This window comes from Carettochelys insculpta, chromosome 16, assembly GCF_033958435.1.
Source record: "Carettochelys insculpta isolate YL-2023 chromosome 16, ASM3395843v1, whole genome shotgun sequence".
NCBI classification, from domain to species: Eukaryota; Metazoa; Chordata; order Testudines; family Carettochelyidae; genus Carettochelys; species Carettochelys insculpta.
Genome location: NC_134152.1, coordinates 35,707,855 through 35,851,735, shown reverse-complemented (window position 1 = coordinate 35,851,735; position 143,881 = coordinate 35,707,855). Strand labels below are relative to the sequence as shown.

Genomic DNA, 143,881 nt, shown 5'->3' with positions numbered 1-143,881 from the left:
GGACTCTATAGGCAAAGAAGGGGTTTGGTTGAGATGGGGAATAAGAGGTAGCTTGTGTCTTCCTGTGCATATCTCAGGGAAGGTATACATTAGACCTTAAAGTCAATCATAGACATGGAATTGCATAGCTGGAATCAATGTATCTACGAATGACTTACCTGGCCATCTTCACTGAGGGAGGTCAACGGGAAAATTTCTCCCATTGACCTCCCTTTCTCCTTGCTAGAATGAGGAGTACAGGGGTTGACTGTTGACCCCTGATAGTTTGATCTAACATGTCCCCACTAGATGTATGAAGTTGAATACTGAAAGATGGACCCTGAACGGGCCAATCTCCCGGGTAGTGTAGATGTACTTTCAGACTTTCCATGGGGAGTGACAATTTATAGAATCAGAGATACTAGCCTGGCCAGTCTGCTCTTCTCACTTTTTCTCTCTCTGTCCCTGGAAATGCAGGGTTCTTCTCTGCCGCAGATTTTGCTACCAAGTTGTCCAGTCAAATCTTCATTCAGTTGGTCTAAGAAAAAGAGGCGCTTTTCCATCTCTTCTCATTGGAAATCCATTCAGAGATTCAGAGAGCTGCTGTTGGGATGTTTTTGCAGAGTTCTGTCCTATTCCTCTCAGCCATATCCCATGTACCGTGCTGGGTAATTCGGAGCTTCCCAGGTCCCGCTTAGGACATCAAGGAAGATGCTTTCTGATGAAGATATTCCAATTGCTGCTGTTGTGCGATGGTCTTTAACTCCTACTTGGCATTGGCAGACTCATTTATCCCATTGTCAGATATGAATCTCACCAGACAGCTTCCTCTAACACAACCATTGATGGCACCAGCCCTGCAGCGCTATCTCCAGAGAAGCTCTGGGGCTAATTTGTCTGTAGCAATTCAGCTTAATGCTGTTCCAAACAGTTACCGTGTCAGAGCCAGGAGTCTTTCTTGCTTTGATTGTACTTCATGGGCCAGGTCCTCAGCTGGTATAAACCATAATGCTCCTTTGCAGGGATTGGCATGTCACTTCACCACTGCTGAGAATCTGGGGATTCATGCAACCCTTGCCTGCTTGAAACTTTCTTCAAAGTTTGCAGCACTCAATTAATTCTCCTCCCACTTTGACCAGTTTTGCATTACTGCATCCCCACTGTCTGCTCTTGATTTACTCCATTGCAAGAGAGGAGGATCCAGGACTGTTCTCTTTCTGTTTTCTTCAGTCTCCGAGTTTATGGCCTTTTGTCATAGTGATTAACCAAAGAGGTAAAATGAGAGCAAAGTCAGTAACCTACACTTTAAAATGGTCTATGCTGCGGTTGATTTATTTTTAGCTCCTGGCCATGAAGCATTAGTTAAAATAAAGTACTGTCATTCCAGGCTCTTTAGAAAGCCATTATTTTCAGGTACACAAATGGCTCACTGATATACAGAGCTTTCCAAAGCCACTTCCTGAAGCTGGATGTTATTCTGATTCAGAATTGTTTCTTCTTTCAGATTGGGGTTTTCAGACTCTGGAGTTTTTCCCTATGTACATGCTTTAAGTGTACTCTGTCCTCAGAGAATGTAGCTCTGACTGAGTTTAATGCAGCTACATTGATTTACACCAGTTAAAGATCTGGCCATGGGCCATTTATTGTATTTTAATATCCCTTGGATACCTGAGGATGGACCTGTGGTCCCGTGAGGTCTGCTATTCATATTTGTTTTATTGTGGGTAGCTTTTTCTCTGGATTCCTTCACTGTGACCTCATGTCTGATAGTGCTTAGTGATAGGTGGCAGTATAAAAGCCCAAAATAGATAAATATTCCACAGGATAGACTACAAGATGTGCCTGGCATGGATAAAGGGAACACAGGTATCTGTTTCCCTCTTTCTCTCTAACACACGCACACAGATACACACACACACACACAGAGCCTCCTTTCATTTGATGGTAGCTAGACAATGGATCAAGCACATTAGCCATATCAGAATCCCTCACAGAGCTGGCACTAAGCACAAGCATACTAAGCAAACACTTAGGACCCCAAGAAAGTCAAGGAGCCTCCCTAATAGTTATTAGTATGTGTGTGTTGCCAGGGCGGGGGAGGAATATTCCTGCTTGGGGCCCTATCCTCAGTTTTCTGCATGGAAAAATATGTTCTTTGAGTCTATGTCCCCTCCCTTTACTGATGGCCTGGGGAATCCAGAATGGAATTCTGTTCCTGGCCCATAACATACATTCCAACACCACCAAGCTTTTGGGGGTTGAATGTCAAGATTGCCTTGAGGGTCTTTTTCTAATCTGAACTGGTTCACTCAGCTTCCAGAAGATGAGGGCTAGAGTGCACCCTGGTCTTAAATGGCTAGCAGAAAGGCAAGGCCTTCTCCATGTGGTTGCTTGTTCTCTCTGGATTTTGAGTCCAGAGCCAAGGCAGAGCTTAGACTAAGGGCATGCCTTCACTATGGAGTGTATTGAGGGGCAGTAATGGATCTAGCAAAGGTTGATTTATCATGTCTAGTATAGATGAGATGGATTGACTGACCACTGAGCACTCTCTCCTTAAGTCCAGTTCATCACCAAAATGAGAAAATTGAGTTGGCAGAAGCTAGTCAGCTGTTGGCTTATCATTGTAAGCAGACCTAAGTACACCAACTTCATCTAGGTTATTCATGTAGTTGTGTGACAGAGGTTGATGGCCCATGGTAGAGCAGACAAGGCTTATAGGGTGGAGGAGATGGAAAAAGGACAGAACTGTGGTTCCACTCCTATATGCTCTTGCCAGATTAGACCTGAGGGGAAGAAAACAGAGCTGTGCAGAGGATAGAAGCCCTGTTTCTTGAAGTATTTTGGGATTTCAAAAATTGGCTTTATTCTGAGTTGCTGCAAAATCTGAAACATTTGAGATTGTCTTCGATAGAAAGTTTAAAAAAATCATTTGGGATTGTTGGAAACATTTCATCTTGATTTTTACTTTTAAGAAATCCTGATATGACATCACAATCTAAAATAACCCAAAATAAAACCTGGAAAACCACCGGCTACGGTTACACTATAGCGCTCTGTCAACGGAGGTCACTTTTGGACGAGGTTTCCTCACAAAATTTCTATTGACAGAGTGCGGCCACACACAAAAGCAAACTGGGAGAGCGCTCTGCTTTCTCGACAAAAAGGCACCCGGAAGCACAGCAGGCAGGGCTGCCCATTATTGTGAACGCCCTGTCTCTCAAGAGAGGCCCCTGGGAGCATTTACGCAGCTGTACTGTTGACAGAAATCTGTTGACAAAGGCGTTATGCTTCAAAATTTTGAGGCAGAACACTGCCCATGAAAGTGCTGAGTTTTGCTGACACACTGCCAACAAAACCTATTTTGTGTATAAATGCGCGGCCTGTTTTGTCGACAAAACGGGATTTGTCAACAAAATTGTCTAGTGTAACTGTAGCCAAAATGTTTCATTCCAACAGTATCTCAAGGGACATTTTGCCATTGTTGAAACTTTCATAAAAATGAAATTCCCTGTGAAACTGACCCAGTTTCTCAGCTCGTGTGTATTTAGACGGAACTGGACGTTCTGAACCAATATGACTCTACCTAGGTTTCCTTGGCCAGCTCCAAAAGTATGTATCTCTTGTTTCAAGACTGCTCTGTGTCTGTATACAGGTTAACAGACAAGGTGCTCACAGGTGGCTCTCAAGAATATGTAGTATAGTTCCTGGGGTTTGTAGCATCACTGAAACTTCTTGTTGTTGTGCACTGCCAGTGGTTTCCTTTGTGTCACGTTTTACAGCAGCTTCTAACAAAACCCTTCTAAGAGTTGCAGTAACACATGGCAAATGCAAGAATTTTGATTGTCTTTGTAAGGTAACCAATTAATTTAGGCAGGTTTTTCTAATCTTCTTCTTTTTTTTTTTTTTGTAATGACATAGCAGCCTCATACACCTCGCTGTAGGAGGACTCTGTCCCTGCAGTTTGGCTCTGTCCCATTGCAGTGACAAGGCCCCATATAGAGAGGCATATGAATATGCTTCAGCCTTTGTGTTGTGGGGCCTAGTTCTTTAGACCAGGTACTAGATCAGAGCTCCTGGGTTCACTCTCCGTAGAATAACTCTCCCAGGGGTGTCATTACATGTATATGATAAGCCACAGTGCAAGGGGATTTCAGAGAATCTGATCCTCTTGGCCCTACCTTCCTGACCGTTCTGTACACCAGTGAGATTTCTCAGGTGAGCAATACCTGCAGGACTGACCACATGGCTTGCCAGTAGCCAAAAACCACATGTAGCTCTTCTGCAATAAGATTGGCCAACTAAAGGTTGGGTTCTCTTTGCATGCTAGGATCTAGCAACTGATATTTTTAAAAAATATAATAATTTATAAGTGTTTTTTCCAACTCTGGATCAGGCCTTCAAAACCTAACATGAATTAATCATGTTCCTCTCCAGTTACCAGTCTGCCAAACTGTATCTCAGCCCAATAGTCTGCTGTTGTTTTCTTATAACTTAGCCCTGGCCAAACCCACTGGCAGATTTGAAATTATGTAATTGCTCAGGGGTTTTTTTTTTCCCTTTAAACATTGTAAATAAAAACCCAAACAAAATTTGAAATCTGGCCTCAGGCTTAAAACAACTCTCTTGTGCCATATTTCAGTTGGGAGTAAATGTTTCACATTAGTGAGCTGTCTTGGAATAAAGGAGTCTCAGAGGGGGAGCCCTGTTAGTCTGTAGCTTCCCAAAACACAAGCAGTCCTGTAGCACCCTGAAGACTAACAATTTTATTATGCAATGAGCTTTCCTGGGTTAGTGTTTAAGGTGCTACAGCCTTGCTTGTGTTTTTTGAGTCAGCACTGGCGTTACTGCCTCAAGATGAATTTACTTTGAAATCGACGCTGTTCTTGGGGCAATTGTTCAAGGATACTAAAGCATGTACAAACCCTAATTAGGGAGTGGTGCAACAGTGATCTTTCTCAGCTAATTTCATTGCAAAGAAGGGTTCTGTGTATCTCTCTCTTGCTCTTTTCCTCATCACTGTGGTGGCTGCGAGCTGCAAGGGACAGTAGCTCGAATATCCATTTTTCATTGCACACATTCTTCGAATGATGGATCTGACCTGACGCTGGGAGTTTAGGGGTGCAATGAATGCAGGGTTTGGTACAGCTAGTGCCACTGGTTTGCTGCATGCACGCCAGAACACTCTGCAATTCCAAATCTCCGTTCTCTACAAAGAAGAACTGAGGGTGCCGTTTTGAGAGAGCAGGGAGCAGCTGCACATACTGGGACCCGTTTGCTTTTCTTGCTGTTCCCCTGACTATCAGGGAGTGAGGGGAAGGGGCACAGATTGCATGAATTACTCCTCTGCCCCCTCCCCTCACCAGCCAGGAGTGGGAGTAATTCACACAAGCTGTGTATTTTCCTCTGAGTCCCTGACTGTCAGGACAATGGGAAGAAGAACAAGCAGCATCCCAGTAGGCTGAGCGTTCTCACCCTCCCAAAATGAAACCCTTGAGAAGAACCTGAGCCACAGAGTTTTGCGTCTGAATACAATCTGCCCCCAGCCTCAGGAGCACCATGCGCTTGGGTTCTGGTTGGGTGCATTTCAGGACCTCTGCCTTTTCAGAGGGATCTGCTCAGGACCAGGCCATGAACTAAACCAGAAACTGAAGTTAGTAAGTCACATGGGGCTGAACTGATGCCTCAGTATCTGTCCAACACAAAACTAGATGATGCTATTTTGGACCTGACAATTAGGACAGGGTGTGTGAAGTGCTGGATAGAATTAGTAAAGATTCAACTACATTAAATATTGCTGGGCTGTTAAAAGCCTTTCTTGGGATGCTCCCAAGCTCATTAGAGATACATCTATTTGGCATGTAATTAACTCGAAATGAGATCAGTAAGGAACATGTAATTATGGTCCCACTGAGTTATTAAGCTTGTAAATGGGAGTTAAGCAGTTGACAAGATACCTTCAGCCAGTCAATCAGCTACTCATCATCCAAATCGACATAACCAGCGAGTCAGATGTATGGAATAATTAGAGGCAATCCCAGTATGCCTGAAGGGCAGCTATCCCCAAATGGATGGAAGGGCAGGTAGTTAATATTAGGAAGTTTAAATTCTGGGAAGAGCAGGGAGCAGAATGGCCTGTGGGAGCAGGCCATGGAACCTAAGACTAGAGATTTTTCCATGCTTACAGCATTATTATTTGTATGATGGTACCACTTGTGGGCCACAACCACAATCAAAGCTCCACTGAATTGCATGCTGGAGGGACACCTTGTACAGGATGGTTCCTGTGCTAATGAGTGTAGGATGTCAGTGGGATTTAGGCATCTAAAGATGTTTAAGGAAACTAAACAGGGAAGTATAGGGGAGGAAGCAATGTTACAATCCCTACTTTAGGCACAGAGAGATCAAATGAACAACCTTAGGAGACTGTGGCAGAGCCAGCCTTTGAACTCTCATCTCCTGGCCACTCAGCCGGTGCAATCAGCAGAACTCACCCTTGCCGACTGGATACCACCTTCTCAGGGTTGCTTTACAGACCGTGAAAAGCAGCCTTCCATGGAGAGGGGTAGATGACCTGGAATCATCTTGTCCAACTCAACTGATATCCTGATGCTAAGTCCTATGGGAAAGTCCTGATTGGTATTCCCCATGACCCCATGCACATGTGCAGCTGCTCAGGAAAGAGTCAAATGGTGCCAAGCTGATTAGCGCAGCACCCACAATGGCCAGCAAATATTTCTACTAGTGGTGTACATCTGCACATCTCAGGCTTATAAAATTATTCTGCACATGGATGGAAAACATCCTTATTTAGATGGAAAAAATTAGCGGGAACCTTGGTCTTGGTCCCCCCTCTTCCAAGTGATGGCAAGTGCAGAGCTCCACAGAGAAATGCACAAAGCTTTATTTTTAAACCTACCCTAGTGTGTGCAAGTTTACAGACCAGTTGTTCTCCAGGTCTCCTGAAGGTAGTGCAATGAGCAACTAGCTTCATCTGCAGCCAGGGAGATTTAGGTTAGCTGTTAGGGAAACTTTCTAGCTCAAAGGGGAGTCAAGCGCTGAAATAAGCATCAAAGGGCAGTTATGGACTTCCTGTCATCGTACGTGCTGTAGCACGCCTGACTTGAAGTAGGAATAACAACCCAAAACATGATGCCCATCCCCATGGTTCCCCCCCCCACTGTAAAAATGGTTCCAGAACCACTGTCCAACATCGGAGGTTTCTCAGAACAGGTTGGACAAACAGCCCCAAGGGACCATAGAATCAGAACACTACAACTGCCTGGCTGGACCAGGTGAACTCTTGAGGTAACTTCCAGCCTGACATCTCGATGATTCTGATGATCAAATACTCTTACCTTGTGCTCACCTCACATTTATTATCATCTCCCTGCCCCCCAGCCCAGCCCAGCACGTCCAGCCTAGACAACTGTCTCTGCCACATCTTTGTAGCACAATGCAGTGGCCTCCGGCATGTTCATAGAAATGTCAGGCTGGAAAGGGCCTCAGGAATCCAGTCCAAGCCCCTGTGCTCCAGCAGGACCAAGTAGACCTTGCCCGTTCCCAACAGGTGTTTGTCATTAACCTCCCTGTCCTTGGTGGGTCTGAATTCTGCTGCCAACTCCCACGTGCAGCTTCTTGTCAGCCCTGGCCCCATCCACCCACCCACTGAGGGAGGTTTTCAGATGCATCAGCTAAAAATCCCATTACTTTCTCTGTCAGTAGTCAGACTAGCTCCTCGTCTATTAGTTTTGTGGTACAGTAATATTTCACCCAGCAAGACAGTCTGGCTACATATTATTAGACAGGCTTCTTCAGGAAAGACGTTTTTCTCGGCTCCAAACCAACTCACATCGCAATTGTGGGTAACTGAGCTTGTCTGTGGGTCTTGTCATGTGTACAGAGCTGAGAGCCTCATGGCTCTGAAGTTGTTGTGATGTAAAACAGGAATAATGCCATTACAGCGAGTAATTCCCCTTATTTACTGTCCTGGCCCACTTAATGTAAAATGCTCTGGCTCAGATTTTGGAGAATTTTACCCCACTCATGAAAATGACTGCATGCAGCATAGGGGAGTAGTAGAAGTATGCCCAGCGCAGGTTCCCAGCAGTGGGTGAGAGCAGAATCTGACCCTATCAGCAGGCAAACAGCTGTGCCTGCATTGACCCATTCTACAAAGCCTTACCCTCTTCCCCCACAGCCCTTTGTCAGCTCTCCCTGCTCCATCGACACTACTCATGTGCAAACTTCTCTCTCAAGCCAGTGCAGGCAAAGAGCCTCAATCTGCTCCTGGAGAGCCCACCAGAGACTCCGAAACACCCATTGCAACTGCAGCCTGGGAGGTTGCTGGAAGTCTTGGCTGCCCAGGGAAGGGGACTCTCAAACCGCTCTGGAGGCAGCATTCCAGGCCTTGTGTTATGTCCCAGAACACTCATAAATATCTGTGGCCACAGGCACACAAACACCGCGGTCATGGGCTAACCACACACAGGCTTGGGGAACAGAACGCCCAACCTTTTGCTCTGCTACTGGGATCCAGTCCTGCAGACAACGAGCAGCTCCGAGTCCAGCCCTTTGAGAGCAACAGAGCATGTCTACAGCAGCCGAATACTCTGCCAACACTGGGTTATCAAGCACACAGGCAGGGGCAGGCATATGAGGCAGCTCCGCCCACCTCCTTTAGTTTAGTAGTTACCTGATGTGTTCAAGGTGCAGAGAAAAGAGGAGCGGGTTCCATTAGCACTTCAGCCCAGGATCCTGAAAACCTTTTAGCCCTGTCCCAGAAGCCACTCGCTTTGATAATGATGAAGAGGAGGAAAACAAATTAGGTTTTACTCACCCATTCCAAAACAAAGAGCAGGAGGAATTTCCAAGGGTACTTGAGAAGGGTTATTTGATTGCTGGTAATCACAGCTCTAGAGAGAGGTGGGACAGCAGAAAAGGCTAAATATATGAAGCCCTGCACAGCTGACTAGGAGCATTATGGTGCAGTTTGCCACTGTCCCCGATGCAGCAGCTTATGGAGACTGGCCATTGACCCCGAGAGGCTACCGCTCTGACAAATACTGCTGTATGGCTGGGTCTACCCTTGCCCCCAATTTCGAAGGAGTAAAGGGACTTGAAAGTAGCCCAGGCAATTCGAAGTGCCCGTGGCTACACGCATGCCGGCCCTTCGAAGTCTGATGCTTTGCCATGGGGGGCAATTAGCCTAATGAAGTGCTGCATATGCATCCACAGCACTTCATTAGTAATCTCCCATGGCCCTGATCAACATGCCCCCTTCGAAGTTGGGGGCAAGTGTAGACAAGCCTTATGCGTTCCAAGAAGGAGGGAACCTGTCAGCTACATGCTAGGAGTGTTCTTTGGCTGTTCCCTTCTCCAGAGGTGCCTGGATGTTACTGAGCAGCTTGTGTGTTCCCTCTCCTGTTTCAGGCAGCTGAAGGGCTGCAACTCACATCCTTAATTCCTCTGGCTTGAGGCTGCAGCTGGAGGCTGACAAATTATATACAAATGGCCACAATGGGTGAGACCAAGGGCTCAGCTAGTCCAGTATCTTGTCTTCCGACAGTGGCCAATACGAGGTGCCCCAGAGGGAATGAACAGAAAGGTAATCAATCAAGTGACCCCGCCCCTGTCACCCATTCCCAGTCTTTGACAAATAGAGGCTAAGGGCACCATTCCTGCCCATTCTGGCTAATAGCCATTCATGGACTGAACCTCCATTAATTTATCTAACTCTTTCTTGAACCCTGTCAAAGTCCTGGTCTTCCCAACATCCTTTGGCGAGGAGTTCCACAGGTTGACTCTGCTGCGTGAAGAAACACTTCCTTCTGGTAGTCTGTTTGTTTTAAACCTGTGGCCCGTTAATTTCATTTGGTGACCCCTAGTTCTTGTGTTATAGGAACAAGTAAATAACTTTTCCTTATTCACTGTCCCAGCCCCCAGACATGATTTTATAGACCTCTGCCATACTTCCCCCAGCCTCCTCTTTTCTAACGTGAATATTACTGTCCATTCCTGCTGGGTTGTTACATAGTGTGCTGCTTACCCTGGCTTGCATTTGCTCAGGCAGCATCTCCAGGGGCACCAGAGTCAGAGGATGTGTGAGACCGTGTGTATTCCCATTTGACCAAGCACATGACCTTTGGAAACCCTGCCACCAAAATAGCTCCATGCCCAGCAGTTCTTAAGCACAGACTTTCTGTTTGCCATCCACGCTCATGGCGCCTTCTCTGATCCCTACTCTGGGAGGTTTGGAGGGAGCAGTTAGGAGTTTCAGGGCAGGCTTGGGAAGGGGTGTCTGGATCCATAGCTGGGATTCTCTGGGTACCAATGGTGGGTATGTGGGATCCACCAAATGTGGGGCATGGAAGTCAGGGCATAGTATAGCATTACTGGCCAGATGGGGCCTGCAGGCTGCACCTTTAAAATCAGGCTCAAGGGTCTGCTTCTCCCTCTTGGAAGGGAAAGCTTCTCCCTCATCCTGCCAGCTGCACGGTGCTTGCAGCACACGCCCTGACAGGTGTGTTGCAAAAAAGTAATTGCTTTGTGCTGCATTAAAAATGAGTTGTGCAGATTGACATTGCGTGATGGACTTGGCAATTAAATAACAAAGCATGCAAACCTCACCTGCCCTGAGCAAAGGAGTTATAAATAGAAGCTGCTAAGGGGAGCACGATCTCACAGCAGCCAACAAATCCCTCCATGGCATGGATGAATCCAAGGTCTAATGACCAGTGAAGGGGCTTCTCTGCTCCTTCTTAGGTGCTTTAAAGCACTAAAATGGTTTGGAAAGTAACATTAAAAACCAGCAGCTCAACTCATCTGTCTCACGTTCCTGAGCCCAGGGGAGCCTGTGAGCTCCAGTTTTGGCTGACAGATGGTTTTGCAGGCAATGAGCAGGCTGAGGTGGTGCTTCCTGGGGCTCAGAACAATTATAGACCCCAGCACTTTCCCCAGACCAACCGGCATTTGCTTGGCATGAACCCTGCGTCCGTCCCCTGGGATGGCGATGCAGGAGAGCGAGGAGCTTGTTAGCTTCCTTCTCAGCCAGCTTGGTAGCCCTGATCCCAGCTGCACTGTAAGTCTTTCTTCAGCACTGATTTCCTGGCTAAAGGGCTGTGCACTCTTCTGCTGAAGCTTCAGTGCATTTAGAGTGTCTTGGCTACTCCTTACGGTCTTTGGAGTCAAGGCCCAAGCTTGCCAGGTGTTTGAAGGCAAAGTCACACGTTGGTCTTTTCCTCCTCTGGAAAACAACCATATTCAAGCGAAGGACTGGCAGCCTCATGCTTAGAACACGCATTTCAGTGGTGGGGAAACTGTCCAGAGAGCGGGACAGAGTATATGCAGAACATGACTGTCAACACTAGGGGGAGCTGGGCCCAAGAGGCAGGAAAAAATGAAGTACATCAAGAAGGTGGTGTGTGCTTTTGGGAGTTTGCATGTGTGTGTGCATGTACACACACACATCCTAGTCTGTTAAAATATAGTGGCACTACTGAACCGCTAGAGAAGAGCTCTTGTCGGTACTGTTGAAAACACCTTCCATGGGCAGTAAAGACTTTGAAGATCTAGGCAGAGTCTGGCATGCTGCAGGAGGAGATTCCCTGGCGTGATCAGTCTCCTGCAAAGATAATATTTATGTTTCCCTCATTTTGAGTCTTTGGCCCACATTGCACTGTTTTCTGGGGCCTTCAAAGATCGAAACACAAGGTCCATCCTGAGCAGGGCTGCTTTAGCACTTAGCTCAGTGGCGTGGGTGCAGATTTACTGAAAAGGAATAACTTGGCCAAAGCTTGAGGAAGCACTCATGTCAGGTGATAGAAACCAACAACTAACCTGTACTGGAACTAAAACTATGGAAATTGGCACTGCCCTACTCACCTGGCTTCATCATGGCTCAGTGTTTTCTTTTGAGAGGGTAGTTGATACATATATTTGCGATGTCTCATTTCGCCACTAGATGACCCTATGTGGCATTCCAGACCAGGAGTGATCCTTGGTAACCAGACTAAGTTGGAACTCAAGCTTTGTGGAAGTATGTTTGGTTTGTAGTTGTTTCGTGTAATAAATGATGATTGTTAAAAATGGACTGAGATTCCATACATCATGACAGAGACATGTCATGATTTCTAGCACATAACAAATTGTGCCGTTGTATTTATTTGTTTCAGTGCCACTTATATCCTTCAATTGACACAAACAGAATTACTCACTTATTTACATTTCTAAGGTTTTAAAGCTTCATTTAAAATGTTTCAGTTTCTTGCATAACAGAACTGCCTGTAGCATGGTGGCCTCACTACAGTTCCAGGCAATTTGTTGTATTCAAAGTCTGTAGAGCACATAAAGAAAAACCTCCCTAGGGAGATGCTGGCTTTGTGTCACTTTGGGAAATTATATTCTCCTGGTTTAAAATTCCTCCTGTCATTTCAGATAGATAACCTACAACTTCACATTTAGACCTAAACTGTTTAAAGTATTTCTGTGAATGTTAAAAAACAGCCACCCTGTTCCACTCCAGAAATGGCTGCATAGGGGTGAACCTTTTAAAATAATTGTGCTGCCTGGGTTGGGATCTTTTTAGGGAAGATGCTGCATAAGCAGCCTTCATTAAGAAATGCAGAATATATGTATCCAGAACTCAAACCCAACTTTGGCTCCAAATCTCATGCCCGCTCCCCACTCGTGTCAAAGCAGCCCCTCAAAGCAGAGATGAAGACGTCCCAGATATTGAGAAGGTCAGAATCCAAATCTGGAATCAAATTTTGCCACTTGCAGCACTCTGGTATACACGATGAATAAAAATCAAGGCCCATGTCTGTTGCTGGAATCCCTTTGGGAGTCTATAATGAAGTATTTCCCCTCCCAAAATGCCTATGCTGCAGTCAAGCCCATACTCCTGGGAACAGGAGGACAGAGACACCACAGCCAGTGTGAGCTCAGTAAATAGCTGATTCTCATTAGCTGGGCAGCCAACTCCTTTCCATAAGACTCTTTGGAACTTTCCATCAGTCCTAAAAGCTCCTTTCCCCTCGCTGTACCACAGCAGCCAGTGGTTACCCAATTAGAAAGCAAGACAGTTCCGTCTTCCTGCTCTGTCCTCATAAAAATCCCCATGTTCTTGTAGATCAAAGGCAGAAAGGCCTCTGCCATAAACAAGCTGAGCTCAGGCAAAAAGCTAAAGTTTCATGATGATATTTTCTCTCCCTCGATCTATAAAAAACGCTTCTTCTGCTCAGACTCCAGCAGGAAGGATCATTAAATACGGGCTCTTCCACGGCCACAGAGGCTGCTCGTGCCCGCACGGTTGCAAACAGTTATCATTAGTATCTCTGGTCTGCACATGGTCGTAGCTTATCTTGAGGGCTGTGCTTTCCCGGGCATGGGCTTTGCCTAACGGCAATTTGTTTTTTGAAAGTCTGAGTAAATTCCCAGAATCCTTTTTTTTGTTTTGTTTTGTTTTTGTTTTGTTTTTTAAATTCCAGGAAAGTCGATCCCAAAGTGAACTGGGTATTGTAAAAAAACCAATAATCCTTCTAGCCAATACAGCTGATGCTGGAGAGCTGAAACTTGGGCTGGAATGTAGTCCTCAGTGGGGAATGGAGGTTCCCCACAATGGATTGGGTGACTGTGGCTGTGATGTGTTCCAGACCTGCAAGTCCTCTCCGCCTTGCTGTCTGCAGGAGGGACCAGGGACCATGCTTCCTGTAATCTGACTGCTTTGGGTGGCCACCCAAGAGATAGTCAGGTGCTGCCCAGCTCATTAACAAAGTGCCCACAACTTCCCACCACCGGCAGCAGGTGTTTCTCTTGGTGGGGCACATCCTCACTTGCTGGTGTGCACATAACAACATTTATTCTGCTCAAAATGAATGGAACAAATTAGAGGGACCATGACGTGTAACCCATACGTGGAGATGATTTGCTGGCATCTAGATCCTCAAAGGGTGTAAGTGGGACTTTGTGGGCTAGGTCTGGGGTGGGGGAATGACAGGTAGGATTCCATGTACCTTTCAGGATCTGGCCCTTCCTGCGTCTACACAGCTCTAGATTGTAGCTGTTCACTGGGATTAGCAAGGAACTTCTCTCTTTTCACTCAGATGGGCTGTGCTCCTTTTATACTGTGCACCTGATTCAAAATCCCACACTTCATTTAATCTAAGAGACCCACGACTTTGGCGTCTGAGGTTAGTTCTTCCGCTCTTATCTGCAGCAGTTTATACTGGAGTCATTTGTCACTGCAAAGAATGTAACTACTGTAGAAGGTTATTTGGTAATTAATGAGACACATGAGGTAGGGCAGAGACTTGGGAAAATCAGACAGAAGACCTGGGGCAAGCGGTGTGGTCGTTTCCCTTTCTAGGCTAGGAGTACACAGGCAAGAGAGCATTTTCCATGGTTTGGATTAGGGAGAGGGGACCTAGTTCAGCCAGCACCAGCCAGGACCCAGCACACAGGCCCAGCTAGGCGGAGTGTATGCTTAAAGACCAGGTGGCATGAAGAGCGGTAGGGTGGTGGTAGGCAGCAACCAGGCCTGTGTTCTGAGTCTGTGTGGCAAAGAGAAAATCCTGTCCCTGCACTGCTTCACTTCCCCACAGGAGAGGTGAGAAGCAGAATAAACGAATGACAGGCTGGTGGCTTGCACATGTGAGGCTGTTAAGGAGAAAGAAGAAGGAGGAAGAGAAAGACGAAGTTGCTGTCCCTGGGATGACACTGGGGCCAGGGATAGGTATCTGCTGTAGCCTGAGATGGGCATAAGCCACAAAGTTAGGATCTGGGCCCAGATTTTCTAGGTGTTCAGATCAGGGCTGAAATGCTGGCTCCATTAGTCAAAAGCAAAATCCCTGTTGACGTCAACGAGCCCAGGATTTCACCCCACGGTTGGGGTGGTAGGGTCTGGAGATGGAGTCCACCGCAAGGTTGGGCCATAGGTCTGAACTTCTTCACTGTGTAGGAATATTGGGATCAGAATTTTTTTCTGGAGCCATGTCTAGCATATAGGAAAGCCCATATACAGGCTGGCCCTCTCTAATCTGGAACTCTCTTGGCCAGCAAGCTCCATTATCCGCCATGATTTTAGTTAGCCATATGAAAACTTATCATGGCTGTGGCCAAGTTTCCCATGGCTCCATAAAGTTTGTTTCCAGCCACCAGTCCTGGCTGTCAGTGTTTTGTGCTGTTACTTAGTTGTAATTTACCCCTAAATGTCTGCTAAGAGCCTAGTAAGCTGCAAAAGTGTTTCTAATGTGCTAGAAAATATTGACCTCCCATCGCCCGGCAAATTCTCTCATCTGGCACTGGTCAGGTCCTGAAGGTGACAGATGAGAGAGGTTCAACCTGCATTTTCCCCAGGTTTGGGACTGTCACAGGGAGCTGATTCGGTCAAGGTATGGCCCCCACCTAGAAAAGGAAATACTCCATGCAGGCCAAAGGCATTAAGGGCTTGGCTCTGTGAGGCTCTTATGTCCACTGAAGTCTGTGAGAGATACAAGAATTCAACAACTCGCTGAACTGCACCTTAAAACCATATGTGCAAATCCTTCCCATGGTGATAGATTGCTGGACCCCTGGGCAAACACGCATACAGTATTTTAATACCGTTCCCCAGACAATGCCTGGCCAATGCATCACCACGGGGGTTACCCCTGCTGGGTACAGAGAAACCACACAACTCCAGCAGCAGCAGGGAAGCATCTGCAGCTGATTAAGGCGGATATACCATAGCAAAGGCATCCCTGTAGTCAGCTGTTGTGGAAGCAATGAAGTCTGGCAGCAGGGGAGGGTGTAACCAGGGTCTCTTCCAGTTCTCGACGGGAGATCATAAACCCTTGTTTTGGATTCTGTTGCAATGGCACGTTTGCCTTGGAGTTCAAAAGCCATGCTGAGCTGGGCTTCATAATGACCCATAAGACACACTGCAGTGTTCTCCTGAGAGAAAGCCTCTGACAACTCAAAGGGGGAAGTTGGTGAGAGGATCACCAAGAGCAGTGATGGGCTAAGCTGGGAAGTAACAGCTCAGCCTATGTACTGCTGGGGGCCAGATGTATTCAGTGGGCTCTCGGCTGCACAGCCATTCCCCCTGCACGTTCTTGAGGGCTGATTTTGGTCTGTCCCTGTTGAATATGGGCTTGAACTAAAGTCATAATTCTTTTGCAGGATAAAGGTAATTTTCAGTATTGCTCCACGGTTTGCTGCTCCTACTGGCTTTCTGAGCAGTGCATTGGTAATATGTAGCTTACACCATGGATGAGGCTTTTGTGGTCCAGAGACTTCCTGTATCCTGTACAGTGAGTTATGTTGTCCAGCTCCAGGGCCGTAGACTGCCTCAGTTTCTCTTTTCTGTCATCCATCAACCAGTCTTCCCTGTAAGCTGAGTGCTTGGGCAGCTGCCCAGGAGAGCTTCAGCTGCTGCCCAGCTGATTAGCAGAGCACACTACAGCCTCTTGCAGCTGACAGCATGTTTTTCTCTTGGTGGCGCACATCTGCATGTGCCTTGGTGCACATAACAAAGTTTATTCTGCACATGGGTGGAAGAAATTACAGGGAATTCTGCCCCAACTCCTGGCTTGGGTAGGTCTCCTCAGTTTGTCTTCTTCCTCCATGGCCTGTAGCCCTTCTCCTGGGTTCCAGTCAGTCCCTCCTTCCTCCTGCTGACTGGTGTGGCTGTATCACCTCATTAAGGGGGCAGCATGGAGAACAGACATCCCTCCCCTATTACAGATTTTAGGACGATACACCATTGAACTCTCTATCCCATAAAATACACTTTCCTGCCTTTCCTTCCCAGGGCCCCTTCCAAGCAACCACTCCTGGCTTCCTCCAGATGCTTTCCTAGATACTCTTTTGTTAGAACACCTCCTTTGGAGCCTGCTATCCCTGAACGGCCACAGGCTGCCCCTAGAGCTCCCAGAAGGCTAGTTGTTAGTCACATGACTCTCTTCCTCCTTCCCTTCACCTGGGGGCAGAGGGGAGGGGCTACACCTGCCATAGGTGAGAATAAGAAGTAATCCTTTCTTAAAGGGCCAGCTCACTTTGAGACATACTCCACAAGCATGTGGTCTCTTGTTGAGCAGCGAGTTACTAACCCTTAAGAGAAAAGTCCTGTGGTGGGGGGCAGTTTATCCCTGGTTTAATCACTTCTTTGGGTTTAAAACAGTCTTTCAAATAGAGACAAATGAGCTCAAGCCACTAATAGCAATATAATAAGTGAAACAAACAGTGTTTGTATTTCATCAGTTGGGAACGGAAAGGGAGAGGATCCTTTTACCATCTGGAGCCTCTGCATATGATCTCCATTGACCACTTGCTGCTTATCAATAAATTTGCGCACACTGAAATACTTTCAGCTGTGCTGTTTGGAGAATGTGATGCACTCATATGTCAAATTATTAATGGATAAAGCTGAGTCCTGACGGCCCTTCTTCAGAGCAGCCCAGATCAAGATTCCAGCTGTGGAATTTAGAACCCAAGATGAGATGCCCAGCTATTTTCACCACCACTTCCCTGCACACTGCTGCCACAATGTGCCAGGCCCAGGACTTGTTCCAAAGCAAAGGCCAGCTGCTCGGTTGGAGCAAACTAGTTTTGTTTAATGAAGCAAGCAGGGCTAAGGCAACTGACACCAGCCGAAGATCTGGCCCCTAATTTCTAAAGGATTCTTTTTCTGACTCTGAGCATCCTGGCTGGATTATTCATTGCAAAAAGGGCCCAATTCTCCTTGCCTTCACTCAATGTAAATCAGGAGTAATGCCATTAAATTCAATGGAGTTACACTGCTGTAAGTCAGCCTCAGAAAACAACTAGACTAGACTCTGGTTCTTTTTCTGGTTATGAGAAAATTGCCTCCTCTTTTTTTTTCTTCAAATGTGCTTATTACTCATAAAACTCTGCAGAATAATCTGGATGAAATCTGGGTGATGGAATCTACGCAAATGGTTTTCTTTACCTGTTTGCTATTTATAGTGTTCGGCCAGGCCCAAAAATCACACTGTAGTTTTTCTGCTCCCTGATTGGATGACTTGAAACTTTTAAAAGAAGAATCTACCACATAGTAAACACAACTTTTCAGATGAATGATTGCAAATGCTAACTTGTGTGAAAATGTCAGGGTTTGTGGGCAGCCTCATGAAACGCCAGTGATTAAGTACGTGTGAATAATGAGAGCCCATGAATGGAAGGAAATGTGGCATCAGAGTCATAAATCCAGTTTCTCAATTCTTTTTTCTATACTTATGCAAGTGCACTCGGTTGTTTGTGAAATACAATGCATCTAAATCCATGCCCTATCTGTCCTGGTGCTCCTGGCTCAGCGCTGCGGATTGACAGCACCCTAGGCTAGCCCTGGTTTGTGAACGGAAAGTTGTAATGGGCTGCTGATCCCCCAGGGATCTGTGACAGGGCACAAGAGCATGCCAGCCGGGCACATTTGTCTGTGTTCTTGCACAGTGTAGCGTATGTCCAAGGCAGCCAATGGAGAAAGGCCCGTGTGAAAACAGAGGGATAAAAGAGCCAGGCCCAATGGGTGCATTTCAGCTCTGGTGTAAAGGGGTGCTGTGCTCCTCTGCCATCACCAGGGCGTGAGCGGTGCACTGGAAGAGGTTGAGTGAATGTTCCCTGAGTTTATCCACAGGCGTCCAAACAAAACACTTCATGGGCAGTTCAAACAGCTTGTCCATTCACCCGCCTGCAACTCACCCTTCTGTGGACTTGGATTTGACAACAGATGCTGCCCGGGTCCTCTTTGACACACACCTGCTCTGGGGGCCGTGATGTCTCTCTGTGCTCACCTGGCGGGGCTCAAGGACTCTGCAGATGAGAGCGCCTCTCTCTCCCCTTCACCTCCATTCCTGGCACGAACACGGCATGTGAGCCAAGCAGAGACACTCTGGACGTGCAGCTCCTCCCCATACTGGACGCGAAGGCTCCTGAGACTTCAGATCAGCACACTGGGCTGGGACTCTGGGAAGTCTCAGGTGCTAGTGGGGCTTGGGAGGGGAGAGAACTGTGGTTTCTAATCTGGTCTCTGGCTCACTCCAGCTGCCTCATCTTGGGCAAGCGACTTGTCTTGCTCTGGGTGGCCTTAGAGCCAGCTTTAGGCAGGGCGAAGACAGATCATTGCCTTGACCCTACAAATTCTTGCTTGGGGCACACAGGGCTCTTGGTCTGCAAGGCTGGTGTGACTGGCGGCAACCTGTAGGCGGGAGGCTAAGCCCTAGGGGTCCCTTGTGCACTGGATCCCCTACTCTCAGTGTTAAAGGGGGCAGGACGCGGGTGGAACATGGATGTGTCTGAGGAGGGATGAGAGTCAGGGGACTCCTTAACATGCTAATGCCGATGAGAGTCTTTGCTGCCTGGATTAAGGAGTCTCTCTCTGATGCTCTGCAATGCTTCTTGCTCATCCCCTTTTACCTTGTGCTTACCTGTGGGCTCCAGCTGGGGTGAGCTCTGGTATGGGACTGGCAAGCAGTGTGGCTAGTGCCAGAGTCACTTGCTCACCAGCTTTGCCAATGTCTGAGTGATGCTCTACATCCTCCCTGTGATCAGAGGCCAGCAGGCACCTGACAGAGGCAGGAGCTGGCAAGGCATTCTGGGTACTGCCAGCCCTCAGAGCCACACAGGAGGTCCACTTGGCCACACCAGGCATCACGGGGACGTGCAATGTGTAAACATTCCCAGGAGGCCCACACATCTTGGCCAATGCTCCTCATCGCAGCTGCTCCAACCCCAGGGATGTTCACACAGCTCTGTACAGCCCACACCTTGATCCTGACCTGCTGGGTGTTGGCTGTCCAGGTCCTCATCTGCCAATGCATCTCAAGTCGGACCTGTGCCCGTCCTAGGCCTTCTCCCCACTGTCCTCCTATCCTGATCCTGACCTGCAGCATCCCTGCTGGTCCAGTCCCAGTATCCCCTGCCCAACACTGCCAGCAGTGTCCCCTGTAAGCTGAGCACTTGGATGGCTCTCCAGGTGGTGCACAGCTGATCAGCAGAATACCCACAGCCACCTGCAGTGGGCAGCATGCATTTCTCTTGGCGGTGCATGTCTGCACATGCCTTGGTGCACATAACAAAATTTATTCTGCCCACGGATAGGAAAAATTAGAGGGAACACTGACTGCCAGCCCACCTTGATCCAGACTAGCAGCATCTCTACTGTGCCCTTCTGGGTTTCTCCAGGGTCCTGATTCCCAACCATGCCAGACTGAACGACTATTGCAATATAAACGGAAATCCACTGTGGGACTAAACTAGAACATTACCCTTTGAATTTGGGTCTGCTGCGTTCATGCCCTGGGTCTCTCGTGCATTCTTTCCCATTTCTGGTGGCCAGCAGCAAAACCTTCTTGGTGTGTTAACATTTTGAATTGGCCAAGAAAGCGATCGTACTCCGCATGAAAGGCCCAATCGAAACGGCACCTCTTGTCTCCAGGAAGCACAGCTGAAAAAACCCTGTGGCTGATGATGGGGCAAAGAGGGATCTGTCAGTAGACAGTGGCCATAACCAGCAGCCTATTGAGTGACTGTGGCAAGGGACCTTTCAACGCTATTAAGAAACTCACTAAAACCATCACTCCCCAACTGACTGTGTTATCAGGGCAGGAGATGAAAAAGTGCTAACAGAAGGAGAAGACAACAGGCATCCCTGGAAAGAATATTATCTCAGTGAAGCACTGAAGACTGGCCCAGGTGTCAGCAAGAGTGGGAACCAAAGCCTATGCACCATCCATGCAATGGCCTTCGGCAAGGCACTTCCCCATTCTCCCTGTGCCTCAGTTTCTCCTATGTCTGGCTTGTCTTTAGGCTGCAAGCTCTCCAGGACAAGGACTCTGCCTTACTGGCTACGTCTACACGTGCAGCCTACATTGAAGTAGCTTATTTCGATGTAGCAACATCGAAATAGGCTATTTCGATGAATAACGTCTACACATCCTCCAGGGCTGGCAACGTCGATGTTCAACTTCGACGGTGCGCAGCACCACATCGAAATAGGCGCTGCGAGGGAACGTCTACATGCCAAAGTAGCACACATCGAAATAAGGGTGCCAGGCACAGCTGCAGACAGGGTCACAGGGCGGACTCAACAGCAAGCTGCTCCCTTGAAGGGCCCCTCCCAGACACAGTTGCACTAAACAACACAAGATCCACAGAGCTGACAACTGGTTGCAGACCCTGTGCATGCAGCATGGATCCCCAGCTGCAGCAGCAGCAGCCAGAAGCCCTGGGCTAAGGGCTGCTGCCCACGGTGACCATAGAGCCCCACAGGGGCTGGAGAGAGAGCGTCTCTCAACCCCTCAGCTGACGGCCGCCATGGCGGACCCCGCTATTTCGAAGTTGTGGGATGCGCAATGACTACACGGTCCCTACTTCGACGTTGAACGTTGAAGTAGGGCGCTATCCCCATCTCCTGATGAGGATAGCGACTTCGACGTCTCACCGCCTAACGTCGAAGTTAACTTCGAAATAGCGCCCGACGCGTGTAGCCGTGACGGGCGCTATTTCGAAGTTAGTGCCGCTACTTCGAAGTAGCATGCACGTGTAGACACGGCTACTTTGTGCCGGTGCCTTGTGTAGTATTGTGCTGTGGGATGCTCTTTACTGAACACCCTTTCCTGAGCAGCATCCTGCCCCTTTTCACCTTTTGCAGCCTCCTTAAGAGCTTCATGGAGGCTTACTGTGTGGGTAACACACCCTCTGCATGGGGCTGGATGAGGAACCCTCTGGAGGAATTCGGAGTTGGAGTTGAACCTTAAGGCCTTCCCTTCTCCAGTGCCATGCCCTGGGACAGAGATGGAGAAGTCAAATACCACACATTATTCCACAGTTGAAAGGGGAACATGCAAAATACTGGACAGGTGACACAGGCACTTGCTGTGGCCGACAGGTTGTGTCTGGAATGATCTGCTGGGCTAAGGCCAGGGTACATTGGAACAGTTGTACTGCCAGCCTCAAATTTTGAAAAGTCACAAGGTGGGTGCCCGAAATCAGGAGATTGGCTTAAAAAATCTTAAGATTTTTTTAAGGAAAAAAAAAAACGTGTGGTGTGTCTTTGCTGCCTGATTTCTGAGCCTGCAGGGTCACACTTACTTCACACATGCAAGCTTTTCTTTGTGACAGTGAGGGATAACCTTGTTTCTTTTTTGAAATGAATGCTGAGCTTCTGTCCTGATTAGCGCCTTCAGGAGCAGCAGGGGTCTTACGTAAAACATCAGACATCCTGAGCCTCATGCTACAGATCAGGAGAGCTGGCCATGCTGGAGCAGGCCCCATCTCAGCTCAGACTCCAGGTTAGAGACTCTGATTGAAAAGAGCAGATAATTGAAATCAGACACTCAACACCCACTTTAGTGATATGCAGGGGGCCCAGCAGTGTGTTTCTTTCATATGCAATCTCACCCAACTGAGTTTTTCTAAAAGCTGTTTGGCAAACAGCAGCAGGAACTAACAGCTGTGGTCCTAGGGGAATATTGTCCCATGGGGTTGCATCCTCACGTTTTGCTCTGTGGATCAATGATGTTGTTTTTAACAGGGATGTGACTGTTGATTACTCTTGTGCATCAACTCATCAAATCTCTGCTCAGGACGGTGTAGTGTGGCTGAGGCTGAGAGGACCACTGGCTCTCAAGACAGGGTCTTGAATATTTGGGCTTAAGTAAAGCAGAATTTGGAGCCATCATCTTGACATCTGTTGGGCATTTACCACAGGATGCGGCATAAGCTATGCAGGAAAGATGCAGGGCGTGACTTCGTGTGGCATATCTGTGTTTGTTCTGCTGTGTACGATCAGCCTTGTTCATTCGCATGGAGCACCAGCTCTGCTAGAACAAAGTGTGACATGCCTGGTTTGTTTAAAGGTGTCTCTTTCAAAGGGCTTTAAAATCTGAATGCGTGCTCTGCTGTTTGCTGTACCTTGTATGGATGCAGGGTAGCATGTGTGATCCACGTTTGGGTTCAGAGCATCATAGAATGCTAGAACTGGAAGGGATCTTGAGAGGTCATCAAGTCTGGTCCCCTGTCCTCACAGCAGGACCAGGCACCATCTCTCTGGCAGATGTTTGTCTGACCTGCTCTTAAATATATCTAATGATGGAGATTCCACAATATCCCTAGGCACTTTATGCCATGTTTAATCACCCTGGCAGGAAATTTTTCCTAATATCCAACCTACACCTCCCTTGCTGCCATTTAAACCCATCGCATCTTGTCCTATGATTAGAGGTTAAGGAGAATAATTTTTCTCCCACCTCCGTATAACACCCTTTTAGGTACTTGAAAAAATCAGAGGTTGGTGCCTTTAATGCATTAGTCTTTGGTGTGCACACATTGCTAGAAGACCCAGTAGTAGTGTCAGTTAATGGAGAATCTCGTCTAGCTAAGGGCGGTAGAGGGCTGTTCATATTGGAAACAGAAGTTCTTGGTTCCTCTTCTTTTTTTTAAAGCTACTTTTAACATCCAGAGGAGACTTTACAAGCAATTCACATGAAATTAGCTTCCTGCATCCTTACAGCTGCACACACATACGCTCCTATGGCCCCCATTTGCAGCATGTTGCTCCTAGCAACCAACTGGCAGGTTAGCAAATAGAGGTTGGATGGGGGAAAACTCAAGAGGGAAACTGTAACTGGGGCAAGTGACCAAACTTTCGGAGTGGAGGAAGACAGACAAGGAAGGAAAAAAATCTCTTTGGAGCATGCAAGCAGATGACACAGAATTTGACACCTCTCCTGTTCAGTCAATATAAAGCTGGAGACCACTTGGATGTAGATGACAGTGTTTGCTTGCTGGAGCGGAGAACAACTGGCTGAATTTCAGTCTGGAAAAGGGGGAGACAACCTGAGGGATTAATATTTATGGCTGCCCCAGTGCTGTGGGAGAACGATCGCTCCTTGTGAGAGGGTCTCAGTTCTGGGATGCTTTGGGGCCCCTGATTGCTGGGGCTTCTCAGGTCAGAGTAGCCTCTTGTAACAGTTTTCATTCCGTGGTAGGTTGGAGTTGCAGCCTCTACTTTCCGATGTGGTGCTCATCACAGCTAGCCACTCTTGGGTTTGAACCCTGCAGTGTGCCCTACTGGGAGTGACCAGAGAGTAAGTGTGAAAAATCCATATGGGGTGGGAGGAGGGGGAACAGACACCCGTATAAGATGAAGCCCCAAATGTTGGGATTGTTGCCATAAAATCAGGACATCTGCTCGCCCTGGCTCTAGTAGGGGCTGCTCTTGAAGATCACACAGATGTTCCAGATGGCTCAGCACGTCCTCTGCCCCTCCGGGTTGTGTAAGTGTCCATGAATCCACCTTCACTCAGGGAAGTGCCAACATAAAGCACTTTATGTGATTTTGGGTGCAGTTCAAGGTCTTGCTTGTAATCTAGAAAACCCAGCCTGCTGTCCATCCTTGGTACCTTAGAGACGGGCTGCCATCCTATGAGCCTTGTGGCTCCAGGGTGATGAGGATCATACCAGTACCTGGATGGTTGGATGGAAGGATGGATGGTAGCTGGATGCATCTGAGATGCTTTTGGTGCTCAGCCAGCATATAGTTAGCAAAAGCTGTCTGGATGTGGAATGGCTCCCAGAGCATTTTCCAGTACCCATACTTCAGGGCACATGAGCATGACAGATACCTGTGGTACATCATGTGCTTTACTCTTAGCTATAGCTGAATTATGCCTGATTTGGTTGGAGGGTATCAGAAATGGGGCTGTAGGTGCTTGTCCATCCTGGGCAGTTTCATACTGATTGAACAGTTCATGGACGTAGTACAACCAGAGTGCACAGTGATGGGAGTGAAATGAACACACAAAAGCTGACTCTTATAAAACTAAACATGCACTCTTCCATCTTTGGACACTGCACAAAGAGTTTGGTGTACCCTTACTCGGTAGATACAAGCTAATGGCTCTTTTCTAGATGTCTGAGTTTCTCTTTTCTGCTTTAACAAAAGACTGGGGCTCATGCCAGACAGCCAGTCTGGGAAATCTGGTGGTTCACTTTCTGTCTCTTGCAGAGGAATGTTGCATGAGAGAGGGAACTCGAGAAACCTGGCTGTAGGGAGTCCATTTTGGAAGGATGTGTATAGCCCAGGAAACAGGATGGTAGGCTTATTACACCCAGCCCTCTGCCAGTGGGGCTCTCTCCCAACCCAGACCAGCTGTACTGCAAGAGGACCATGGGTTGGGACCCATCCAGTCAGTCTCTAGCCTGCTGGAGGCTGGTTCCCTATTTACTGGGAGGTGGATTGGCACAAGCAGTGTTACACACAGACTAGTGTCCAGATGGTGGTGACTGAACACTATTAATAATCCAGGTGGCATTTGAACCAAGTGACCCAGAGCCAAAAGCCATCAACTACTAAGGCCCCCTGTCTTGAGCTACCCTGTCCCCTGGGCCAGCTTGACTTTGGAAAGAATTCTGCAGTCACCTATCTTGACATGAAGCATCAAAAAATCTGCTCTAATGCTTCCAAAAGACACCAGTCACTTACTTTGCTCACTGGAGATCCTGCCTTGTGCTTGCTAGCGTGGGCACCCTGCGCTGGTGGTAGGTGAGGGCTAGGGTTCCTTCTAAGGCCTCAGATCCTTTATCCTCTAAACAGCGCCCAGCCAAAGCAACCTCTCCCCACCAACGGGTGCCTTAAGTGAAGTTGTCCTTCTGTGAATCATTATGCGAAGCTGGCAAGTGCTGCTGGGCCTGTGCTGACGCACCAGAGTCAGTTTGTTTATTAACGTGCTCCCAGTAACAGACTCATGTCTTTGTCTTAATCATTAGGCCTTGTTTTGCCTGCCCGGAGTGGCTGGCGTAGTGAACTGGGAGGTTTATCTGTTCTCCTTGTACCATCTATGAGCCCTTCTTCAAAACCAACCCCATAATGGCATTCAGGGCATCACGGCTGATTTCCCGGAGCCTCCTACTTCAACTAGTGCACCAGGGGGCGCTATTCCTCCCTCTTTGTGCAGCCGTGGGAGACGCGTTGCAAAACCCCGTTTGGCCGCGTTGGAGCGCTCTGGTGTAAATGGGGGGTCTGGCCTGGAGCAGCCAGCGCTCCCAGAAGGGTTCCCCGCAGCTCTCATTCACAGCGAGCTCTCAGCGCACACAGCGCTTCGCGAAACATCGGAAAGAGCAGGCGTGTGCCCTGAACTGCTTGCAGACTAATTCAGCAGCATCCCAACCGTGGGACCACCAAGGAGGTTTAGAGACACCAGGTAATTTCTAACACTCGTGTCAGATGGGGACAGCTTAAAGAATCTCGGGCTTGAAGAGTGGAAAAGGAATTGTGGGGCCAAATTCAACCTGTGAGCAGATACAACTCAGTTCAAGTCTCAGGGCCACCCGGGCATGAACCGATACAACTGCCAGTGAAATCCTCTTACACGCTAGGCTCTGGCCAAGCCATCCACTGGTGCCACGGCCTTCCCTGATGAGACACTCTGTTCAGCCCAATCGGTCACAAAGAGTACATCTTCTGCAGCTGGTTCATTAAAGCTTGTGCAAGGCGCTGGGAGCCGGAGCTGCAAAGCACTGAGCAAGTGCAGTCTTGTTATTTGTTCTTGTTAACATGCTGGGATTTCTCAGTCTGTGTTGTAAATGTCACCACTGTGCCACCGTTTCGTCTCAGGCTCCTCAACTATTTCCCCCCAGGAACAGCAACAACTGGTAATTGCCTAGAGACTTCTCCAGCTATGACTTGGCTTGCAGAGCTGATGTTTCCAGCACAGCGTTGGGGCACTTCTGAGGATGGAATCATCTGAGCGATGATAGGGTGGGTTCCACTGGAACGAACTGTCATCCTCTCGCTTCTCTGCCTGATGGAGAGTCCCTATCAGCCTAATCTTGTGCCTGCCTGTCAGTCCCTGCATTTGTCCGGCACTCCTGAGTTTACTCACTTTACCCAAATAAGGCCTTCCTACAAATCTGGAAGTGACTGAAGTGTCAGCCTTTCAGAGACAGACTGATGGAAGCACTTGTGTGCCTTTCAGTTAAGTAGCCAGGGTGTTCCATAAAGCAAGACCAGACTCCATATTCTACCACGCAGGGCATTGGGTGGAGACATTTACAGACATACCTTTTAGTAAGTTAGTTTGTGGCATGTTTTATTTCAGTCCCACTGATGAAATGTTCCAGGGATGAAGACAGGAAAAAGATATTGAGTGCACTGGGACAAACTTTCCCCATTCTGAAGTGAAGCTGGGGCACCCATTAAACCTAAAACTCCCAGATGAAAGAACTCTGACAAATACATTTTCAGAAGAGTTTTGGAGCTAGATATGTTTAAAGTTATTTAGATCACACCAGGAAAAGGTCAGTTACATTGTAGCAAATCCGTGGCTATCTATGCCCTTATAGTTGTCATTCACTGTGCTACACACTTAGGGCATTTGGAACTTTGCAGCCACATTGAGGATGTAAGTTGGATTCACTGACTGTACAAGCCACACTATTACCAGAGGAAAAGGAAAATCTCGATGAGCTGTTAGTGGTATAGGACCTATGATACACAGGCCAGAAGTTCTGGTCCCATCCAGCAGAGTGCACAAGTCTAGAAACTAGACACTTGATGCCTAGTCACATTAAAACCATCAGACCAAACTCTTTCCCCAGTGTACATTGGTTCACTCTCTCTGGCAAGTACATAAAGCGTTGGCTTGTTTCCATTGGGTTATATTTTCCTTCTCACTGTCAGTGCACTGTAAAGGCTTGAGTAACTGTGCAAGCCAGAGGTGAGTGCTATGTGTACATTGAAAGCTTTCTCTGCCACAATCAATGCATAGACATACCTTCTCTCAACAGGTGCTGGGATCCCTCAGTAAGCGTTAGCATAAAACTCCTTACACCAGGACCTTTCACGACATAACATGGCCTGAGAAGAATACCATTGCCCATTCCAAACTTTGGGCTGAGCCATCCAGCTGTTAAGTGACCTGCAACTTAGAGGGCCTTAAAGGCACCACATACTGCACAGGATCTTTCTCTGCCACTGACTTCCAGCATGACCACGAGCAAGTCACTTGCCTCTCCATGAGGCTCAGTTGCTGCATCTGGAAAATGGGGATGTCTGATATATCGATTGCAAAACACGTTAAGATCATCTCATGATCATTACTAAACATTGCTATTAATTGCTTCCCCCAAGACACAAGCTCTTACCTTGCTGTTCCAGGAGGGATCTTTCCAAAGATGTAGTCCATAGAACAGCTTGGGTCAAATCCTTCTTGCCTTACACACAAGCATGGTGCCAGTGACCTCACTATAGCATATGCATTGAATAGCAGGGGTGTTTCAGAAAGTGAAATTAGACCAACTGAAGGTGAGCAGGGTGAATAGATGGAGCCCTGCAGAGCTGCAGATATGTGGTTTATATCCAAGGATCATGTTTGTGGATCCTGGATCAGAGGTGGGTACAAATTTTGTCTCCATGCAGGGCTCAGGAAGACCTACCCTTCTTAAAGTGCATAGTCAGTAGATTTTGTGTCTAAGTCACTATCATAAGACAGGGGAGATCTATGTGCTGACACTTACTTCCTGTGTGACCCAGTACAAATCACTTAACCTCTCTGATCCTGAGTTTCTCCATCTATAGATATGATGCGAATATTGCTTTGTCTGTCTTGTCTACATAGATTGTAATTTTTTTAAGGCAGGGCTGTCTCTGGATGTTTGCAAAGTATTTAGAACAAAGAAACCCTATTGCAGGTAGGAATTCTAAGTGCTACTGTAATAGAAATAATAATATAATACAAGTTTTGTAATAGGAACGTACTGAATTTCTCATGAGAAAACAGCAGACAGGTGTTTTGGTTTTCTCTGAGGCTTGCAAAAATTTATTTTCATATGACCCACTTGAAGTATTCATTTGATTTTGAAAAAAGTCCAGAATTGTAAATTGTTTCCTTTTAACTTTTTTTTTTTTTGCAAATCCTAAGGTAAGAGAATAAACCCTTGAATTGTTTTCTCCTGTCTATGTATACATAATGTATTTATACTTTCACATTAGGAGCTAATGCAGTATAATTAAAATTGACTTTCTCAGTGTTGATTGCTAACTTCATGGCATTTGGCTACCATCGTGATTGTTATTGTTTATTTACAACATATTTACCCCTTTGATTAAAAACTCTTCCATAAACCATTGCTGCAAATCCCTTTGCATGTTATAAGTGATTTAAAACAATAATTAGAGTCTCATAAAATAAAAACATATTTTGTTAATCTAGTATAAGGGGTAAAACATTTTTATTGTTCCAGTTTTGTTTGTATTCAGTCTCTGATCTTCATTTTCATTTCTGTTTGGGTGAGGGGATACTAGTAAGAGACAAACTTTTCAATTTCCTCTTTGTGTCACAGTGCAGGAGGCTGTTCACTTGGAAGGGAGCAGTTGCAACTTGGAAGTTTTCTGCAAAATTAAAAGAATACTTTTTTGGGTTAATTTCCCATCTATATTACATGCATTGCAATCAGATGAGTGACACAACTAGATGCTGCTGTCATTAATGCTGATGTGGTATTTCATAATGGTGGACTTTGGTGCTCAGCCCACGTCATGGGCATGTTATGTCGGTGTCGCACACTTTGACTGCCTATGTACAGACCCTATGCTCATCCTTGGGAGCTGAACTAGAATTTTTCAGTGCCCAATGCACCAGCTGCTATCTGAGTCTGGCTTGAATTTAGGGAGGTGGACTATCTCAGTGGCTGGAGCTCTAAGTTTGTAAACTGTGAGTTTGAGCCTTGTTTAGGGCCTCATATATATTTCATGGCACAAATGATGTTTTCCTGTACCTAGGGGAAGGTTAGCTAAACGTCTGTGAGGGATGATGTAGATGCTAAATCCTGCTCTGAGTGCAGGGACTGGACTGCATGATGTCTTGAGGTCCCTTCTAGTTCTCTGTTTCTAATTCTCATCTGGGCTAAATCCTCTTACTTGCTTTGACTTTAATGGAGCAATGTTGATTTACACCAGCAAAGGCAGGATCTGGACCTAACACTGTCAGTAAATAGGAGATGCTTGTATTCACTGGGGCCAGCCACTAAAAAGAGAGATGGCCATTATTCTCTCTAACCCAGTGAACAGACATGCTTCCCCCTGGGTGACCCAGCAGTGTTTGTGCACTGCAAAAGGAATTACAGTCAACCCTCTATGACATAGTGTGGTGTTATCCCAAGCAGAGAGGGGCTGTGTCATCACCAATGATGAAGGTGAAAAGAGGGAGAAGACAGGGACAGAGGTCCTTTGGGGTGTTTGCCCCTCGCTTTTATAGTTTGCCCCCCCTTAAAGTTTTGTCCAGATGAGGAGATATGGGGTCTAGTGAGGAAAGAGGCTTCACATGGTTTTCTTTCACCTGCGTGTGCTGAGATGCAGATGTCTCCTTTCTTTTGTCTCTTGATGTCTGAGGACTCTGTTTACAGCTTATGTGCAACTGAGCTAATGTGACAAACATTTCTTTAAGAGATGCCTGACCAGCTGTGCCTTAAATTTGTGCTATGTAAATTGGAACGTGTACGGGGCAGTTTCGTAATTTTATACCCAATATCAGTGTGTATGTTTCACCATGTCAGTGACCACCGAGTCACTAGTTTCCAAATGATATCTCACAAGATCTATAAAATTATTATAATAGTGTACAGGTTGCGAATAGTGGGATGATTTTTGAACTCTAAATATTTCTTGCTCCATTCTGGTTCTGATCTGTCTCCTTTAAGTTATCTAAAATAATGTGCAATAGACTACATTTTGGCTTTGTTAACCTACTAGGGATTTTTACAGAGAACTCACCACTGAATTCAGCGGAGGGTTTCACATACAGATCAATAGCAGGAGATAGGTCTGAGTATTCCAATCTTAAAGAAGCAGGTTGGTTGATTATTAATTTACTATAATTAATGTCATTTCTTTTAGGGCTCAATAATAATAAGACTTGCAAAGTACTTATGTAGTATTGGCTGAGCTGGTAGCAACGCCTACATCTACAATTCCATTATAAACACTATTACTCAGTTGCTCATAACCTTGCAGAAGTTTAACCATTCAGGTCAAAATTTTCCATGCTGGGGGTCTGCCTCAGGTTGAATTCTTTGGAAAAGTTTGAGCAAAGGTGCTTTGCTGTTTCCAAGACTAAGCCTCGGGGGAAATATGCTGTTTTGCCGTGGTAGCTCCCATTACAAATGTTTCCTTGAGATGCTCCAGCACCACCTTGCTTTGGAAGAGGGATGGGAAATTTGGCAGGGGATCTCCCTGGGATCAGGGTGGTGCCCACCGCTGGCCCTGGGAAAATCTGCCCTGTCTGACTGGTACTGATGTCGCTCTACTCCTGGGCCGGCAGGGGCTGAGCCTGTCTCTATCTGCCTCTGCTCCTCCTGCCCGGTCGTGGAACAACGTGCTCCCAGTAAGCTCCCCTCCTGCTGTCCCGCCGAAGTGGGGAGAGCCTGCGCCGAAGGCGGAGGGTGAGGAGCAGAGGGGGCCCAGAGGCAGGCTGGGAGCAGCAGGACACAAGGGAACAGGACGGGTGCGGGCAAAAGGCCTCGGGCTGGCGGGAGGAACGGGGACACCAGGTCTGGAAGCACCACTCGCCCACACTGCCCAGGGACCCTGGAACTGCCTCCAGCACCGCGGCTGCCCCGCTCCGGTGCAAAGGCGGCTCAGCCCCAGCGGAGCCTCGACGGGCTGGCTCCGGCTCCGGCTCCGGCTCCGGGGGCGCCTGTCGGGCTGGGGCTTCGCCAGAGCGAGCCGCCCGCGAGCCCTGCCAGCGGCACTCGGAGGGGCCGAGCTCCCCTGGGGCGCCCACCCGCCCGGCCGCTGCCCGACGGAGCCGCCCGGCAGCCTCGGGGCGGGGCGGGGCCGGCTGACACCTGCCCGCCCCGCCCGGGTCCCTGCAGAGCAGCCGCGCCGGCTCCAAAGGGGGCGGGACTTCGGTAACTCTCCGGCCCGCCGGGCGGCGCCTTCGCCCAGGTCAGGCACCAGCGGGGCTGCCCCGCCCGGCCGGCTCCGGAGCTGCAGCGTGGCCGGGGCAGGCGGCGGCGGCCAGCGCTGGCCCCGGGCAGGGCGCCCCCTCGTGCCGCGGCCGGGCGCGCCGGCGGGCGGCCGGGCCCCGGGGAGCATGTGGCGGCCGGCGCCCCATGGGCGGAGGTAGCCGCGGCGGGCTGGCGGGGCAGCTGGGCGGGTTGCTGCGGGCGCAGCCCCGCGCCTCGCTCGGCCTCACCATGCTGCTGCTCTGCACCTACTTCTTCTACTGCCTGACGGGCTCCTGCGAGCCGCTGCCGCCCGCCGCCGGCCCGCCGCCCCCGGGGCAGGGCGCCGCCAGCCGCCGCTTCCCGCAGGCCCTCATCGTGGGCGTGAAGAAGGGCGGCACCCGGGCGCTGCTGGAGTTCCTGCGGGCGCACCCCGCCGTGCGCGCCCTGGGCGCCGAGCCCCACTTCTTCGACCGCGGCTACGAGAAGGGGCTGCGCTGGTACAGGTGAGCGGGGCAGGGGGAGGGCCGGGGCCGGGTCCCCCGCTCCGCTCCGCTCCGCTCCGCTCCCCGCCCGGCCCGGGGGCTCCGCTGTACTGGGATCCGGCTTCGCCCCCTTCCCTGTCTTTCGCCCCGGCGCACTGCGGTGCGATCCGGGTTCGCCCCGCTCCCCGCCCGCTCCGGGGTAGCCGCTGCCCCGCATTCGGTGCGGAGCCCTCCAGTGCGACCTGGTTCGCTCCGGGGCTCCCCCGCCTCTGCAGAGCAACCCCAGACTCAGCCCGGGGCTCTGCGGTACAGTCCGGGTTCGCTCCGGCTCTGCCATGGGGACTCTGTTGTGGTCTGGATTAGCCCCTGGGCTGCCCACTCAGCGCAGGTTACTCTTTGTTAAGGTAATCTGGGTTCACTCCTGGTCTCCCCACGCAGTCCAGTGTAATCTGTGCCCCCCTCCTGGCATCCGTCCCATCCGTCCCCTAATCCATGCGCTCTGCTCCCATTCAACTGTGCCCGTAAAATGAGCTACTGTCTCTTAGGAAAAAAAAAAAAGTTCAGCCGGGCTTTCGGAGGGGGTTATGTTATAGAAGAAGATGACCTGTGTAGCGCTGGTGTTTCTTCCATCCTCTCCTGCCCCCCAAAAAGCTGTAATAGCTTGTCAAGGCACCAGCGAGATGTTAGTTTAAAAAAATGGCAGGAGGTGTGTATGGGGGAACCTTCTGCCTGGTTTTTTAGCAGAGGGACTAAAATGCCACAGGTAAATCGATTAGCTGGGCGGGGGCTATTTATGTAGTTTGTGTACAGTACAGCGTTTAGAGCAGTGTGTCCAGCCCTTCCCAGTCTCTTCCTCCTTTGGAAATCATTCACCCCTTGGGTCTCTGCAGATGCTGCCTTTTCGTTGCCCAGCAGGAGGAAAGCTTCACAGGCATAGCCCATCACGAGCTCCTTCTCTGCAGCATTGTACCGTTCAAAGCATGCCAACATGTGTCAGATCAATAGTGCGGTATCAGGTAGTGCCCTGGGCTCTGCAGGAGGTTTATACCAGCTGTAAGGCCCAGACCGTGTGGTCCTGTGGGCTTGGAGAGCTCAGCACATGCTGGGTGCTCTCTGTCTAGTATGAACCAGTCTAATTATCTTTATTCTTAACTGTGAAAGACAACTTTTCTTTTCTGAAGGGACGCTGGCAGAAGTTCCAGCACTAAATAATATTTATAAGGACCTTTCATGCCTGCTAGTTGTAAGGCTGGCTTTCTCTGCAAAGTAGCTTTTGTTTGGATAGACATCTTTATGTTGTGAATCTGAGGACTTCTTGTTTCCTGGGGATGAATATTGGTTCAGGGATTCAGTGGGCGGCAAATCAGCGCTGTAAACAAAAAACTAAACAGCAAGCCTTGATGAGAACAGTGTGGCATTGCAGGTGTATTGGCTAATGTCGCCATTAACCCCATGAATTGTGCTGGGTAGAAACTGGGAGCCTCTTTTTCAGAGGAGCTCATCACCAGCCGTTCTCACTGACTTCAACTGGAGTTGTGAGCACTCAGGAACTGTGAATGCTCCATACTGTACCTATAGGTGTCAGGCTTCGCTGGTTCTGGGACAGATGGCTTAGGCTCAGGAAAGACTGATGGATCTAGGATAAAGTTGGAGACTTGGCTTCTGAATTACTGGGGATTTATGGTTTTTAACCCTTAATAAAAACCTGCAGGTGTATCAAGGATAAAATATTCCCATTTACTTTTAGTACTTTGTTTCATTTAGGGAGTTTAAAAAGAATAATGTCTTGGACGAATCTATCAAAGGAATCACTTATTTTCCAGTGGTTGGAAAATACCGTCCCAGTGGAAAGAAGGGAGAAAAAACTCTTGTCTGAATTCCTTGATACGTTACGGTTGGCCCGTTGTGTCAAAGGGCAGAACCCTATTGATTCAAGGGAGTTGTTTAGTTTTAAGGGTTTCAATGGAGTTGAACTGTTTAGGTAATAAAACATTTGGTAGAGCTGCTACTGTGCATGTGGTGTCTATTAAACTTCCATATCTTGGCCCAGCCTCTTTCAGTTGGCCAAATTCACCCATGATGTAAGTCCCCTGAAGTGAGTGAGTGAATCTAGCCTGTTAGTTTGCAGAGAGCTAACGTGCAGACTGAGAAAGTGTCACTCTGTCTTATTCAAACATCTGAAAGTCATAACATGGGAAGCCCCCTCTGTCTTTCTGTCAGTCTGTCTGTCCAGCTATTGTTCTCTTTTAAACCAAAATGAGAGATTTTTTTCTTTTCAGTTACTTCATCTTTCTTCACATTTCTTTCCATTGCGGGAAAGGTTTAAAATAAAAATTCACACAGGAGCACAAGCCCTTGACAATCAATGCCTTAAAATGGAGAGTGAGGTAACTTTAGCCTCACACTTGCAGCTCTGTAATACCACATCTGGACCAGAAAGTTGTTGACCTAATGCACCCACAGGTACAGTGAGCAGCCCAGTTATTCCTGTGATTGTACTAATGTTTCAATAATTTATTATTCCATTTCTAAGTTCCATAGGTTCCTCTGGTGTTGAGAAATCCAGTAGGTCTCTTTTTTTGGTTGAAAAGTAACTGATGGACCTAACTAGCCCAAAGAACATTTCAGTGACAATTTATATACATTGAACCCCGTACAGAAGTTAGAATACTCTTACTAGTAAAGGAGCTGAGAGAAAATTGCAACATATGCAAATAAATTTCAATAATATGATTAATATTAAGTTTATGGAAGGATATAAATGCTTGCAGGGACATTTGGGGATATTAACAAAATGTTTTAAAAGGTTTCTGAGCACTGTGGAATCAGTGGAAATACAAGTAAAGAACATTTTTCTATCAATAATTGAATAACAGAAATGAGTTTAGTATTCTATAAAGATGTGACCGTTTTCTCTCTGTTAAAGAGGATTCTTTAAAGAGACTTCACAGGGATTCAGTGTGGCGCAAGGCTGCATTCAAAACAATATGCACAAGATTATTTCTTCCCTTACGCTTTGCTCTTCCAGTTGTATTGTCTTATGAAAATTTGTTTCCATTGTTATTGTTCATTTAAAGTCAGACCAAGCCAACTCTTTCAAGTCCAGGTGTACTGGTGTAAAAAGAAAAGCTGGTTGACAATTTAAACTTTTCCTAGGATGATCTTAAAGTGACAAACATTTTTAAGATATTTGAATGAGCCAAGAAACTAAAATTACATCAGATATTGGGACCTGAGGCAGCTATATAGTTGTTTGTCCTAAGTAAATTTTAGTAAATTCCTTTAGAATAAGTACAACCTCAAATTCCCCTTCTCAACAATCATAGTTCAGTCTCTTGCGCTTGGAACAGTTGCTATACTGAAATGAGGAATTGTGTTTAGTTGTGGAGTAGTCTAGTTTATATTATATTACCCACTTAAAGCGTTGCTTAGTTTAATTGATTACAAACATTCATCCTAGGTTAGTTTTTCACCATGTGTTTAAATTCAGTATATCTGCTTTGCCTTTTTGAAAAGGGCAGGGTAGGGGTCTTTGTTAGTGATTCAGAAGCCTTCAGCATAAACCGATCAAATATTTAATGTGACGTTTTTCTGATTACTATAGGTTTAACTCATAATATGAGGATAAACAGCTTTTCTTTCTGGATTATAACATAAATAACCCAATGGACAGTCCAAGCATGAAGCGAATTTTTATCCTCAAGTGAAACCACTTTTTTTTTTTTCCTTCACGTAACATGGTGCAAACGTAACTTAAATGGAAAGCAAAGTTGATGTCTGCAGTTAGTTTGGCTACTGGACTAACAATGCACAGTCTCTCAAAGCGGAGGGGTCCTTCTTAAAAAAATATTAGTACTTTATTGTCTCTGTGCAGTTATTTCTCACCTTTATGGAAATAAAGATAAGGGAAAATGTAAATAATACATCCAATTGCATGAAGATATAAGCTAAGTGAATTTTTTTTTTTAAAAATACATCAGGGATCTTTTTAGGGATGCTAACTAATCATGAAGACATGGTGGCAATTTTGCCCTCATTTGGTTTGGTGAATATATCCATGAACTCTACTGAAATAAAGGGCCAGATCCTCCGTTACCATAACAAATCAACATAATTCCTTCCTTTCACTGGAGCGGTACCGATTTATATCAACAGCCTGTGCGGCCCAATTCAGTTACTCTGTATTTGCCATATAAATAGGATTGGAATCAGGGCCATAAAATATATTGAAAGGGGCTGGACAGAAGTAAATGCAGAATGTTTCAGATCAATAAAACTTTGATGTGAATAGTTTCTAGTTTTAAAATGCTGAGGGTGATTTAACCCGCAGCAGAAATTGCTCATCTTTGTGTAAGTGAGAGGAGGACGGGATCTATTTCAAATGTTGTGGGTTTTTTGTTTGTTTTTTGTTACTAGTGCTAAGATTTATCTTTAATATTGTTAGATCTTAATTTGCCCTCATTACAACTCTAACTCCATCTGACTTTGTAAAATCTCCCAGTTCCCGGCTTCGCAACATGGCCCGGCCTCAACAATTCTACTGTCATGGGGAGAAATTGGGAAAGTGTGGATGTTGGGAGTTTGGGCTAATTGAGGGAAATTTCAGTGGAATGACTAATGTTTTAGGGACATTGTTAACTAGCAGGGAGTTCTCGGTAGTTCAGGTGTTTTAAATCAGCTGACCCAAAGAACAGATTCCTTACCCTGGCCTTGGGCAGAATGCAACAGTGTAGTCTAGCCAGTTCATTGTCAACTGAATCACTACAAAAAACCAAGCAGTCCCTAGCACCTTAAAGACTAACAGTTTTATTTATTAGGTAGTGATCTGTAGTGGGTAAGACCCACTTCCTCAGATTCTTACCCACAAAAACTTATTACCTAATAAATAAAATTGTTAGTCTTTTTAAGGTGCTACAGGGCTGCATGCTTTTGTGTGGATGGGTGAAGCTACAGAATAACACAACTACGCCTCTGAATTGCTAAGTTCATTTTCTGTGTCCTCCTATTACTTATGATCCTCTTTGTCCCACACCCTGTAGTTCGATACCTAAAAGAACACAGCTTTATAGGTGCATGGTAAGTGTGGTGGTGGGCCAGAGCACTAGATAACTGATCACATCTTCGCTGCCCCTGAGCAGCACTAAAAATGCAGCTGTGGGAAGGTGAGCACTTGTACCGCAGCATTTCACACTGTGGATGTTGGACCACATCAGATTTTTGTAGGAATGTAATAAAAGGCACACTTGGTTAACTTTTTTGGCATAAAAAACAAAGCCACACAATCATGGCTGCATGCATGCGACGGTAACTGCTGGCAGGCCCTTGTGTATGAATATCCATGCTTGATCTGTGGGCCGTGCTAAAGCGCAGATAGGTTATGCACTGTCCTTGTGCCCTTAGGCTTCATTTCATTTATTAAGACAACTTCAACCTGCTGAATTTCTTTGTCTCTCCCCCCAAACTGTGTATTTATTAATGGTTCACGCAGGCTGAAGGGAGGATCTAATTATTAGTGTTGTTTGTACACACACCAGGGTACCCTCTACTTTTTTTTCCCCATTCATATGTGGAATAAATTTTGTTATGGATACCCAGCTATGTGCAGATGTGCCACCACCAGTAGCAACACATGCTGCTGGCTGTGGGCACTGTGGGTGCTCTAGCTAATCAGCTGAGCAGGACTTGAATCTCTCCTGGGTGGCCGCCCATGCAGTTAGCTTACATGGAACACTCTCGCTCACCGATGTGTGTAGAATGGCACTAGACAGACTGTTAAACTTTGCCATCTGCTTGGGCTTCTTTCTCACTGTTAGAGGCAAGTGAGAATCCTAAAAAAAGGAGCTGGGAGACTCAGCTTCTTGGGGCAGGCTTTCTTATCTGCAAGCCTTGTTGACCTTAAGTGTTTGCATGAGGAGGAGACAAGACACAAAAAGCGGCTGCGATGCCAGTGTTGCTCTTTTGACTTGAGCAGAGAATGTTACTGGCAGCTGAAAAGCAGAGTTAAGTGGCTGCCTCAGGGGTATTTCTGTGTGGGTTGTGATTGCATGGACAGATCAAGCCATCCCATAACACGATCCATTAAATAAGCGGACCTTTTAGCTTCCTAGTGATAGCCACGATGCATTTTTGGCCTGAAATTCACATCAGTTCTCAAGGAAAGTGCTGTGTAGAAGCCTTTAAGGAGTACCTAGGTAGGGAGAGACAAAGAAATATTACAAAATAAACATGGAATCAGATGACAAAACACCAAAGGAGCCTGGCTTTAATGCATTAGCTTTATTCCTTGATGAAGGCTAATAGGCTTTCCTAATGAACTAGCTTCCAGATCCTCAAAGTTTAAGAACTGGCTTCTTTTACCTCATTTCCCTGCGAACTGAGTTCTGGAGCACACGTTTCCTTTGTCATGATGTAAGCTCCTTTTTTTGAAATGTCAGAAGTAGCGACTATCAACACCACCTCCAAATCCCTGGCATCAGGTCACAAGAATAAAAATAATATAAAATACAAACAAAAACACGGAAATGCTAGTCAGGCAAGGTTTGCACCTTAAATGCTCCTAGGTCTGTAGAATAACACTTTAATATTCAGCTGATGTAGTAAAATTTGGCTCACCTGAATAGCAGCCCTTTTGCGTTCTTAGTATGCTATGAATTACATACCATTTTAGCCCTCAGCTCTGCCGGTACCCAGTCAAATGACCCTCAAATAAAGGCTTTCAGCTTTGGGCCCTCTCTGTGCCCATGTTTTGCTGCTTCACAGTATTTGGTATAGTAGTTATGAAGCAATCTGTTGGGACGCAGAACATGCAGATTTTGGCGATTGCAAACTGCTTTCAAGTGGGACTAAAAATAGCTTTCATTGCTGCAAGGCTGTTGGGGGGACACTTGAAAATGTTTAAGATGACCACAGGCAAGCTATTATTCACAATGACCTCGACAGGCTATGCTGTTGCTGTCTAGAAAACTTTTTGGAACTTAAACCATAATCCGCTTTGAGGCAAAGGGCCTGATTCTGATCCCATGGACATCAGTTTCACACTAGCGTGACGCTGTTGACTTTAATGGGGTGGCTTCTGGTTTTGGCCCTAATCCAAACCCCATAGAAGTCAATGAAATTCTCTTCACTTACTTTAAGAGGCTTCAGATCAAACTCTTCATGCAACTGTAAAGGATTTAGAGCCATTTATTCTGTATGTTGTTAAATAGATGCCTTCAGGTTAAAACTGATTCAGTCTGTGTGTTGGTATTAGTTATGATCGTCCTGATAAAAGCTCATGCTTGTAGGATGTAACAGGTTATGTCCTATGTAATCTGCTGCACAAGGTTTTTAATTTATTTTTAAACAACTTTTCAATGTAGTGAAGCTTAAGGCAGTGATGTGGGTTTTTAAATAGGTTAAAACAATATTGTCAGCCAAAAGCATTCACCAGTCATGAGCCAGGTCCCAAGAAATCATGTGATTGTCTTAAAAATAATGGGATTTAACAAATAATGCACTTGGAATTCTTTTCATGTTTGTTTTCTGGCTTTTGAACCTTTGAAATTCAGGTTTTCAAGTTTATCTCTAAAACCAGGAAAATTAAAACTTAATATTTTTTGTACGTGAAAGCTCATATTCTTGTGTATTCACATGACTCCAGGGTCTGAAGTTTTAAGAAAAATCTCAATTGTTGTGAAACTCTAATTTAAAAAGTAACAAAAGCTGCAGTATTGCCGTTAGGTTAATTATTATTGAGCAGTTTTAATAATTGCCATTGGAAAGTAAATGAGATTCCACACAAATTAATATGCAGCTGTAATACTTTTTCGAGTGTTCTCTGCCTTCTTGAATTTTGTTGCGTCATGTATTGTTATGATTTTACTTCTATGACAATCAAATCAAAGTTGCACTAAATACATTTATTAAAAATATTGCATAAATAATAGATAACTTCCTAGATTATTAAAACTGAAAATAATTAAAAGAATTTCTAATTTACTCTTTGCACTTTATGCTGTTGTTGATTTTCTGCATTCCTCTGTTTGGACAATGAAAATAAACTAGCCAGTGTCACTTTAGTTTCTAATCTTACTCCTCCTAATTTTCATGCTGTAGTCCAGTATTGCTTATCTGAATTACAAACACTACCTGTATTTATAAATTGCTCTTGTCGACATACAGGCCAGGTCTGCACTAGAAGGTAAAAGAGATTTTAGATATACAAATCCAGCTACAAGAGTTTTGTAGCTGCAGTCAGCATATCTAAAATCGATTTTTGCTACCATCATATAGCGGAAGGTGGAAGGGAGAAACTCTCCCATTGACTTCTCTTACTTCTTGCAACTGCCGGAGTACTGGGGTTGATGGTGGTTCCATGACATTTTGATTTAACGTGTTAAATCAAACTCCGGAAGATCAACCACCAACGCATGATCTTCCCATAAGTGTAGCTGTAGCCCAAAGACCATCACAGGAATGCTAATTTTAATCTTATTGAAAACTTTTGTTTATGCAAAATACTAATTCTGGGTCAGATTTGTCCTGTGTCCTTTTAAGAAAAGGGTTATTTAAAAAGCAGTATTAAAAGCAAAATTGGAGCTGATTATCAGAATTTCTGAGCACTTGTAGTTCCTGTTGAACTCAAAGAAGGGTTTGGGGTACTCAGCTGTTTTGGAAATCCAGCTTTTTAATTGTACCATAGATAGATAGATAGATGCAATACAACATTACTGCTTTAAATCAAGATAGCACATTGCACAGTTTTCTTTTTGTCTTGTTGACTTTGAGTTGGTATATCCAAACATATGGTCACACCCGTATCTAATAACATGAAGTAGTTGCCATTATACTGAAAGGCAATAATGCTTTTTCTTAGTAACAACACTATTTGGTCTTGAAAATATTGTTTTTTCTTTTTCTCCCTCTAGACAGCTTTTACAAGTAAATAATGATAGGAAAGTGGAAAAGACTAATGGATTTAGATGAGGCCTAAATGCAAATGGAATCTGTTACTTAAGACTGTTCAAAGAGTTTTGAAATAGTAATTATAGTCACTTGGAGAAGGAAGTGGGCTGCTCAGAGGAAGTTGTGGAGGGAAACACAAAAGTTAATTGGAGAACATGCTTGAAAGCTTATTCCTGACCCTTTCAAAAACTCTTCACTGTATTAAGCTTGGGTGGGGATTGAAAACTTGGCTAATGAAAGGCTGGGTTTAATACCAGGATTTAGCTCTAAATGGCTTTTCAAAGAGCTCTCAAAACCTGTCTGCTTACAAAGCTCCTCTGCAACAGACTGACTGTTTTTTTTTTTTTTTGTTTTCCTCCAGCAAAAGGATGGCCTGCCCCAGGCAAAAGCTGCCACATGAGAGTTACCGAGGGTGGCACATGTTTTAGAGAGCCAAGGGGTTAACTTCAGACCAGCTACCCTGCTCCCTTTCTTTGGCGGTTAGGGAAAAGGCTGTAAACTGGCAGTTTGGGAGACTGTGGATGGAGCAGGGAGTTAGGGTTTCACACTCAGGGTCGAAGGGCCATGGTGAACCCTACAAAGTGATCATTCTGTCCTCATTCTAGCAAAGCACTTAGGCGTGTGCTTAACCGTAGGAACATGATTACATCCTGTGATGTCAGAGGATTTGCTTGCGTGCTTTGCATTTAGCAGTGTGGAGCACTGCATGCCCTCATGGGAGTGATGGGGAGACTAGGGTGCTATTCAAGGCTGTGCCGTTGACCTGCTGGATTACCTCAGGCAGGTCATGTGACTGCTCTGTGCCTCAGTTTCCCCAGATCTAAAATGAGGATAATAATTCTGCCCTCCATTGTTACATATTTTGAGACCTACTGATGGAAGGCACTAGAGAAGAGCTAGGGAGTGTGGCTATTTTATTATACCACATAGTGAAGAAAAGACCTTTCTGAGTGTGTCTGAATATTTCTGCTGAGTCTCTCCACTTCCTTGCAGTCAGGTATCTGTTTCCATTTACCACACAAAGCAATCGTTTCAAATCCCAACGCATCCTTCCTCTTTTGCCCGTCAGTCTTCATTCCCCATCTCCTAAAATGAAGCCAAAAATAGGGGCCACGCAAAAGAAGGGATTTAAAAATACCCAACTACTTGTTTAAGGTTCCCAAGCTGCTTTGGGTTGTTAACTGTATTTCCTGCATTTCCCTCCCTAGCTTTTGCAGCTCTGTGCCTGGCTGCTCTTTTGAAATGGTGTGACATGGATTAATCCAATAGGAAGGGCTCTTGGGTCGAAACCACAGCGGGCTGGGGATGAAAGGGATCTATAAACAGTGAATGTCAGACTTGCTTGGAATTCACTTCCTTTGTTGGATATTTATATTTGACTTGTGGGAGGAGGAGGTGAGATTGGGGGGGTGGGAATGAGATGAGACAGGGCATGGGAGGCAGCAGCCAAACGGCTTTAGGGTTTTAAGTTTGAAACCTACAGAAGGTTCAGAGATGATGGACCAAATCCTACTCTCTGTTAGAATGCAAATCCAGAGGAACACCAGGGAAGTCTGTGGTGTGCGTCTGGCCCTTGGGCTCCAGTTCCCAGGCCAGGGTTTAATGCTGTGATCTTATTTTAAAGTGAGCCTGTGTTTTATAAAAGTTCTATTGACATGATCTGGCCAAATTTAGCACAGGGACTGTGCTCGTTACAATGAATAACTGAATTGGCTTCTTCAGTGGGGCAATTTGCTGTCATCTCCTGACCAATGTTCCCTTTAATCTTTTCCATCCGAGTGCAGGAGACATTTTTTTCACATGCACTGAGGCATGTGCAGGTGGGCACCATCAGGAGAAGCAAACAGCCTAGCTATTGGTGCTCTGCTGATCAGCTGGGTGGCAGTGGAATTGCTCCTGAGTGGCTGTACCCGCATCTAGCTCACAGGGCATGCTGCTCTGGTTTTGTTGGATCGTGTCCTTTTTTGCTGCGTGTAACAATTACATCATGCTCACACCAGGCCTGCCAACAAGGGGGGAAAAAGGGGGCAGCTGCTCAGGGACCCCTTTGAATGGCTGAGGCAGAGCTGCTCCACTGGGCTGGGGGGTGGCGGGGAAGCACTGCTATCTGAATGGTGCTAAGGGCTAACTTCCCTAGGCCCTGCTTCTTTCACTCTTGGCCCCACCCCTTCCGGGGCCCTGGAGCTGCTAGAGCCTGTGGTGGCTGTCGGCCCTGCTGCTGGCACCCAACCGGGGGTATTACAACAGCAATGCCCAAACTTTGTTCTGCCTCTGGCAAGAGATGTTGCCTTGGAAATTTTTCTAGCAGTCTAAAGGGTGCACTGTAGTTGCATGCAACAGACTGCAGCTTTCTGTCCTATCCGCTGCAGGTCTCAACAGGCAGCAGCTCATTCGTCCATGGCTCCAGCCACATGAGCCTTGCACACTGGGCTCTGAGGGGTGCCTGGGCCTGACTCCCTGTTTTAGGGTCCTATGAGCAGTCGTGTCATGTTCAAGAGCAGCAGTTTCCCCAGAGGTGTCCCTTTAGCCACCCGCCTCCGTGGCGCTCTCCATGTTTAAGATACAATGTGCTCACCTGTGACCCAAAAGTTGCAAACCCTCATTTTGTGCAGATGAACCTGGGTGAATAGTTCCCATCCAATCATGCGGTTTGACATCTTTTGGCTTGCTTGTTTTTTTTTTTTTTCCTGGTGCGAACACCAACATCTAAAAGGTGCCAGCAACCCCATATGTTGAATAGTTCTTGGACTACAGATTATCTGAAATGCAAACAGGGGCTACTGTAATATGGTGCATGCTTTGCTACAGTAACTCCTGCCTCAGGCTTTAAAGTGGTGCATGGAACAGAATTTCAGACTGCAAAATTCAAATGTCAATTAAATTACACATTCTGACTCTCCATTAAATAATAATTTATTTGCATTACTGGCACATCCAGGACCACCCTGTAGTGGGTGCTGTACAAACACAGAACTGGAAGATTGCCTTGGCCATGTAATCTTTTAATTTGTGCTGTGTGTATTACTTAAATATATCATCCCAGCCAGGAACAGTCACAATGCAATGTGACTGATATAACTAACCAAGACTGCCTGAATTTTGCATTTTGAATAATATAATCAAATATGCAAAATTGGCTTCCTGCAAATATTTTCATTGAACATTTGCTTTTTGGGAGTAGTTGGGCTGGGAAAACCTCACGACCCGAAAGCAAAGGCAAAAAAGGCCACAAATGCCTTGTAATCCAAACACACTGTCAGATTTGATTAAACGTTCATTGAGAATATTTGCCTCTCTTTGTCAAGCTGAAGATGTTCCAAAGTGAAGAAATCTCAGCGTCAATGGGGCATAAGTGTAAAATTCTTTATTTGAAACAGCTGATCTGATGGAGCTGGGGGAGACGGAAGGAGAGAGAGAGAGAGAGAGAGTTTTCAGGCATCAAAAATAGCTGTGAATGTTAACCCAGAAAATTGATTACAAGCAGGAGAGAATTACATTAATGTAGTTGCTTGTCACAGGGGTCTTATTAGTAATCTTCACTCATTAGTCTGGAGAGAATAAACATGTGACCTTGTTAAGTATCCATGCTGTAGGAAGCACGGACCATTCGGTATTGATTTACTACTTAGACCCATAAATACGCTGCTGCGTGTGTGCGTTCGTGTTCTGACGTGCATGTGCATTAGGGGTATTTGCAGCTATAATGAAGAATTAGCAATCTCTGAACTTGCCACCGTTTGTGCTCCTGTGGTAGTTCAGCTGGCGATTGAGCAGGTGGTTTGGACGCTCACCATATTGTGCCAAAAGGAGTCTCAGGTGATTGACGGTAAGGCAGAAGAAATCTGACCGATACCGTCCCCATAGGCCAAATCATGTTTCCTTCTCTCCTCGGCTTCTTGTGATCTGTGTCGGGACCTGGCTGCAGCAAGCTGCTGCATGGGAGTAGGCAGCATTCTGGGAGCCCGTCCATGGTGTTTGCAATCTGCACGTGTGGCTGGAGGAGCTTAGAGCACCTACGTGTTCTAAAAGACGGAGCTCTGAGCTGAGGAACACACTGGACCTGGGATGGCGGATGCACTGGCTTCCCCCCACCCTCGTTTCCTTCTGAGTGTGGTGGATCTCACCATCCTGCAACCTGTTCGCTCGAGCGCTGGGCTCAGGGCTGGATTGAACCGACCCCAATGTGACTTTCACATTGAGCATGCACTGGCCCTTTTCAGCAGAAGTGGCCCTTATCTCAGAACACAAACATTTAACTTTGCTTTCACAGTATCCAGGTAAAGACAGGCTGAATCTTTCTAGGCCAGCACTCACTGGTCCGGCAGCATCCGTAATCTGGCATGATCTTAGTTAGCTGGATGTCCACTTATCATGGGTGTGACAAGTTTCCTGCAGTCCCATAAAGTTTTACTGCCACCAGTCCTGGCTCTGTGTTCTGTGCTGTTACTTAGCTCCAACTTACCCCTAAATGTCTTCTAAGAGCCCAGTAAGCAGTGGAAGTGTTGGTAATGCTGCTAGACAATATTGATTTCCCATGGTCTGGCAAATTCTCTGGTTCAGCACCGGTCAGGTCCCAAGGGTGCCCCACTAGAGAGGTTCATCCTGTGTTCTCCTCTTTCACAGACAGAGGCAAAAAGGAGCTAAAGTGACTTGCCTGAGATTCCATGCAAGGTCAGTGGCAGATTTGGGACTAACTAACTCAGATTGTTTGCTGCGTGCTCATTTAACCACTAGGCAGTGCTGCTCCAACACAGTTTATAGCTTTGGATGTGTGATTACTCTACCTTTTCCTTCCTCGTTTCTGCCCCACCCCAGCTGTTGGCGTTACCTGGTCCTAAAAAGACTATATGCTGGATTATGTCTATAAGGTGACACAAGCCATGTACGCCGTGGTGAACAGTTTTTAACTTCCCTTATGCAGTATTACCGATGGCAACTGATAGGTGTCTTTTGTTTTCCTCAGGCTCTTAAATAAGACTGCTAATATGCATCATTCATCTCTCTCGCAGTGCATCTGGTGGGGCAGTTGTAGGGGTGCTGAAGTCAGCCTGTTGCCCTGCTGTCTGGTTGTAGACATGTGCTTTTCAAATGGCTGCACCCACCTGCTTCCGGCGCTGGATTTTTCAAACACCTAAATGCAGGGTGGTTGTTCCTAATCTCCTTCCCGTGCCTTTCAGTCACACTGCAATTCCTAGAGACGGCTTATCTGTGTCTCCACCCCATGGAGGAACTGTCAATAACGATGGGACCGAAAGCAGCTCCCCAATTACCGTCTGCGCAGAATGGGCCATTAAAGGGATATGAAGAAGGCTCAATACGTGTCATTGATCAAGCGCTTGACTCCAGCATGTCAGCGCACAGTCCCTCATTACTTACACTTGTCAATTGATGCTTGGGGTTTGGGATGGAGCCATTGGCAACTTATTCAGTCCCTTGCCAATAAAATGCCGTCCATTCGCTGAGCAGGCTGCGTCAAAGTGGCATGTGGAGGTCTCATGGGTTATTGATGGCAATGCAAACCTTTTCATGGGCTGTCCTAACCTTGCTCGCCTTCGCCTGCCAAATCCCTTCCCTGAAGTGACAACTCAGTGGGGTGTGGACTGGGGCAGCCTTTGGCATAAGAACAGGAGATTGCTCTCTCCAGTGAGAACATATGCTGCTTCCTCTGGCTGCTTTTCTGTTTCAGAAAGTCATGTTCCAAAGCTGCACAAACGCTGAGAAAAATTCAGGGGCTGCTGCCAAGTCATTTCGGCTCAGCATTTTGGGTCGGTTGAAGAAAAGAAATGTTCGTTTCAATGAAAAGGTTTTTTTGGGAAGGGGGAGGAAGATTTAAACTTTTCTTTGCTGTGTTGGAAACCCCAGCGTGAAAACAACCTGCTTCCGCTTGGGCTAATATTTGGAAGTGAAATTGGTTTAGCTTTGCCTGGAGAGTTAATTGATTTTTATTTTGCGACTCAGGTGACTGAAGTGCAGAAAGTGAGCAGGCAGGGTGCGGAATGGGTTTGGGTTACTAGCCAGGAAATCACAGTCACAAAGGAATCGGGTCTCCCTGGACTTGCTCCTGGTTTGGTCACTTGATTCTGTGCAACGGGCGTATAAAATGTTACCTGATCAGAATGCACCCATGGTGCACAAATTGTTTTTCATTTTAGTTATGGTGGTAGCTTGGTGAAGTAGGACCTCGGCTTTGCCAACGCTTCCGGCGTGGAGGTGGTTCATAACTCAGAAATGTTTGTAACGTGGAACAAAATGTTATGGCGGTTCTTTCAAAAGTTTACAACTGAACATTGGCTTGATACAGCTTTGATGTTTTACCATGCAGAAATAACACAGTGCTCTCCCTTTCTTTTGTACTTTATGTTGAACCCAGTACTATATTTGTGGGTGATTGATTGTTTGTTTGTTTGTGTTTTTCCTGATGCCTGATTGTCTTCCCAGTTCCGAGCGAGGTATTAGGCTGACTGGTCAGTTTGTAACTCTGGTGTTTGGCTGTATCTCAGTCGGGGTGAGGTCCCTATGGTCGAAGCCGTCAAGTAATAAAGAAGATGGTTCTGGAGAGCATATGTGATGACCACAGTGGCAGGTGAGAATTGTGCTCGGCTGCTTTAGCACTGTGGTATGTTGCCTAGGATGAGCCATACTGGGCTTTCAGCTCCATTGGTGTCTATCCTCTTGGGAAGTTGTGCTAGTTATTTATGGTGGTGTTGATCACAATTTACTGTGAACCTTCCAGGACTTTACTCGGAGGTAGCTACTGAAGTTATTCCTTCTTTAATATTTACCAAGCATCATTAATGTAGATAGGATTTGCCAGGAATAAAAAGGACCCCTGCTCTCAATTGGGGACCTGCATAGATTTACACATGTGGGTCTCTCTGCTTCCTGCAGTGTGGCCTGGGTTGGTAGATGGTTAATCGGACTGGGACTCATTCTGGAACAAAACCTGTCTCGTGGCCAGTTTGGAACTAACTGACTGCATTGCTCACTGCCTTTCCTAGGCTCTTCCTCCCATACCTGTTCTATGGGTACTTGGAGGAGAATGTTGGGGGACAAACAGCGCTCCCTGCGACCCCACTGCTAAATGGGTGTAGGAAATGTTCTGCTGGTATAGAGCTCAACACAGTTGACAAGGTCTATCTTAAGAGACTGTGCTCGACCCCTCAGTGTAAACAGGGGCTAATTGGATTTTCCACACTGGGGGTTAACATTGGACATCTGGACTATAGAGATCTATAGTCTGGCAGCATCTGTGGTCCAGCATGTACATGGGTGCACCTGGGCTGGAGGAATGATGGGGAAAGCCAGCCCCCATGCTCAGCAACCCTTCCTGGGTCACTGGAGTGCCACAAATAGCTGACCTGCAGCTCCAGGAGGGCAGGGGTGGGAGCAGGGTGTGGGGTGGTTGGGGGGAGAGGTAGAGTGGTGGGGGTCAGGAGCCAGGGAGGTCCCTGGTTTGGGACAGTCAGGTCCCAAAGGGGCTGGACCAGGGAGATACAATGTGTAGTTTATTCCCAGCCTATATCAACACCCAATCCAGTTCAACCAATTAAGGGTGCTGAACTGCACACAGCTCCTTGCTGTGACTTCACGGTCCACCTAGGGTCACGTTGTTTATTAATACCACCAGAACTGCTTAAAAGTGCACAGATTCTGGGGTCAAATGGACATGCTTATTCATTTGAATATTGTTACCCACAATACCGTGCAAGGTCCCAGTTATTCTGGAGCAGGCGTGGGTGGTAGATCTCTGCTAAACTTTGAATAGTTTCCCCCCCACCCCGCTCCTGATTTTTTTTCACTTTAATAACCTCAATGCAGATTTTACCTCTTCTACATTATTCATTAAAAGTGACACTTGCACTCAGTGAAAAGTCATTGTTGGCTGACTCAGCATTTACGGTTTTCTGATGAATTGACGGGATTTTTTAAAACTTTTTTTTCCCTAGCCCTAGTTCTCTCTGATCTCACTCATTGCCTAGGGAGGTTGTGGAATCTCCATCACTGGAAATATTTAAGAGCAGGTTATCGGGCGTGCTCTAGCAGGGATGGCTTGGTCCTGTTGTGAGGTTAAGGGACTGGACTTGATGACCTTGTGAGGTCATTTCCCGTTCTAGTGTTCTATAATTCTATCTCCGTACATGCCTGGACTACTTTAAACCAAGTTTATGCCTCTGTTCTGAACCACCTGGATCTGATAATTAAACAAGGGGATGTCTGGAGATGAAATATTTTGGAAGGAGTTCTGGTGTGTCTAGCTTCTGATCCACATGGAAATACCAAAATAAAAAAGGTGTGTTTTAAATCTAAAGGGCAAAGTAGGAGATGGCTGTTGAGATTGGTTTGGGTCCATTTCTGTGTCTCCTAAACACAATCTCCTTCCATCCTGCTTTCAGAGGCAGAACTCTTCCATCTATAATTTTAGAGTTTTTAAATGGGAAGTTTCCAGTACCTTGGCCATTGCTTAATCCTCACTGAGAAGCCAGCATCATCCATCCTGGATTTTAAATGTCCAATTCAAGACCCTTTGGGTCAATGGGAGTCTTTCCATTATCTTCTGTGGTGGAAAAACCTGAATTTGATTCTCAGCTGGTGCCATGGAATCTTTTCATTGACTTCAGTACAGCTCTGTTGGTTTACACCAGTTAGAATATAAGAACAGCCATACTGGGTCAAACCAAAGGTCCATCTAGCCCAGTATCCTGTCTTCTGATAGTGGCCAATGCCAGGTGCCCCTGAACAATGAACAGAACAGGTGAGCATCAAGTGATCAATTTCCTGTCGCCCATTCCCAGCTTCTGACAAACAGAGGGTAGGGACACCAGTCCTACCCATTCTGGTTAATAGCCATTGATGGACCTATCTGCCATGAATTTCTTTAGCTCTTTTGAGCCCTGTTTAAAGTCTTGGTCTTCACAACATCCTGTGGCAAGGAGTTCCACAGGTTGACTGTGTTACATGAAGAAATATTTTCTTTTGTTTGATTTAAACCTCACCTGAATGAGTGTACATCATCATGTGTAAAGGGCAGAGATGACCATTGCCTGCTGATGTTGGGAGGGCAGCCAGCTTCAGCAGTGTTACTGAGCATGCGCCGTACAAACCCAAAGACCTGGAGTCATGTTGTAAAGGTAGAATCTCCATTCCACCTTTTTTTTTTTTTTAAAATATATATTTCCTGGAAAGCATGAATCCTAAAGGCTCAGAATTAGAAAAAGAATAAAAATATCCAACGTTTTATAAGGTTTTTCTCACCCCAGTATTTTTAAGCAAGTCTTTTATGGTCTCTTGTGGCCTGGCTCCTGACTGGGTCAGCAATACTCAAAATGTTCCAGCAAAAACCCTTTTGACAATTGGGCAATTGAACATAAATGGGAGTTGTAGAATGTCCTGAAGGGAAATCTACCTTGCAGCCCACATAGGTAGACACATGCATTTGCTCTGCTTGTGCTCCTCAAAATAGCAGCATGGGTATCATAGAATAGTAGAAATGGAGGGGACCTCAAGAGGTCATCAAGTCCAGTCCCCTCTCCTCGCAGCAGGACCAAGCCCCATCTAGATCATGATGCTAAAGGTTTGCCACCCAAGTAAAAGCTGGTCTGACACACTCTGGTGTACTGTTTTTCATGCACTGGGTCTAGCAGAGCTAATGTTGAGTCTTTCGACTGAGGCTGGGATGCAGTGTGGCCATACCTGAAAAGGTCAAGCCACCATGGAAGCTAATGAGTGCCTACGAAAATCTCATGGGCCCGTGTGTCTATTTCAAAACCTGTTGGTTTAGGGGGCTCCTGTTCTTTGGGGAGCAAAGGCTGATGGACTATTGATTTTTCCATCCTGCATGTGGGCTCTTCTTATGTAGGGAATGGCTGGGTCCTGTCTTGCTCAGCCTTGTATATGCTAAATGGCAGTATCTTGGTTACCATACAGGAAATCCAAGAACACTTTAAAGAGAGAGCACCTTGGAACTGACAGCAGGATGCCAGACTAGTGATGTTCCTTATTCTCATTGAGTTGGTTTCTTTACCTGTATTTGAGCATCCTGTTAAACTCCCAGTTGCCGTCCAAACGCTGCATGTAGCAAGGCACACATTAGGAGCAGACTGCTCCTGCCTTCTTTAACCTTCCTGTATCAGTTACTTGGATTTCTCCTGCCCTGCCATAACACATCTGTCACACACTTGTATAACACGGAGATAGGGTGGGTTTTTTTCATATGAAGTATGGTGTGTGCAAAGCCCCAGACTCCGAGTTCTCAGCAGGCAGGTCTGTTGTCCTGACAGCTTCATATGGTGGTGTAGAAAGAGGGCCCCATTAAACCGGTTTAAATACACTAATGAGCAGTTTATGCAGCCACCTGAGAAGTGTCTGATGATTTATACTGTTATTAAAAGGCTATCGGAAGAAGAGAAAAGATTTGTCACATCTGCATATGAAGTCTAGTCCTGACCCTAACACCCGAGATACTGACCTGTTAAATCTCCAAACAGGCATTAGGGCATGTAGCTCACTCCGAGAGATCCGCACGCATCTGGTAACACTTGGCCTGATACATAAGACTGTGAACAGCATGTAAGTAAGTGTAATACACCCCCTGCCCCATTGTGGTGCTTCCCTTGCACTCCCAGCTCCCCAGGTCTTTTTTAAAGGAAGATTCTCTGGGCCTCATGAAAATTTAATCTGTGGCCAAGTCAATCCCAGAGTTGTGTGTCCAGCTGGGCGTTTGACCTGGGTGCTTTGCAAAGGATGGTTGGGAGAAGAGAGTCATTTTTCAGGGAAGCTGCAATGGCTCAGCAGGGAGAACACTCAATACCAGTGTTGTCAGACCAAGGTGCCTATATTTAGGGGCCTAAATCTCCCGATATAGCTGAGGTGCTTTCTCAGAAATGTTGAACATCTGTATCTTCCTATTGGCCTAGTGTATTGGGAGCAACCAAAGCAAAATATTTAGCTCTTAGCTCTCCTCCCTAGATGTCTTTGTCTTGTGCAGCATAATGTGCACGTGTTAATACTTGTCACTGCTGTCCATTCACTTTTGTCAGCCTGTCGAAGCCTGCAAAGAGGGCGTGAGCAATAGGTTAGTAGTGGTTAATGGAGATGCTTGGTAAGTTTTTGGTGCCAGAAACCTGTTATATTGGCCAAGAATTCTCCTGTGTTGCTCATGTAGACTTTAGACCAATGAAGTAAGGAGAAAAAAGATAATTGTGGTTGAATGTTTCTTAAACTATGTTCTGTGGAACATTGGTGTTCCATGAACAGCTCGCAAGTGTACTGCGAAAGTTTGCAAAAATACACGTATGGTTTACATCTGTTGTTAAAGCCAGATTGCAATGGTACTTTGTCATTGCTACGCTATCTGATTAAATTACTTCGTTTTGGTTTTGCTGTGTATGTTGCTGGCTGTTTTTTATTATTGATCTGACAACATCTTTTTGAAGAAAATTTTCAGGGGTATTCCTCATAAATATTATTGCTTGGTGTTCCATGGTCTCAAAAAGTTTAAGAAACACTGATTGAGTCTACTGTGGGTCCTTGTGGTCTCCCATGTGCAAGAAACATGAATTCAAACTGGAACAGGTGCAGCAAAGGGTTATGAGGATGATCAGAGAACTGGAGGACCTACCTTACAAGAAGGGAATTAAGAAATTTGGGTTTTTTAGCCTAACCATGTGAAGCTGATGGACTGTAGGATTGATCTCTAGAAATACATCAGAGGGATAAACACCTGGGAGGGAGAAGAGTTATTTAACTTACGACGCAGTTTTGACACAAGAACAGATGTATATAAATTGGCCATCAATATGTTGAGGCTTGAAATTAGATGAAAGTTTCTAATCATCAGAGGAACAGCCTTCCCAGGGGAGTGGTGGAGCAAAAAACGTGACACACTTTATGACTGAGCTTGATAAATTTACGGAGGGGGTGATGTGATGAGGTTGCCTACAATGGTACATCTGCAGCTGCTATTACAAACATCTCCAATAGGTGGAGGGTGAGAGAGTGCCAAGTTCCCATGGCAAACTCCTCTCAAAGTGTCTGGCTGGTCATGCCCAGGTGCTTAGGATCTAACCGACTGTCATATCTGTGGTCAGCAGGGAATTTTTCCCCAGGTCAGACTGGCAGAGATTGCCTTCTGCTGCTGCATGGGGCACGGGTTGCTTCCTGGTTTGGACTTGCCTAAATGTCAGATTCACTGTAATTTGCAGTCTTTTAAGTTGTGGTTTGAGGATTTCAGTAACACAGACAGACGTTAGGGCCTACTTATGGGTAGGTGAATGAAGTGCTCTGGCCTGCAGCATGTAGGAGGTCAAAGCAAGTGATCACAAGGGTCCGTTCTGGCCTTCAAGTCTCTGAGGTCTGAATGATCCTTGGGGTAGGAGTTTGGGTTTGGTAGTGCTGTGTGCTTAGAAATTGGTGTGTGATACTCAGAGTGCTCATGAACAGTATTTTGGGCAGGTGTCTGCATGCTTTCAAGTGTATGTCCAGCAACTACAGGAGTGTGAACAGAACTACAGAAGAACAGCCTCATCCTCCACTGCTTTGCAACTTGAGTAGACATCTTGGCTTAGATCCTCCACAGTATAAACCAACAAGCTCCTCTGGCTTCAGTGGAATTATGCTGATTTACATTAACGATAGATCTGAGCCTTGGTGTCTGACTCAAAAATTCCACATGTTGGGCCAACAAGAGCAGCTTTATTTCTTAGCAAAGACCCTTTTCCGCTTTGTCACCAGTGCTGGAAACCTGCCCTGGTTGGTGACAACAGAGCATCAGAGTCTGGTTGTTACAAAGGCTAAAACATGCCCAACACTTTGCAGGATTAGTGTGGAGCAAAGCTCAGAGGGAGAGTGGACGGAATGAGGTGCGTGTATTCCGAGAACAGAAAGCCAGGGCGGTGGGAGGGGAGAAGAGCAACATATGCTGGATCCTGTAGATGGTGAAATGCAGGCTAGATGGCTTCAAATACAGTGAATTTGTTTTACAATTTATAAGATATTTACTCCATGGAGCAAGATCACAGGGGCCAAACTCCGTTCGTTCGCGCTGGAGATGGGCTTCTGGGTTGTTAGCATTAATATTCTGCCCGATAGGCAGCCCTCTTTGCTGGGATTTTTCATCCACTCCAGAAGTTGTCATTGTTGATATAGCTATATAAAAAAACTCAGCATCCTCCGGGAAACAGGGCATGGTTTTGAAGGACACCGGTGTTATCCCTGGTACTTCTAAGGCCCCTTCACCCTGGGAAGTGGCATCTTTTGTGGAGTGGGTATTCCCGTGTGGCAAGCACTGCTAATAGTGAGAGGAAGGGTTCTGTAGTGTCGCCCCGACATCACATCTGCCAGGCCTAGACTCCCTGGGCTAGGATGTGATCTCACTTGGCCTGCCACAGGTGGCCGACCCTGTCGAAAGTGAGATTGGAAGCGTGGGAAATGGAGTTGTGCCGTTGAGATCTGTGCAGGCTCACCACTATAAAACCGGAGTACGTGCCATCAGAATTGGGCCATGTGACTTTAGCGGAGTCAGTCCCGGTTCTGACTGGAGTGAGATTGGAATCTGGCTCCACCAGCGGAGAGAGGATGAAATCTCCTTAGGGTCCTCTCACACTGGCATTCTTTCAATCTACAATAGCCACACTGAGGGCTAAGCCGTTGGCACTGTGGGTCTCTCTGTGTGAGTATTTAAAAATGGAGGCCCTGTGTGTTGGCTACCCCCTCCAGCGGGGCCGACAGCCACTGCAGGCCCCAGGCAAGGAGGGGAGAGGAGGGGGCAGCTCTGCACCCCGAGAAGGGGCTGGGCCTCGGATAGAAGAGACAGGACTTCAGGTGGATGAGGCAGGGTCGAGGGCATTCAGCCCTCAGCTCTGCTCAGACTGTGGTGCTAGGGCCCTCCCAGGCTTGCCGCCACACAGTGGCACTCCAGTACCAATTTCAAGGGGTCCAGGGGTCTGGCTGCCCCACTGCCGCAGGAGCGGTGACGGCTGTGCCTGGGAGCTCCAGGACCCTTTGAAGCACCTGGCCCTGGTGCAGTTACCCCCTTGCCCTCCTCGTTAGCGAGCCTGCCTGTGTCCACCTGAGAGGGGGCTGGATTTCTGTTGTGCAGGGCATACGCTTTGTGAGGGCCACTGGGAGGAAGGCAAGGGCACTAGGCTGCAGAAATGTAAAGGATGATGATATTTGCGATGGTGCTAGAGTACGTTGCAGCCCATTCAGTTCGTCCTGCTGGAACCACCAAACCAGCACGTTCTGCGAGAGCCCCAGGCTCTTTGAAATAGGAGCAAGTGCTTCTACCGGGGTCTGAGGGCAGTGTTCGTGCTATCATTTTCTATTCATGCGTGCAATGAATTTTATGGTGCACCCAGGCAAGAGTCGCTGTGCACTATCGGGAGAAACACGCGCTGTTGCTGTGGACCCTGGGGGCTCCGTGCTAACCAGCTGCCTGGTACTTGAGTCTCCTCAGTGGCTGCCCACGGTCTCAGCTTAGGGGGAACACTGCATTGGACAAGTCCGAATTTTGACCCTATATCTTTATGGAGACTAGTTTGGGAATTCCAGGGGGTCCACTGGGCATTTGCCCAAGTCTCCTTTCTCCCACTGGTTCCCCATCCGTCCTGGCTCATGCTCTGCCCTCCCCTGCTCTGCCTCGCCCTTTCCCTACCCCCTCCCACCTCTTCCTGTAGCACTGCCGCGCTGCTTCCAGTGGTTTGTGGGGGCAGTCCCCCACACCCCGCCACGGCATGGTCCAAGAGCAGCACGAGCAAGGAAGCTCCCACTGCTCTCAGGCCACGCCATTCTTGGGGAAAGCTGGGACTGTCCCAGCACTTGCTGGAAGCGAGGCAACAGTGACAGTGAGTGCGGGGGAGAGGGGGCTGATCCTGAGGGGTGCATGTGACCACCTGTGTACCCTGTGGGTCGCCTCTGGTGTTAGCCATAGAATAGATACAGGGTGGCACTCTTGTGTGGCCAGCTTCCCATCTACTGGTCCCTGTCAGGGTCCCTCCATCTTGGCCTGAAAGAGACCCTGCTAAGGAGGAAGCGAGATTCTATCTTCCATGCCTGTGCGTTTGCTGAGATTGCCCAGGAAGGCTAATTACAGAGCTGGCTGTTGTGATAGGGACACGTATCCAGACCATAAGGAAGCCAAAGTCACCACTTCCTCTCGCAGAGCTCTGCAAAAAGAAGTGGGTTTTTTTTTATTTGTTGAATGTGTGTGTTTCCCTAGCCAAGTCCCAGAAATCCTAATTTTCCATGCAGTCTATAGGAATGCACTTTATTTAACCAACTGTTCCACCTGAGTTGTGGAAAAGGAAGGCTCTCGTGCAAGCATGCGCCAAACCACAGTGAGACGTTAGGAAGTGCCAGCTCTGGTGGAGTGTGTTCTGACAAAGTATAAAGGGAGACCATGGGGCGTAGCAAGCCACGTAGAACCTCGGGATGGAATCTCGCCAGTGGTCATGAGCTGAACAGGTTTTGGCCTGGTCTGAAATAGGGATGGTCAAATTGATTTGGTTTAAAAGAAAAATAGCCCCTTCCTCTAAACTTGTGCCTGTTTTTGAAGAACCAGACTTGACCAAAATAGTACCAGGAGATTTGGAGATGTTTGGAGAAGCCCATTTTCTCTTTATATTTCCAAGACCATCGGGAAGTGCCAAAATAGCATGCAACAGGCAAACTAGGAATGGAGATTGGAAATATTCTGTTCTCCTGAGATTTCCAGACCAGTTTTGCAGACTTGGGAGGTGGGGATCATTTTAAAAAAAAAAAAACCAAACAAAAACCCGTCAGATTCATCCCTTCACCCGACTACACCTGAATTCTGACACTTTTTTCAGGTTCCCTCTGCCCTGTCCTTCAAAAAGCACCCAGTTTGTTGAGATTAGTAGTGTTGATCACCCATACGGGCTCTAATTCAGGAAAGTATCTCTATTCAGTGCAGCCTTTAAGCATAATCTAAAGCTCCATTTGAAGTCACTGAGATTCAAGGTAATATACTGTCCTGAATAGAGGTGTACACCTAAGCCCTTACTTGAGTTCTTTCCTGGACTGCGAGTGAGCATGAGGGTGGGATGTGTTGCATTTTCATTCCATTTTAAGCACCACGTATTTGGGTTTTTGTGAACTGTCCACTTTTACATTAAAACAGGGGTAGGCAGCATTTTTTTAATGTAAAAACTGATCTTTTTCTAGATGATGAGACTTTGAATTTTGTGGGTGTTGGCGATTTTGATTGAAAACCGGGCTGGTTTTGAGTGAGAAACATATAATTTGGGGCAGGTTCAGGGCAAAGAAGATTGTTTTTGTGAATAAAAAGTGCAATGAAAAGTCCTTAATTTCAATGGGACTGTCTCACAGATTCTTAGAAACAGAAACTATTATTACACAACACTTTCTGTAAGATGTTAGTGGTTTTGTCCTGGTCAGATTCTGTCTGGGGGGATAACCAATGTTCCCTCTTGTCTTTCCATCCATGTGCAGCATAAATTTTTTATGTGCAGAGGCATGTGCAAATGTGCACCACTGATAGAAACTAAAACTCTACCTGTGAGTGCTGTGCTAATCAGCTGGGCTGCATTTGAATTTCTCCTGAGTAGTTGCATGATGGCCTAGCTTACAGGGAACCCTGATGATAACATTCTGCCACTTAAGGGACAACACCTGCAAACACTAATAGATAATGGTAAAGGTTTGCAAGATTGGCCCCTGTTTATGAACTGTTAAAAAGAGTTGCCTTTTGCCACCTTAAAGGTGGCTGGACTTCAGAACCAAACAAAATATTTTCTGTATATAATAGTGATAATATTTTGTGAATTCCTTCAAGAGGAAAGGCACGATAAAAATGTAAGTTCTTATTCCATTTGACTAGAAATTCCCAGCACAGACAAAAATAAACAGATTTGGAAGAGCGAGCTTTCTGTTCTCACTCAATTTAATTCCTCTTCTCATGTACAACGTTTATTCTGTGGGACATGAAAGGGCAAGCAAGAAAAATAAATTCAAATATTCAGATTAATTCTTTTATTCTGAGTGCAACTCGGTACTCCATTCTAAACATTGAGGAAGTTGGGGACCTGGAGACGTTCTGTGTTGTTTTTGGTAACAAATATAAAGTGTAGTGAGTTAGAAAACCTGAGAACCTGCTTCTGATTAATTTCTCTTCTTTTGACAGCTTTATTTTTTTATTTTCAATAAAGAGGGGGAACTTTTTTTGTAACCTAGCTGAGTTAAAGAGGAAAAAATCCATTTAAAATATGCAGGGAACTCAAATTCCTGAGTGAAAAATAAATTTAACTGACCTTAAAATATCCTTTTGCTAACAGGAATTGGAAAGTAATACCTCTAATGGATTTTGAGCAAGCATTTAGTGAGGACGAGAATATTTTATTCAAAGTATTTTCTGATCTACATTCTTTTAAGATAGCTGTAAAAATCAACACTGACATTCATTAAATGTTGTTTTAAAATTACTGACATAGAAGGAAAAAGCAGTTTTGCTTAGTGTGTGTGTGTGTGTGTGTGTGTGTGTGTGTGTGTGTGAGAGAGACAGACAGACAGACACTGTTGTGTCTTGGCATCATTGAGACAGATCCTCCGCAGGCATAGCTGTATTCTACTGGATCTTTGTTGACTGACAGCAGTTTGGGACTAGTGTAGCATTGATATTTATCGGACGTTCTGGGAAACGTTCCCACCTGCTGTCTTTACCAAGAACTGCCCCCTACTGGTCAACCGTGAGAGCTTCTGCATGGTCCATGCTAAAACTTGCTGCCCTGGGACTTCAATGTACGATTCGCATGCTGTGTGGAGCTACCAATTCACTCTGACTAGCATCTTCCCTTGGCATGCATACAACTCACCTGGCCTTAAGAGTGTAGCTTTGTACTGTGGACATGCCCTGAGATCAGACCCCTGGACAGCCTATTAGTGTTTCTCTCCGTGATAGAAAACAAGAGACTATTACAATGGAAATACTGTGAGACCCGTGCATGGAGGAATGGGGTAGGATCCAGAGGCCAGCGAATCAGGAGGTGAAGGACTTCCACGCCTAGCAGGATTAGGCACTTAATGGACAAGGTACTGGACTAGTCACAAGATTCTGGTTTTCTCTTCCCAACTCTGCTACTGATATACTGTGGGGGTGGGCTAAGTCCCTTCCCCTTGTCTCTCTGGCCTGTAAGCTTTCAGAGCTGGAACTGTCTCTCCCTACATGTCCATTTGGTGCGTAGCACCACAGGGACTCCCTCTTGGTTGATGCATGGAGATGCCGCTGAAACACAAACAGTGAACAGCAATAGCGCTTACACAAGAGAGGGACACTGGGCTCCTAGATCTGCCGCTGACTTCTCGGGTGACTTTGGGAGAGTAATGTGGCCGCTCTGTGCATCAGTTTCCCCAGCTGTAAACACCCAGCTATAAACCCCCTCTCCCTGGGAGTGGTATGGCAGTTGATGTTTGGGTGGTGCATGGAAAGCCCCAAGGTATTTGCAAGGTGTTCTGGAAGGGTGCTGCCTTAGTAACAGTAGTGTGGAGAGAGAGATTGTCACCCAGTAACCACATCCCCTGTAACAGCTCTTTGTCTCCCTTCTAGAGACCAGAGGCAACTTAAAACGAAAGGAAAAATGTCCACCTTCCACAGCAGCCAGCAGAAGCCCTGAGAAATCAATTTCAGTGGGTTTCCAGGGCGGGATTGGTTTTATTTGATCCAGCTGACAGCACACCCCCTTTAAAGATCGCCTATCCTCACAAAACAGCATTAACACCCTCTCCCCACCACAAAACCCAGCCCTCTGATCTCAAGTCTGTTTTGGACCAGTCCCAGATTCAGGAGTGAAACTCGCAGGCTCTGCCACTATAAACAGAAGTTGGTGTTTGGTACTCGGAGCTGAGTGCTGTTCAGTTGCAGTTCCCGTGAATTATGGACACATCATTGTCATAAAAATTCTGGGAGGCTTTCACAGCATGTGAGTGTCTCTTGCCATTGAAATGTTTTGGGCGTGCATGCTCTGGATTCCATCTGGCTGCCATTGAAAATGGGAGTGTTGTAGTCTTCTGGCTGTGGAGATGGGAAGGGACTTGTCCAGGGTCATCCAGTACATCAGTGGCTAGGCCAGGAACAGAGTCCAGTCTCTGGGGTGCAACCCACTGACTAGGTCTGGGGTGCCCAACCAGTTCTGAAGCCATAGGCACTAGCAAACTCGCCCCATTATTTGGAAGATATATTGATTGTTCAAGCCAGCTAGCCACAGTCAACCGGACAAATAGCTATCTGTGGCTAGCAGCTAGCGTCTTAGATACCAGGGGCCTAGACCATGATGTCTTGTCGAGGTTTATGGGCAAGAAGGGATGTGAGTATTTCATCTGACCTCCTGCACATCAGAGACCTCTGTAGTTTCTCCTGCATGGAGCCTTGTCACTTGGGTTGGGACTAAATAATTACAGCCCCCAATGGACCAGACTGTTGCATGCCATAGGCAGAGAAGAGAGGCACGCCAATGCTTGAAGCCCCTGAGCCCTGATGATGCTAGACAGTGACCTGCTCGCTGTGCAGAAGGTGGAAAAAATACTCAAGTCTCTGCCAGTCTGTTCTGGGAGAGCCCTTCCTGTCTTTGAGACTGGTGATCAGCATGACCTGAGCATGGAAGCAAGGCCCAGCTGCCAGACGTCCAAGAGAGGGAGAGATGTGTCTATAGCTCCTTCTGAAGTGTCATGATAGCAGTGATACACCCAGCCTGAAATCTTGGGTCTAGACAGGCCTGCCGATGGACTGGGTAAAAGGGGAAGTTGTTCCAAGGCCCGGCATTTCAATGGGGCTCAGAGCTCTGGCTGCTGCCGCCGCTACTTTGTGTGTGGGGGGGAAAAAGGCCCAGCTCCACTCTCCAGGCAGCACTCAGACCTGACTGCCCTTGTCCTTGCCCCTTCCAGGGCATGGAGCTGGGCCCTCCTCCTACCTTGTTCTGGGGCCCATGGTGGCTGTCAGCTCTGTTGGGTCTAGATGAATATCCTTGAACTAGTGGAGGTGGGCAAAAATCAGTGGTGGATTTTGTCTGTCCAAACTGAGACAGGGTGAGGTCCAAACTTGAGTCCCAGTCCATCTGACCCCCTCATTAAGGAGATGTTGGAGTAACTGGTCCATCTCTAAAAAGAGTTAGCGGATATTTTTGGCTGGAACTTGTGTGGGTGAAAGAAAATGCAAATTTGGCAACACCGAAACATTTTGTGAATTCAGACTGATTTCTCTGAATTGATTATTTAAAACCCCCTCCACGTTCTGAAAAGATCTAATATTTCAATTGCTGGGCATAAGTTGCAAAATGTCCTTTTACTTTAATTTTTTTAAATAAAAAATGTTTAAAAACAGCCACAATCAAAAGGCAACATTCTGTTTGACCCAAAATAGTTTTTTTTTTTTTTTGTTTCCTTTTGGAAATTGTGAAGCCTCTGTTATTCCCCAGCTCTGATTTGCTGTCCGTTTTACTTGTTTCCCCTCCCAGGGTTAAGCCTCCTCTTGATATGACAGGTACTCTGTCATGCTGCCTGTGTATGTCTAACCTTTGCTGTTTAGACTGTACTGTAGGTTAAGAGCCATTTAAAACGCAATTTGCTATGCTCTGCACTGCATGCAGGAAAGGCTGAAATCTAGAATCCTGCCTGTGAGTTGCTAGCATCATTTTTGCGAACTCGGATGAAAATCAACCCTGGATTAATTTGACATATGCTCTCAATTTCCTCTCTATGCAGTTTGGTGGAGATCCAGAGCTGTGCTGATTTCTTGAATGTAAAAAGCCCCTTTTCCATCGTCTGTGGGATTTTCTCATCGCAAACACTTGAGTCTGCAGGCCTGACACAGATGCATCCTAACTTTGGCTGCTGTGTATCTGTTGCTGAATGATCAACCTTCCCTTGAAAGCATGAGGGCAAAACCAAATTCACCAGACTCCATGGCTGTCACAGTTGTGGCTACTGGGAAGCCTCCATCACTTGGGCTAAAGGGGAACCTTTTAACATTCCTCTTCAGGCAGCTCCCATAAAAATGGAGACTTTCTGTCCAAAAGAGGAGTCCCTGCCTTTCTCAGGGGAACCGTCAGAAGATCCCACAAGTAATATAAATGGGGCTTTTGAAAAAGCTTGTCCTGAGTTGTAACTCTCCACCTTGCCTGGTTTACAGAGCAGGCTCCCAATATAATTAGCATTTTCAAACCCCAGATGAAATTCCCAGGCTTGCCAGACAGCTTTATAATTAGCTGAATGCGCATTGCAAGGAGAGCTTCTTGGTGATCGGCCATTTAACGCGCTCCAAATGTCCCATGAGGTTGCTTTTTTCATACCCCTCACACACAAAAAGAAAGAACGTATTGGTCCCAAGGCAAGTTCCTTGTGCTCTGAGAAGAATTTCCTCAGGTCCTTCCTAGGAGTTGCAGGGGCTAGTGGCACACTGATAGCTGAAACACTGAACTTGGGGTGTGTACAGCGTGACAACCTTGCTGTTGTGAAAGGGACCCAGCATATCATTGTTATATGAGTGTCACAGCAAAGAGTTCTGTCTGGGCTTGTGCTGCATTCTCAGCTGGTATAAAGCTACACAGCTTTGTTAATTCAAGGGAGCGATGCTGACTTACCCAAGCTGAGGATAAGGCCTTGCCTACACGGTTTTTATGCTGGTTTAATTATTTTGGGTAGAGGTGGGACTTCGTAGGGTTATGATTAAATCAGTACAACCCCACATTATAGCCATGTAAAAGTGCTTATACTGGGACAGCTCATTTCTGCCTGTCTGTAGGAATAATTTATAGCAGGTGTTCAGTAGGGGCCCGTGCGGCTTTAATTACACTGGTCTGTGCACAGATTTTGGGAAAGGGGGAAAGCTGTGGCCATTTTGTTCTTTCTTTCAACATCTTGGAGAGCCTTGAGCATTTAATCCAGGGCACCAGATCTTCTGCTGGTGTAAAGCAATGCAGCTGCATTGACTTGACAGGAGCGACGCCGATGGATGCCTGCTGAGAATCTGGCCCTGTGTGTGAAATGCTGCCATTGAGTAGAACTGATGCTCGCCGGTGAAATGTTTGAGGTGCGCTGGGCCAAAGGCACTGGTGTCACCATGCCATATTTTTCTCTCCTCTCTGTCGCTTGCCCTCTTTCTTCCCCGCTGCTCTAGGGCAGCTGCATTTCCAACCTCGCTCTGATGGGTAAGGTGAGAACGCCATTTCCTTAGGTCAGTGTAATGGGGCAGGACTCGCCACCACGGCGCCTCCTGCTGGGTACCATAGGAGTTAGCGTAACCTTCCGCAGGGCACCTTCGCCAGGCGGGTGTGTCCTCCATTGTTGCTCCCCACTCTAGCTCACGCTCTGGTCTGAGCCTGCGTTGCTCCCTGGATCACAGCATCCTCTTCCAGATACTGCCCTCCAGCAGTGCCCACTACCGTGTCTCTCCCACTTGCGGGGAACTCAGCCATCCTGCCTCTGTGTACCCACCACTGTGCCCAGCTGCAGCTGCTGTCCAGTCCCTCACCTCAGGGGCAAGCCACAAGCTCATCATGACCATTCTTAGGGGTGGCTAGGTGTGGTACAAGGGGAAGGGGAGGGACTCAGGCTCATGCACTGCTCTGACTCAGATAGAACCAGGAGCAATGGTCTGAAGTTACAGAGGGGAAGGTGTAGGTTGGATATTAAGAAAAACTGCTTCCCCAGGTGGGTGGGGAAGCACTGGGATGTGTTGCCTAGAGAGGTGGTGGAATCTCCATCCCTGGAGGTTTTTAAGTCCCAGCTTGACAAGGTCCTGGCTGGGATGACTTAGTGGGGGTTGATCCTGCTTGAAGCAGGGAGCTGGACTAGATGACCTCCTGAGGTCCCTTCCAGCCCTATGATTCTGTGAGTCCCAGGCCAGGGACCCTTTGGTGGCAGCCTTTTCCTGCCCTCCTCTTTTTACCCTTAACTGCTTCACTTTCCACAGGCCACTTCCTTGTGACCCCCTTGCACCTTTCTGCCTTTCTATCAGGGCTAGCAGTCTGGTAGGTGTCAGGCTGGATCCTCCCTCCCACTCCCCTGAGCCTGCCTAGGCCTGTCCAGTCCAGGTGCTTCCTCCCCTGGTAGGAATTGGCCCTTCCCCTTTGTTAGTCATGCTCCAACTGAGCTCTGCTGAATAGCTCCTTATATACAGGGCTGCTCCAGCAAGCTGCTCTCTGATTGGCTCCCCTCAGAGCCCTTTTGTTATTGGTTGGGATGCTGCACGCACTCCCCCCTTGCCTGCATTAAAACCCCTTCCCGGCAGGAGTGGGGCCTTGGCCCCGCTACAGTCAGTCTGCGGCTTTTTTCCTCTGTAAACCACATCTGCTTGCAAAGCCAGCAGGAGGCTGGCATGTTAGTTGCTCTGTGGAGATGTAGGAAGGCCGCACCGGTTGCTGCAGCTGCCAATGACAACTAGACTTTTCCAGCTGCAGAACGTTGCACAACTGGCCAGGTGCATGATTGTCTTTCCAGGAATCATGGGTGTGATTCACTGCCAGGAACAGTGCTTGGGGCTTGATGGACCTATGGGCTGATCTGAGCTGACAGACTTTTCACATGACTTTACTGTAGTTGCAAGCAGGGGTGTGCTGGGGGATGGTCAGCTATCAGACTAACTGTGTGTGTCCCATGCTTACAGTTCCCAGGCATGTGCAGTGGCTGCTGTGACTTCCCTTTGTCGCTGATTTCAGCGGCTGGGTATTAGTGGAGAGCAGCCCAAGTCATACGGTTTTGTGTTGTGTGTCTAAAGCTGTGGTCTCTCAAGTGCTTTTTCATCTCAACAACTCCTCATTACGCTTGTTCTTAGGGAAACCGTCAACCACTGCACACACCAGCCAGGAGGGAGGGTAAAATCCCCCTGCAAGAGCAGGCAATTATTGCAGGTTTCCTGACTGTATTCAGATTAGGGATTAAAAGTTCTGACTAGTAATACCTATGATCCAGGGACTTCCTTAAGATTTATGGAGCCCTACATAATACTATTAAACTGATGCCCCTGTGCCCAAAGGCAGCTGGTGGGAGAGGGATGATTTTTTTTTTGAGATGTGATTTTTATAGTCTTCAGCAACAAACTAGTGAAATATTTTAAAAACAATTTTTAAACAAAAACCAGCTAATGCTACCAGCCGCCACCTAAATGGTAACACTGCATCTTCATTCACTTGTTAATGAAGCTGTTGTAAGTAGGACTATTAGTGACTTTAAAAAGTATCACCAGCTCCTGGGCTGTGCATAGAGGTCAAAAAGTCAAATTTTGGCACTCTGCTGAGGCAAGGTTGCTGACCCTGCTCTCGAGGGGGGCATATATATGTGTGTTTCTTGTGCAGTTTGGCCTGTATTCTGGCGCTTGGTGTGGGACTGCTACCTCCTACGTCCCCTGCAGCTTAATGACTGAATGATGAAATAGAATTGATTTTTTTTCTGCCCTGTTTGAGTGGCTCTTGACGGTTGATCTGTTGGAATGTGTCTGTTCAATCAAAGCTGTGCTGTGCCTCCAGTCTGTCCAGCATGGCTGGTGCGTGGCTCTGGAGATTTACGATTGCTTGTGTTTTCTGATCGCAGTACGCCGTGTCTTTACGCAGTGCAGTTTGGACTGTCCCCTGTGCTGGCCATGCAGGGCTTCGGACTGGGGAGAGTTCCTTCCTTATTCCCCCATTTCTGCATTCTCCTTTTTACTTTTTTGTTTGCTCCTTTACTTGGGTGTGAGCTTAGATCCTTGTGTCCTCAACCTGCCTCTGGTCCCTACCCCCCAAAAATGAACCATCTCCCTTATCCTCTGCTCCAGAGCAACTTTCCCATCATACAAAGCACCCACTTCCTCCCTGCTTTGCGCTGGCAGAGCCAGCAACAGTCTCAGGCTAGGAAGAGCATCTGTTTGTGACTCAGGTGCCAGATGATAAATGGATTGATCCATTTATCTGTCTAGTTCCATCTGTCTGTCCCTATAGCATGCAAGTGCTTCGTTAAAGATGGTAAGACAACTGATCGACAGGAAATGTCTTCCAATTAGCATCGGGTGGTGCAATTGTTCTACTCCAAACACACACACACGCAATTGGTTTTGTGGAGTTAAATCATTGGGCAGTCTGTGACATTGTGCCTACAGAGTGCAGGAATCCACCCCGCAGTGCATTGGGACGGCGTTGGTGATGCTAGTTCTTCCAGATCGGATGATGATCCCGGGTTGGAGAGAGGTTCCTGCAAAAGTCATCAGCATGGAAGTGGTTAATGAATATAATCATAGAATCATAGAACACTAGAACTGGAAGGGACCTCAAGAGGCCATCGAGTCCAGTTTGCTGCCCTCCTGGCAGGACCAAACACCATCGAGACCATCCCCAATAGGTCTATAGATAGCAGGTCTATCTAACCTGCTCTTAAATATCTCCAGCGATGGAGATTCCACAACCACCCCAGGTAACTTATTTCAGTGTTTAACCACCATGACAGTTGGGAAGTTTTTCCTTATGTCTAACCTAAACCTCCCTTGCTGCAATTTGAGCCCATTGCTCTTTGTCCTATACTCAGAGGCCAAAGCGAATAATTTTTCTCCCTCCTCCTTGTAACCCTCTTTCAGGTACTTCAAAACTGCTATCATGTCCCCTCTGAGTCTTCTCTTTTCTAAACTAAACAAGCCCAGTTCTTTGTCCTCCCTCATAGCTTATGTTCTCTAGACCTCTAATCGTTCTTGTTGCTCCTCTCTGGACCTTCTCCAATTTCTCCACATCTTTCTTGAAATGCGGTGCCCAGAACTGAACACAATACTCCAACTGAGGCCTAATGGGCGGTGAGTAGAGCAGAAGAATTACTTCCCGTGTCTTGCTCACAACGCACCTGTTCATGCATCCCTGGATCATGTTTCCCTTTTTTTGCAACAGCAGTGTTGCCTCATATTTAGCTTGTTGTCCACTATGACCCCGAAATCCCTTTCCACAGTGCTCCTTCCTAGACAGTCGCTTCCCATTCTGCATGTATGAAGCTGATTGTTTCTTCCCAAATGGAGCAGTTTGCATTTGTCCATATTAAACTTCATCCTGTTTACCTCAGACCATTTCTCCAGTTTGTCCAGATCATTCTGAACTGAGCCATCCTCTAAAGCAATTGCAACCCCTCCCAGCTTGGTGTCATCGGCAAACTTAATGAACATACTCTCTGTGCCAATATCTAAATCATTGCTGAAGACATTGAATAGAACCAGTCCCAAAACAGATCCCTGCAGAACCCCACTTGTTACGTCCTTCCAGCATGACTGCGAACCATTAATAACTACTCTGAGAATGGTTATCCAGCCATTTATGTACCCACCTTATTGTGACCCCATCTAAGTAGTTTAAGCTGTCGTTAGACTGCAGTGCATAGAAAAATGGGCCCACTTCACATCTCTTGGGCGCTGTTGTGTTTGTCTGCAGATGCAGGTAGATGACACTGCATCAGTTCACAGTCAGAGCAGGTCTGCAGGATAAACTTACCTCTGTGTAACTTTTTCACTCAGTGAAGTGAAAAGTCCCCCTGCCCTGACTGATGTAGTTGCACCACCCTAATCTCCTGTGTGCACAGCGCCATGTCGGCAGGAGAACTTCTCCTGCCGATGTAGCTATTACCTCTCTGGGAGGTGGAGTAATTGTGCTCTGAGAGAAGGTCTCTTGTTGGTATAGGAGCATCTGCACTTCAAGTGCAAAATGAAATTTTGCAGCAGCTGCTGGGATCTGCTGGGAAGGGCTGACACAGCGGACCAGGCTCGCAGTGCACCAGCTTGTCGGAGCACAATCTGACCTCAGCCCTGCCTCTCAACAAAGAGACGTTTCCGTTGCCCACAGATACTAGCTTGCATTTCCCCACCCAAGCAGAGGACCACTTGCTTATGCATGTCCATGGCTCTGGGTCCTCACTGTTCACTGTCCTCTGTTCATGAGCTAACGAATGCTCCTGTGGCCCCTGTGAGGAACTGGAGGCAGGAGCTTAAAAAGGAGCAGACAAGCTAAGCTCCTAGCTGGCCAGGAAGGAGAGCAGCTCCCCTCTTTCAGTCCCTTGTCAGAGGGCTGGCTGAAGGCAGGAGCTCCACCACAAACCCTGCTGACCCCCAGAAGGAATGGGGGCACATGGCGCAGTGGGAACTTACGTTGAGAGGGGACAATTCCTCTCTATTGCCTGCCATTTACTGCCCCAGCCTGGCAAATGCCTTCTGACAGCGAAGAGCTTCCCTGCAGCTTTGGGCTGGGGTTTCTGTCCATTGACAGCCCCAGTGGGGGCGAGTTGTCTGGGACCCAGCCACAGCACTGGACCTGGGGTGGGAAAACCACCTGGGCATTGCAGAGCAGGGACCGGGTGAATGCGGGTGCCATGCCCAGAGCCCCGGGATGCCCACTGGGGAGGAATCTTGAACATCTTCCATAAGCTGATGGAGATGTTAAATAAGGCTGGATCTGACCTCGCCTGCCACCGCAGCCATCCATGTGATTATCCACCCAAGAGCCACATTCCACTGTACTCCCTGTGGTTGTTTTTAGCAAGGAGCAACTTCAAGCTCTAACCTCAGACGTGCCCATGCTCCTGTGCCAGCGAAAGCCTGCAGCTCGTTCCTTGGCAGCCCAGGGACATGTGCACGCTCGCAAGCCATCATGCTCTGCCCATGAGCGTGCTGCTGCTGGGTCAGAGAGCCTGTTCGCCAGCCTTTTGCATGGGCGGAGTCTCGCCACATCCTTGTGATCCAGTAATGCGCTGACTTAGCTCTTTGCACCGCTCTGCCTGTCACCAGCTTGCTGGCGTAACTGCCCACAGACAGACTTGAACCTGGGAGCTTAGTGTAGAGCCTCTACCATTTGAGCTAAAAGCCAGCTGGCTCCCAGACCAGGCTGGAGAAGAGATTGTCTCTTTCTGTGTAAGTGGTCTGGTTGCCACTGCATGGGACAGTGAACCACGCCTAAGTGTGTCTGTTACACTGGATCTTGGTTTAATGCTGTGATTGTAGATCTCCCTGGCAGCTGAGTTGGGAGGGCAGCTCACAGCGGCTCTACGCAGCTATTATTTTGAAATAACCCTTGTAGCATCTATACAAACAACAGCTATCCTGAAATAATTTCAAAGTAGTGGTTGGCTTATTTCGAAATAGGCAAACCTCATTCTATGGCTCTGTCGCCATTACAGAGGTCTTGCGAAAGAGAGCGTCCACACACGCAACAGTGGATGAAAAGAGTGATCTGCTCCTTTGAAAGAAGCATCCACACAGCCCCCTGCTCTTTTGAAAGAACAGGCCAGGGACTGAAAAATCAGGCCCCATGAGGGCTGCTGTTTCTGAAGAAGGGCCTGTGGAGTGTTTACAGGCATTTTCTTTCGAAAGGGGGCGATTTTCCTGAAACGGGAAAGGAAGAGTGATTTCGAAAGGAGCACAGCGCTCTTTGAGTTTACTTTCGAAAGAATGCTTTGTGTGTGTAGACACTCATGGGAGCTTTCAAAAGAACTTGCTACTCTAGACACAGGCTATGAGGAATAGTGCCTATTTGGAAATAGCTATTTCTAAATAAGTGCTGTTAAGACAGGGAATATCACCTATTTTGAAATAAGCATAGTGTGTCTAATGGTTCTCTTGTGAAATAGACTCTATGGCTGCGTCTACACTACAGAAATCTTTCAAAAGAAGACCTTCCAGAAGATCTCTTCCAACAGAACTTCTTTCGAAAGAGTCTGTCCACACAGCCCCCTGCTCTTTTGAAAGAACGGGCCAGGGATCGAAAATCAGGCCCCATGAGGACTGCTCTTTTGAGGGGGGCGCTGTTGCTGAAACGGGAAAGGAAGAGTGATTTTTTTCCGAAAGGAGCAGCATATTTTTTGATTACTTTTTTTTAATGCTTTTTGTGTATAGACAGTCCTCCCGGGGTCTTTTGAAAGAGCCCCCTTCTTTCAAAAAAATCTTTCGATTTTTTTCAAAAAATCTTTCAAAAGAACCTGCTAGCGTAGATGCAGCCTATGTGCATAGATGCTGTATATCAAAATAGCTAAGTGCTATTTTGAAATTGTGTGTGGGGCTGGGAGGCACCCAGGGGAGTCAGAGGGGGCTTGGGGGAAAAAGCCATCACCTCCCAATGTTCTGTGACCTTTGGGACGTGAGTTGGTGGCCTCAGGTGTGTTTCTTGGAGAAATAGTTGTCTGCTTCCCAGTTCTCCCCAGTCCCCTCTCTTACTGGGCAGGCTGTGTAGACACAAGACTGAATGGATGTGGAGAAGAAACCCCTCTCTTTCCTTCTAGGAGTCCCCAGGTGGCAGTGGTCGGTGGGCAGCTAGCATTGCTGGAAGTGTCCCTGTTGCCTAAGCAAACCAGGGCAACCCTTGGTTGTCAAAATACCAATGCATCCGCCACGCAGCCAGATAGAGGCTCCAGGGACAGTTCGCAGCTCTGCCCTGTGCAATCTTGGGGAATTCACTTAGTCTCTCCTTGCTTCAGTTCTCCTTCATCTGCAACCTGGGGATAATAATCCTTTCGTGTCTTTGACATTTAATTCAGGCGTCGTTCCTGATCTCACTCCAGCACACTTGTGGGCACCCTGGGGTTGTTCCCTCTTCTTGTCCGGATGCTTGAACCACAAGTAACAAATTGTTCCCTTTAATTCCGGTGCCTCTTCCGGTTGCTGCAATCAGGATCATGGGCTCCTGTAGGGACCCAGCAAGCTGAGGTGGGTTATTTTCTTTCTTGGCCAAGTCATTCTCCTGGATGTACTAGTAGTATTTCTCCTGGCATGCTTCTCCCAAGCCCATCCCAGAGCCTATAACCTAAAGCAGGGACTAAACCACAAGCAGCATCCAAATCACCAGCTGTAATTTACTCTGTTTTCCAAGTCAGTGTGGACCAACACATGGAACCATTTTACTGCTGATAAATTTAGGAGAGAAAACTACAAGGTTCTTGGAACAGCTTAGGGCGGGGAGGGGGGGTTCATGGAAAAAGGGGGACCCATTCATCTCGCAGGAGAGAGGAGGAGGGTGTTTCTTTTCAAAGGCTTGCAGCTCCTGGCTTTGAGGCTACAGCCAGGCTTTGCTGCAAATAGACCAATGGTGACTTGGTGGCAATCAGGGAAGGAGAGGTAGCAGCTGTACGTGCTTACCTGCTTTGCTCTGATTTTTTTGCTGGGAAAGGAGCAGCAGGAGGATGAAAGTGAAATTCTTTTCCTTGTCGGGTGCTGAGAAACAGCCAGGTATATGTCTAATTCCAGAGTAACTGTGTGTGACAGATGGAGGAAGAGTGGGTTTGTGGGTAAAGCGCTGGGCTGGGACTCAGGAGATTTCAACTGAATTCCCAGCTCTGCTGCTTGCTGTATAATCTTGGGGCTTATTTTGTGTCTCTGTGCATTAATTCTCTTGCACGTATAACATAGTGATAATAATTCTGCTTTGTCTGCTTTAGATTACAGACTGTTGGGGGCAAGAACGCTTCTTGCCTATGTGTCTGTAGTCTTATCATAATGGAGTCCCAATCTCAACTGGGATTTGGGAGACGAGCTTTCTTTTTATGTTGTTTGTGTATAGCCCCTAGCGTGCTGAGGTGCTGGCACATGGCTCTGGCTCATAGCTGTTACCTTAATGCAAATAAACAATAATAAATGCTGCAAATGATGTCTATATACACACAATACAATGCTACAATATGATCTTACATGTTGCACCGCACAGAATAGTGTTACTCCAAACTCTCCCAGTGTAACTCCAAGACGTGTTGCAGGTTTATGGTAGCTTTAAGGATTGAATAGCTGTTGAGAATGTGGTCCAACCATCAGGGTCGGATTATTTAAACAGTAAGGTGTGCAAATGAGCGTGCAGAATGCTTGCCTAATTTGCTACTTTGGTTACTGCGCTCGTGTGTGGTGGGTGCATTTCCTGCCCAGATGACTGATGACAGGAATTGCATGGATCCGGTTTGCAAACACACTCCTGGTAGGTGCCCAGTTGCATCCCCATTTTATGCATGCCGTTGCCAAACTTCTGCCCCCTCCCACAGGCAAAAACAAAGCCCAGCCCTTGCTGTGCACCTTTTCACTGGTGTGTACTTCTGTGTTTGGTTGAGGTTGATTTTCACTCTGTTGTCTTTTAATTATCTGTTTAAAAATGAGTGTAGCATAGATACAACCTCTCTGGTCTGGGACTTTGTGCTCTGGCAACATCTCTGGCTGGCGGGACCCTGGATGTTGCTGTAGCAGAATACCCCAAAGGCTGGTGGCAGAGCGGGGGCCAGCCCAGAGTTGAGTGGCTGACAGGTGGTGGCAGATCCAGGCTGCTGGCAGGGGGTGTGGTGCCTGAGGCTGGGAATATAGTTGGGGCTCATGGCCAGGACTGAGGGGTGAGGCCTTGAGCATGCCTGGGGCCAGAGTCAGCAGCAGTACCAGGGCAGGTGTCTGGGAGCATGGCCAGGAGGGGAGCCCAGTGGCTGAGAGACTGGTGGCCCCTGGGAGAGCCTGGAAGCCAGCAGCCTGGGCTGAATTGACCTCTGCTTATCCAGCGAATTCCCTTGTTCGGGATCAGTCAGGCCCTGAGCATGCTAGCCCAGGGAGGTCTGAACAGTACTAATGAAACTCCGCTTGCTGGGAGCAGAGAAGCTGAGGCCCTCCACTTGCCCATGGAATGGGTACAGTTTCTCCTGTGTTGGGTGACTTTTGTAAGGACGGTCCTGCTCTTCGGGGCTTTGTCTGACAGAGCCACTTACTGCCATGTCCTGGTTTTTTGCACTTGAATCTGGTCACCCAGCTCCCATGCTGCCTACTCAGCAGGCCGCAGCCCCGGCCAGGCGGGTGAGAGGTTCATTCGTTCTCTGTTGCCCATTCAGTCCTTGTGGTAGCTGGGGCATGGGGAAGTGGAGTCAGTGCCAGGGGTGTTCCTTGCAAAAAGGATATCCTCTAAGGATTAGACTGGAGATGCCTTGACCTCTTCCCAGTGGGAGCTGTCTCGGGCAAACCCTTCTGCAGTTCTTCAGCTGAAATGTCAAGCTAGGGCAGAGTCTCTTCTGGGGGCATGTTTTCCAAAGTGATTTAGGAACCTAAATCCACTTGGACTTTTAAGACCCTTAAGCTGTGTCTGCACTACAAAAATAACTTCAAAGTTGCTTATTTCATAGGTAACTTTGAAGTTGAGCATCTACACACACCCTACATTGAAGTTAGACTTCAAAGTAGGACACTACTCCATTCCCAGGAATGGAGTAAGGACTTTGAAGTTGGGCTCCCTCCTTCGAAGTCAACTTTGCAGTAAGGGAAAATGTGTGTAGACTCTCTGCTGGCTACTTTGAAGTAGTGCCGAACTTCAAAGTAACAGCAACGAAGGGTCCTGTGGCATCTTATAGACTAACAGAAAAGTTTTGCGCATGAGCTTTCGTGAGCACAGACTCACTTCATCAGATGCTGGTCTTGGAAATCTGCAGGGCCAGGTATAAATAAGCCAGAGCAAGGGTGGGGATAACAAGGTTAGCTCAGTCAGCAAGGGTGAGGCTTACTACCAGCAGTTGATCTGGAGGTGTGAACACCAAGGGAGGGGCAGCTGCTTCTGTATTTAGCCAACTTTGTCTCAGCACAGACATTTTTGCATCTATAAGTGAGCCACGGCCTTTATGCAGGAGCTGACCAGACCTGTTTATCATTGTACCTCTGGTTGTGGTGACTATCTGAATTCTGCTTGCCACCTAGTGGGGTGGTCTTATCCATGCTCTCCATGGTACTTGACTCCACCTGCATTCAGGGTTCTGGTGGAGGTTCTGGATGAGGGTCTTCTGCCAGGAGACATTCAAACGCATCGTACAGGCAGTGGGCTTTTTTATACTTACCAGAGGGTCAGCGCTCTGGAGGTTGATCTTCCAGGGTTTGATCTAGGAAGTCTGGTAAGGACCTGCTCAATCGAATTCTGATGCTCAACCCTGGTCAACTTGGTACTCCTTTCAGTTGCAAGGAATAAGGGAAGTCAACAGGTGCGTTTCTGTCATCCATCTCCAATTGTAGGGACAGTGCAGAAAATCAAGATGAGATACATCAGCTCTAGCTACTCAATTCACATAGATGGAGTTGTCTCTTACAACGATTTTCAACTCTGGGGTAGACCTGGCCTGAGTCTTGGCGACCAGGGAGGGTGGCTCTAAAATTCTCTGACTTCCCCACAAGTAAGACAGTGTCGTCAGCATAAACGGTTCTGGATCCACCTCGATTCTCACGTGTGGCGGGTGAGTCCTGCTGTCCTGTCAGTGGCTCAACAGAACAGCATTGGGTGGTGGTAAATCTCCACTACGCTCCTGAGGTTATGCAGAAATGTGGGAAAAGCTGCGACTCAACAGGCACCCTCGTGTTCATACTTATCTGTAGGTCACGTGGCAGCTTTAGCGAAGAATGTGGAACACGAGCTCCTTGCAGCAGGATCTGGAGTGCTGGCCCCTGGACAGAATCAGAGCCTGCTGCTCTGTTAAAACACCCAGGAGTCCAGTGGCACTTTAGAGACTAACAAAGCTTTCATAAGTTACGACTTGCTTGGTATTTGCCCAGTGAACAGGATGGTTAAATTCTCAGTGCAATTCAGCCAGAAGCCACAGAGTGAGGACATGAAACGTGATCCCTGTAGACGAGGGTGTCTAGAAAGAGTGCCTGTGTTCTCCTCTGCAGAACATGAACAAAGACCTCTCTGGGGACTGATCACGATGAGACTGGCCTGTAGTTGCCGCACCCACAGTTTACGATCCTTTGCCCTTGTTCAGGGACACTAGGATACCATCTGTCCATTCTCCTTGTACTTCGCCTGTGCCCACGTTCCTCAGGGTGGCAGATGTAGGCTGATGCTCGCTGGTCCAACGCAGCTCTGAGCAGCTCAGGTGCAAAACCATCAGGTCCAGAAGCTTGTCCATGTCCTGTTTTCTGGGTGTTTTTCATACTTTGATCTCACTACGGGTGATATTCTATATGGCAACTAGCGTTCCCTGTAAGCTGAGTGCTTGGACAGCTGCTCAGGAGGGATTCAGATGCTGTCCTGCTGACTAGCAGAGCACCCACAGTGGGCAGCATGTGTTTCTCCTGGTGGCGCACATCCACGCATGCCTCAGTGCATGTAACACAATTAATTCTGCCCTTGGATGGGAAAAGTTAGAGGGAACATTGATGGTGAAGAGAGGTCCTGGCAGAATCTCAGTAGGGCTCTTCATTGCCACCCCCAAGGAGATGAAACTGCTGTCAGCCTGCAAGAGAACTTGAGTTGGGACTTTCTTCTGAGTGGCTCCTTGCAAGTGGAATTCGCTCCATGGAAACTAAGATGCATTGTCCACCAGGCCTTGCTGTATGATCTCTTGATCTTCCCAAGCTTAGCCTCAAGGGATGATGGGAGAAAGCTCAGGAAGGGTCAGTATGTTGGACATTGGTCCTAGGTGTTTTATCGTGTGTGCCCATGTGCGCTGAACAGTGGGTGGGAATGATGAGCTGCTGTTCCCCCTTTCCCTTTTCCCAGGTGCCAGGCAGATGGGTTGATAACTGTTTAAATCCCTGCTAACGAGGTGTGCGAAGTGCACTTTGATAGTGACAAGCATTCGATAATTTCCTCCTGAAGAAGGTGGTTTGGGGAAAGCGCAGCAACTGAGTTTCTTCAAAGGCTAATGTCATCCAGAGAGGTTCAGTCCAGAGTTCACAGGGAGGAGAACTGAAGCATCGGGGCTTTGGGGGCCAGCTGTCATTACTACATGGTATTTAAAGATCTGGGCAGAAGGGAGGACAAACCATGCGAAGTCCTGCAGAATACAGGTGCTCTTCTTTCCCTGTGTCTCCATCCACCTCCCTTTTTCTTTTCTAGAGGGAGGGTCAGTGGCTTGCGGAATGTCCAGCGACTGTTTTCTGTTGTAACCAGCTGCCAAAGGAAATAAACCAGAGAGTGCATGGGAAGTTTCCTGGAATTATTCCTGACATGCCAGGGGGCTGCCATCAACCCCCAGAAGGAGCTGGGTGGTCCTGGCTGGTATGGTCAGCGTTTTCCATCCTGACATAGCAAGTTCAGGGGAGCTGGGGAGAAGCCATGAGATTGTAATTATAACAGAACCTTATGTTTCCATCATATGCTTACCCTGAAGGGCTTTAGTGCTATGAGGAGCTGGTCAAAAGCCCACTGACATAAATAAAAAGTATTCAAAAGCCCTTAAACTATAGCAGTTCCTCATCTGCTTCTGAAGTGCAGCCACCTGTGGGGTGCAACGTGGCCGTGATTACAGGCCCTTTGTCAGGTGAACTGTAAAAAGGGACTTGAATTCAAGAGAGAGGTTTTTGTGGGCTTTTGTTTAACATTTCAGTGAATTATATTTTAACTGGAACAAACCCCATTCCGCTGCATGTGCAGACCAACCATTGCAGCATCATGCTGGTATCTGAGAGCGTGAAAGAGAAACTGACAAGAAACAAAACTCGATTCCATCCTCCAAGCTGAGTGAAATGCAAAGCAGTGAAAAGAAAATATTTAGGGGCAGACTGTCTAAAGTGCCTAGAGCATTTGGGAGCACATGCCCTAGCGATGTACACTGCTAAATCTTTTAGGCACTTTGGAAACTCTTTCCCTATATGTTTGTACAATAGGTAGGGGGGGGGTGTGTGTGTGTCTCACTGGTGTAAACTCCTAGAGTGGACATGGTGTGTTATGCAAGTCATGGTTTAGACTGATGTGGTGTGTCTGCCTTAGGAGCATGTGCTGGGAACCCATGCTGACAAAAACAACAGCCCCACAGCCATCGCTAAGAAGGGGCTGATTTTAATACGCACAGTATGAAGCAATTTTCTGCCCCTCCCCCAGACTTTTTTCTATGTTTATAAAAGTGACAATGCCTAACACAGGGACGGACAACCCTGACTAGTGGGTGGGCTGCATGAATGGCCCCCTTTCATTTTCATAGGCCCCTCGGCTCTCTTTCCACCCCCCCCAGGTGCCGCTCATGCAATGGGGTGCCAGAGCCCCACATTTACCTGCTCTTCCCCCTGCCGCCCTGCTTTCCCAGTGCACAAATCACATGGTTCACACACGGTCTGCGCTCCTCCCCCTCCCTCCCTGAGCTGGAACAGACACGAGTCAGCTGATACGCAGGATTCCAACTCTGGCAGGGAGGGACGGGTGGCGTCGGAGCGCGAATCAGGCCATTTGTGGCTCTAGAAGCCCTGGTAGGGAGGGGCAGGTGGAAGAAGTGCAGGGCTCCGGCCCCTCGATGTGTGAGAGGCACGTGGGCAGCGGGACAGCCGGGGGGGGCCTCAGGTGGAGCTCCAGTGGGGTACAGGTTGCCCATCGCTGGTCTGCAGGGCAACACAGCAAGAATTTAGGACAGGGAGTGAAGACTCACATACGGGTGGATGAGTGGCAGGCTGCCTGGGAGCAGGGTGTGGGGTAGGTGGAGGGGAGCAGAGATTATTTTCGTGCCCTGCCCACTTCCAAGGAACCAAGAGACACCAGCTGGGGAACAACTCCCTACAAATACTTTTAATGGAATCCATAGAAGCCACCTCGAGGAGCCCTGGCCTTTGACGAAGGCCGCTCTAATATAGTGGTTTGCAAACTTTTCGCCATCAGGCCCCTTTTTGATTTTTGAGAAACCCTCATGCCCCCCCCCCACCTCTTTACCGTAGGCCAGTCACCCCCGCTGCCTGTGAGCCGCCTGCCTGAGCCCCTTCCCTCCTGCAAAGCCAGGCACCGCCAGCCCCTTGTCTAACCCCATCCTCTTCCTTCCCCGCAGCCCACACTCACTCACTTTAGCAGGAGGCAGCTAGTTCCACATGGGCCTTTGCTGGTTGCCTGGGTCTTATAGCGGCTGCGCTGGGTCGCCCAAGTGAAATGGCAGGGACTGAGAGCCGGAAGCAAGGGCTGGCTTTTTCTTTGGATGTGGGGAAAGACTCGGGGAGGGGAGACTGGGTTGCCTCGCACCCCCCCCGCCCCCCAGTTTGGAAAACCCAGTCTAATAGAAACGTTGAGAGCTGTGAGTTAGCATTGACTCCGATTTCACCGTGGCTGCAGTGATGAGAATGGGGCCAGACACGGAAACATGCCCCAGGCCTGAAAAAAGCTTCCTTCTGTCTCTGGTCTGTGTCTGTGTGCGTGTGCAGTGGGGGAATCAGAGGAATGGCTCTGTGAATGGATGGATGTGTCAGACCTGCATTGCAATGGGCTCAATGCATGTGCTGCAGGGGTCTGATTCTAGGCCTTCAGGGACATGGTGTAATAGGACCTCTCTCAGGGAAGTAAGAGACAAGTATTCTTGGAGGCATCCAAAAACTCCTGATCGCACAGGAAGTTGCATTCAGTTTGAGAGCTGGCTCTGGATGGATTGCTGGTCATATAGTGAGATCTGTCTGCAGGGAACCGTTTATCGGACAATGCTGAAGTGCTCCGGGCCGAGGCTGCACACAGGTATAGAAGTGGCTGGACAGGGCGTCAAGAGAAACAACCATGTGGCAGCTGCACTTCGGCCATAATCCGCCTTTGAAATTCATGGCGCTGCTCTTTGGTGTTTCTTCATCTCCCTTTACGGCAGCTTCCGTGAGATGTTCCTTATTGATCTGCTGCGGGCTGGAACTTTTGCCACTGGCTGGTAGGCTGGGGAGAGTAAACCCTTCTGAAACCAGCCATTATCTGTCCGTGTGACTGTGTCCCTGCTGTGGCCCCAGGTGGAATGCGATTGTGCTTTCAGCCTGCAAGTGCTTGGGGTTTTCTTATGCTCAAAGAGAAATTTTGTTCCTTATCCTCCCCCAGGCAGAGCTGCAAATTTGACCCAGATGAGAATTTTTCCACTTTTGTGGGAAATGTTCTGCCATTTCGCTCTCACACAGGGAGGTGACGGCTTTCTGCCTGCAACCAGCCCCCAAACCACCCTCCACAGCCAAGAGGAGAGCAGAGCAAGGGAGTGGCTCTTCCCTAGCTCCCAGAAGTGTGCTTTAACGGGGGGGGAGGGGGGAGCAAACTTTGTCAGGCCCCACTTTTCATCCCTGCAATTAACAGGCCCCCGCTTCCGCGCCCCCCCATGTAATCCAAACCGATGGAAATTTTGGTTAGGTTCATATGGAAAAAAAACCCTTTTGGCACAAATAAGAAAAGTCTGTAGAATGTAAAAAATGTATCAATTGGTATATAAATGTGAATACACAGACATAAAACGGTAAAAGATTTCAGCATTTTTAATGAGGTGGACAAGTCTGAGACTCAGCAGCTGATCGTGCCGCACCCGCTCCCCTATGAAATTGCACATACCCACCCCCACTTTGCACATGCCTGACTTTCGAACATTGCTGCAACCACATGTGCCTGGTGTTAACCCTTGAGATGATGGGCACCAGGCAAGCTGTTTGAGTGGTTAGGAGGAGCTGTGGAAAGGACGCTAGACCCAGGGTTAAAGGGGATGGCAATGAAAAGAGATTCTTTAAATCTCCAGTCAGTCTTGGAAAAACAAACCCCAGGGCATTGTGCTCAGGCAGAAGAAACTGAAAGTGATGAAAAACCAAGCGCCTGATTCTCCTCTCCCAGAGGGTATAGATGACTCTATGGGTGTTCACAGCATGATGGTGCCCAGCACTCCCACTGGCCTCACACAACCCCCTGAAGCCAAAGCACAGCTCTCAGAACAAACGGGGGTCAAGCTAGCTAGCTTGCCTGAGGTGTGGGTATGTCCTTGGGTGAGGGGTACCCCTAAACCTGCTTCCTGTTGAGAGGGTGGTGGTGTGCTGCTGGGAACTGGGATGTCAGGAGAGCTACACCAGGATATGTGCGAGAGAATCAGGCCCAGAAGGTGAAGCTGACTGGTCTTGTTTCACCATCCACACCAAATAAAGTCAATGCAGCATAAAGAATGCGAAAGTGAACCACATTTCCTGTGGTGTAAATCCCAGCCATCCTCAGTAACACAGGGAATGGTTTGGCTTTAGAGCATTGTTCTTTTCTCATTAACAGCTAAGTCCAACCTTGGTTACCAGGGCACTTTTATCTCTTGGGTCATTTTTTTTTAAGAGTTTGCACAATAGGACATGAATCAGATTTGGTCCTTCTCAGCCATTTGGTGCTTTGGCTATAGCATCTGCAATTTGTTCATCCCCTCCACAGTCTTATCACCCTGCACTCTGAGGTTCCTTCCATGGCTTAATCCAGCCCCTGCTGCTGACTGGAGGCCTCAGTGGCCAGGAGTGTTGGTTGGGGCCCTGTTGTGTCCTGGGAGGCTGTGAATTTTGAATTCCTCAGGGGTTCCGTACAGCTATTCTGCATCTTCTCCTGAAGAATTCTAAAGACTTGAGACCCTGGACCATCCCACACAAGTGTGGGGCACGTGGTTAAGCCTCACTTCCGATATGGGGAAATGGAGAGAAAGGGAATGACCTACCGCCACACAGCAAGGGCATGACTGAGCTGGGAGTAGGACCAGGAACACTGACCGCTGCCAGTGTTACAGCTTCCCCTGACAGCCCAAGCCTGCGGAAGGACATCTGAGGAGGAGGACTCTCTCTATACACTGTGCTGTGGGAGCCTCCTGCTCCATCTGCCCCCTAGCAATGTGAGCAGAACAAGGCTTTTCGGCCTTTGTCCAGCATCTCACTTTGTCTGGAGGGCCCTGTTGCCTAGCAGGCTGGTGCCTGAGGCTTCGTCACATCAGGTTCATTTTCTTGCTGATTCCTTTTCCAAGTCACTTCAGGCACACCCAGTACCAGGAGGAGATGGGCTGCCTACAAGTCCCCTCGTTCTCCTTTTGGTCACAGGCTCAGTGGGAGCTCAGCTTGTTATTTGGAGTTGCTGTCTCATCAGCCCACTTTGTGCTGTCGTATGTGTCCCGGGCAGGCTGACACACCGAGTGTGGTCCGGAGAGCCCGGGAGAGAGACAGCAGCCTGCAGCACATTCTACCCAGGGCCAAGTGGGCAGTGTCCCAGGAATCCGTAACTCAAGTCCTGTCAAAAGAAATATCAGGGAAAAGGGAAGACAGGGTTACTTCACTCCCACCTCCTGCGCAGAGCTGGCTGCAGGACCCAGTGAGGTTTGCAAGCACAGCTGAGCTGTCTCCCTCTGCTAAACGCACCAGCTGATTCATCCTCAGAGACCCCTTGGCTTTGCACAGCTGAGACCACAGCCGTGGTCTTCCTTCCTTTTCCCATCCGCTCCTTGGTGTAATGGCACATCCTAATTGCTGCTGCTTGTGACCACACCTGCACATGCAGGGCAACTTGCCCTTCTGTTTTCATGCTGTTGACAGGCTAGACATCTGCTCTTCTCTCAGAAAACAGGCAGGAGCTTGGTGTCAACTCCCCTGGCCCCCCAACCCAAGCGCTAACGATGCAGATGACGCCATTCCCCTGCCGGCTAGGAAATCTGGCACAGGGGTGTCAGGTCAATTGCCATCAAAGTTCTGCTGAGCTCTGAGAACGCTGCCCTATCAGTCCTCTCCAGTTGGTGGGGCAGATCCAGCAGCCTTCTCCCGATTTCTGATTTTTTGTGTGTGTGTGTGTGTGTGTGTGTGTGTGTGTGTGTGAGAGAGAGAGAGAGAGAGAGAGAGTGCCTTGGTTAACCCGGACGTCAACATCCTGAACAACTTCACGTTCTGCGTTTGTGCGACTTTCCAAAGGCAAACTCCCCCTGGCTTCAGGGCTGCTGAAGCTGTGGGCTTGGGTCTGGTTTGCTGGGTGCCTCCTCCTAGGCACAGAATATCAAATCACGAGATTTACCCAGTGGGTGGGGGTGCGGGAGTCAGGGCAGGGAACTGAGATGTGGCGGGGACTGAGGGTGGCAGGGCAGTGGCATTGTCCCCAGGGCTGGCCTGGAGTGGCAGGGGCCATGCAGCCTGGGCACTGGTGTTGCTCCCTGGAGCCATCCCAGGGTGGTGGGGTCCAGGCTGTCCAGCCAGTGGCTCTCTGGGAATGTCAAGGAGTGCTTGCTTGCTGCCCCCTTATTCTGGAGTATATCTGTTCTTGCTAGCAGACCCCTCCCTCTCTGTTTGATGAGAAACAATCGCATTGCAGGCACATCCCATTGTCCTGGCACCACCAAGCCTTCACCTTGCTCTAAGTTGGGATAAGTGGAAGCCACAGACCAAATTTGATGGTCCTAGCTCTTACCTTTTAGAAGGAGTGCTTGAACAAACGAGTGCGCAGACACGCAGATGGACACACAGACTCTCTGAAATATACAATAGGTATACATTTTAAATACATCTTTTAAATGTCACTCAGGAGCCCTGTTGATGCTGCCTGTGTGGCAAACTCCATTAGCCTGGATGTTCACGTGCTGAACGACTTACCGTTCAAATACAGCCAGTGGATTTATGGGAGGGCAGAGCATGGACCTGCTCTCATAAGGGAAATGCCAAGTGACCCATGTCACAGATTTGCATCGGAATCCCCTTCTCCTCCTCTTTATTCATCTGCTAACCTGAACTCCCCCGTCACCATTGCTTAATACTCTTCTCTGAGTTGTCTGGGTGACAGCGCCCATAGGTCCTGCAGCCCAGCTGCCTTTGGTAGATGAATCTGTGACTATTATAGGTGGGGGAGAGGTAGATACGTTGGAGAGAGAGAGAGTCCAGAGGGACCTGGATAAATTGGAGGACTGGGCCAAAAGAAATCTGAAGTAGTTCAATAAGGAGAAATGCAGAGTCCTGCACCTGGGGCGGGAGAATCCCAAACATTGTTACAGGCTGGGGACCGACTGGCTCCACAGCAGTACGATGGAAAGGGACCTAGGGGTTATGGTGGATGAAAGGCTGGATATGAGTAAACAGTGTGCCCTTGTAGCCAAGAAAGCTAACGGCATACTAGGGTGCATTAGGAGGAGCATTTCGAGCAGATCTAGAGAAGTAGTTATTCCTCTTTATTCAGCACTGGTGAGGCCACATCTGGAATATTGTGTCCAGTTTTGGGCCTCCCAGTATAAAAAGGATGTGGATTTGCCAGAGCAGGTTCAGCGAAGGGCAACAAAAATGATTAAGGGTCTGGAGCACAAGACCTATGAGGATAGGCTGAGGGATTTGGGCTTGTTTAGTTTACAGAAGAGAAGACTTAGAGGTGATTTAATGGCAGCCTTCGACTTCCTGAAGGGGAGCTCTAAAAAGGAGTGTGAGAAACTGTTTCTCAGTGGTGTCAGATGGCAGAACAAGGAGTAGTGGTTAGAAGTTGAAGAGGGAAAAGTGTAGGTTAGATATTAGGAAAAACTACTTCACCAGGCAGGTGGTGAAGCATTGGAATGTGTCGCCTAGAGAAGAGGTGGATTCTCCATCCCTTGAGGTTTTTAAGTCCCAGCTGGACAAGGTTCTGGCTGGGACGACTTAGTAGGGGTTGATCCTGCTTGAAGCAGGGGGCTGGACTAGATGACCTCCTGAGGTCCCTTCCAGCTCTGTGATTCTGGGTCGCTTCCCTGTTGAAATCCAGTTGGTCATTTTCTGGCCTACCCAGCCAGCAGCTACACTGTTAACAGTGGATGGGAATTGTGAGGACAAGAAAAGATGGAGGAGTGCTGAGGGCCAGAGGAATCGGCTGAAGGACACGTGAAGGCACTCATGAAAAGTGCAGCATCAGTGTTTACACGTGGGAGAACCTTGTCCAGGAGGGTGGTAAATCCTTGAGGTGCTGTACAAATTCAGATCGAAAAGCTGGAACCTGCCCGAGGGACCCTCCAATCCAAGGGAATATGAACATCTCGGAATCCCTGTGTGATGTTCCATATAAGAACGAGGCTCCATTTGCTGGCTCTGAAAATTGACTTTTCAAGTGTCGGCTTAGCGCTGTTTAAACTGATTCAATCAGTGCCTGCTCCTCTACATCATCTTTCATTGGCGAGTCTAAACCTGCTTTACAGGTGTTGGATCAAGTTATTAATTAATGAATATATTATGGTTGGTACTCTGTGTAGCACTACTGCAGTCAAAAGGTCCTTACCCATTTGCACCAGGAAGGGATCTGGCTCACTTACTTAAGCTGCACGGTAGCGGTTGGGTGTGTGTATGTGTGTGAATATCATTTGCGAAACTGACGTGTGTATGTTTAGTGACTGGCCTGAGATCACAGTGTCTATCTGGATGAGCTAAGCACTGAATCCCACTATAACTGCTAGAGCCCACTGTTCCTCTGGAAATATGTTGTTCTGAGTGAGAAAGTCAGCAGTGTGCAATGACTTGGGGGTTATTGGATGACCATAGGTTTATGTCTGTACCAGATCGCATTCATACCACCCTGATACTGCACTCTAAGGGAGGGACGTGGACCTGCTGGGCCAGAGGCGGGTGTCTGCTGGGGCTTGTAACATGCATTGCCCTGTTTTAAAATGAAATTGACTAAAATGGCCTATGCAGAACTGTTCTTAAGTTTTCACAGAGACTAGACACAAATGGAAGTCAAGATTCAAAGCCCAGGTGCTGCTGAATGTGGAAGTCTTGGATAGACATTAACATACTCCAAGACATCCAATATGCTTCCAGAGAGAATATATGCTCTCTTGCAGCTTAACTGGGAGTCGGAGCTTTTGTATTATGCGGTTGTTTAAAGAATGTTAAATGGGGGCGGATCAAGCGGTTAAAGGCCGCAGCTCGCCAGGGAACCATTTGTCAGCCAGCTGGGAGCGGGTCCCTCCTTCACAGCTCTCGGCCCCACTTGCCCTGCTGATCGACAGTGAGGGACGGCTGTGGTACTAATCAGTAGCACCCACTGCAGGAGAAGGAACTCTCCTTTTCCCCTTTGCAGGGATGGACGCGGGCAGGGTGTATCCATCAATCTGCTGCGTATCAGCTGGCAGGCTGCCCAGGACCCAGGCGGGCTCCTGATTGCAGTTGCAGCCATATAAATAGGAAGCAAATTGACTGATCTCTCATTCTGCTCCCAGCAGGAACCCCCCCTGCCTCTAGCCAAGGCAAGGATATGGTTTGGCTTCCTTTGAGCCTACCAACCCAGTCAGCTTCTCTTTGATTTTTAGGCTCAGTTTCAGAGTCTGGCTCTCCAGCCCTGGCGTGATGATGCTGTGGACCTGCTAGAAGCGGTGAGACGAATAACTAGCTGATCCATGTTTGGAACAGAACTGCACCCTCAACAGACCTTAGCAGCAGAGAGGGAGTGTGCCTGAAACTCCCATGCTGTCTTCCTCCTGCCCAACACAAGCAAGTGGGAGAGGGCCAGAGACAGTACAAGAGTATCCCCCAAAGCAGGGGCTAGCATAGTCCCACTGTAACTGCCCACAGGTGGACTTGAGCTTGGGACCACTGGAGCTCAGTGCAGGAGCCTCTACAGTTTGAGCTAAAAGCCCCTGCACTGAGCTCCAGCGGTTCAAGTCCATTTCTGGATGGTTACAAGTGGAGGCTCGTCTGGCCTTTTAGTTGGGTCTCTGAAGCTCGGGACACACTTGCTCAGCTAATGAGAAGTGTGCAACCCACACACCCAGATGTGCTTCTCTCCCGTGGGGTGGCACCTAGACCAGGTACACACAGAGGGTGAATCTCTTCTACAGCCTTAGCTGGGAGCCAGCTGCCTTTTAGCTCGGACTCTAGAGGCTCCTGCACTGAGCTCCAGAGGTCGCAGGTTCAAGTCTACCTGTGGGTGGTTACACTAGCACCTCCATGGACACTAGCTGCACCTACAGAGGATGAAGGGCTGCAGCCTGTCCCCACTGGTTTCAGCCCATGAAGCAAGCCGGGTGGGGAGCACATGCATTCTCTAGGCTTGTGCCTGTGCCAGCAGAGCACCGAGCCAGCCGGGATCCCACCTGGAGAGTCACACTGTGGGCCAGGGTCTCCTGCAGCACTCGCTCCTGTGTCTGGGGTGCTGAGAGACTCCTCACAGGATGACTTTCCTGGTGCCGTTCTGCAAGCCTCTGGGCATCTCTTTGGATTCCTGCCTTGCTGGATTGTTCTCTCTGATGCCTTGTTCCTTTGCTGCTTGGAGCCTGTTTCCTGTAAGGCAGTTAGCAGGGGCTGATTCGCTGCCGGTTACCCCAGTAGTGCAACACCACTGAAGTCAGCCTGGCTCCTCCTGCTCCATGTCGGCGTAAGGTGGTGCTGAATGAAGCCCTGCGCGACTGCTGGGCAGTGAATTTCCTGCAGTCTCGCCTCCCAGTCCCATGGAAGAGCCGCCGTGAACTCCGCTGCTCTTGTCCAGCTCTGAGCGGGAGCACCCCCGCCGCCCGCTCCGGAAGCAAAGGTTTATGACGTGCAGCTGATCCCATTTGGCTGGTGCCACCTTCCACAGCCACAAGCGATTATGCGGTGGGAAAGGGGCTGTGTAATTATTGTGCTCGGAGAAATTGCCCATGAATCGCAAACCGGCCTGTTGAAATCTCTGCAGCCAGGTAGGGCAGGCCGCCCCGCCCCGCTTGGAGCTTACAGCCAAATGGCAGCTCTGGCCCGGCTCAGGTTTTCAACTCGTGCTGCTGACAAAAGGCAGATGGCGGCTCCTGCTCTGGTTTGAATTACAGCGGCTGTGAGTCAAAGGCCTGGGTTTCCTCTGCTCCAAGCAGACGTGCGCAGCGGGATGAAGTGGCCGAACGGGCTGTGCTCTGAACGGGGCCTACACTGACAGTCTCTTCAGCCAGCTGGAGGGCAAGTCACCCCTGTGGTGTGTGAGCCCAGCACAGCGACTCGTGCTGCCTACCTTGAGGTTCCCCGGGTCAGCCCCAGCCCGGATTAGAGCAGCTGTTAGGGCGCTCTACCTCCCACCACCCAGTGACACCTTTTGTGACCAAGAAACAACCAGGGACCTGGAACACACCTCAGGCCCCGCTCCATGCTCAGATAGAGCTGAGTGCTGCCGACTACCGGGGGCTCATTGACTTTCACAGACACCCTCAGCCGCTGCTGCTGTCTGGATGCTCGCTAGAAACACCTGCTCTCTGCACCCTTCCCTGTCTCAGCACGACTGAATCAATTGCTGAGCTGCTTCTCTCCAGCATCCCCATCCTGCCAAGGAGCTTCCCCCAGCAGGCACCAGGGGGATCCTAACATGGTTGCAGGGCTTGGCACTGGGGCGAGAATCTGGCTTCTGTGCTATCTTAGAATCATAGAACACGAGGACTGGGAGGGACCTCGAGAGGCCATCGAGTCCAGCCCCCTGCCCCAATGGCAGGACCAAGTACTGTCTTGTAGCATCGTTTCACAGTAGCCATGTTGGCTGGAGACACTTGGCTTTAATTCACAGGGGAGATGTTGCTCTGCCTGGGGGGGGCGGGGTGTGTGTGGCAGCAGTAGGAGGCTTGTGTCGCCCAAAGCCAGCACAGACACCCACCCGCTCACGTTCCTGCTGCCTCCCCACTGGCATTCCCCTCATCCAACCTTTCTGTAGCTGCTCTAAGAACCCCGTGGGCTGGTAGCAAAGTTGGCTCGATGCCAGGGGATGGTCCAGGGCTGGGCACGTGCCAAGGCCATCCGTGTTGTCCTCTCCCTTAGCGGCTCTCCTCAGGTCCAGCAGAGGGGCTGGGTCTCTGGCCCAACTCCGTTCTCCCTCCCGCTCCATCCGGAGGAGCTCTGCTGGCATGCGCGAGAACGCACGGACGACGCGCGTCCCCTGCACAACATGGGCAACGGAGCAGGAGCTCGGCCTGGCTCAGGGTTTCTAAAGCTGTGTCTGTTCAAAGGAGCTCCAGAAGGTAACCACAAACACGCCTTCCAGTTGGTCCCCCTGGGCCTGTGAGGGTGGGAATTCCTCCCCCTGCACTGTATGTGCCAGAACTGGAGCCCAGCACCAGGAAAATTGCCAGGGGCCAAGACATTCTTTCCTTTAGTCCTTCTTACGTCTCTCCCTGCCTTGCCACTCATGCCAAAGTCACTCCCAGCTGGAGTGGGTTTAGTTAACGACCTGGCAGCAGCTGTACGGCCCTGTGCAGTGCTCCTGGGTACATCCAGGAGGAACTGCACACAGGGCCAGCTCAAGCCCAACCTCCTGCTGAACAGAGCCGAGTAAGGGCAGAGCTTGGCTCCCCTGGTTTCGGGCCGTTGGTGACTGACAGGAGCTAGGGCCGGCTAATGCCTTTCTCATAGCTCAGTGGGGGGGGGCAGCTGCTTTATATGGGTTCTCTGTGTGTCCCATGAGACATTTTGGTTACCGTGGCCCATGTGAAGGGCTGCCAGATTCCGCTGGTTTCCATCGTGTAGGTTTTTCCTACTGGTGTTCCTAAAGTGACACATGCACAGTGCAAGAGCGTGTGATGTGAGGTGTGTGCTGATTGCACCCAACACTGACTGTGAGAGCTGGGCACTCCCTCTGCATCCCATCAGAGCACGGCTACAGTTCCATCGTCACACCCTGCAAATTCTAGGCACACAAGCAGTTAGCAAAACTGCCCTCTCAGGAGAGCATCCTGCTTACGACAATCTTGCAGCCCACTGAGAAGGACAACAACCACTCCTGCAGCCCACTCGCTAGCCTAAGCTGCCCATCGTGGCCTCGATCAGCACTGTTAGCTGTTCTGAGCTTTCTGCTCCCAAGGATGTTTAAGGAGCCCCTGGAAGGAACAGGCATAGGGGGGAGAGAGTTGTATGCCGAGCTGCGGTGGCAAGATGCTGCAACTCGATGGCAGGAGGCGCAGGTGGTGAATAATTACATAGTTACATGCAAGACCCATTGCATTATTTTTGACCTTAAATCAAATAATGATGGCGGTTGGAAACAGGATGGGAATCATCTGGTCTGTTGGGCTCTGAAAACCTTTTCAAGTATCGTAATACATTTTCCACCTCTGAGTTATACTACATCTTGGTCTCACATCATAGATCTCACCATACCGAGACACAGCAAGGTCAGTATCCAAACATATATGAGAAATATTAATAGTCTTGTTTTTCTCTCATTAAAATTCCCTGAGCCAAGTACGCAGAGACCTTTCTTATAGCCAGATCCCGGCTGTTGTGACTCCCTGGAGCTCCAGTGGCAGGAGGGTTATGCGTAGTGGCTGATGATTTGGCCCATGGGAATTTGCAGTGCGCCGTTCATGCAGTGAAAAGAAAGTTACAGATTTCTGAGTTATCAATCAATCAAAAAGTATTGCCGTGTGCATCTGAGCACAAAAAAGGGGCGAACTCAGTGATTAAACTGGGTTACAAATTAATCCTCTTGACTCTCATAATTGTCTAGCTTGGATTGGCGCCATGATTCTGTGCCTAACACCTCTAGGCTTGCAGAAAATGCCCGGGCAATTGTCCTGATTGCAGGAGCGTTGTTTCATATTTCATCAGCTCACGTTCTCCTTTGCCGTGGACATCTCTTTAGCCATTCTTGTAACGAGTCATTACTGCGGGCAGAACTTGTTTCATAGGGTTCCCTGATCACTGCCCTGACACGTCGTGATACCATAATATTTCACCAGCTGACGGTAACGCTCTTTATTCCTGGGCAGCCTGTGAACTTGTGTTTGCCTCGAAGTTTCCTACAAGAAATGCTACAATTTGAAGCAACCCCTGAACTCACCCTGTTTATGGGAGACTTGATGCAGCTAATGGAAATTGATTACACGGGAGACAGCTAACGCTATAAAAAAGAAAACCCTCTAACGTTAACTAAAACTGGTGGAGGGGTTGTGGGAGGGAGGCACAGCCTCCACTGGAATACTGCACTGGAGAAACCAGCTAGTAAATAACCACTTAAAAGTAGGGCTGGAACCTAAGCCAGAACCACGTAAACTCCATTAATAACAGTAATAAAATAACTGGAATTTTCTGCAGGAGGCTTGTTTAGGTAGCTTACAAGTCCTGTTCCCATGAACACTGCAAACTCCATCAGGGGCTGGCACGGGTGTTTAGCACACAGCCATCCACAGACCTTCAAGCGTTTCCCTTTAAAATATAGGTACAAACCGAGGCCCAGAGAGAGGAAGTGACCGGCTCACACTGGACAATGGTAGAGCTTGGGTTCCTGGGTCCAGGTCTATTGACCTATATGTTAGAACACACTGTTCCCTATGAGCCATAAGCAACTGACTGCCTTCCCTTGGGGACCAAGAAGGACCCCTCTCCTCAGACTACTGCCACTGATGCTCCATTTTAGACCTAGTTCAAAACTGACCTATTGTGACTGAAATCCTGTTCCCCATGCCTGGAGGTGTTTAGGTGGAGGAATCATAGAACTGGAAGGAACTTCAGGAGGTGGTCAAGTCTAGTCCTGTGCCCTCACAGCAGGGCCAAGCACCATCAATATCATCCCTGTTAGACACTTATCCAGCCTGGTCTTAAATATCTCCAGGTTCTACAGCCTGCCTAGGCAATTTATTCCATGTTTAACCACCCTTGCAGTTAGAAAGCACATGGCTATCGGGGGAAGTGGAATTCTCCCCAGCTTCCAACCTGAAAGCAAGCCAATGAGCAGAACCTGCTTCCCCTGCTTGGCTGGTGGCAACCCAGAAGATCCACCCGGTTAGCAGATGAAGCGGTGGGACAGTCAGTCCCCTGACCAGGCCTACAGTTCCCCCTCCTGCCTCGCTAACCATCTCTCCCCGCAGTTAACTAGGGCCAGCTTCTCTCCAATGCCTCCACTTGCTCTCACTGCGTTTGATAGCACGGTTTCTGTCTCCTAGAAAAGCCTTTCCCATCTGCTGTTTGTCCCATGCCACACCTAAGCTGAAAAACTCCTGTCCCTTGTCTCTTAACCTTGCGCCCTCTGTTTCTGGTTAGGGACTCAGGTCTGATAATATGAAATTGTATTGCAGCAAACAATGCTCCTGTCTTCTCCTCGGGGGCTTGATTCGTTTTAGCCTGGTAAGAAGAACTGGGATTGGTTTTGTGCTGTGTGGTGGCGCAGCTATCCTCTAAAGAACAGATAGAGCCCTACACCTAACCACAAAGCCGTCCTGTATTTCTGCCGCTTTTAAACCGTGCTTGCTGTTCTCTCCCACATGGTGGTGATTTGCTTTGAGGTTTTTTTAATTCCCCAGCCATCGGAATTGGAGCTGAAATTCCTCTCTGTTTCCCTTCAAGCAATAAAAAAAAAACCTGTTGAAGGAAGAGGCTTTTAACCCTTAATTCAATCAAGCAGCCAATTGCTCACCCCCACCCCCCGCAAAAAAAAAAAAGCCCTCATTGGTTGACTAACGTTGACAGCTTTTTTCCATACCAGTGTAGTTATCCCAGCTCTAGAGTTTGCTCTTGTTTCATGGAGCAGATTTGTCCTGCAGAGCAAAGTATCCCAGTCCGTGTTCCTCTGCCATTGTGTCCCATGCTTCCAACAGCTGCTTTTGTTTTCTGCCCCGGAGGAAATCGGAATATCGACCGTGTGTTGGGATGATCCAGTCTGCCTTGCAGCTTGGGGGACTTCTGAATGAGGCCCAAGCTTAGCAATTTGCTGCTGCTGCTGCTGCTGTTTGCTGGTGCGATCTGGCTTTGTCGGCTGCCTCTTTGGAGGACTCCCTCTCCTGCTGCAAGGTGGCTGGGGTGAGGGGTTTGCTGCATTTTGTCTGGCGCATGCTGACTCAAGTCAAATTCCCAATCGAGTTAGCGCTGCAGGACTATGAGGAGGGCTGGGCAGGAAGTGGCCTTCCTGGCCTATGTGAATTTTCAAGGTTTTGCAATGTTTTCCTGTCCTGAACTGGGACAAGAAGTGAGACTTTATTACATGTTTGTGAATTGACAAATTGAAGTTTCATTTATTTGGGTCAGTGAAAACATTTAGTTTTGCTCAGTGGTGCCAATCCCCTGCCCCCAACACCCTTTTTTCTCAATCGAGATGAAGTTAAATGTCTAAACAAGACCTTCTGAACTGAAAAACCAAACTGGTTTGTCCTGGCAGGTGTTGACCCAGGCCCCGTGACCAGCTCAGAGCTCTTCTTTTCCCCACCTTCTCTGTCGGGAGACTAGTGGGAACCCACCCAGGCCTGCCGGCTGTTCCGCTTTTGACCAGTTGGTGTTCTTCAGAGAACTTTTTTAGTCAAAATAGTCCCCACCAGCTCTGCATCTGGGGCTGCTTGTTCCCTGTCTGGGTTTGGCCCCTCACCCTGGGAGCTGAGTGATGCTGCATGTGCAGAGGTGGGTCTGCTTCATGACCTGATCCCCTCCCACTCCAGAAAACCCCTCTGTAAGGTGGCATCTGTGTGGAAAGGAGGGGGACTGTGTGGGCTCCTCCAGACAGCTCCCCTCAACCCATGCAGGGGAAAGCAATGTATGTTAATACCACCTGAGTCCTGGATTCACATCCTCTGGACCGGCCTCATCCACACAGCCCTGAAAAGTGGGCAGCAGGCATGGGGGGGGGGGGGCGGGAAATGGCTCCATGCCTCAGAAGGGGTGGGGCCTATAGCACCAGCTTTAGTGCCACTCTAATTATGGTGCTGGGCCTCCTCCCTCAGAACCAAAGATTGCCAAAGTAGCAGCAGCAGGAGCTCTGGGCCTGTTTGAAAGTCTGGGCCCCAGGGCAAGTGCCCCCTTGACCCTGTCCCCCTGCCAGCAGGCCTGTGGATGGGCGAGTCTGTGCGCAGGATTGTCCTACTGAACTCGGACTGGTGAGTTGGGCAGCCTCCGTTGGTGTGGTGCGGAGGGATGAAAACAGCAGGAGTGTTGCACGGGAGAACTGGAGGGGAGGGGGCCATGAGCCCAGGGCTGGACTGGCGAAGGCTGCAGGGCCAGACGCAGAGGCAATGCACATCTGTGGTGGGGGGGCACCCCGGACTGATCTTGTGGGGAGAGGCTCAGGGGGTCAAAAACCAGGAGTCTTAGGGTGCGGGGGGGCTATGATTGGTAGAGCCCTGCATATCTGCAGGTACCACACAGGACTCTCCCTCCCCTCCCTGCGCCTGCTGAGGCCACCCTGACTCCTGCACCCACCATACCCTGCCTTGAGTTCCCACCAGGACCCAAGCAAGGCCGCACACATCTGCTAGTATACAAATAAGACAGAGCCTTAATATTGCTGAACGCTTGCTTCCAGATCCACAGTTTGTTACCTGCTGTGATATTTTTCTCTTTACTTTGGGAGTGGGTGCTGTGGTGATCTCCGGTTGTGCCAAAAAGGAAAATACATATGTCCCCTCTGGCCTTCCAAAGTCTGTTACAGTAAACTCATATCCAGCAGCCCCAGGACTGGGAGGTTGCTGGGTATTCAAATATTCTGGATAATGGAGAGGTGTAATGCTAGAGAAAAACAAGACTAGATATCAAGAAACAAAAAATGTATGCAGAGTGCTTTATTTATCAACAGTAGCATTGTACAGTGTCAACTTATCCTGTATTTGCTGTATTTATTTGTGTTTACTTTTGCTGTGTTGTACTTTTGGAAAACATAGCTAACGTTTTCTTATGGTTAAAACGTCAGTGATTTGAGGAGTCCCGATAATAGAATGCTGGCTAGGAAAGAGTTTAGTGTGGTCGGAGTAGCATATCTTTGTGAATTATGCCTCTTTAGTGTGCAAAAGAGGATGTGGTCTGTGTACAATCTTGCCTCTTTCATAGTAGCACTGAGAACTCAATGGGCAAAACTGCTGAACTGCTGAATTTTCCTCCATCTGAAACATAACAGATATAGTCACATTGTGCATGATATAACACCCTGGAAGTGAAAAATATTGCTCCCCTAGGGGAGCTGCCTTTGCAGATGGTATTAGCACATAGAGATTTCCCCTCACTATTGGTGTGCATTTTATGCACATGTGGTCTTATCCCAAGCTCAAGGCAAGCCTCTTTCCATTGCCAGTCAATTAGGTCCAAAGGCAAGCAGATAAGAACCATAACACTGGGAGTGTCTTGTGGTTTCCTTTGTATTTCATTCCCTGTGAGCTCTCCATACACCACTGGCTAGATGAGGGAGCCCAGTGTGGGAAGTGACGTAGTCACCAGGTGATGATATTTCACATAGGGGCATCTGGAGCCAATGGGAGGTTTTTTTTACTTGACTTCAGGGCATGTTGGACCACGCCCTAAGTCAGTCAAGAACCCATATGGCAGCATAGAGCTTGGAGGTCTGCACCCCATCTTGAATATCTTCTATAAAATGCCATGAGGACATATTGGCAAATGCCCCAGCATCTTGGTCAGATTCCACTTGTGGTAACTATCCTGCCTCATGAAAACACCCACTGCGTTTACACCTGGACAGAATATTCTATTTTGGGTTGTATCCTGACCTGTTTTCCACTGTTTAGAACTCTTGTGTTCCACCCCAGCAATAGCTGCATTTCAGTGGTGAGAAAAGCAATCCCTGTGTACAGGGTTTGTATGGCATTTTGGGGTTCTTTTATGGGGAAAGGCACTATAAGAGAGATGTCTAACCCCAAATATGTATTCCGACACTGTCAGCTGAAGATTTGGTCAAGAATTTGACTGTGAGTATTAATGGGATAAACTCTTACAAGTAAAAAAGAGTGTTCTGACTGATGTAGGATGGTGTGTGTAACTTGTGTTGGGGAGTGTGAATCTGTGTGTGCATGCATGCATACGTGTGTGTTATAAGTGTGTAACAGAAGTGTTCCCATGGCGTTCATTACAAATAACACTTCAGATTATTAAAAATGAAAACTCTTAACAATCACATCCCCCTTCATTTAATTAATTTATTTACACCGTTTACTGCTTTTATTCCTATTAGCATGGGCAATGAAACAGAGTGGTCTGTTTCATTTCCTAGGTTCTGTACACTAGCTGCAAACTGCAGCAGAATACTTATGTGAAAATCCAACTCTTCCCTCCTCCTCCTCTGCAAGTTGAAAAACATTCATAGAAACGTTTGTCCTTTTCTGAAGGTTTGTTTATTAGCAGGGCCTAAGTTTTGGGCCTAAATTGTCTTGATTGAAAATACACTGCCCCTGTATGAAATATTCAGTTGGAAGGCATTTTTAAATGGGCAGTTGTTCATCAAATTAAAGGAGGCTCATATGCTATTGTGTCTGTCATAGGATGTGTGGTCACACTGGGATGGTACCTCCCCCTTTGCCTAGTTCAGTTTCCTGCAATAAGAGACCTTGTCTTGCTGCAGTGTTTCAAAGCCCCAAACTTGGCAACCCTCTTTAGTTTTAGAAGCAAATTTTTCTTATTTATTGGCATACTCAAAAAAAAAAAAACCAAAACCCAGTTATGAGAGGTATAAAATTTGTCACTGGTGCCTCCTCTGTGTTTGCAGAAGCACATAATTTTCTTTTTACCGCTTGCCGACACCAAGACAAGCAGCTTCAGCTAGTAATAAAACACAATATGCCCGGGTTAGGAAGTATATATTCAAAAGGCTGATCGCTCTGAAAGGTGTAATAATCTGCTGGATTACGAGGTGAGTAGCTGCAGGCAAATTTATGGCTCTGGGAATAGATAATTAGTGGCCGCTGTAGCCAGCAGATTTTCCTCTGAGTTCTAAAAGAAAAAGAAACTTTGGATTGCTTTTGTGCTGTTTATCTTCATAGCCAGTGTTTTCACTCTGACAATAGATGTGGTTATCTCAGTTTTAATAAAAAGAAAGCAGCTAAAAGCCCAAGCTTTGCATTTATTCACTCTAAGGCCCTCATTTAACAAAGTACTTCTGTATGGGCTTAACTTTAAGCATGTGCTTTCAGTTAAACGTGTGATCAAGTAGCCGTGTTAGTCTGGATCTGTAACAGCAACAGAAGTAGACTGGTCAGCACACTTTCTTTCCTTGTCCGTGTCTGATGCTTGCGATGTTGCAATGGTTAGTGAGCTCTTGTTGAAGCCTATTGTAAGGCTGTTTTGAATGACGTGTGGTTTTCTGAGGCATGGTTAAACAAACAAAGTAATCCTTTGTGTTTTCAAACGTTTCTCCCACCTACCCCTCCAATTTTGGTCCTAGCTTCCCCACAAGTTTTTTAAAAACTATCCAGATGCCAGCCCTACTGGAATGCTTTTTGGTTGGACTGTGGAGTAGGGAAGGATATCGTCACGATGGACTAAGTGAAGAGCTGCTTTTAATGGAAATCCAGACCCAGCTCATCCCCTTTTGCCGAAAACATCCGCAACACGTGAGAGAACCTCCACAGAGGTGCTCTGACTGAAGTCAGCCCTGCATAGCCCTATGGATGCGGGCTGAGGGGTGGATTTACCCCACATGGAAAACTCATAAAAATGAGCCTGGTCACGTTGCTGCTGTTCTGAGCATTTACAATGAGATGAACTCCTCTTTTAGGCACCCAACTGCTTGTTAGAAGAGTTGGTGGGGTGGTTTTTTCTGCTCTGATTTAAGGGAGTAGGGTAATGACCGGCTTGGGTAGCTAACCCCTTTACTTGTGTGCAACGAAGGCTGACAGTGTTGAGGATCAATCTTTAAGAGGAGTAGTGAACCTGTAATTCCTGAGTAAATCATCTCCAGTCTGTTGCCCCTTCATCTGCAAGCTGTTGGAGCGCTGTACATATTCACTGATGGAAGGGGTCATTTGGAGATCAGAACCCTCAATTGACCCTGGTCACAGGGAAGACACCTGTCAGGGAGTCGCCTCTCCACCCCGATGGCAGCGAGGACTTGTGAATCAGAGACACAGGGGATAGAATATCAATAAAAGGATTTCTAATTGCTGTTTTGCAGACAGAGTTCATTCCAGGAGGGCAGGAAGGGCTTGTCTGTCCCATTCGCCTCTCCTCCCAACCCCCTATCTCTCCCTTTCATAAACAGAATAATTCTTCCATGGATTGGGTTTGGTATATCCTGAGAAATCTCCCTTTGTAAACGTGAAAGGGAGAAGAAACCAGAGTCCCTAGCTTTGCAGCCCTCCTCTGCGTGCTGAGTTTACATGCAATATTAATAACAGCCAAACATTGAATTAATACCTCTTATTGAAACATCTGTAAGTTCCAGGAAGGTCTGCTTTGTTCACTGCTTCTAACCCTGCATTGCTAGAGTGTGTTATAGCAGGGGCCAGCAATTGTGTGTTTTCTCGTCATAGAATCTCTCCATTTTTCAACTCCGAAGCTATGCCATTTTTTAATGGACAACTTGTGGTCTCCCATCTCCTGTCAGCAAATGGCTAATATTACTGCTGTGGTGAGGCCTCTCTGTAGCTCACTCTCCTTAATTCTAAGACCTAGTCCTGCACTTTCACTAGGATTGGATATTTTCCTTTAAAAAAAAAAAAAAAAGCTCAACTGCAGTTTGCAAATCAGATGAATTAAGCATGCTGTTGAGATACATCAGCCATGCAGTTTTGGGGCTAATCATTCCCCGATCCAGCAAAATGTTTAAGTATCTGTTTAAAGTTAAGCATGTGCTTAACTACAGATCTGGTCAAAAATGGTAAGTTTTCTATTTAAAAAACCTGTTTTTTCCATTGCTGAGATTTGTTGTTTTTAACCTTTTCTTCTCTTGCTTTTTCTATTCCCCCTCCGCGTCCATCTTTCTTTCAATGAAGGGGGAGGAAAAAAAAAACAGAAAAAGGGAAGGGTTTGGAATTCTGAAAATGGAGAAGTGTTTGATTTGTCTTTTATTGGAAAATTCTGAAAAAGTAACTTTTTCTAAAGGCCGCTTTTTCATGTGAAGAGTTTCATATGGTAAAAAAAAATCTGACCAACTCTAGTTAAGCAGGTTCATCCGCGGTGATAAACTTACTGGCTAAACTTGTAACATGTATCAGAGGGGTAGCTGTGTTAGTCTGTATTAGAAAAAACAAGTCCTGTGGTACCTTATAGACTTAACAGATTTATTGGAGCATAAGCTTTTGTGAGCAAAGACCCACTTTGTCAATCTGAGGAAGTAGGTCTTTGGCTACAAAAGCTCATATTTCAGTAAATCTGTTAGTCTATAAGGTGCCACAGGACTTTTTGTTGTTTTTGTAATATAGTCGTTCAGTCATGAGTGTGAATTAACAATGTTAATTATTTCTAGAGTGGCCATCAACATGGTATCTTAGCACCACAATACCAGAATGAAAAGTTTTCCATGATGCCCTCCAAAGAATGATCTTCTCTGCCATATATATATATATATAAATATATATATAAAAATGGATGGATGGATGTGTTTCACTCCATGGTCCTTTACAGTCGGTCCTCGACATAAGTCGCTCTGTTATAAATTGTTTCACACTTACACCATTGCAACTTTGAGGCACATGACAGACAAATTCCTTGCACTTAAGTTGCTAGGTCATTTAGAAAACAGAAAATTAGTGTACCCTCCCCGCATCCTTGGAGATTCTCCTCTGTCTCATACTGTACAAAGGATAAAAATGGCTTAAAATGTATTTTGGGTTAGGATAATTTCTTTAAATGTTGCTTAAAATGTTTTAAATTTAGGTATGGTAAGGGCAAGTAAAAGAACCGCACAAAGGATAAAAATGGTTTAAAAATGTACTCTGGGTTAAGATCATTTCTTTAAATGTTGCTTACAATGCTTTAAATGTCTGGTACAGTCAGTGAGTGGTACATTAGGGTTTAAATGGTCTCATAGGCAAAATGTACACTCTTACAGTCCCTGTCCCTCTCTATTTATATTATTTCTTATAGGGGAAAATTCCTCATTATATGTCGTTTCACTTTAAGTCGCAGCTTTACAGACCATATATTGAGGACGCTGTGTACAGAAAGGCACATGATGGAAGTTTTGCTGACAAGTCATGTTTTGCAAAATGTTTTTTTTTGCTATTACAGGAATTAATTTAGCTATTTTGTGCATCACAACAGCTTCCCCAGAAAAACTGGAGTTGGCTGCTTTCTCACCAATGCAACTTTTAAAGTACTTTTATATTAATGAAGTGAAATGCTGCAGTCAAAGTTTTAGGATGATTTTGCTAATGAAATGTTTAGTGAAGTGGCGTTTTTCTGACTGTATTGATTCATTGTTTTACCATTGTTCTTGATGGCAATGAAACAGCTTTACAGCCAAAACCATGTGGGTTTACAGCTAGCATGGGCCAGTGGTGGGTTTTTCTTTGCTGTAAAGACATGCCTTGAATTACTTACACCCTGGTCCTTAAAAATGTTTAGGCACCTACAGTTAGGCACCTAGATACCTTTGAGGATGCTTTATCTCCCCTGACTTCCATCATTGTTAAGGGGACACAGTATTATTCAGGGTCAGAACTTACCCGTGAAAGGATGAATCTGATTTTGAAGTGGATTCTTTATTACCCACAATAATAAGGCCAGGTCTACACTAAGGGACAAAATCAATTTTAGAAATGCAAATTTAGCTGTGAAAATTTGTGTAGCTGGAGTCGACGTATCTAAAAATCAATTTTTGCTGCCCTCCCCGCAGCGGGAGGTCTACTGGAGAAACCCGCATCATGACTGCCAGGAGTACCAGGTTTGACCACAGTGCCATGGGAGTTCAATTTAGTGTGTCTCCACTAGGCACACTAAATCGAGCTCCAGAAGTTCAACCATGGCAGGGTCAATCTTCCCCATAGTGAAGACCTACCCTGAATAGCATGAGGCTGAGGATGTGACAGGTTTTGATGCCTTCAGAGGTGGAACAGGCCGCTATCTCCAGGGAACATGGAGGGGAGTTGATGTGTCAAGCCAAGAGGCAGCATGGGATTGATGAAGCATCCTCTGAAACGGGCCCCTCTGATGGCTGGAGAGGGCTCAGAGAAGAGCCAGGAGAATGGTTGAAGGGTTAGAAGACCTGCCTGATTCTGAAAGAACCCAGGAGCTCAGGCTATTTAGCTTAACACAGAGAAGGTTATGGAATAACTTGACCAATATTGTGTAAGTACCTACCAAAGCTTCTCCTCAGCCTTGGTGGCAGGTTGCTCACCTCAGAAGCTCACAGCAGCCCTCCGATTCCAAAGTCACTGTGGCCCTTCCAAGTGGTACAGAGTGGTACAGGGCAGGACAAAGCCTTTACCAAAACCAGTCTCTTTCCTGGGCTGTAAGGGAGAGAAGGTGGTGGGTGGCGCCCAGGCCTGCCCTCTTTTCTGCGCCCCAGCCCAGGGACCCTGGGAAAGTAGCTGCCTGAAAAGGCCTCCAGTAATATCCACATGACCGCTATGATTCCCTGGGCCACTTCTCCATGATCCTCCCCAGCACCTTCCTTATCTGGAGGTTCTTTTCTCCCAAATTCTTCACAGCACCTTCTCTCCTCAGCTCCGTGTGCATAGTGAGCTACTAGAAGAGGAGCCCTTTTTAACCTCTCTTAACTGGCTCCTCAGTGGTCCCAAGTGTTCTGATTAGTCTGATTCTCTTGCCTCTGTAAACCCCAATTGGCTCCAGGAGCTTTAACTGGCTGGAAAGCCCCAGTTGATTGTGGTAAGTTCCTTCTAGTCCTATACTAGGCTCTGTTAGTTTGCTCTGGGAACAGGGACCTATTTAATCTGGGGCTAATATAGTTCCCATATACTACTCTCCTGTAGCCCTCCCACTGGACTCTGTTATACTACCCAGGGACCAAATACCTAATAATGGGCTCTTCAGTCTAGCAGAGAGAGGATGACACAACCCAGGGACTGAGCATTGAGGCTGGACAAATTTGGACCAGAAATAAGGTACACATTTTTAGCTGTGACAGTAGTTAACTGCTAGAGCAACTTGGGTTTTTTTGTGAAAGATCTGCTCAAAGGGCTATTGCAGGGCCACTCTCTAGTGTGTGTTTTGCAGGAGGTCAGAGTGGATGCTCACAGTGATCCATCCTGGCCTTGGAACTTATGAGTTGCTGGGGACCTGTGTGAAATGACTTGTGGGTCGCAGTCCAGTTCCTTCCATACCACAGAAAACCATAAGCAAATAGACACAAGTTGATGCCCTTATTGGCAAGGTTAACAAAGACCCTATCCACTGCCTGGGCTATGTTCCTACTGCCTCATGGGAGGTCTCTCCAGACCAGGAATGAGGCACGTGGTTAGGATGGATAAACAGAGGACTCCCATCTCTAGGGTTATCATCTTCCTGCTAAATTAATGTCTTTTAAGAAGGCAAGAAACTGTCCATTTAATTGTCCATTTTATCCACTAGGCATAATCATATGCTGTTATGTGCATTCGCTAGTAAGCCTCTTGTCTTAACGACCCTGTGGAAATGCGTGTGACGGTTGGCCTTGGATAGAAAACACCTTAATCCTCCCTAAGGAGTGACATGTTAGTAGTAGGGACTATCCCCTTGTCTCCCCAGAGACAAGATGCTGAACCCTCACAGCCGTCTGGGAATAAAGGCCTTCTTGTCTTTGCAACCTGAGATTAAAAGGTGGCACTTGTGGGCTTGGAGTATAGGCCTGTGGCGGTGGGACTCTGAGGAGGAGTCAGCCATATTGGATTTTCCAAAGCATTTGGTTTAAAATAAGAATCTTGTATTAGTCACTTATAACCTTTCAGGCCATTGAACTGCCCATAATTACGCAGCTGGGTCATAAAAATGATCTTAATGTTTATGTAAATCAAACGTGGAGTGAAAGGGGGGAGTGAGTTATGTCTCAAAGGAGACGAGGGCCATTTGGAAAGGGTTGTAGCCAAGCACACAGAGTTGGGGGTGACACCCTTTGCTTCCCCTTTCAGGGACCGTTTCGAGGGTTGGTCTCTGCCGTGTCTCTCTGGCATACATTCTGATGCCATTCACATGGGCTGCTGGCAGGAATGGACACTGGGAACAATGGTACAAGTGGGCTGCTGGCATTGATGTAAGCTGAGTCCCTCTGGATTTGCACACCTGCAGAAATGAGATTGGGGGCTGGCCCTGCATTGGTGCCCACTCTGCAAATGCTTTTGGGGCTTTGCTGCTCACTGGAATGAGGGGTTAACTACGGAGCCAGATGGAACAGGGACAAGCTTACTCTGCACAGTTGGGCCACTGCACTCTCGTTTCTGTGTGCAAATGCTCTGTGCTGCACTCTACCAGGCTTCCTCTGCTTGGAACTCAACCACTTCCTTTAGTCCTGGTCTTGGGGTCTCACTCATCTATGCCTCAGGCCTGACCACCCTATCTCAGCCCTGGTGGGAGGGATCACTGCACCCAAACCTGAGCTGCATGGTGCCTCTTCCTGCTTATCCCTCTGCTCACGCCCCTCACTGCTCAACTCCAGCCTTCCTTGCTTGCCCAGGCCTCGGTGTGTCTGCCAGTAAAGCCAAACTGCTTTTGCTGTGTGCACAAATGGGATTGAAGAGAACACCCTGCAAACCGGCATCCCAACCCAGGTCTGCTGGAGGTGCTGCTGCCTCCTGGGCTCTTCATTCATCAGCTTCCTCTGGGGTAAGCGCTTCAGGCTGTGCCGTCGTGGTTTGCAGATGACGCCAATTAACTTTTTGGAATATCAGGAATTGGCTCAGCTCTTATCGAAGGTTAATAAGGGGGCGTCAGAGAACTTATTACAGTGAAAATTGCTCACGGTGGAAATATTAATATTGGCTCCGAGTCAGGATTCTGTCCTCTCTGTCACTCCGTGTCCCTCCAGGCCTGGAAGGTAAATGGCTGGCAAAGGGAAACCGGTAGCTTTCTGGCCCGCTGCCCCTGTCTGAGCTCTGAACAGTCACAGTTTATTCGAGGCAGCTTCCAGGTCATGACCCCCGCTGGGTTCATGGACTTTTGTGTACTGCAGGCCAGACTCACTCAGAGCTGCACCCAGGAGGGATTGTCTGCGCTGGGCTCAGTTCCTGTGTTTGCACAGCTGAAGTGAGCAAGGGACTCTGCCTTGCAGCGGAACCAGGGTTTATAGGAGAGGTAGAAGTGTCCCAAAAGTTACTTGAGTAGAAGTACAGCTGCTTTTCAGAGGGCCAGGGTATAATTAAGTAAAAGGCAAAAATTGTGCTGGGAAAGCTACTTGAGTAAAAATGTCACACTTAATTGTATTCGAGTATCCAGGAGACAACATAGCGACCGCTTTTTACTTCTGGATACTTCAGTGCAGTTAAGACTTGACACGTCTGTACTTTCCCTCAAGTAGTTTCTCAGAGGGACACTTTGACTTAATTACATTCTTGCCCCCCCCCCCCCCCGGATGTACTTTTACTCAAGTAACTTTTGGTGGTACTTTTCCCACCTCTGGTTTATAGCTGAGACTGGGATGCTCTTCCCCTGTCCCACCAGCTTCTCTGCAGGTACCTCAGCCCTGCACTGGACAGACAGCCCTTGTAGGGGGCAGCAGGGAGTTCATGCTATGCTGCCCAGTCTGCACTGCTGCTAGTTAGCAGTGGTGGGTTTTGGCTGTGATAGACACCTGCCCACCAGGGGCTCATCTCAGCCCAAGCTGCTCTGTTTCTCTCACCGGGCTCAACACAGATTCAAACCCATGACCTCAAGAGTGAAAGGCTCCAGCGTGCGGCACCGATCCCCAGCCCTGGGCCATCCGGTCCTTGCTTGGGAGACAGCAGGAGGTGCTTTGTAGCTGTCAGAGCTCCGGAACATGTTCCTTCAAGCAGTAAATACATTAGCAGGGATTCTCCCGCCCCCATCCCCAACCTGGGACGTGCTCGTATCAAAGTGTAATTAGGTACAAAGGGCAGCGTCTGTGTGCAAGGAACGAGCATTAATAAATCGTCGTCCTTGTTGTTAATTGACGAATCTCAAAGTCAGTGGATTGTTTGAGCCGAGGGGCTGGCTTTCATTTCAGGGGTGTCATGGCCTCGTTATTGCCTTCTATTAGCATATTCAGGTTGCCCTTCTTAAAGGCAATTAGCTCATGGCCCGGCCTGATTGGAAACCCACAGCCTCATTTGCACTGTTTTTGAATCAGAAATAATGGCTGGCGGACTCCTGTTGGAGCGCCTGGAGGGCCCAGTGCCTGCCTTTGTGAGCGGCTTGAAGTGAAACACGGCGTTCTCGGAAGGGGGGATGCGGGGAGAAGGTGAAGATTAAGGTAATTAGAAGTAAAAGGGTTTCCTGTTGCCCAAAGGAACTTGGCCTAATTTGCTCCCGGGGCAGCTTGCTGGAGCGCTAATGCTCTCCCGCCTGGCAGGTGGGAAGGCCAGGAGAGAGACGAGGGATTCAGCAGAAGGTCTGATGCTGCTCTCGCCAGGCCCCGGCGGGGGGGAGGAGCAGTGGCGCTAAGTTGCTGCAGGTCTGGGAGGGAATGGAGGCTGTGGACAGAGGTGGCAGATCTGCTTCCGCATATGTCTCTTTGGAGAGCAGCCACGTCCTCGTGAACCAGGACTTCCAAGCACCTCTACTGGGCCACGCTCATCCACCACCGAACTCCATCAGCAGTCACGTGGGGCTACCCCACTGCTGGCTCTGGCCCCTCACGGTCATCTTAGGTGCTTCTATGTCAGTGCCCTGCAGCCCCGCTCCCAAAGGCCAGTATATCTCCAGGGTAATAACTTGGTAGCCGTGGCTTTCCGCTCTCACAAAGGCTGCCTTGTCTCCAGCGTGCGGCAGATAAGCCTGTGCTCGTGATTCATATGCAGATATGGGTGGTACTGTATGTCTGGGGTGAGCGGATCAATCTGCACCCACCCTTGTCCCCCGTTCCTGGTTCCAAACTGTTTTACATTTGCACAAAAAAGGTTCTGTCCCCCTTAAGCTCTGGTCCGGGGGCAGCCTGTCACGCTGCCTTTGAGAGAGGCACTCCCAGCGTCATTGTGGCGAGGCTCCATTCAGGGCATCGCCTCTGCTATTCTCGGGGCTGCCCGTGTGAATGGAGGAAGGGAGGGGAAGGGGGCCAATTAATCTGGTTGGCCTGGCTGTGAGTCTTGTCCCCACCGTGATGCCATTGGCTTCGCAGCTCCATGGCTTGAAAGGCTGACTTTCTTTAGCCCTGGAGAAATCTTTCAAGCGGAGCGGCCTTCAGGGGAAATCCTGTTGCCTTTTGCTTGCTTTTGTTGCGTTTTGAGAATGACACACAGTTCTGCCCCGGTTTGCCAATAGTTTAGGGTACATCTTCCCCACCGTTGGGAACCTGCAGCCCAACTCGGATGCACAAGTGCACACTTTGGTGTGTGAGCACTACCAGTACCGTAGCTGGGGGGTGGCCTGGGTAGAGCCCTCAGCTCACTGCCTAAGTACAAGCTCACCTGGATTCACTGGGTGAGTATCCCAGTGGCCAGCTCCAGCTGCAGTGCCCACACAGCTGTTTTCAGCATGTTAGCTCTGGCAGGAGGCAGCGGGTGGTGGGGGCGTGAGCTCGGTTCGCATATGGTATCTTTTGTCTATGGCTGTGATCGTTTCTCTATGGACAAGGTGCCTAGAGCATGGATGGCTGCCTGAGGCTGTGTTTTTAAAGTTGTGAAGAAAGAAATGATGTAGCCAGTGGGCTACTGGCAGGAGTGGGCTACAGGAAATGTATTTAAATGGAGACATACAGCACAGTTTGAATTTCTAAACCTGAGCGCTTGTGGAAAGCCGACAGACCCCAGTCATCTGTGGGCAGAATCGAACCTGGGACCTCTGGAGCTTGGTACATGAGCTAAAAGTTAACTACCTGTTAGCTGAGGCTGTAGAGCCTGCTCATTATTCGCTGTGTAAGTGGTCTCGGTGTCACTGAATGGGGTAGTGAACTACACCCAAGCAATGTGTTGTCACTGGTATTTGGGTGGCTGTACAAGTGCAGCATACATCTGCCCTGCAGTCAGACACCTGCAGCTGGCCTAGGCTGTCGAGCTGCTTAATTGCAGTGTAGATTTCCAGTCTCTAAGATCGAGTGAGGTGGGAGGGTCCCAGAGCTTGGGCTGAGTCTGAATGTCCACACTGCAATTAAACAGCCTGAGCCAGCTGGCATGGGAAACTAATCGCAGTTGAGATGTAACTACAGAGTGAGAGACAGCTTGTGCTCCCAGGAGCTTATCACCTAAACAGAGAGTGGCGGCAGATGGGGTCTTGTCCAGGGACACACAGTAGTTCATTGGCAGGGCAGAGGCTAGAACCCAAGTCTTTTAAATTCTAACAGTTGCACTCATTCCAGAAGAGAACAGGAGCCAGCCATGTGACTTACATGTGCTACCCGAGTGTGTTCATTCAGAACCTCGTAGGGAGCTGTCTGTGAGCCATGTGAAGGTTACTCATGGGCAGGGTTTGGATTAGAACTGAGGAATAAATCAGCAAATTCAGATCTGTTGGCAGGAGATTTGTAAGTGGAGAGAGAGGTCCCTCACATGCCCTGGATAAATGGGTTGCAAATGACTCGCCCAGATCCACGCTTTTCAAAGACATTCACCCTTTCAAGCTCAATCTTTCATTGCTTACATCTGAACCAGGGCACATGCTTCGTCTGATTGAGAGAGCGCCATAAATCAAGACCCTTGAGACTTGACGGTGTTGCATCAATGATCAGCTTTGCTGACCGTGTCTGCATTGAATGGGGGTATCTACATGGCACTAGCTAAAGTCCTGGAGTCCTCAGTGTAAACGTCTTGGTTGTTCCAAAGTCCTGGTCAGAAACTAGGAGAGCAATAGGCTCAGGAAAGCACAGCTTCTGACAGACGTTCTGAGCAGTCTGTAATTTGGCCAGACTGCTTCCCCACACCCACTGCCAAATAAGTAGCTGCCTTGCTGCTTAAAAAAGGCAGATTGCACAGATATAACTTGCACCACATCCCCAGAGCCACCACCAAACCTGGACTGCGAGAGAATTCTAGACCCAAGGCTGTAGCACGAAGAATGGTCCATTCTCCCACGGTGGAAAGAGATGGCTGGAGTCTTTGACCTGTTCCCTTGCTCTGGCTTCATAGTAGTTTTGACATGGTGGTCCCGGTGATAACTGGGGGTTGAGACCAGTTAGTGCCTACAGTCTCACCCTCTGGCCTTGCATGATCTGAGCCCCAGTGAAGTCATGACAGGGCTGATTTTAAGAACATAAGAACATCCAGACTGGGTCAGACCAAAGGTCCATCTCGCCCAGTGTCCTGTTTTCCAACAGTGGCCAGTGCCAGGTGCCCCAGCTGGAGTGAACAGAACAGGGAACCATTCAGTGATCTCGCCTGTCACCCATTTTCAGCCTCTAACAAACAGAAGCTGGAGCCATTCCTGCGTGTCCTGGCTAATAAGTATTGATGGCCCTAACCTCCGTGAATTTTATCTAATTGCTGAACCCTGATAAAGTCCTGGACTTCACAGCATCCTCTGGCAAGGAGTTCCACGGATTGACTATGTATTGCATAAAGAAATGCTTTGTTTTGTTTGTTTTAAACCTGCAACATATTAATTTAATTTGGTGGCCCCGACTTCCTATGTTATGAGAACAAGTAAATAGGGGCTGCAAGTGCTTTGGAGGATAGGATCAAAATTCAAAATGATCTGGACAAATTGGAGAAATGGTCTGAAGTAAACAGGATGAAGTTTAATAAAGATAAATGCAAAGTGCTCCACTTAGGAAGGAACAATCAGTTTCACACATACAGAATGGGAAGTGACTGTCTAGGAAGGAGTATGGCAGAAAGGGATCTAGGGGGTTATAATGGACCACAAATTAAATGAGTCAACAGTGTGATGCTGTTGCAAAAAAAGCAAACATGACTCTGGTATGTATTAACAGGTGTGTTGTGAACAAGAGACAAGAAGTCATTCTTCTGCTCTACTCTGCTCTGGTTAGGCCTCAATTGGAGTATTGTGTCCAGTTCTGGGCACCGCATTTCAAGAAAGATGTGGAGAAATTGGAAAGGTCCAGAAAAGAGCAACAAGAATGATCAGAGGTCTAGAGAACGTGACCTATGAAGAAAGGCTGAAAGAACTGGGCTTGTTTAGTTTGGAAAAAAGAAGATTAAGGGGGGACATGATAGTGGTTTTCGAGTACCTGAAAGGGTGTCATAAGGAGGAGGGAGAAAACTTGTTCTTCTTGGCCTCTGAGAATAGAACAAGAAGCAATGGACTTAAACTGCAGCAAGGGAGGTTAGGTTGGACATTAGGAAAAAGTTCCTAAATGTCAGGGTGGTCAAACAGTGGAATAAATTGCCCAGGGAGGTTGTGGAATCTCCATCTGTGAAGATATTTAAGAACAGGTTAGATAAATGTCTATCAGGGATGGTCTAGACAGTACCTGCTCCTGCCATGAGGGCAGGGGGCTGGGCACCATGACCTCTCAAGGTCCTTTCTAGTCCTGGCATTCTATGATAACTTTTCCTTATTTACTTTCTCCATACCTGTCATGATTTTATCATAGAATCGTAGAACAATAGAGCTGGAAGAGTCCTAAAAAATCCATCAAGTCCAGCCCCCTGCTCTAAGCAGGACCAAACCCATCAGATCAGCCCAGCCAGGGCTTTGTCGAGGTGAGATTTAAACACCTGCAGGGATGGAGACTCCACTACTTCCCTGGGGAGACCATTCCAATGCTTCAGCACCCTTCTAGTGAAAAAGTTTTTCCTCAAGTTCAACCTGGACCTTCCCAGCCACAACTTGAGACCATTGTTCCGTGTTCTGCCATCCGTGACCACTGTGAGCAGCCTCTTTGCAATCTCCCTTCAGTAAGTTGAAGGCTGTTATCAAGTCCCGCCTCAGTCTTCTCTTCTGCAGACTAAACAGTCCCAATTCCCTCAGCCTTTCTTCATAAGTCATTTTATAGATCTCTGTGGTATCCCTTCTTGCCTCAGGTCTCCTCTCTTTCATGCTGAAAAGTCCCAGTCTTTTTAATCTCTCTTCATATGGCACCCGTTCCAACCCCTAATTATTTTTGTTGCCCTTTTGTAATCTAATACGTGACTCCCTGGTATTAGCTGTGACTTTGACTCAAAAAGCAGGTGGACCATGAAGCTGAGAAACTGGCAATATGTCCAGCTTCAGAAGTTAAAAATAAAGTCATGAGTTGAGCCCTTAAAAATCTAGATGGGCTTAAAAATAATTTTAAAAAAATCAAAGTGTCTTCCTTTTAACTGCCCTGGTCTCTGTGGGGTGATTCCAAACACACCTGCAAGGTGTTTACCACCACCCCAGAGGCTGGAAACTTGCAAACCCATTAAATGAAAGCTGCAAATTTCCTGTATCCAACTGACCCCCAGAGTTGGTGCTTTGCGACATGCACTGAATCTTGTGAGACCCATATCACTGGGACAGAAACCTAGACAAGCGCAGAGCAGGAATGAAGTTTAGCTGCTCTTGCTCTCTGTCTCAGGTCATTCCAGCCGGAAGGCTCCTCGTTAGCCTGACTGGACTTTCCTCGGCTGGGTGGTTTATTCCCTCATTTCAGCTGGGCCTCTTCTCCAATGAATGTTCTAATCAGAAATAAGCATTTGCAATGAATTGACAGCCCTGCAGTGAAGAATTGGGATAAAGGAAGAAATCAGCCGTCCTGTGCCCTGAAAGTCTGGGTAGTTCAGTCAGCTGGAGTGAGATTGCTGGAGAAGTAAGTCAAGTGAGGTGGGATTTAGCCATGGCCAGTGACTATGGAGGAGATCATACAATTCTCTGCCCTCTGAGGGCCTTCCTGGATGAGGTTGGGTTGCCGCTTAGATTCTCTTGCCAAGTCTCTCAAAGATCCCAACTTCCACTGCAATCAATAGGTTTGAGGATCAGTGGGCCTCAGTTCCCCATCTGTAAAATGGGGATAGCAGCACTGTCTTATCTCCTCACACCATCATGAGGTTAAATACATTAGAGATTAAGGGATGCTCAGACATTTACAGGCAGGGACATTAGAGCTGCTTGCATGCGTAGTTCTGTTGTGCCCTAGTTTAGGGATCGGAGACTTTTGGGAAACTCCACATTCATCTGTGGGAGCTGGTGATTCGTACAGGAGCTGTTACCAGCTGGCTGTGTTTTTCATTTTAATTCAAACGCCCTGGAACTCACTTGACTGTTGATTCCACGCCCCACCTCCACCCCAGCTCCAGTTGTAGATCTCAATAATGAGTTTGATTTGTTCAAAGGTGCTGAGCATCTGCAGCTCCTAGTGAGAGTAATAAAGTACTTGGCCTGAGGCCCAGGACATCTGAAATTACAATGTGTTGTACTGTCGGTCGTATTTTGCTGATCTGGTAGGAAGTCGCCAGAAGAGCCGCCTTCCCATTTTGTCCTACTTCAGTTTCATAGGGAGCTCACTGAATCCTCCATGCATCTCTGGAGTGAGGTCCTCTTGTGCTGGATGGAAGAGCAGAGGCCTGGAGCTATAAACTTCTCCATCCCCTTGTTACGCCATTAAGATGTTTGTTCTTGCCCCGGGTGGGCTGGATGCTTTCCAGGTAAATGCCATTTCCACCTTGGAGGGGCAGGTGGGAAATCCATGTTTACTCTCTTCAATGGAACATGCTCCCAGGAAGCTGTTACCACTAGCAACATGCATCCTAGCTGTAATGAGCCTTGGCGATGGGAAATCAATCCCGCCTCATAATGAAGCTGGACCTCTGGCCTTGCTAACGCTGTTTGCTGGCATTTTTGAAGAGTAAATTGTGCTCCTCTCCCTGCTATTTTAAATATTAAGATGGCTCACGAGCCGCTGCCACAAATGAGCAAAGAGCGTGAGGCTCATTACGTAGGACTCTCCCTCCAATGGGCTGGACTGAGGGGATCAATTCGTGCCAGTTCGGACCTGTAGGCCTCATTTAAACCCAGTAGGTAGGACTTCCTCATCTGCATTCTGTTACACCTGGCCCATCACTGTGGTATCAGAGTGCTTGCAGCTCCTGCTGCTATGGATGTCCAGTAGGAAAACAAGAGGAGATAACAATGAAATGTTGGAAAGCCATTTACCACCCAGGAACTAGGAACCTCAGATGGTGGATTGTCAACGTGGGGAGAAGCTAGAATTGGGAGCACCGTGCCCTTCCCATCTTGCTCAGTGTCTGTGGATGGTAACCAGCGAAATGGGGGCGGGTAGGATTTTGCCCAGCTTCATGTCAAATAATAACTCGTTTGCTCTTCTAACAGGTATTGTCATTCCAGGACCTGAAAGCACTGTGCAGGTATTAGATAATAAAATCGCCTTTGAAAGTCACTGCCCTCTGGGGTGGACTGACAGCCATGGAAACCACATACATACAGCAAGGCCACCTTGCAGGCTGGGGTGGGTAGAGAGTAAGATTATTGGATTGGAATGAGTCATAAACTAGAGGTCCCTGGACATTTCCCCTGAACAGGAACCTGACCTCCCCACCCTTGCACTCCACTGGCCCAGTTCTAGTTTGGGTTTTTGTTCTCTCTGCTGCTGTGTTGCTGAAGGTTCAAGAAGGCAGCCCTGTCCTTGCTGTTGCAGTAATTGCTCTCTGACTTATAGACACACCATATTTGCTTCTTTCGGCCCAACCAGGTGGCAGGTCTGAGCTCTGCTGTCTTATTTACCAGTGATTTCCATTACATGCTGCTCCCAGTGTGTTAGCAGGGGAACTTCTTGCTCTGCAGCAAAATCATCCCAGGTTTCAAGAATCATGAACCAGTTAACACTAGAGGGTTATCTCTGTGCAGGCTTTTGAATTCTGCTCTGGTGCCTTATCAGTCAAGAGTGGGTGATCTGTATTTGGTGCAGCTATGTGCATGTTTCTCAGTGGTAGACTTGTTATACTCTGCTACCCAAAGGCAAGAAGTAACTAATTTTGCAAGGCATGTAGGAAGGACAGTCCTAATCTGAAATTTCTGTTTGAATCCAATAGATATGCCTTCCAAAATAACCAGCAAGGTGAACCTTCGCTGGGACTCCAACACCCTTCTTGGCCAATGGCAATGAGAGACATGCACTTGTCAGCTCAGCCTCTCAGTGGCTGATAAGTGAACTCTAGCGTCATGTTTTGTGGCATACGTAGCTCAGATGTGATACCGGATCAATTCCAGAGCCTTGAAATAAACACACATGTTCTGAAGGGATGAGAGAATTTACCTATAGATGGCCCTAGCTTTCTAGTGTCTACATTTATGTTTGTCCTTCTGCACCCTTCATGGCTCCTTTTTAACTCCTTTTGCTATTTCCAAGATGCCAGACAAATAAATACTTTACTGAACTCCTGAATGCTTTCTCTCGGTACCCACAGCCGGACAGGGTTTGGATTAGGATATTTGGCCTGTCAGGGAGAGAGGGAACTTCATAGGAATTGTGGTAGTAGTGAGACAGCATTAGAAAGAAGCTGCATTCGGCTGAGCACTGCGTGCAGGTTGGCTCAATAGATTTAGTTTGCAGTGGACACTGAAATGGCTGAACCTGATTGTCCGTTGGAGCTTACTGGACTCTACATCTTTCACAGAATCATTGGTGACCCTCAGAGGGTTTCATGTCCTGGTTCAGATACTCATCGGAATCTTCTAAGTCTGCGGAATCAGTCTGGAAATCTCGTAAGGCAACAGGAAGTCCCGTGGCACCTTATAGACGAACAGATATTTTGGAGCATAAGCTTATTCTGTATGCTCCAAATGCTTATGCTCCAAAATATCTGTTCATCTTTTAGGTGCCACGGGACTTCTTGTTGCTTTTGAAGATACAGACAAACTCGGCTACCTCTCTGATACTCCGAGGCAATGTTTCTTAAACTTTTTGAGACCACAGAACATCAAAAAATAATTTTGATGCGGAACGCTTAACGAAAATTTTCTTCAAAAAAACTGTCAGACCAAAAAAACCAAACAACATGTACAGCAAAACCTGGATGAATTGATCAGACAGCATAGCAATGAAAAAGTAATATTTGTATCTGGTTTTAAAAACAGAAAATATATTCATGTGCTGCCCATCAGTGCTACACATTGCTCTGTACATGCACTTGCAAGTTGTTCACAGAACATAGTTTAAGAAACACTCCCCTAAGGGCTAGCTTTCTGGCAAGGCTTTTCAGTGTTCGATTTGGGGAAGAATCGATAGGTGGCGGATGTGAGAGCCATGCATAAAGGATGCTGGAAGAGGAGTAAAGATCTTTGGCTTTGCTTCCTCACTAGCTTGCATAGCAGCCCAGGTTTGCTGCAGAATGGAGGCAACTGGTATGCAAGCTGTTTGTGGCACTGATTCAGGGTCGCTGGGGAACAGAGAGAGCATCATAGGGTGCTGTCTGCCCCTCTGAGCTGTGTGTGTTTCTGTTTTGGAGTTGGGAGCGCAAAATTCTGAACTGCCACTTGCCAGGGACAGAAAACATGGAGCCTAGAGCCCTGGATTCCCTCACTGAACCAATGGGACTAGACCCCTGGAAACCGATCAGCAACCATCATGAGCAGTTGGCCACAAGGGGATGAGGGAAGCAAGTTAGTCGCCAGCTGGTGCATGGAAAGGAAAACTTTAGAGAATGAAAGGATGAACGACTCTGGGGAGAGCACCGTGGCCTTTACATGGCCAGTGACATCTTCTGTACCTTGTGGAGGCTTTCAGTGTGCTGTCAAGAGCTCCCACCTAGGTTAGCGTATCTCCAGTGCCCGGCCAATGCCAGTCATGTTAATATTTGTTGAGGATTGAAATGTATCATCTTAATGGAGAGTTTTTATTCTGCCTCCTGGGCACAAGCTGTCCACTTGAAATAAAAACCCTTTCGAAGGCTGCTGAAGTGCTGTCATTTGAATCGCTCGCCTTGTATCTGTAGGCGATGCTTAGCATTCCAAAGAGCCTCATCAGGTCCATCAGAATTAACTGGGAATTTAATTAAAGTTTCCATGGCTTGCGTTAAAGTGGAGCATAGATGAAGCCTGGCCTTTCATTGAATCTCGCCGTGGAGGGAGCGTGGGGGAGCTGTCGACACTTAACGGACATAATTTAGGAGAAAGTATTAGAGAGTTAATGAAAATGTGAAATAGTGTAATTATCTCGGGGTAGCTGGGAATTTGCGAGCTGGAGCTGCAGAGGAAGATGCTGCATCTCACAGTTAACGATGGATGTTAGGTAGAGTTGGTCCTGCTTTGGGCAGGGGGCTGGACTTGAAGACCTCCTGAGCTCTTTTCCAGCCCTAGGAGTCTATGATTCTCTGTATGAGGTGATGGATGGTACTTTCTGGGGTGGTCAAAGTGAGGTAGCAGCTTGACATCAAGAATATATTTTTTCCATCTTTGACCCAGTCTGTGCTGGTGTGGCTCTGAATTAACTAAATGTGTGGCACTGAACAGAGTGAGTTAAAACCACGGATCATTGTCCATTGACTCTGCTTCAGTTTAAACCTGGTTTACGCTGGCTTGGCGTGGTGCAAGCTAACTTTGTACAAACCAGGATTCACTTGATTTGAGCGTCAGTGGCTTGCATGGGTTTCAGCAGCTCCCTTTTGGAACTGGTGCAGCTTGTGTGTGTGGTTAAGGCATCAGACACAAGTTACCCAAACAGCTGGAAAAGCCGCCTGTGCCTTTGGCTCCTTAAAGACCTTGATTTCCCCAGGGATTGCACTTTGTGGAGCAGTTGTCTCAGCCCCAAGAGATGCACACCAGGTACCCACGTGTCCCTGCCTTGTGGCCAGGCCTCTGCAGGGGTGCAGCATGACTGGGGAAGATGTTCACCTTGGCACTGCCCCGTCTGTGTCCTGTTCCTACTCAGCCCTGCCTCTGAGCCCGGGGTGACCATCAATGTGGCTCTGAGCAGGAACCAGACTGGTGGCAGAGACTATCTGCAGTGGAGACTAAGTTTTGGGGTCTCTCATCCCTGGCCCCTAGCCTCTTACTCTGCTGTCAGTCCCACCTGTGCAAAGGGGCGCACAATGCTTTTAAAGTCGACGTGTGTCACTTAGGCTTTCGTACACATTTTGCAGTGGGGGAAGATGACCCTGAGTAAGGAATTCCAGCAGGGTGGGGACCCTTTCTGGAGACGTGCCTGGCATTTGGGTCCATAAACCTAGTAGACCAGCGATGGATAACTGTGAATGGTGAGTGGGCTGCATTCGTGGCCCCCCTTCACCTCAGCAGGCTGCAGCAGCCCATGGCTCATTGGGGTCCAATTGCAGCTCTGCAGCCCTCCACCTTTATGTGCCTCATGCACTGGGGCCCTGGGGCCCCACACTTCCCTGTTCCTTCCCCATTGGAGTGTGTGACTTGCCTGATTTGTACTCCATTCCTGGTCTTCCCCCACCCCTCCCAGAGCTGAAGCAGCCGCAAACAGCTCCTATCCCTTGTGATAAAGGGAAATGCACTTGTTTTGCAAAGTGAATGTTTTAAATGCTCCAGTTCATAAACCTTTCTGACCACCCACAGCCAACATGCTGTAAAAGGTGGCAAATTCTGATCTGTTTTACAGGGTTTGGTCTCTGGTGTGTTTGCGAACAAGGTATTTTTTTATTTCCCCTTCACCTGCTATAAGATGTTTCCAAAATGGGATTTTTACATTGCCAGATGGTCAGTCCATTCCTACAGTTGTGTAGCCCGCTTTAAAGCAAAGGCTGCTAATCATGGTTATTACCTACCGCCTTTGCCTGTTACCAGCTCTTCCAGTTTATTTTTAAGGCATGCAGTTAAACCACATAAAATAAATTTGAACCGCTCTGTTTTCTGAAAATTGAGCTGAACCTGGAGTTCGTTTGCTCTGGTCCTATAAATGCCATTCTGTGATGCAGGGGCTTACGAGAGCAACATTTCGGTTTAACATGGTCCCTTCCGAGATGATGTAATCGTCAACTTTTCCTCCTTCATAACCAACATTTTATTGCATGTTAAGCAGGGTGATTCATTTAGCTCTTAAGTCTCTTTCTGCTGAGTGATATTTTAATGTCTGTTAGCAGCACCTGGAATGCATCATCTCCTGTGGAAAAGTATCAACGACAGCCCAGCAAACCACGGGAAAATGGCATAAATTCTTCAGCAAGTCAACACAGAGTGGCTCTTTAAAAGGGCTTCGCAAATCATGTGACAGATTTTGGCATGTAATTAAATGTATATTGCCGGCTTATCTTATCAAGCAAAAAATAGCAGTTGGTTTAACGTGTGCTAATAGGCGCTCTAATAGAGGAGGAAAAACTTCAGAGCCCCTTTGGCTTCCTTCTGCAGCTGTGGCCTATCACTAAACCAACACTCTGCTGCTCAAGTACATGCTGCCAGCAGACTCCAAGGGCCCCTTCCCTTTCTTATTAAAGGTAACAGAAACATTCCTCAGCCAGCAGGCCCTGCGTGCATATTACCAGTAGAAACAGCCTGAGCTCGTCTTGTTCTTGAGCTCAGCGCTTTTGCCCAAGTTAGGCTCCAGACTGAAGAGGAGTGGACTGAAGGATGCAGCCCCATGACCTACTAGCCTCCCATGAGAGAACCCAGGTCTGTTGCTCTTCCGTGCAGTGCCCTCAGCCCACACAAGAAGGATGAAATTCAGCCCCTGGCAAAGGCCAGCACAAGTCACACCCTGGGGAACGGGTGTCACAGGTTCCTCACACCCCAAACTGCAGTGGGTGTGAGTGTTACAGCCTTGGCCAGGGAGCTCCAGCTCTCTAGCCTAAGCTGCTTCATGGCTTGAGCTCTGGAGGTGCCTTATTTGATCCTCAAGGAGCTGGCCAAGATGGCAGCTGACCCACATACCCCACTTTGGAGTGGGGTTCTCTCAGGGCTGCCCTTCTGAACTCGGGTGCCCTACGCAGCCCGAGTACCTGCACCCTCCCGTCTGCTGCAGAGCTGAACAGCAGCTCCGCAGGGTGTGGGGCAGTGCTCGGGGCTGTGGGGCCAGGAGGCAGAGTTGGGAGGGGAGGGCTGAGGGGCCAGGGGATTTGGCCAGGAGGCACAGTGGGTGTGTGAGGGATTGGACCATGGGGCCAAGAAGTGGAGGGGGAGCACTGAGGAGCTGGGGAATTGGGCTGTGGGGCTGGAAGGCAGAACAGAGTCCCAGAGGCTGGGGCATTGGGCTGGGAGGCAGGGCTGGGGGGTTGGGTGGCCACATCCAAGCGGCAAAGCAGAGGCCAGGGGATTGGGCTGCGCAGGGGACACACTGGCGCAGCACAGGGCACTTCTTTGTTCGGGGCAAAGCTGTGCCTGTCACAGCTGCGGCTGCCTAGGGACGGCCCTGGCTTCTCTGCCTAGGAAGGAGCTGGGGCAGGTGTGCTGGTAGGCGGCACAGTGCAGCCCAGAGGTTCCCAGGGCAGCGGGGACTATGGCCATTGTGCAGCCTCACACGCTTTGCTCCTGAGGGAGTTTTGTGCTGAGTGACGACTTGGCTCCAGTAAGAGGCTACTTAGGAGTAACTGGGGTCCAGGGGCGAAGTGACTAAATGTGTAGGGCAAAACTGATCCCCCGGGCAAGACAGTGCAGCTCCACCAAAGTCTGTTCCCCTCTGGCTTTCCCCACAGCCCAACAGCAGTTGTGGGGAGACCAGGGGGATGCAGCTTCACGGAGGCAGGCAGGGCGGCCTGGGGGTGAGGGTGTGCTGGGGAAACAGGTGAGAGGAACATGCACCCCCCTGCCCAGAGACACCGCACTGGGTCCGGGAGCTCGAGCCTGGTCCTCACATCCCTGCATGCGGATCAGATGACTGGGTCAAGCAAGTCTTTTTTTTCCTTTCCCTCATCTGTAGCTGACATCCTTAGTAATGTGAGTGCCTGGCACATTCACCAGATCACCCTGTGCCCGGCTCACACAGCAGCAGAGGATACGACTGCATCACCACGGGCCGCTCTCGGCACAGAGGCGGCTTTGATGAACTATAACCAGAGCTGGAGGCATCTGTTCAATATTGTCTCCTCTGGGAGCTCGTGCATAGTTGAGCAGTGGCTCTGAGGTACACTGGAAGTGTTCTCTTGTGGGACAGCAGGGTGGCCAGGAGACCAAGACAATCACCCCACCCCCAATGCCTTTCTCCACCACGCCAGGTGGCTGCCTGGAGGTCTTTGTCCTTTCCAGTTCTAGGAGATAGACCTATCTCCATATATTTTTAACAGAGTCCCTTAGCAATCACATGTCAAGTAGGCATTCGTTTCCAGGTGCGATTAGGGCCCAGCTCTCCGTCCCCAGAAAGGACGGGCAAGTGCAGAAGGGGCGGGGACGTGGATGATCAGCCCTGAGCGCTACCCTGACTGTAGCACTACCTCCTCCCTAGCCAGGTGGAGCAGCACTGCCGTGACACTCCAAAAGATTCTGCACCAAGGCCTCTTAGCACGAGGGTTTGTGTGATGTGTGGGTCGAAGTACGTTCATGGTGGTTCTCTCGACAGGCCGTTTCCTTGTTTCTCCATGTTTGCACTGGGCAGTTTTTCAGTGGAACTGCTCTGCCATCTAACTCACCAAAGTTTTGTTGTTGGAGACGTATAGAGGAACCATCCCCTGCTGCCCTTCTCTGGGGAGTGGGAAGGAAAATATGAACTAACAAGGCATGTGCCAGCCATCACACTGAGGGCTCTTCTTCGGCGTGGTGCATCTTTCCTCTCCCACCTTTCATCTCTTTTTAAATGGGAAACTTTATGGGTTGGGGACTGTCTCTCCATAGCTAAGTTTAAAGCACGTAGTCCTTGTAGCTAGGCACTGCAGTAAAAATAGAAATGACCTGAACATGTTTTGACTTGTGTTCTCCATGATCTGTGACTGCATTGGCTGGAGTTCTCTTTACAGAAGAAGAACATTAGCTTGGACTTGTAAATTTCATGTGTCCGTGTGGTAACCGAGCATAAGAAGGAACAAAGTTCTGAGTTAAGAAACTCATCAAAGAGAAGCATAATAAGCAATTGGTTTAGAAAAAAGTCCCCAGGCTACAGCATGCAGCTGAGTTTGTTTTCAGTCATGCAGTGTAAAAACTGCTGCCATAAACTGGATTTAAAAAGCATAAAAGCACATGCCTGGAGGGCCAGGGTTGGTCTATCCTTTCCAAACATCCTCAGTGAGTATCCTTCATAGCTCCGCCTTCAGAAAAGCCAGGAGGAAATCTGTGTACTGGATCTGAATGAAACTTGGAATTTTCATTCCAGGGGAAATTCTGACATTTGGATTTTTTTTTTTTTTTTAAATTCTGAATTGGAACAGAAAGTCAAAATTTCCCCAAAGGAAAATCAAAATGTTCTGTTTTCCTTCAGAATTCTACATCTTTTTCTTATTTTCCTATTTCATTTCTGTGTTTTCAAATTAGGGTTTAGTTCTTTAAAATTATACAGTATAATATTGAAAAATTAAACTGATTTCAAAATGCAAACCCAAAAACCTGAAATGTCCTGTTCTTAGAAGGACCTAACCCAAACATTTGGAGCATTTTTTAAAAGAAGAGTTTATTTTAATTGACGTGTTCACACACACAATGTTTCTAGTTTGACAAATCAGCATTTTTTGATGAAAAAATGAGCCATTTTGAACACCTTTCGGGATTCAAGTTTAGTTCTTTGCTCTGCCACAGGCTTCTGATATGGCCTTGGGAATATCACCTAACCCCTCTTTACTTCACTTCCTGATGTGTACAATGGGGATAATACCACTGGCCTTCCTTACAAGTATGTAGTTGGTATAAATATATTAAACATCAAGAGGTGCCCCCATACTGCAGTGATTGGGAGCGTAAAAGATATTCAGTTGCACCCTAGCTAGATTGCAAATTTATCTGTGTTTGCAGTTTTTCTCTTACAGGGTTGTAAATGAATTTCACAGCTTTTATCCCCAAAATTTATTGGTGCAAAATGTTTCTCCAAAAAGTGCATTGTTGAACATTCCTTAGACATAATTCTTCTCAGAAAAACGTTTTTCTCATCAGCAAGAAGAAACAATATCACGTGACTTTCGGGTACCAATCACATGCCATAAATAATTTATGTGAATAGCTTGGGGCCATCTCCGTAGGCTGAAATTTGTTTGCATAAGAGTGATGGTGTAAATATTTGTGAATAAGAAATACGTCGTTAGAATTCAGGTTCACAACAGTTTTGCAGGGAGTAAGAATATTATATTTCCTCATCGTTATTATGTAGGTCTCCTTTCTCTTTATATTATGTTCAAGGGTACTTGTTTTCCTTGAGGTGTCTCAGAGCCAAATCCTTGTGCTTGCTTATGGAAATAAACAGGGTAGAAAAGAAATTCCAGAGTGAACTTTTCCCTATTTAGCTAATGCATCAGGAAACCCCAGTGTGAGAGAGTGTTTTTCAAAATATTACATTTGGCTGCAAAAGTGCCCTCTTGTTTCTCTGCTGGCTTATGCATTATTAAAATCCATGCCTGAAGGCAATTTTCAAAACCAAAAGACTGAGGTGTGGTTTTGTTTTTTTTTATTTAAACAAAATGGATCTTGTCTTAGAAATTAAAAAATCTGTTTCAAAGCTCAGTACTGAATGAGCTACAGGGTAGAGTGTGTATCTGGATAGCCAGGACTCATGCCAGTGATGAGCATTCATCAGAGCCATCTGCATTAGTGCTAATGTAACGGTACTGTTTGGAAATGATGTGGCCAAGTGGTTAGATCAAAGTGTTGGGAGGGATGGGGAAGTAATTCAGACCAAGCCACTGAATTGCTCTGGGGTCTGGGGCGAGTCACTTAATTTCCTTGTGGCTTGGTCAAATGAGCTATGAGAGTACAGCAGATCTCTGTTGCACATTTCTCTGCACAGAGGGTTTCAATTCCTCTGGATGGCAGCTTCCCAATTTGCTGACAGAACAGGCGCCAAACGGGCAGCTGGGAATTGAGATCCATTTTTGCTGTAGATCACCAAGGAAACTTCTCCCCCAATCCTGGGATAAGCCAAGCATCAAGTAGTGCTGCTTTCTACACTGGGTTTATTGATCATACTTTGCCCTTCTACCATATATTCCCCTTGGAAGAAATCAAAGTGCTTTACAAGTACTGATGAGTCCAACTCCAGAGCACTGTGATGAGGGAGAGGAATGATTATAGGATATGGGGAAACTGAAGCATGGAGGTAAATTATTTACATGTTTGATCAGGAGTAGAAACCAAGAGCCTTGAATCCCAGTTGCAGACCAGAGTCAGCAACCCCCTGGCATGCATGGCAAGAGAGCCCATTTTCATCCCATGTAGCCAGGAGCTTGCTCAGAGCCAGGCCACCTGTGGATTAACACAAGACCAGCTAATGCTACAAACCCCCACCTGAACAGGAAATCTCTGCATCTCCATTTACACATCACATCTCACAGAGCTGGAAGGGACCTCAGGAGATCAATGAGGCCAGTCCCCTGCCCTCTTGGCAGGGCCTGTTTGCCCCACATGTCTAAATGGCCCCCTCAAGGATTGAGCTCACAACCCTGGGTTTAACAGGCCAATGCTCAAACCACTGAGCTCTCCTGAAGCTGTTAAAAGTGGGAATATCAGGCTGTGTCTACACAGCAGAGCTAGTTTGGGCTATTGGAGGTATCCTGAAATAGCTACTCTGTGTCTTTGACACATGCCCATCATTTCAAATAGTTTTTGAAATAACAGACGTGCTCTCTTGGCATTCCTGTGTTCCTGGTTGCAGGAGGAGTAAGGGATGCTTTGAAATAAGCCTATTTTGAGGTTAGGCTGCCCTGAGCATCTAGTGGCACTCGGTCAAATTTTGGTCCTCTGCCTTGAAAAGGCTGCTGACCCCTGCTGTAGACAGAGCTAGCAGTCTCCCTTGAATGGTTTAAATACTACAGCTTCTGCCTCCCTGCTGACAGCTACAGTGTGCTGCATGGAAAAACGAGAGGGGGAGCTGCCATTTATGCCTCAGCAGAAGGAGGTGTGGGTGCGTGTGTTTCCTTGGGTTTCTACAACCTGTCTTCCACTCTCCGCACAAACTATTTTATTTCAGACAAATAGACTCTCCTCTCAGGGCACGTCTGCACTAAGGGGAAGAGCAGCGCTGCCATGATCTATCTTCCCTGGTTCTATTTACCACACTGAGTAGGACGGCATTAAATGGAACCCATCGACTGTGGTACTCCCCCTCACTGTCATGAGGAGAAAAGGGAAGTTTCTGCTGTCCGCTGCCTGTGGTGGGGCCACGACAGACATTCGACCAAAGATAAGTCAACTCCAGCTATGCAGTTCTTGCAGCTGGAACGGTGCAACTTAGGTTGAATTGCCTTCCTAGCGTAGGCCAATCTCCAGAATCGATTCTCCCAGCCCATTCAGACCCTCACGCTTTCCCCTTCCTGTTAACCTGCAGACGGCCTCCTCCAGAGAACACTGCAGGGAGGCGGGGAGTGAAGCATAACGTAACCTACTACTGCTTCTAGGCGATCTGGGTTTTAGACCCAGTTTGGACAGTGGCCTGCTGAACAAGCTTGGCCAAGTCCCTTCCTTGGCATTTTCCCCTTCTACAAAGCGATACTGACGTCCTGGGTCAAGTGCCTTGAGATCTGCTAGAGTGATGGACAAGTTTCAGAGGGGCAGCCTTGTTGGTCTGCTTCAGCACAAAGGAGGAGGAGTCCTGGTGCACCCGAAACACGAACAAATGTAGGCCCAAATAAATGTGTTAGTCTTTAAGATGCCACAGGTCTCCTCAGTGTGTGTGTCAGAGAGAGAGAGAGAGAGAGTGCGAGAAATCTAAAGGACCCCGCTGCAGTGTGGGGAACATTTTTTTTAAATTACGTAGCAAATACCTGGAAGCCCAAATTCTAGTCCGTTACTGGCTGCTTTTTCTGACGGACGTGCACCTGTTTGCTACCATGGAGCTACGCTGGATTGCTGGTAATGCAGTGAGTAAGTGAGGGAAAGATGGAAGCACAGCTAGTGGAGAAGAGCAAGGCTCTGTAAAGTGCAAAAGGAAGAGTGAGGAGCACTTCTGAGTTCACTGAATTAGCCATGTTGTTATTGCAGTAAGTTCCTAACAGGCCAGACCCTATTAGGCAACAACAGCAGTGACCATATTTTGGCCAACATCAGGGACTGAGAGAGAGCTAACACTGCTTCTGCAGTTGAAACTGAAGAGGTAGGCAACTCTAGGAGACTCATATCCTCTACACAGATCAGGCACAAGGTGGGGTGGTAGGACACACAATGGATGTTGCCAGTGAGTTACATGCTTTCTTGTGAATCGAGGTAGCATCAAAGCAATCTGAATCCCTGTTAAGACCCCCAGTTATCTGACAGCCACCAACTTTACTGGCAAACCTGAGTTGGAACCAGAGCTAAAGGCATGAGCTCATGAAGACAGTTTGAGCGCTGTGTTGAATTGCAAGTATGAGTAAAAACACTCATGCTCAATGTTTCCAGGAGGAGGTCCTTTGGTTGGGAATTCCATAGGCCAGGAGGTATCCCACTCTGTGCTAACAAACTGTTTCCACAACAGGTGGGTGACAGTTTTTGTCTGAAACTTTTTTCCCCAATCAAGAAACAGATTTACAAACACCGAAAGGTCTCAAAAATTTGTGTTTATTTTGCTGAACTTCTCCATCGGGGATGGGGGAACCCTTAAAATTTCTATTTAACCCCCCCCAAATATTTCAACTTTTGGTTCAAATGACTGTTCCCAAATTTCCTTTAAGGACCCCCAAGGAAATGTTTAAACATTGATAAAGCCCAAAGGAAACATTTTAGTTTTTTGTCACAAAAAATATTTTGTTTGACTCTCCCACAATGTCGTTTTTTGGAGACTTTTCAGCAATGACAGCAAAGCAAAAAGGTCTTTATTTGCACAGCTCTCCTGGGTCAGTCACGTTCACGTCATGATATAAAGTGACTGCGGGCCATGGGAATTCACCTATGAGAAGCAAACACTTCCCTTTCAACATAACTTCCTAAGCATGTCTCCAAAGCCCCAAACATCAAAGTGTCGTTCATATTGTAGTTAGCAAAACCATAACACAATGTGCTGGATCAAAATCAAACTGCTGTCAGAAAGTCATTAAACATATTTGTATTACTCCTTGAAAGCCATAACTTACGATTAGCAAATGCCCGTGGGCTTATACTGCCATTTTCACTTCTGTTTCTTGGCTTCCGCCCAATAAAGCAGCAGGTCAGCAGTTTGTAGAAGCTAACTGGAATGTACTTTCCTGCTGGCTCGAGCAAACATGATGGAGGCTAAAGCAACAGAGATTCAGGTTAAATAATTTCTCCAGGCAGAAGCAAACCCATTGCCAATGGAAATCCCTTGTGCAACAGGGAGCACATGCAATGGAAGCTATGGAATGTGTGACGGACTTCAAACGAGGCAGTAATTTAAGGAATTGCATTGCAGAAGTACTCAAACAAGGATGGTGTTAAGAGATAGTGCAATCTTGGGGACTGGGCACTGGACAAAGAACCAGTTAATCTGAGTTTGAGCTCAACTTTGCTACTGACTTGGGGTGCAGCCTTGGGCATGTCTCTTCATCTTTCTGAGCCTGGGTGCCATCCAACTGTCTGTATTTATGAAGACTGTAAACTCTTCAGGTTATGTCTCTCACTAGGTACAGCACAGGACAGCATTTGGTCTGAGCATCTAGGCATTATTGTAATAAAAATGCACACCTCACTTTGGCTTTTTTTCTGTTCATGAATCCTCTCTGGTGAGAGCCAGATTTTTACAGCTCTTTTGTTGTCTGTACTTGTTCAGAGACTAGGCTCTACTAACATAGTTGGGCAGATGGATTATCTGCAAGCCATTCAGATCAACTAACACCATCTGGTATTTTACTGTTTGGAATCCACTGTTCCAGGAGCATAGTTAGCCACTTGATGATTACCTGTGGTGTTCATTCCTCCTGATGCCCCTGGCACTGATCACTGTTGGAAGACAGGATATTGGGCTAGAGCAGTGGTCCCCAACCTTTGCAGTAATGCTGCACACTTCGATAAGAGAAAAAATTCCACAGCACGCCCACTTTTTTCAGCTGAATCAATTGTTTATAAATGTCACGTTATCTTATCTTGCCTATGGTTAACGGTCTTACTAGAGAGGTTTGCAACATAGTAGTTCACATAACAAACTAAACAAGGATCAAATGGGATGTTGATCAATTGTGTAACCGCTGAAAATTTCAGTGATTAGGAATAGCCAACATGGATTCACCAATGGCAAATCATGCTGACCAACCTGATTGCCTTCTATGATGCAATAACTGGCCCTGTGGTTATGGAGAAGGAGGTGGATATGCTATCCCTTGACTTTAGCAAAGCTTTGGATATGGTCTCTCACAGTATTCTTGCCAGCGAGTTAAAGTAGTATGGATTGGATAAATAGACTGTAAAGTGGATAGAAAGCTAGTTAGATCATTGGGCTCAGTGGGTTGTCAACAGCCTGATGTCTGGTTGGCGATCAGTATCAAGCAGAGTCCCCCAAGAGTCAGTCTTGGGGCCAGTCTTGTTCAGCATCTTCATTAATGACACTAAGCTGGGTGTTAGAATGGCCAGAACTTTTCCCCTTTCTCACCCAAATTTGCATGCTGTCCTAAAAATAGAAACAGGGCCAGATCTTCATCTGTGTAAATTGGCACAGCTTGTACACCAGTTCGTACCAGCTGAGGATTTCGCTGGCGTAATTTATCATCACCTCTATGTTTCAGTTCCACCCACAATATGGTCCAGTGGCATGAGAGGATGTGCTAAAAGTGCATCTGAATTCTTTAGAAAGGTGCTTGGGTCTTAGGCTGTTGAAAAACCATCTTTGCTGGCCACGTCCAATGAAATGCTGAGTGTTCTGTGCGTTGCCTGCCTGGGAGCCTACCCTTCCTGGAGGAAGCATTGATCAGGGAGCGGATGGCAGGAGCATTAGCAAAGGAATGCGCAGCGCTCAATCAGGCGTTTTTTTTTGCATTTTTGCTCACACCTTTTGTGTGCGAAATGGGGACTGGAACTGTTTTTAATAGAAGGAGTTCATTGTGCTGTTGGCAAGCCCTGCACCATCCCAGCTGGCCTCTTGCAGCTATTGATTAAACAGTAACATTGCCAGGAGTTCTCCATCCGTCACGATGATGGGAATTCCAATCGTGAAAACACCAGAGTGAAAAAAGCCTTTACAATTGCAACCTGCAGCTCACCCAGCGAAGAATGAACAGGCATTGAGCACACTATAAATATTTATTGGCACGGCAATAAGAGGAGTTTGCTTTTGTGGTCCAGACTCGAGCCTGGATTTGTCGAGGGGCGTGTTTGAGAGAGAAAGTGGACTGAGAATGCTTTGTAGTGGTTGGATTGTGATAGGGCAGGTTTAGGGGAGAGATTTTACCTTATTCTCTTTGTTAGTAAAGCGAATTTGAGAGAGGGGCTGACAGTGAGCAGCGGGCATGGCCCACATTCTCCTCTGTGGCACCAATGACTCAACAGACCAGTGGCCTCAGGGCACCTGCTGCAGGCTCCCCCACTGACATTAAGAAGAGTTGTCTCAGGTTCTGCCATGAGAGAACCAGGCTCTGGAAGCACATGGCATGGACCTGCCTCGGTCATAAAGGAGAGAACTCCCTTTTTACTATAGGTTGAATCTCTCTAATCTGGCACCCTCGGGACCTGACCAGGGCCAAATGAGAGAATTTGCCGGATCAGGGGAGGTCAGTATTGTCTAGCACATTACCAACACTTCCACTGCTTTCTGGGCTCTTAGAAGACATTTGGGGTAAATTACAGCAAAATAACAGCACAAAACACTGAGAGCCAGGACTGGTGGCTGGAAGCAAATTTAATGGGACTGCAGGAAGCTTGGCCACACCCACGATAGGCAGTCATCCGGTGAACTAAAATCATGCCAGATTGCGGCTGTTGCCAGACTAGAGAGGTTCAGTCTCTACAGAGTCCTCTTCTGTAGCAGAGAACAAGAAGCAACATTGGAAGTCACCTCACTTCCCCCGACCTCTCAGGGTTCTAGTACTGCCTAGTGGAGCTGAATCTGTCCAGATCTAGCTAACCACTATGGTACAGACAAGATTTCCCATCTCCTCGTGCAGCCTGAAGCTGGTGGCCTGCCGCCGCTATTTCTCTGGGTCAGAGAGTAACTTAGTCCAGCATTTGAACCCTTCCTCAAAGTTTCTGCTGTGGATGCCAGCGGTGGTGCTGTTAGTTTAATCAGCGAGGATGACATTGTGTGGTGCTGTGGGCAGCCGAACAGTGTGAACTGGACCAAGCTGCACCCACTCAAGAGGGGGCGCAGGCAGCCATGAGATGGCAACATTCTCAGTCGCTATTGTTATTTAACTTGTTTGTGGTAGAGTCTGCAGCGTGTCAGGTGCTGTACAAATAGAAGGGATGGGATGGTTCTTGCTGACCCATTCTGAAATCCCTCCCCCAGGGTGGATTGGTTTAAATCACAGCCATTTAAATCACAAAAAAACAAAATAATTGATTTAAGTCAAGTTACCAAAAAAAGGTAAGACTGACCGTACTTAGAGGGTACTTATCATTTTGGGGTAAGCCCCATTGGATTCCCTGGCACTTCTGTTTTTTGAGGAAACAAGTATAAAATGGGGCTCCTTGGAAAAGCTGAGTTATGCTGAAGTGAAATAGGGAATAAACTTATGGCATTACCATTATGATCTGTGACCAGGATGTTTCAAAATAAGAGACTTGTGTTAGGTACATAAGTAAGCCTCTTCCACTCCTACATCTTGGAGCATAGACCATTGGTGACCATTTGCCATGTCTCCTGTCCTGGGTGATCTTTTTCAGTTCTGGCCCTGTGCATCCCAGCTTTTTGTTCTCTGCCTTCAGGTCTCTGTGCCACGTGTTTCTTGTGTGCAGTCTTTTCCTTTTTCCTTGTGGGCTCCAACTTCAGGCTTGCCTTGTGCTGGTTGTGGTTGGCAATGTAAAATCAGAAAATGGCAGTGGCAACTGGCTACTCTAGATTTCTCTTACTGCAGCTTTCTGTATTGTGTACATGTCTGAGAGATTCTGAACCAAGTTAACTAATTAAACAAGCCAGAAGGATTAGCTAAGCTAATCTTCCTTCCCCCACCCCTGACACCTCCACATTCAACACAGCAAAAAGCTTGGGAATTTATGTGTCGAATCACCCTTATACTAAAAGGCATTGAGTGAATCCTGAAGAACAATGCATTGCAAAATGAATTAGTCAAATTATTAATGAGTTGATCCACTCAGCCATATCTAGATCTTCAGTTACATCATTTTCTCCCAGTAAGCAATTTTCCTTCTGGTGTTTCATTCTTGCAACTAGGCCCTGAATCTCCTTCAGGCACTGCTTACACTTGACACCTTTTCCTTTTTTACCCCAGGAACAAGTTTCTTCACAACATTCCCAGCTAGGGTCTCGTTTACACCCAGAAGTCAGGACAATATTTCTGTGGCAAAAGTGTGAGGGAGTACAGGAAGCTGTGTGTGCACTGAATAATGTCCTTACCCTTCTCTATCAACTCCACTGTTCCTTTCTATGCTGTGTGTGTGTGCCCTTTCCTATATATTATCTCTCTGTCTTTAAAACAATGTCTTAAGTAACTCCTCTGCTGTGCTTGGCCAACACCCACCACCACATAAGCACAGAACAAAAACACTCCTACCCAGCTGGTGTCTTTCTTTGCACATGTGACTTTTTACTCTGCTGAGAAACAGAAATGGAAAGCCCAGAACTTTCAAGAAGCAAGAACAAGTAGTTAGGCTGGACAGGCGAGAGCCATTAATTCATTTTCACATTAATTTGTTTTTATGGGACTGTAAATGTACATGTAATATGTTTGTGATGAGATTTAATTGTAACTGTTATTTTTTAAATGAGAAATTTAGTATTTTATTGATTTTTTTTAAAATAAAAAATTCAATTTAAATAAAAAAATCCAATTAAAAAAATTTAGCCATCCAGCACACGCAGCTAACTAGAAGAGAGTCTCGCTGTCTTTTATGTTAGTCATACTTTGCTGCCCATCCCTGTTGGTCACCCTACTGTAATTCCCGAGTCACTGTCCAAAGAAACTCCTTATACCAAGATAATTGACAGAAGAACCTTAACCTGTGTGCTTAATTCAAGGGAAGACAAGTAATGTGATTTTCATACTGTACTTTGCTTCTTGTCCAGAGTATTACAGACTAAAGCCAGTTCCTGTTCTGACTTCCATCCAGTGCCACCCCAGTGTTGTCAGTAGGGTTGCACTTGGTCTGCTGGTTTGGGTAGACAAGCAGAAGGGACAGTCCTTGACCAAGGCAGCTTACAGTCTGCTCATGCCAGAGGTGGCAAAAACAGGGAAATGAGGACGAAACGGGGTCTGTTGGAGAGGGAGGTAACAAATTGATAACTCTGGCAGAAAAAGAAAAGCCACAACTCTAGGCAGGACCTGACAGGAATGGCTTGTAGGCATCGCAATACAATATGGCTTAAGAAGAAAGCTTTGATGAGGGATTTTCCCTGGCCATTGGGCCTGGCACGTGGGGACTGATGGCTTGATATTATCAGCTCATACTTACATGGCTGCCTGTCACTGTAGATGTTAATGAGTCAAAGCTGGGTAGACCCACATAAGTCGTTACCATTGTTCTTGCCTTTCTACAGGAATCTGATGCCACGGACTGTAGAGGGACAGATCACGATGGAGAAAACTCCAAGTTATTTTGTGACCAAGGAGGCCCCCAAGCGTATTTACAACATGTCCAGGGACACCAAGCTGATCGTGGTGGTGAGGAACCCCGTCACCCGCGCCATCTCAGACTACACACAGACACTGTCCAAAAACCCCACTATCCCCAGCTTCCAGGCACTGGCCTTCAAGAACGCAAGCACGGGTCTCATTGACACCAGCTGGAGTGCCGTGCGGATCGGCATCTACGCTAAGCACCTGGACAACTGGCTGCAGTACTTCCCCCTTTCGAACTTCCTCTTTGTCAGCGGGGAAAGACTCGTGAGCGACCCGGCTGGGGAGATGGCCCGAGTGCAAGACTTTCTGGGTCTTGAGAGAGTTGTAACAGAGCAGCACTTCTATTTCAACGAGACCAAGGGCTTCCCCTGCCTGAAGAAGCCAGAAGGCAACAGCCGGCCCCGCTGCTTGGGGAAGTCGAAAGGGCGGCCTCATCCCAAAATCCACGGGCAGGTGATCCAGCGCTTGCAGGAGTTTTACAGACCCTTCAACATGAAGTTCTATCAGATGACTGGGCAGGACTTTGGGTGGGACTGAACCCTCACAAGGCCATTGGCTTTCTAAGTTACAATGGGGAGAGGGCAACTAGTCATCTTAGCAGTCCTCCAGGGCCCTTTGCACGTGGTGTGCCAAGTTGCCCAAGGAGTCTAGCATAGGTGTACCCAAGGCAAACTTCTGGAAGACTTTCCCCATTTTCTAATTTATATTGGACCTGTTTCTGGAGAGAAATGCACACTTACTGAGTAAAGAAAATATTTAAGAAAGACGAACAAAGAAGTAAAACCCCAACCCCCAGATCAGATTAAATATTCTTCCATATGCTAATCTATATTAACCAGGATGGTTTTCTGATGGTGAGGGTGAGTGTGTGTGTGTGTGCTTGGATGTGTGTAGCGACAAAGGCACTAAGATTCACAATAAAGCTTTGCAAATCAGAGTTGGCCTCCTAATACTGCTCTTTCTCTAACTATACCGAGAGTGCTGTAACATTCACAGACCTCCACCTTCAGCCTTTTAACAAGCAGGGCAAAAGACCCTAGACAGCAGATCCAAGTTTAGACATTGGATGTCTTTCTTGCAAAGGGACACTGGAAAGATAACAAAAGCAGCCCGGTTCAAAGCTGCTGCTCAGCGTTGATTTTGAAGGAGCTAGGCTGGCTCATACCAGCTGAGGATCTGGTGCTGTACGTTAAAATACAAGTGACTTATGATAATTACATGCTGTGAGTCTGATATTGCTCCTGTCATTGAAGTTAGTGGAATTTTGGCCATTGATTTTATTGGGACCAGTAGCATACCCCAGATTTTTTTTTTAAAAATCTTATTTATCTATTACTTTTTATGCTATGTGTTTTTCCTTTTGTGTATCACTCAGTTGGGTCAGTGAACTTTGGCCTACATCCTCAAAGGTATTTAGTCACTTAACTCCCCTACACCTGTCTTTGGGGATCTGGGCTTTTGTGTTTCCGGTCAGTTTCACTTTCCCACTTCTGTGCTTATAGCCAGCATGTTTGATTTTCGGGTTTCCATGGTTCAAGAGGATGCAGAGGTTCTCCTCTTCCCAACCCTCTATTTTCTTTAATTGTACAATAAATAAAATAAAACATTGGGCAGATCAGAGTTTTGTAAAGGCCCTTTTATGAAGGATTATCTGAATTTTAGATCTAAGTTACATTTGGTGGCCTTATAAACACCCAGTTTGATAGATTCTGCTAGATCTGCAAAAAACAGGACACAATGAATTTGTAAAAGTAATGCCAACTGTCTCTCTTGTCTGTGGGTAATTTATTGTTATTTAAAGGCTTAATTCTGCCTCAGAGAAGTCAGTGGGAGTTTTGTTATAGATTTCAGTCAAGGCAGAATTGTGTCGTATATACACAGGTTGAAATATTTGCCCTCTCAGAAGTCAACAGCAAAAGTCCCATTTAATGCAACTGGCCAAGATTTTACTCACAGTTCTCTTCTGGATTAACTGTTTACATTAACAATTCTAGTCTGGTGTGGTTTCAGGAACATCTGATACCGACAACTCTAGGCCAAAAAGAGTGATGGGAAAAATCTCCTGTTCTTAATTGTGACAAAAAAGTTAAAGCTCTGCAAAATTGTTATAAATATTTACAAGGCCATGCCGCAAAATCTGCTTGCCAGCTCTTTTCTCCATGAAAATGAATGAAACTAAAAGAAATATTGATGTTTTGTCAGTCCAAATATTATTTGTCTTGGTGAGTAGTCAAGTGGGTGGACAAAAAAACACCAACAACTATAAACTGGCAAAGTTTGAAATAAACGAAAATATTAATGCCATCTCTAATAAGCAAAGAACTTAAACACATAGCTTTAAATTGATGCTGCTTACACCTAATTGAACTCAGTGGCAGTCAAGCACCTGCTTATAGTTAAGCAGGTACTTAAAGGCTTTGTTGAATCAGGGCATTAACAGCTGAGTCAAAACATTCATTGAATAGAAAGGGACCACTCACTGCTTAAAGCTTAGACACTTGCTCAAGTCCCTTGCAGGACTGGGATCCTGGTTTCAGAATGTCACTTGGGTAACTTCTCTTTCTCATTTTGCAGCTGGCTTGCATGCAGCGCTGATATTTATTGATGTGAGTTTCCTTTCTGAGACAGGGCGGTGACTGATATTAGATGTTGCATCTGATCAAGCAGCAATAATGCAGTACTTTTCCAGATTTAAAGTATTCTGAAAGAATAAAAGTAAAGTTAGACGCCTCCACAAGTAATGCCAGAAATCGTACCCCTCCCCCAACAGAATTTTGCCCAAGAATATATAGCAAAAAAGCCTGACCATTAGCTCAATGTCTGCCAGCAGGTTTCCACATTAGCAGCCAAAAAGGGTAGTCATAGGTAATGTTCCCCGCAAGCTGCGTGCTTGGATGGCCACCCAGGAGAGAATCACATGCTGCCCACGGCACCTGATTAGCAGAGTGCCCACAGCCGGCAGCTTGTCTTCACTGGTGGTGCACAATCGCACGTACCTAGGTGCACGTAACAATTTATTCAGTACATGGAAAAACTATAGGAAACACTGGCCTTGGGATGCTGGTGGAATGAGTTTCAAGTTTTCTCATATTTAAAGAGGCGCAAAAAAACACTTTGTTAACCTTTCATAATCTTATTAGTGACTAGTGTTTGTCTTTTTAATTACCTCATTACATAGTTCGGGAGGCGTCCCACAATATCACCATAGTTCCAGTGCTGCCTATCCTACGTGGCGTCAGTTCACCTGGTGTTTCATGGTCACAAGCCAGTGGTTGCAAACCATCCTGGCTGCGTTCTTCAACAAAACTATTAACGTCTATCAGGTTGCCAGCAGCGTTCCCTCTAAGCTGTGCTCTCTTAGGGTTGCACAGGAGACATTGCACTGCTGCCCAGCTAATGAGCAGAGTGCCCACAGCTAAGTTTGTGTTTCTCTGGGTGGTGCATGTTTGCACATGGCTCGGCGTACATAACAAAATTTATTTTGCACGTGGATCCGTACATGGACGGAAATGATTAGTGGGAACCTTGGTAGCCAGTGTTTTCCTAGTTAAACACAATGTAAGTCGAAAGACGCTGCCCTTAGCAGCGTGTTCCTTAGTGCTACAACCATTCTCAGGCTTGATTTTCTCCTGGCCTTTTTCACGGGGAGCTTTAAGCTGCTCTGCAAGACAAGTCTGCAAAAGCATCCCCAATTTCTCCACTTTTTCTACAGCAAGAGGCTCCTCTTTGTTCTTCATCCTCTTCAGTGTGGCATTTATTTTGTAGGGGTGGAGCTGAAAGCCTCTAAGCTCACGGCACCTGGTCAGCACAGTAGTCTGTTTCAGCCTGGGGGCTCATCTGTTTACTGTCACAATGAACGATGCACAAAATGATGTTATTCAGCATCAGGTCTAAGCTGAATACAAATTGCTCAGCTCTTTCTATATTGCAGGACAGAGAGGGAAAGCTGAATATTCTTTGGTACACCTTAGAAACAGACATGCCTTCTCATTTGCGTTGCCTTTGCCCAGCTTAGCTTGTCAGCTGCTAAAACCAGAATAGCTGCTTTGTACCAAGGTAAGGCACTGGGATAGGTACAAACAACAAACAGAATCTGAATTAGTTTGGCTCAGCACTCCAAAGGCTCAACTCACACCTGGCGTAAGTCAGAGCAGCCCCATGGATTTCAATGGAACTACAGAAGTTTCAGGCCAGCAGAGAAATGGCCCCAAAGAGGCAAGTGAACTGGAAAGAGGTTCAGGCTACAAAGAAATGGCATCTTCCCCCATTCCCACAGCTTTTCTCATGACGTGTGGTTGGTTTTGTCCAGCTTTGTACAAACCTCAGCGGAAGCTCTCTCCTCCCCTCAGACCCTACCCTGGCCAGCCCCATTGAAAATTCATGCTACACTGAGGCCCAGATTCACATTCTGCTGAGTGCCTCTAGCCAGGGGGAGCTGTGGGTGCCCACCTCTCAACAGCAGGTGCCCAGCACCTTGTAAAATCAAGCCCTCCAGTGGAAGTGCCCCCTCCGCCAGCCTGCTGAGGCTTGGATGTCAGAGCCACTGGAGCCTGTTGTCACTGGCTGGCAGCACCAAATGATGGACTGCCCTCTGCTTGTTTAGGTTTTGTTTCCAGCCACGACATTCGACCAAATTATTCTCCACGAAGGGCTTTAAAGTTTCCCAAGTGCCTGTGAAAGCCTGGAAACGCAGATCGTGATCCTATTTCTCAGCTGAGTGGCTACATTCAGCCAGAGCCATATTGATATGCAAAACGTTCAGGGCCTTGGGCCCAAAGATGGTTTCTGTCTGCCCTGTGAAAGGGGGCCGGACTTTTTTAAAGCCATGGCCTGTCTAAAGCTGCACAATACCATATAGACTATGCCATTTAAAGCCTCTGAAGCAACCCAAATGTATTGAAAGCTTGCTTTGCAGACTCATTAAGACCACTCAATAGGTTCTGGCAAATACCATGCCAGGGCTGACCGCACGGATTAAGACTTTTGAAGTGATACACAAACCCCTGGCTTAAACTAATTGCCGCCCCCTGGCTTACAAGGTCAAGTATTTGTATTCATTGCATTGGAGAGGAGCCACTTGTGGGGCTGGCCAGGTGAAGTCTGCACTTCATTAGACCAGGACAAGAAGCTGGAAGTTCCCCACAGGATAGGGAAAGGAAGCCCAGGTGGAAATCTTGTGGAGAGCTCAAAGGAGACTTGTTGCATACAAACAAACTTGTACCCACCATTGCAGGGTTTTTCAACGAAAGCCTTCCAAAACGGAATAGTGGCTTTGCAAGCCAATAGCCTAAATGCAGGGAGGTAGCCTTCCCAGATGCTTCATTATGATCTTTGTTGTGCTACCCTAAAATGGCCAGTTCCCTTCAAAGGGGACCTAACTTTAATTACACATATCCCTCAAGTGTCTACAAGTCTCTGTCCTTGTTTTGGTTCATACATTGTGCTGCAGTTTTTTTGTTACTCTCACCCCCCTGGGAGTTACTTTGAAACCTATTATTTGAATTCCATGAATTTTGTGGCCAGTGTAAGGAAAGGAAAATTGCAAAGGTGACTGAGATCAGAGGAGATCCATTGACATTTTGTTTTCTTTGCCTTCGGTCCTAAATATGCTGGCAGTGCAGCATAATTCCATTCTTCCCACAACACTGTGGGGCTACATCTTCCATGGCCTGCTTTTGAACATTGTCAATGAACTGAAGATTAAGAAATAGCTGCACTTATCCTAAAATATTTCTCTTCCTGTTTTGGTCATCAGTAAGGAAAGAAAAGCTGCACTAAGGGAGACTCTTCAGCAGAACTGGCGCCCAGGTACTTTTCCCGCAGATGAGGAATCAGGGAAGAGATTGGAAAGTGAATGTTCTGCCTTATAGCAGCAGGGTTGTTTGAAATTCAAATTTGTCTCCTAAGCGTTTTCCATTGTAACCCACTGAAAACCACCTCAGCAATCTTAGCAAATTGCTGCCATCACTTAAAGTGTTCAAAAGGCAACATTATCCTGTGACAACACGAAACCCTAGCACCCAGTGAGAGAAATGCAACATCCTTCCGAAATCTATCAGGTTGTATTGCTCGCATTTTAATTGATGCAGAATCATTAGCCTGTGACAAACCCTTAAAGCCAGAGGAATTCTAAACTATTTGCTTGTGTTTGCCATCAGTGGGCAGTTAATGATTGCTGGTGAAAACCAAAACACAGCATCTACACTGGGCTGATAAAAACAACTCCATTGATAAAGCAGTGGTTGCTGTTGTGATGCTTTGTTCCCCAGTTACAAGTAGGTTCCTTTCAGCGACAGAATAAGGAACCCGTCATTTGTTAACACATGTGCCTCATGTGGATCATAGAAGAAATGGCCTTTGTTGTCATTTGCTAATGGGCCTAATTAAAAAAGCAGTATTTAGAAAAATTAGGGGCCAGATTTTCTAAAGACCTCAACCTGCTTTTTTGTTGAGGTACAGTGTACAGTAGCTCCTATTCCTCCCCACAGGCACTGATGAGTACAGAACCGTTTTTGGCGGGGTGGGGGGGCAGAACCTTTGCCCTCTTCTTTTCCAGTGTCTAAGTAGGACACTTAGAAAAGTCTATCTCCAATTGTGGGCATTGAGCACTTGTGCAAATCCAATCTAAAATGTCCATTCTTTTCCCCCCACTGGCCAGTTTTACCCAATTTACAATCGCTAGTTAAAAAATTCCCATTAGCACGAGGGCATCAGACTTGTGTTGTGAAAAACCAAAATACTACAGTCTTTATTCAGGCGAAACTCCCCCAGAAACCACTTGGAATTTGCCTCACTTAGAATGAAGTAGCCAGCTCTGGAAATACTGTAGTATGGTGTGAAATGTATTTGAACAACATAAATTATCAACTGGATTGCTTGGCTTGGACTGTGCTGTGTATTGACCAGTTCTATTTTGATTATTTTGCCTGTTGCCTATATGGAAGATATATCTTTGTGTTTATATTTTGTTAACAAACACAGCTCTGGACCTAATTTCATTCTACTGGTGTTTTCTTATCAACTGTAAAACTTGCACAAGCAGTCTCCACTGGGATAGCACAACTGAGGGAAAATATGTCAATGTTTGATCACACAGAAATAACCACTATATTTTTCTGCACAAGATCTCTGAAAATAAAATCATAAAGAAAATGACGCAGGACTAGTGTTTATTTTCACTGGTGAATTTAATGTTCTGGACCAGTATGAAAAATGGACTCTGGTCATTTTCATTGGCTTTCTCCCCTTTTTTCTTGAGTTTGTAAAAATCCAGCTTTTTAAGGTTACTTGGAAGTCAATATTCATTCCCTAGGATGTCAAGTTATAAAGGAGCCTGGCCTCGAAACATGAGAGAGAGCAACTGAAATCTATCAAACATTTTCTTCCAGCATGCTACCAGCAGCTGTTAGGTCAAGACATTTCCAAATTAACATTAGATGATTTAGATAATGTGTGTGGACTTTGGTTTGCTCTAAGAAAGACACTATGGGTATGTCTAGCCCCTTCCATCTACAAGTGTAAGGACCGTTCATACAGGATGCAAGAATTATACATCGAGTGCCTTTAACTAAGTATAATCTGGACACATTCCTTCCATTAAATTAATATCTGATCGCGGCAGGCTCGTGTCATCCATGTGTGAGCTGAAATGGATCACAGAGAGCAGGAGGGGAAAACTGAATGTGTAATGTGTCAGAGACACTTTACTGCCCACTGAATTCTGGTCATGTTACTCTAGAACAAACTGTAACCAGTACGTGTGTTCCATTTTAATGCATCCTTACTACATTTGTTTACATAGATAAAAATAACGGTGAACCTTTTCCCGCCACCTCCCAGGGCTTTGGAAAGAGAACCTTGCCAGGATTATTCTGTTTGGTAAGCGCTCGGAAGGGGAAAAAAAAACGGATCAGAGGCTGCTCTGACATATAAACAAGACGTTGTTCTATTCCACACACATTCCCTTGGCCTCTTTGACAGCTCCCGTCCCTTCCCTGAGTTTTCTACTGGGATTCTGTCTATTTGAACGCTTTTGGTAAAGTGTCAGTTATATTCAGACTTTCGGGCAGGGTCACCCAGTGATCACGTGACCTTGTCAGTCACAGATCTCCCTGGCTTTCTTGTCATGTGACCTTGTCAAGTGTTTGGACAGAGGGCAGCGTTTGCTGTCAACTGAGATTAACTTACACGGAGGAAGTTACGTATATTGAGAAAAATGTTTGCATCCAGAGACGGTCACAATCTATATCTGGGCGAACTACTCAATGACATTTTCTCTGGTTCGGCTGAATCCATTAATGCAGAAGTTATGGAGCCTGCTGATGAGCATGACCCCCTTTGTGTGCTGGCTACACTTTGGTGAGGTGGCCATTTAATAACCAGAAACAAGGCCCGTTTGCCATGGAGAACACTTGACGAGAAATAAAGAGTTCTATGCTCTCTCCATCAAACTCACATTTTACTGTCTGAGCTGGCTTTTCCCAGTGTCACATGCTACCAGGCTGTGCATAGGTCACATGCCAGAAGGAGGCCTTGCTTGTCTTTCTGCTTGGAAATGGTGTTGAGTCACAGAACCAGACGAGTGAAGAGAGGGTGGATGAGTTGAACTGTGCTAAGGGAGGGAGTTGGCCATGTGCCTGGGGAAGGAGACACTTAGGTATCGCTTGCTTAGAGTCACAAACAGGAAAGCAGTTCCTCAGCATATTCAAGCAGCCTGCGTCTCAGTGGTAGGGTCACTGTCAATGCCTAAATGATTGGCCCTCCATTAAATGGGCCCCCGTTTGTGCAATGACACCAACACAAAGCCTCCATATTATTTATGCATACAGTGAATTAAAAAACAAAAAAAAGGTTTCCCCCAGGAAAAAATTCAGCAGGAAGCTGTTAAGAGAATATTTTAAGGGATGTTTTTGTAGGGTTTTGATTCAAAACAATTTTTGTCCTTGTGTGTAAGTTTTTGAATACAGTAGACCCCTGATTGAGTGCCCCTCAATTCAGCAGACTTCAGAAAGGATGGATATCCGCCAGCCCTCCCTCCGCCATTCTTCCTGAAATCTGCTGAACCCACCCCTGCACCCCAAAGAACATACTCACCGAAGTGGCAGTAGGAGTCGCCCCAGCTGGAGGAGCTGCCACGAGCTCCTCCCACCATGGGTGGGGTGCATACGTGAGTGCCTTCTGCCCACGTAGGCAGCCCACCCTGGGGGAGGCAGCGGGGGGAGCGCGTGGTGGCTCCTGCAGCCGGGATGAGGCTCCTCCATCCGTGGTGGAGGTTTGAACTGCAGCTGCTCCTCCCATGGTGGCTCTGGCACCTTCAGAGGCTCCAGCCATTCTGGTAGATTGCCCATTTATTGAGGGTGGGCGGGGGGGTGGGTTGAGGAAGCGTGGCTGGAGGACACCAGGGTAAATACAGTGAACCCTCACATTTAACAGCCTTTTGGCATTAACGGACACGCCTTCCCCCCATTAGTCCATTACCCTGAGGGTTTACTGTTCTGATCGTTACAAGCGAAAGAACGGATTCCTGCCACAACACCTTCCCCCACAAAAAAACACTTTTTTTGGCCACTGAATGGGCGAGACAGAACGATTTGTTGATTTTTCTTTTCACTTTTTTTTCATGCTCTAAATATTCAAATCTTTTACCTTTGGAAAAGTTTGAGGTTCTATTGCATTTGGTGCATGCGCATGCACACTCACACAAAAAGGAAAACAGCAAGGGAAAGGCAGAATTTCCCTAATTCTGAACATTTTCCATATGCAAAACCAAAGCAGAAGTGTCCGTATGAAATGAAACAATTTAATTGTGCCATTTCCTGTACAAGAACATTAAAAGTAACTTTAATCCAAATGGTATTTTGCCATGAAAAATATTTTCAGAGCAAACCCAGTTTGGCAGCAAAGATGCTCAGCCAAAATGTTGAAACCAGGTGTTGCTACTTTTATCACTGTATCACAAAGCGCCTTACAAAGCCTAATGCCCATCATTAGAGTTTACCCTAATTTTTTCCATCCAAATGCAGAATAAATTTTATGTGTCCCCAACCACATACTGATGTGCACCACCTAGAGAAACACACACTGCCATCTGTGGGTCTCTGCTAATCAGCTGAGTGGTATTTGAATCTTTCCTGGGTGGCTACCCAAATGCTCAGCTTATAGAGGACGCTGATCATTATCCTCTTTTCATAGCTGAACTAGCAGAGATGAGTGATTTGCTCAGGGTCACAAAGGGAGTATGTGGCAGAGTAGAGTATAGAACCCCGGTTTCTCTAGAGCTCAGAGAATAGCCTGACTCTGATGTAACACACCCAAGTGCAGCCTTGAGGTTTCGCTGAGCTTTCAGTGCTGGATGCTCAGAGTACATAGAGAACAGCTATAAAAACCAGTGCCTGAAAGAGACATGAAGGCTCCAGCCTTAAGAAAGTGCAGTGTCTTTTACCTGCAGCCCTAACCCTTTAAAAATGGGATTGCAGCCCATCTCAGAGAACTCATTCCTCTGTGACTACCTGGGTGCCAGTGTGGGCGCGCTGGCCTTTCCCTGCAAGGTGGTTTATTTTGTTGTTTTGTTTTGTTTTTTTTGTGGTCACTGGCTCTTTAAATTTGAGAGGCTTAGCAGCTCCAGCCTAAGGCTAGCCATTTTGTTTCTCCCTGCTGCAGGCTGCTCATCACTTTGTCCCTCCTTGCTGGTAAGTACTCTGGACTCCTATATCTATTATGCATCCTTGTTTCTCCGACTTTCCCATCTTCCTGAGCAGCTGGAATATCCTCCCAGGCACATTAGAAAACAGTTCTGAAGCACAGGGTCATTTAGGGCAGTGGCACAGGCTGTGTGGGAGAAGTGACCGTCCCTGAATAGACTTGAGAGGAGTCAGTTTTAAAAAGAAATAAGGGCAGTGATATGAAGATGGAAGACAGAACTACAGAGGGGGTCAAGGCATGTGGCCCTGGCAAATTCTGGCCCTGCTGATTTATGCAAAATGATTCATGTGATCATATGTAAGAGCTGGGTGCTTGGGCACCACCCCCACAGGGCCCCTGTCCACTCCTTACCCCACTCCAGAAACACTGGGAGGGTGGGAGAGGAGTTGGTCAGAGGGGCCACCAGGAGGTGAGAGGCATGGAGAGGAGGGAGGCAGAGAGAGAGGTTGGCCACTCAGTGTTCACTCATTTTCCCCATGGGTGCTCCAGGGGAGTCAGCACCTGTGCATTGCACTGGGAAACTGTAGAACTGTGGGTTCAAATCCTGGCTCTGCCACAGACTTTGTGTATGACGTTGGGAAAAATCACTTAATTTATTTGTGCCACAGTCTCCCACCTTTATAGTGGAGAGAAATTTCCTTCCTCCTGCCCTCTGTGTTGTCTCTAGATTGTATGCTCCATAGGGCAGGGATGGCCCCTTACTAAGTGTGTGTGTGATGCAGCCCCAGTTGTAGGTAGGGCCTGTAGGTGCAGCTCTAGCTGAAGTGAATGGTGCATGCAGTGCTTAATTTGTGGAGGTGCCAGGGCTCTAGCAATAACAATGGTGAACTCTGAATAGCATAACCGCACATGCATCATACATGTGGGGCTCTGGCCTGGCAAACCTTGGAACAAAATTAGCTCTGGCTCCCTGGATAATGCACAGACTGGAAAAGCTGAGGGATTTGGTGAATGGCTGTGTCATGGTACCACCTTCCTTCACCTGTTGAGATAAACAAGTCTCTGCTTGCTGGCTCTGGTTCTATACAGCCTCAGCAAGGCTCTGAAAACCCAGCTCTGCATTTGCAGATTGTTAGATCCGGTCTCGAACATTTCAGGAAGCGAAAAAAGGGCTAAAATGACAAGGGTTATTGTTTCCCAAGAAGCAATTCCATCTGCTGCACTGTCAGCACATAGGGGGGCAAGCCAGATCCAGCGTCGGTGTGACTTGACATGAACATTGGGTTGACCAACAGCCTCTTGTAGGGAAGAACTGTCCCCGATGAAACCAAATGAAAAATAAAATCATAATGTCAGCTGCAGGTTATGTACCTGCTATCATCAGGTACGTCTCTGAAAGACTCCTTTAAGGATGAGAGGCGATCCAGGACTTTTCCTGTCAAAAGACATACCATTCCTTGCAACAACGGAGCAGGACGCAAGATGACAGCGCAAAGAACCGCTACATTCTTGGAGGGAGAAATGCTGTTGCCTTTTGGGGAATTTTCTTTCTTTCCACTGATATTTGATGCAAAGCATTCAATGGCTTGAAGCACTGCTCTTGAGTTGCAGAAAGCCAGGAGATCTTTGCAGCATTCTGTCCCGCTGAGTTCTGCATTTGATGTTCTGGTTTCAATCTCCGTGTAATCCCAATACATAGAATAAACTCATGCCATATTCCCCAGCCGTCAGGAAAATGCCCACGCCAAAGGAGAGAGTGTTGTAATTTTATCCACATGCCAGTGTGCTGGGTCTGAGTCATGTAAAGTGAAGTCTGGTCCGCACATGTGCGGTATAAACACTATCGGGCATTGCCGGCTTATGCAAGTATGTAAATGAGAGCGAAATCAGAGAGACAGAGTATTTTCTAATTTTCAGATCAGTTGGGCTGCTTTGGTTTAATATCTGCTTTAATTGTCATACAAGGCTGTCGGTTACCCAGTTGACTAAGCTAGCCAGTTGCCATCTGCAAGCAATTTACTGGTTCCTTGAAGGCATTTGTTTGTTTGAAATTGTTTGCCCAATAATGTCAGCAGGTCATTCTTATTCTGTCGTTTGTGTGTGAACAATCTGTGGTGATTATTTACTATTTGAAATCTGATGTGTGTTGGTTCGTATTCATTGGACACATAAGTCATAGGGCTTCTGGTTCCTGGCCGGATGGGCATAGCTTCTGAATCGTGTTTCAGGGATATACAAAAATTCATTTGCCAACCAAAAGCTCCAATGGTCCTTTACAATTCATGGCTTCTGCAAACATTTCTCCCAATAAACTCAGGGATTAAAATGAAAGCAAAGGAGGGGCAAATACACTGAAATAGATACAGAGAGGAAGCCGTGCTAGTCTATACACTATCAAAACAAAAAGCAGTCAAGTAGCACTTTAAAGACTAGCAAAATAGTTTATTAGGTGAGCTTTCGTGGGACAGACCCACTTCTGGCTATGGTCTGAAGAAGTGGGTCTGTCCCACGAAAGCTCACCTAATAAACTATTTTGCTAGTCTTTAAAGTGCTACTTGACTGCTTTTTGTTTTGATACGGAAATAGATGAACAGTTCAAACAAACATTTGTGGAATTTTTTCAACAGCGTGCAACAATGTCTCCTTAGAATGCTTGTTTCAGTTCCCTAGTGATAAAAAGGCACCACAAACTAAGTCTCAGCTGAGCAAATGTAAATTCTTCAGTCTGCCTCCAGAGGCAGGATGTTCCACAAATCACTCGGCATGTTTTAAAGTAGTCATCAGCGGGGTGGAGAGAGAATGACCAGCAGTCTTCAAGTATCAGAGAGGGAGCCGTGTTAGTCTGTAGCTTCGAGAACAACAAGAAGTCTTGTGGCACCTTATAGACTAACAGATATTTTGGAGCATAAGCTTTCATGGGCAAAGCACTGCTTCATCAGATGCATTGGGGATGTCCCTGTCCCCTGTCTGATCTAACTTGTTTTTTCCGCTTTTGATAAGTACTGTTGATACTGGGCCATTTCCACCTTGCTGAATAGACCTTGTCAGCTCTGGCCCTCCCTCTTACTGGGACCCCGCTCTTTAAATACCCTTCTGAAACCAACCCCCACTCATGCATCTGATGAAGCGGGTCTTTGCCCACGAAAGCTTATGCTCAGCAGTCTTCAGGCACTCACAGAGCCAACAGCAAAGCCATAGAATCCAGTCTTGCTGCTCCAGAAGTCAATAGCGAAACTTGCTTTACCTTCAGCAAGGTAGCGATTGGACTAACGTGTCTTCTCCACAGCATGAATGCTGACAGCCAGAGGGTGTGTGGAATGACGCTGGTTCATAGAATCCTAGGGCTGGAAGCGACCCCAGGAAGTCTTGGGCTATGGTTACATTAGCAAGTTTTGCTGGCAAAACCCCGGTTTTGTCAACAAACCTTGTGGAGAATGCACACACAAAATGGGATTTGTCAACAGTATTGCGACAAAACACAGCACTTTCGTCAGCAGTGTTCCTCCTCAAAGCTTTGAGGCATAATGCTGCTGCCGACAGATTCTGTCGACAATGCAGCTGCGTAAACACCCCCCCGGGGGCCTCTCTCGACAGACAGGGCATCCACAACAATGGGCAGCCCTGCCTGCTTTGCTTCCAGGTGCCTGTTTTGTCAAGACAGCAGCCGGGCAGTCTGGTTGCTCTGTCGGCAGAGTGGAGCGCTCTCCCGATTGGCTTCTGTGTGTGGCCGCACTCGGCCAACAGAAGTTTTGTTGGGAAATCTCTTTGGACAGTGACTTCTGTCGACAGAGCACTGTAGTGTAACTGTAGCCATGGAGTCCAGCCCCCTGCCCAAAGCAAGATTAACCCTAATCAAATCGTGCCAGCCAGGGCTTTGTCAAGCTGGGACTTAAAAAACCTCTAGGGATGGAGATTCCACCACCCCTCTCGGTAACACATTCCAGGGCATCACTGCTCAATGAAATAGTTTTTCCTAATATCCAACCTAGACCTCTTCCCCCATCGCCACTTAAGACCATTGC

At 47.2% G+C, this 143,881-nt stretch overlaps 1 protein-coding gene across 1 annotated transcript; it reads left to right on the top strand.

The window, feature by feature from the left end:
- The first annotated feature begins 32,023 nt into the window (after window positions 1–32,023).
- On the top strand, window positions 32,024–129,835 carry HS3ST6 (heparan sulfate-glucosamine 3-sulfotransferase 6). Its single transcript, XM_075010819.1, has 2 exons — window positions 32,024–32,420; window positions 129,137–129,835. The coding sequence occupies exons 1-2, from the start codon at window positions 32,083–32,085 to the stop codon at window positions 129,753–129,755; spliced, it is 957 nt and encodes a 318-aa protein (XP_074866920.1). The 5' UTR covers window positions 32,024–32,082; the 3' UTR covers window positions 129,756–129,835.
- Window positions 129,836–143,881: the final 14,046 nt, after the last annotated feature.

What these genes read in the sequence shown, in the direction of transcription:
- HS3ST6 (XM_075010819.1), top strand. Translation starts at nt 32,083, where the DNA reads ATGGGCGGAGGTAGCCGCGGCGGGCTGGCGGGGCAGCTGGGCGGGTTG. An exon ending in AAGGGGCTGCGCTGGTACAG is followed by an intron (nt 32,421 to 129,136) that starts GTGAGCGGGGCA and finishes GCCTTTCTACAG; the next exon opens with GAATCTGATGCCACGGACTG.